This window comes from Haliotis rubra, unplaced genomic scaffold (assembly GCF_003918875.1).
Source record: "Haliotis rubra isolate DU_JTF1 unplaced genomic scaffold, ASM391887v1 Scf688, whole genome shotgun sequence".
NCBI classification, from domain to species: domain Eukaryota; kingdom Metazoa; phylum Mollusca; class Gastropoda; order Lepetellida; family Haliotidae; genus Haliotis; species Haliotis rubra.
The window spans coordinates 259,425-380,154 of record NW_025767399.1 but is presented as its reverse complement, the minus strand read 5'-3'; the positions used below and the strand labels follow the sequence as shown (position 1 = coordinate 380,154).

At 40.3% G+C, this 120,730-nt stretch overlaps 3 protein-coding genes and 2 long non-coding RNA genes across 5 annotated transcripts; 4 read left to right on the top strand and 1 right to left on the bottom strand.

The window, feature by feature from the left end:
• Positions 1-449: 449 nt before the first annotated feature.
• Positions 450-54,577, top strand: LOC124258219 (glucose-6-phosphate exchanger SLC37A2-like). The gene is given in 18 exon segments (XM_046692282.1): positions 450-536; positions 23,981-24,062; positions 24,365-24,455; positions 25,592-25,647; positions 25,649-25,671; positions 34,785-34,920; positions 35,901-35,977; positions 36,711-36,877; positions 37,655-37,698; positions 38,693-38,779; positions 39,193-39,252; positions 42,234-42,324; positions 42,714-42,776; positions 43,036-43,121; positions 43,340-43,388; positions 44,712-44,864; positions 47,028-47,125; positions 53,912-54,577. Coding segments are annotated over 18 exon segments (1,506 nt in total). The 5' UTR covers positions 450-474; the 3' UTR covers positions 53,993-54,577.
• LOC124258220 lies at positions 42,871-57,718 on the bottom strand. Its single transcript, XR_006893542.1, has 3 exons — positions 57,634-57,718; positions 50,621-50,627; positions 42,871-42,883 (listed from the first exon to the last, which is right to left on the bottom strand). It is a non-coding gene; the product is annotated as an uncharacterized LOC124258220 (long non-coding RNA).
• A 1,050-nt stretch (positions 57,719-58,768) lies between these two features.
• Positions 58,769-60,210, top strand: LOC124258221. The gene is made up of 2 exons (XR_006893543.1): positions 58,769-59,718; positions 60,050-60,210. It is a non-coding gene; the product is annotated as an uncharacterized LOC124258221 (long non-coding RNA).
• Positions 60,211-64,239: 4,029 nt separating this feature from the next.
• Positions 64,240-79,706, top strand: LOC124258224 (adhesion G-protein coupled receptor D1-like). Its single transcript, XM_046692289.1, has 10 exons — positions 64,240-64,326; positions 66,451-66,522; positions 67,439-67,542; positions 68,566-68,665; positions 69,534-69,626; positions 71,183-71,313; positions 71,448-71,514; positions 72,537-72,622; positions 73,313-73,436; positions 74,347-79,706. The coding sequence occupies exons 1-10, from the start codon at positions 64,240-64,242 to the stop codon at positions 74,530-74,532; spliced, it is 1,050 nt and encodes a 349-aa protein (XP_046548245.1). The 3' UTR covers positions 74,533-79,706.
• Positions 79,707-100,520: 20,814 nt separating this feature from the next.
• Positions 100,521-102,240, top strand: LOC124258238 (chondroitin sulfate synthase 1-like). The gene is made up of 2 exons (XM_046692305.1): positions 100,521-101,245; positions 101,515-102,240. Exons 1-2 carry the CDS (start codon positions 100,700-100,702, stop codon positions 101,698-101,700), a joined length of 732 nt encoding a protein of 243 aa, XP_046548261.1. The 5' UTR covers positions 100,521-100,699; the 3' UTR covers positions 101,701-102,240.
• Positions 102,241-120,730: the final 18,490 nt, after the last annotated feature.

Genomic DNA, 120,730 nt, shown 5'->3' with positions numbered 1-120,730 from the left:
GTCAAAATATGCACTTATCGTTCAAGGAAAATCGCCCGAAATATCCAACTTGGATGCGTATCACTGATTTCGTTTCGAAAATATGTTTTGAATACTTATTAATTATTTTCAATTTGTTTGTTGTTTGATAATTTGCTTCGCAATTGTTGGTGTTCTTATATTTCCTCATTATTTATTTTTTCTATGAATAAAATGTCGCACTATATTCATTGTGATATTCCTTCGCGAGATATTTTGAGAACTACTTTCATCAGGCTCGCACCTGCTTTGTAGTCACGCAGTATATTTGTATTTTTTATTGTGAACATCAATTAATTTCAACCGTTATCTGGTCAGATTGTTTCATTAAGAATTACATCGAGCTCCACACTATTTTAGTATACTAGTATAAATATGCTACAAAGTTTACAGTGAGAGGGGGTCATCGGGTCATTTCCGTATTAGCCACCTGTCACATGATCATTTTCTGTCAAAATGTCGAAGGTGCCGCCAGGGTTTCGAGTCTTGCCGAGAACAGGTTGCAACAGAAATGTAGCGTGAGTATAACAATCGGTGTCATTGAGAAAGCATAATTTTCTTTACAAATATTTTTTTTAAACCGAAACGTCATAACATACGTTTAGTACATTTGCATGTCATGTTTTAACCAAGAAAGCACAGGATCATTTCCACGATGTATGATATCAGCTTTCGTTTCAGTTCTCTTTGTTGATTAAATTACGAACAACTTATGTTTTTATACAAAATACGTTTGAGTATTAATTAATCATCATGGCATAGGTGTATTTTCGACTTCAACAAGCTTGACAATATGGAGAAGTCAGGACTAATTTACGTTATAATAGGTATGGCAACAGCTCAAGCATATCAAGGGATGCATGACCTTAATTTTTAGGCCTTGATAATGTTATCAGCTGGAGGTGTCCTCATGCTGATCCTGACTCCCGAGGAGAAGTGATCTTGGGATAATTTTTGTAATTGATGTCAGGAGTTATGGCTTAAAGAGATGTTAGTTTAGTCAGACTTGCAGGTCTTTTCCCCCCGATTGTCCACTTGAACAACGAGGAGAGTTCTATGGATCTACAACTTCTTTAATGTGATATTAGCGATGTTTCGGTGTAGCTACTAACACTGTTATCAAGCAAATGATGTACAATACTAGAGGCAAGGTATATATACATAGTAAAGTTGAACACTAAGTGATTGATGTTTGCACAATTATTGAGGTTGATGTACAGGGTTGGAGGATGTTTACACAAGAAGGCAATTGTTACACAAACAGAGTAAGCTGTTTGTCCACTTATTAAAACAAAAAGGTTCAAGTTCCAACAATGCACATTTCAAGCCGAAGATTTTTCAACAGAAATTTCTATTTGAATAGTTCTTTTTATGTATCAAGTATCCAGTTAATTTTTCTTGAAATGAACAGCTTTGTGTTCATTTTCTTTCTTAACATGTTAAGTTCTTCCTTGGACTACTAGATGCATTGCTCTCAATTATAGCAGTTACTGTTGCTTTCCAGCATTTCCCATGCCTTTTGAGGGCCTGTTATTTTCATGTATTTATTTGGATTCAGGCATTTCTGTTTTTAATTTTTTTAAACATAATGCAGTCACAGTTTCTATCATTCAACTCTGTCACTAGCCCAGTCTATACGGGATATATATAAAGAGGAAGGAATCTAAACTTGATGTTAAACTAAGCTAGAGATAATTTTACTCTGTCTCAACAAAACTCTTTTCTAATCGTCTCTTTTTGAGAGAGATATGACATTTGATGTAGGCATCTGTCAACTTAGTTGCCTTAACCCTGCCTGTAGGCAACATGTTACACTGACTACAGCTGACCACAACTTTATTGCAAGCACTGATCATATTGTCCATAGGGGTTCCCCCCTGGGCTGAATAGAGTGATGAACTCAAGTTAATGCCCTTTGAACACAGTTATCATGTTCCATTATCCATATAGCCGATTGTATTTTCCCTAAGGCCACAGATATAAAAGTTTTTTAATTGGTTTGTCTTGGTTTGGAACATAAGTTGGATTTGACCAAGTCAAATGTAGGCTATGCTTCGATTTATAGCTCATTATGGTAATATCAAAGTTTTAAATCAGAAAATTGCAAATACATGGATGAATGGCTTTCATCAATGTCATAATGTCAAAAGTAATCTTTTATACTGTGCCAAAACTAAGATGTTTATTACCATTGATTCACAGTCATGATTCCCTGAAAATCACACATTTTCATGTAAAGAATGAAATCTGCTGGCTACATTTGTATAGCACTATCCCAGCACAGTCTCATCGTCAGTGCATTGCTGTTGTCAGATATTCATGATGAAAGTGTATAAACAGATTTAGATATAGCAAGGAACAAAAATTTAAGATGACAAAGAAACAAGTCACCTTGTGTTTATAGTGGAAAAAACTATGAATATTTTGACAGTTAATTAGATTTTTCATCCCTAGAATTAACCAATGAAAGGGTAGTTTTCAGATAAATGTATTTTCTTTGTTGATTGCAGAATGCCACCTGACAGCTCTGGATATTATTTAATATTGAATTAAAGTTATGATATAACATGTGTCCATTTGGTCCAGTCATGCCCTGATAAGAGGCACCTCAAGGACCACTGGAAACGTAGCTGAAGTAACCCTACCCTGTGCTGTTACCTATGAACAGTTTTAGTATTGACTAACCATTGCACATTGACTGTCCCAGAATGTTTTCCTGATAGATCCCTGATGCAGATCTCCATCGCACTTCTGCCAAGTGCATGTGTCATGATCATTCAAAATGTCACAACATGGTTCAAGGTGAGGTGAGGTGAAATTGGGTTTGACGTCGTGCTTGAGAATATTTCGCTCATATGACGACGTGCATGCGTGTATGTGTATGTGCGGCTGCTTGTACTAGCCCAGACTAAAGCTGGTTTTATAGTGCTAGCCCACTGAGATACCATGCCGCAGTGAAGCATGAATACCCCACTCAGACTCTTTATACTGACTCCAAGCCGACCAGTCCTTGTTGTACCCATTAATGCTGAACGCCAGGCAGGGACCAACAAGTACCATATTTTAACGTCTTTTGGTATGACACTGCGGTCGGGGATCGAACCCGCGACCTTCCGCTCTCCATCGCACTTTGTATGCTTCTGATCACAACATGGTTCAAATAAAACTCTTAAACACTTCAGGTAAAGCTACATGTATTTCAGGTTGTGAAACAATATATTTACTCATGAATGAGGAAACCAGGCCGGTAAAGCATATATCATGATAATTGCAACCCAAAAGTAGTGCATAGATCAGTACATGATAAAAAAATTAAGTACAGTATGAAGGCAATATTTCCAGGAGGCAAATTGTGTTGCCTTCCTCTTTGATTACGATTCGTCAGTCATGTACATTATGGCAGGGTTTATAGTGTGGAATGCTCCACAAATAGAAGTATTATGGGAACAAAATATAGGACCACCCATAGCTGTGTGTTCATTGAGACCAGATCCATAACTGCAGGCCACTTAGATAAGTTGTTCAGTGTCATTGGCTTTGTGCCAATTACAGTTCAAAATTTTCACATCAATTGTTGATGATTAGTTTAAGCTGAACAAATTAATTAATAGTTTAATAGATAAAAGCAGTTGGACAAAAACAATTAAACGTATTTAACGGTACTGCTCTGTGCCTTGATTTGTCGAGCCAACAGTTAGGTGTATATATCGTTTAAACCACTATGTATGTTAATACAGTAGCTATACAGCACATGCTGTAACAGCTTGGAGGATGACAACAGTGGGTTGCTGCCACTTGATACTACAACATTACTGATGTATCTGGTGTGGAAAAACATTTATTTTTCGTTATATTGCAGTGAATAGAAAAGCATAAGGAAAGTAATTGCTGCACACTAAACCATGAGGCTCTCACATCACCATGGTAACAGTGGGACTTCGGGCTTGTTACATGAACACTTCTGAATGTTGCAAAGAAGCAACAGTCTTCCATGTCTCCTCCATAGTGTTTAATGTGAATATTAAATAGGCGGTTTCAGAGGGGGAGTGCAGGGGCGCGCACCCCCTCTTTTGTCATGAAAGTTTATTAAATGACCATTGGAACTCTCGTGAAAATGAAGTGTCCAACTTTCCAAGAGTGTGCACCCCCCTTCTCAAAAAGCTGTATCCGCCCCTGTATTATCAATTGCAGACAAACACCCTATGACTAAAACTATGTTTTTATTTTAAAGTCTCTTTTGATCTATAGATACTTTCATAAATTCACCTGTGAAAGGGTCATGTGAAAGTTATCAGACAGCTATATTGTTTGTGTTGATTCACATTTCAGTAAGCATATACGCAGCCCATTACTGAGTACAAGTTTTTCATGAACATTTGCAGGAAATAAGTATATTTGGTCAATGAAAATTCTGAAATTTTGCAATGAAACCTAGCACTTAGGTGTATAGGCAGTTATTTCTCTATGTAGGAAACAGAAAAGTCATTGAAATCAACTTATCAGCGATCACGACATGAAGGTTTCCATGGACTTTTCTATTTCAGTGTTGAATACATGCAGACAAACAAAAGTCAAATGACAACAAGTACAATAAAAGTGTGGCATGTATATTGCATGTATCTATTTTCTCATAAGTTTCATGTTAAGATGTCAATAGCATTAGCAGTAATCTGATCTTTTTCTTGGTAGATACTGTTGAATATGTATGACCTGACCGACATTTCTCAAACAAATTTTCCGAAATTAGTAGAAAGAATATTGAATGAAGTTTAAACAAATTTCATAAAATACTCAAAACCAATAAGTCAGATATGAGATGAACAATTTTTTATACCAAAACTAACTTGTGTACAACAGTATATATTTGTTGACAGGTTGTTTTAAATATGCTTTTGGGGAAAAAATTAAAGCACATTGTCTGTATCATGGACGGGGGGTGTATTTAAAATTATGTACATTAAAAAATACCCAAGTTAATATAGTGTTAATGGTTATTCATATTTGTGATTCCATTCATACTCCCCATTTTGTGACGTTACTGCCCTAACATTGTACAAGGTCATTACTACAGACAGTCACAACAGTGTCCACGGCCATGCTCTACATACAATGTCATTTCCTCCATACAGTGATTATATTGTTCAAAGTCATGTTCAACATTCCTATCATTGTCCAATGTAATGTATTTCAGACTGCCATATAGCTGGAATATTGCTGAGTGTGGCATAAAACTCACGCACTACTTCAGACACTAACAACAGCGTCCAACCTCATGTTCTACGGTTACAACATTGTAAAAGAATATGATATTTGGCAGTCAAAACATTATACAAGGTGATCTGCTATTCAAATTCCATTTTCTCTTTCTTCGGTCTGTATTGTGTTATGAAAACCGACTAATAATTACCGTTGTTTTTTGAAGGACATCTTGATTAGAACTTTCTCGAAGAATTAATTTGTTGCCTTTTTAGTAAACTTTGTCCCTGTAAATATAATGGTGAAAAACATAGTTTCCAGAGGTTGATTTTGGTATGATGTAAGAAAACATGTTCATAATTCATTTTAACAGGATTTTTGTCTGTTATCGGAAATTTCCAGGTCTTGCATTATTTCAACTAGCCTATACTAGAGAATGTTGCTACATTGGACAGTTCTGCAGACAGTTGTAGCAACATAAAGATCATAATTCATATTCAACAATTATAACATATTTCTACAGCCAGTTATGACACTATACACATTCTACAGATAGTTACAACATTGTTGTTGATCATTATGTATTGACAGTATGGAATATGCATTGTCTTTGTTGAAGAAAGTATGAAGTAATCCAGAAATGATCGTGTTATTAGTTTCTGTAATAGTGTATATTGTGTGTACTGTTATGACATCAGTTGCCTGACTGTTACAGTATACGTATCAATATAAATGCTTATGCTGATAATAACCAAGGTTTTCAGCCTGTGATATGGATGGATATTCATTAACTGTGTTATCGTGATGTTGTGAAGGACACTGTCTTGCTGTGATCATGTAGCTGGTTACGGGTGAAACTTTGCCCCCAATTGTTCATGGCCTTGATGTAACTGTGTTAACTTTCTGGTATGCGATAACATGCTTGTTATGGTATTAGTCAATTAACTTAGTGTCCTACAAGTGTTGCAGATGGCAGCATGTTTCAGACTCACTCACTGTACAAAAGATGAGTGTGAGCCCATGAGGGGCTGAAGTAAAGGGGAATGTAAGAGTTGGATAGTTGGATTCTGACAGTCTCAGGTAGTTGATTGGTGACAATGTCAGGTAGTTGTGTGAGATGACAGTGTGGGTACTTGTGTGATGACAGTGTTGAGTAGTTGAGTGATGACAGTGTTGGGTACTTGTGTGATGACAGTGTGGGTACTTGTGTGTTGACAGTGTTGGGTAGCTAAGTGATGACAGTGTTGGGTACTTGTGTGATGACAGTGTCTGGTTTGGGTAGTTCCGTGATGACAGTGTTGGGTAGTTGTGTGATCCATGTTGGGTAGTTGTGTGATGACAGTGTTGGGAAGTTGTGTGATGACAGTGTTGGGTAGTTGTGTGATGACTGGTTGGTCGTTGTGTGATGACAGTGTTGGGTAGTTGTGTGATGATAGTGTTGGGTACTTGTGTGATGACAGTGGTGGGTACTTGTGATGACAGTGTTGGGTAGTTGTGTGATGACAGTGTTGGGTAGTTCTGATGACAGTGTTGGGTAGTTGTATGATGACAGTGTTGGATAGTTGTGTGATGACAGTGTTGGGTAGTTGTGTGATGACAGTGGTGGGTAGTTGTGTGATGACAGTGTTGGGTAGTTGTGTGATGACAGTGGTGGGTAGTTGTGATGACAGTGTTGGATAGTTGCTGCATTTAAGTAACTTGGTCGCTTTTTACTGCCATGATGAGTTGAAGTTACTTGGCGTGTTGTTACTGTCGCCATGAGTTGAAGTTACTTGGTGGGTTGTTACTGCCGTGATGAGTTGAAGTTACTTGGTCGGTTGTTACTGCCATGATGAGTGGAAGTTACTTGGCGTGTTGTTAAATGCCGTGATGAGTTGAAGTTACTTGGCGGGTTGTTACTGTCATGATGAGTTGAAGTTACTTGGTTGGTTGTTTCTGCCGTGATGAGTTGAAGTTACTTGGTTGGTTGTTACTGCCTTGATGAGTTGAAGTTACTTGGCGGGTTGTTCCTGTCGCGATGAGTTGAAGTTACTTGGTTTGCTGTTACTACCATGATGAGCTGAAGTTACTTGGTTGGTTGTTACTGTCGTGATGAGTTGAAGTTACTTGGCGGGTTGTTACTGTCATGATGAGTTGAAGTTATTTGGTTGGTTGTTACTGTCGTGATGAGCTGAAGTTACTTGGTGGGTTGTTACTGCCGTGATGAGTTGAAGTTACTTGGCAGGTTGTTACTGTCATGATGTGTTGAAGTTACTTGGTTGGTTGTTACTATCATGATGAGTTGAAGTTACTTGGCGGATTGTTACTGCCGTGATGAGCTGAAGTTACTTGGTCGGTTGTAAATGTCATGATGAGTTGAAGTTACTTGGCTGGTTGTTACTGCCGTGATGAGCTGAAGTTACTTGGTCGGTTGTTACTGCTGTGATGAGTTGGAGTTACTTGGTGGGTTGTAATGTTACTGCCGTGATGTGTTGAAGTTACTTGGTCGGTTGTTACTGTCATGATGAGTTGAAGTTACTTGGTGGGTTGTTACTGTCGTGATGAGCTGAAGTTACTTGGTTGGTTGTTACTGTCGTGATGAGTTGAAGTTACTTGGTCGGTTGTTACTGTCATGATGAGTTGAAGTTACTTGGTTGGTTGTTACTGTCGTGATGAGTGGAAGTTACTTGGTCGGTTCTTACTGCCGTGATGAGTTGAAGTTACTTGGTCTTTTGTTACTGCCGTGATGAGCTGAAGTTACTTGGTCGGTTGTTACTGCTGTGATGAGTTGGAGTTACTTGGTGGGTTGTAATGTTACTGCCGTGATGAATTGAAGTTACTTGGTCGGTTGTTACTGTCATGATGAGTTGAAGTTACTTGGCGTGTTGTTACTGTCGCCATGAGTTGAAGTTACTTGGTGGGTTGTTACTGCCGTGATGAGTTGAAGTTACTTGGTCGGTTGTTACTGCCATGATGAGTGGAAGTTACTTGGCGTGTTGTTAAATGCCGTGATGAGTTGAAGTTACTTGGCGGGTTGTTACTGTCATGATGAGTTGAAGTTACTTGGTTGGTTGTTTCTGCCGTGATGAGTTGAAGTTACTTGGTTGGTTGTTACTGCCTTGATGAGTTGAAGTTACTTGGCGGGTTGTTCCTGTCGCGATGAGTTGAAGTTACTTGGTTTGCTGTTACTACCATGATGAGCTGAAGTTACTTGGTTGGTTGTTACTGTCGTGATGAGTTGAAGTTACTTGGCGGGTTGTTACTGTCATGATGAGTTGAAGTTATTTGGTTGGTTGTTACTGTCGTGATGAGCTGAAGTTACTTGGTGGGTTGTTACTGCCGTGATGAGTTGAAGTTACTTGGCAGGTTGTTACTGTCATGATGTGTTGAAGTTACTTGGTTGGTTGTTACTATCATGATGAGTTGAAGTTACTTGGCGGATTGTTACTGCCGTGATGAGCTGAAGTTACTTGGTCGGTTGTAAATGTCATGATGAGTTGAAGTTACTTGGCTGGTTGTTACTGCCGTGATGAGCTGAAGTTACTTGGTCGGTTGTTACTGCTGTGATGAGTTGGAGTTACTTGGTGGGTTGTAATGTTACTGCCGTGATGTGTTGAAGTTACTTGGTCGGTTGTTACTGTCATGATGAGTTGAAGTTACTTGGTGGGTTGTTACTGTCGTGATGAGCTGAAGTTACTTGGTTGGTTGTTACTGTCGTGATGAGTTGAAGTTACTTGGTCGGTTGTTACTGTCATGATGAGTTGAAGTTACTTGGTTGGTTGTTACTGTCGTGATGAGTGGAAGTTACTTGGTCGGTTCTTACTGCCGTGATGAGTTGAAGTTACTTGGTCTTTTGTTACTGCCGTGATGAGCTGAAGTTACTTGGTCGGTTGTTACTGCTGTGATGAGTTGGAGTTACTTGGTGGGTTGTAATGTTACTGCCGTGATGAATTGAAGTTACTTGGTCGGTTGTTACTGTCATGATGAGTTGAAGTTACTTGGTGGGTTGTTACTGTCATGATGAGTTGAAGTTACTTGGTCGGTTCTTACTGCCGTGATGAGTTGAAGTTACTTGGTCGGTTGTTACTGCTGTGATGAGTTGGAATTACTTGGTGGGTTGTAATGTTACTGCCGTGATGTGTTGAAGTTACTTGGTCGGTTGTTACTGTCATGATGAGTTGAAGTTACTTGGTTGGTTGCTACTGTCGTGATGAGCTGAAGTTACTTTGTTGTTTGTTACTGTCGTGATGAGTTGAAGTTACTTGGTTGGTTGTTACTGTCGTGATGAGCTGAAGTTACTTGGTTGGTTGTTACTGTCGTGATGAGTTGAAGTTACTTGGTTGGTTGTTACTGTCGTGATGATCTGAAGTTACTTGGTTGGTTGTTACTGTCGTGATGAGTTGAAGTTACTTGGTTGGTTGTTACTGTCATGATGAGTTGAAGTTACTTGGCGGGTTGTTACTGTCATGATGAGTTGAAGTTACTTGGTTGGTTGTTACTGTCGTGATGAGTGGAAGTTACTTGGTCGGTTCTTACTGCCGTGATGAGTTGAAGTTACTTGGTCTTTTGTTACTGCCGTAATGAGTGGAAGCTACTTGGCGGGTTGTTACTACCGCCATGCAGGGATGCTGCTGTTAACAACCATCACTAACAAGTTCATGTACCTGAGCCTCACACGCCATGTAAACTCAGCATCTGTTGCTGGAGCTGCTGATAGAGATGTGCCGCTGGGCTGCAGATGGTTTTCAGTGACAGCTGCAGCCAGCAGTATCATCTACTACATCCTCTATTTAAGCATTTAAACACTGTGCAGAGGGAATACTATTAAATAATTCAAAGTTTATGCCTGGGGGGAGCCTTTCAGCTCATTAAAGAGCCAATTACTGATTCATGTTTTCATAAGCTTTATGAATATGGTACTTGGATGACATTTGTTTCACCTTTGAGAAAGGTTTAAAAGATCATTTCCTCAAATATAGGTTTATTCCTTGCACTACCAGTTACAGGGATTATGAAAACATTATGAACAGGTTAGCACCTTCATCAATGGTGGTATGGACTTCTACTATAAGATGTATTAAGTTCATGGCATTTAGAATTGATATGAATTTGTACCTATCATCGTTAGGCATTGATGTAATTTTTCTTTAGTTTGTTGCCATTTTAAATATATAGATTTTCTTCAGTCTGGTTGCAGTGTGTGAAATGCTGCATTCACATGTACGTGTTATGTGTGGGTACTCTCGTCCAGCTGTTTACCATGATGGCCTCCATTTCAGGCTATTAAATATTCGATGTTACCAACACCAGACAACACTCAACATCACATTAACCTTAACCTTAACCACAACCCTCACCATCACATTAAGCCTGACCACAACCTTCACCATCACATTAAGCCTGACCACAACCCTCACCATCACATTAAACCTGACCACAACCCTCACCATCACATTAAGCCTGACCACAACCTTCACCATCACATTAAACCTAACCACATCCCTCACCATCACATTAAGCCTGACCACAACCTTCACCATCACATTAAGCCTAACCACAGCCCTCACCATCACATTAAGCCTGACCACATCCCTCACCATCACATTAAGCCTGACCACAACCTTCACCATCACATTAAGCCTTACCACAACCTTCACCATCACATTAAGCCTGACCACAACCTTCACCATCACATTAAACCTGACCACAACCTTCACCATCACATTAAGCCTGACCACAACCCTCACCATCACATTAAGCCTGACCACAACCCTCACCATCACATTAAGCCTGACCACAACCTTCACCATCACATTAAGCCTAACCACATCACATTAAGCCTGACCACAACCTTCACCATCATTAAGCCTGACCACAGCCTTCACCATCATCACATTAAGCCTGACCACAGCCCTCACCATCACATTAAGCCTTAACCCTCACCATCACATTAAGCCTCACATTACCCTTCACCATCACATTAAGCCTTACCACAACCTTCACCATCACATTAAGCCTGACCACAACCTTCACCATCACATTAAACCTAACCACAACCATCACCATCACATTAAGCCTGACCACAGCCCTCACCATCACATTAAGCTTAACCACAACCCTCACCATCACATTAAGCCTTACCACAGCCCTCACCATCACATTAAGCTTAACCACAACCCTCACCATCACATTAAGCCTGACCACAACCCTCACCATCACATTAAGCCTGACCACAACCCTCACCATCACATTAAGCCTAACCACAACCTTCACCATCACATTAAGCCTGACCACAGCCCTCACCATCACATTAAGCTTAAGTCACCATCAAGCTTAAGCTTAACCACAACCCTCACCATCACATTAAGCCTAACCACAACCTTCACCATCACATTAAGCCTGACCACAGCCCTCACCATCACATTAAGCCTGACCACAACCCTCACCATCACATTAAGCCTGACCACAGCCCTCACCATCATATTCATGCTCAGCTTTGTTAAACCTTAACCCCAACCCTCACCCTTTCCAAGCACTAACACATCTTCAATTTGAACAGCTATGTATGTATTTTGGGGGCACTTTTAATGTGAAAGAGGTGATTCAGAGACTTGAACACCTGTGACAAACATTAGAAACAGTGTGAAATTGCAGATGACAAATATTTTACACTTGCCTGTTGCATCCATATGTTTCAATATCGTTAATCATTATAGTCATCAACCCAATGCCACGGTCATAGCATATTCATGAAACATAATAACACCAAAACAGTACAGGTATTTGCTCACCTGGTCTGCCAGGGGCGAGTGAGGACATGTAAGGCAGGTGCTGGAAATTATGATGAAATGATTACAAGTACAGTCATGGTGCCAGGAGGGCATACTTTAATAAATGTATCTGTTTGGGGAAAGAACAGTACCTTGTGACAATTTTGTTATTTTTCCTTATCCTGACTCATGCTAAATTTCTTGTCTCCTTCTTCTTGCGAATGATAGTGGAACACTTGAATCCCATTTTGAAGCTCCCTTCAAAAAAGCGGACGTAAAATCACTCACCCAGTATTACCTCCCTTAGGTGTTTTGACGGGAAATCAGTCACATGACCTGACATGCTCTTCACTCTCTCCTTCTTCGCCCTAGAGGACTGTTGTGAGAGCGCCTGGGTCCGCTATACAGTGTTATATCCTTTTATATTAAGGCCTTTACCACTTTACCACTTGCTTTTACAAGTCATGTCTAAACCGGGTGATTGTGTTGATAACCTTTTATTGCTGTCTGCTGACATTCACCACTCCAGTGATTTACCGGTTGCTACTACGGAGCATGTTGCTGGGGCAGATGGTAGCTCCAGCTCCAGGAAGAGGTCGTCAACATCAGCAGTAGCCTCGTCGCAGTCTAAGAAGACCAGGTCATCGTCTTCTCAGAAAAAGAAGTCGTCTGCAGATAAGACTTCAGCGAAGTCTTCCCATGGAGCAGCGAACAAGGTCCTTCGCTGCAGAGATCATCCCTTCAGATGAAGTAGACGTATATGACGAGCCACCCATCCTCATTCCTGAAGTAGCAGTTAAAAAGAAGACGAGGTCTTCTTCTACAGTAACGTCAGCTATCATCTCAGCGCAGTCAGATGTTCTATCAACGCAGACATCAGATACAAGAGACGGCAGTGCTTCTCAAGCACAGCGGTCCTTAAAAGAAGCCTCAGCACTCTCAGATGGTTCGCCATCACATTAAGCAGCAGCAGCCGTCGTCGCAGAATTTCAACCCGGGTATCTTCATGCAACAGTTTACTCAGCAGATGTTGGACCTGATGGAACGAAGGTTCGCGCAAGAGAAAGCTGTGGCGAAGGCCCCATCTATGACGAGCCTGCACGAAGGACAAGCAGCCTGCAGATCGCATCCTGTTGAAGAAAGTAGCCTGTGTGAAGGAGGGAACCTACGTCAAGGATCACGCACTAGATGATGTTCCACGGCAACTTCCCGAGAACCTGTCAGCCCTGACAACGATGAATCTACAGTAGATGTTCCAGAGGAGCCTTCGCGCAGGAGCAGAATCAGAGGTTCACCGGAGCATCGCAGAAGCAGATCATCCTCCACCTCAGATACGGACAGCCATCAGGAGCCTGTGCGCAGGTACCCCGCATCCCGTAGAAGAGAATCTACACCTTCACGAAGACACAGAGATACGTCTCAAGACTCCAGGGAGGATCCTTATCCGACCGGTCACCTGCGCGCACATCTTCAGGAAGGTCTTCAGTCACATCTCCACGCAGGTCTTAACGCACATCTCCATGCAGATCTCCACGCAGATCTCCGCGCAGGAAGGAGGCACAACGGTGACGATCTTCAGAACAAGAAGCCTATGGATCTGAAGATGATGGCGGAATCATATTCTCCGATACAGAGATCAAATCTTGGATGGCTAATGGACTGGAACTTGCATCACCTTCTAAAGAGGATAATGAAGCATTCACATATATGATGTCGAACAAGGACTTTGATACGCTTTTAACCTTCCACCCATCAATCCTGTCTCAGATGTACCGGAGACTTATAAAATAGAGGATAAGAAGTTGGCAACTACCAGACGTACATTCTTTGGTCTAGCCCGGTCAAGAGCCATCAATGAAACCCTCATCGCGAAGTTCAGGAACTCGACCTCTGAAGAAGATAGGATGATTTACTCTGCATTGCTGACCCAAAAGAAAGATCATCAGTTTATGTCCGAACATCTGGCATCCACATCAGCGGGCCTGACGCTCTTGAGAAGACAAGGATTGCTGTCATCCTGCAGTTGGAGTGAGCGCTTCACCAAGACTCTGTACAGAGCTCCTTGGTCAGCATCGTCTATCTTCGCAGGGGAAATTGAAGACGTGGCCAAAGAAGTAACGAAAGAGTCAAGGGAGGTAATGATGATCAAGTCCTGGCCAGTGTTAGCCGTCAGACATCGCAACGCTACTCCGGCAAGTCGAAGTTAGAGTCTTCCACCCCCAGCCGTTCCCACCATACAACCTTCAACAGTGGGTGGACGTGTGTAACGCTACTGTGAGAATTGGGGAATTCGTCAGGACGACTACGTATCCCAGATCCTACGCAGAGGATACAAGATACAACTACAAGCAGGACCACCATTGACAAGCAACCCTCTGGCCCACAACTATGCTGCCGACCAGATGGAGAAGCTACTCGAGGCCAGATTTTGGCAGTACAAGGGTGTTGTGGTAGCCTAGTGGTTAATGCTTCCACTCGTCACGCCGAACACCTGGGTTCGATTCCCCACATGGGTACAATGTGCAAGCCCATTTCTGGTGTTCCCCACCGTGATATTGCTGGAATTTTGCTAAAATTGGCATAAAACTGAACTCATCTACTCACTTGCCCCTGTGTATTTCACATCAGTAATGCATTGATTAGGAGTGAGTGAGTGAGTTTAGTTTTACACCGTACTCGGCAATATTCCAGCTATATGGCAGCAGTCTGTAAATAATCGAGTCTGGACCAGACAACCCAGGGATCAACAGTATGAACATCGATCTACGTAATTGGGATACGATGACATGTGTCATCCCAGTCAGCGAGCCTGACGACCTGATCCCGTCAGTCGCCTCGTACGACAAGCATGGGTTACTGAAGATCAATTCTAATCTGGACCTTCACGGGTCATGGATTAGGAACAAAACAGCCTCGTGAACATAATTTAGAAGCAGCTCATACATAGACATACCTCTGTGTATTGTGTAGGTCAACATTATATCACAAATGTTTATCTACGATACTTTCGATAACACAATTTTTATGTCAATAATCATTTATAATTCTTCCCATCTACGATATTGGCCGTTATCAATCTTTTTGTCCCAGGAATATAACCAGTGAAATTGAAAATGTCATCTGTTTCCTCCATTTGTCATTTTCCTCATGTATTGAATTGGACAGATAACAAGTTGGCAGGCTTCTCCTTCCTGCTGCTCATTCCCATTCTGGATGTTGCACCACACCCAGTCTGTTGATGCTTTCAATGCATGGACTGTATCAATAGCTTATTGACCCATGTACGTAATCTTTAATACCTATCAAAACATAAAATATAATTCATTAGAAGTGTATCAAATGTATCAGTTTGAATGTGTATGCATGCATCAGCTTAGTTGCAGTGTAATGGCTCAGTGAACAGTAGTGTTATTGTTACATTCATTATTTTATTTCCCAAAGTACATTTGGTGTTTTCATAATACATTATACAAAACATCATACACAACATCCTCGTCATCAATTTGTTGTTGTCATAATACATTGTACAAAACATCGTACACAACATCCTCGTTCATCCATTCAAATTGGCATGATCGCCCTCCAGGAATTTTTGTTGAGATGTAGTTTTCACAAACTGATCTGCACATTTTTATGTATTAGTTAATAATAAATGTCCATGTTGTCTTTAACCTAGTATTTAGATATTTCATTATTTTCACCATGCTAGATTCTTTCTATGATTATGGTATATCTGGAATAGGTCCCAACATCCAATTGCAGGATGATTGGGTGTAGAATGGTAATGACAAGACCCAACAATTTATGTCATTCTCAACCTGTTACAGACTAAATTTACAGTCTTCAAAATTCTGAAGTCAAACAGCCAGACACGGTGACCCATCCAAGGAGTGATCAACATTGATTAACTTCAACATCCAAGGAGTCTCTGTGATGACCATTGATTAACTTCAACTGATTTGTGACCTTGGCTCTATGCAGAGGAACCCACGAAGGTCCGGGTTAATAAAATAATAATAATGTGTCCATTTATATAGCGCCAAACTCCAGCTAGGTATGCTCATAACGCTAACAATCAAGGCACAGCAAATTATTACCCCGGATAACCCAAGCTGCCTGTTAGGTGCTAGAAGGTTATATATAGTCATATGACTCTTTTCCACCGGGTACCCATTTTCCTGCTGGATGAACAGAGACAATTTTGAACAAACTCACTTGCCTAAGGTGAGACCACATGTGTCACACACACCACGCCACGCCCACGCCACGCCACGCCACGCCACACCACACCACACCAAACACCACATCACACACAACATGCCACACCACACCAAACACCACACCACACCAAACACCACATCACACACAACACGCCACACCACACCACACAACAAACACCACACCACACCTCACCACACCACAACAAACACCACACCACAACAAACACCACACCACACCAAACACCACACCACACCACAACAAACACCACACCACAACAAACACCACACCACACCACACCACACCACACCACACCACACCACACCAAACACCACACCACACCACACCACACCACACACCACATCACACACAATATGCAACAAAACCTCACCACACCATGCCACGCCACAGCAAACGCCACATCACACACACCACACCACACACCACATCACACACACCACACCATACCATACCACACACCATATGACTTCTAGGGGTGGGTATTGCAAAGAATTTTCATATTGCGATATATTGCGATGCAAAAGCATGTATTGCGATATGTATTGCAATATTTTGCATGAAGTATTTTTAAACAAAAAACTACTTATAATCCAGGTAATGCTTGATTTATAGAGCAAATACACAGCAAAATCACTATGCTTGATTAAGCTTTAATAACAGCTTTTATTCATGATTTAGAATACAAATGTGAATAATATTTGGCACAAATGAAAAATGGGAATATGCGAAGATTTCTGAGTGTTACAAAGTTTTCCGAACGCAAGTCAAAATACTGGTTTTCGATCAGCGTATCGCAATACGAATGTTTTATCGTTTTCAGGTCTGAACCGGTAATATTACGCAGCCCTAATGACTTCAAGATATTATTTTTTTCTGTAAATAATTAGTTCTGTGCTTCAGGCATGGCATTGGTGTTCAACCATATTTTATGCAAACAGGAATGAATTACAGTTTTTTTTAAATTTTATTTAAGGCTTAACTGCCCTTATTTAATTAAATTCAATTGTATTTTTAATAATGTGCTGAATACATCATGCTGCTGCATTGAATCTACATATGTTCAGTTTCAGTCAATTTGAGCTTCATTCAGGTGCACAATGGTGCATTCAGGACATTTTAATGGTGCATTAGATTGTAATCTGATGTTATAACGGTTGTTGAGGATCTGATGTTTCTGTGAATGTATCATAGATTGATACTCTTGTGGTTCTTACTGAGCACTCACAAACAAAATGATCACACTGTGGATTATAGAAAAAACAGGCAGTCAAGCAAGGCTTTCGAGGAAGGCTCGAGATGTGATGTAAGTGGGGCTTTTAGTTCTTTTATCAGCAACCAAATGGTTGATCTTGTGATGGCTGCTTCTTCAACATCTAGCCTTGAATTTAACTGCCAAATCATTTGCCAAATGACCTTCAAAAATGACATTTTGTAACCTAAATATTTTACTGTTAAAAGATTGGTGAGCAACTTTCAAGGTGTCAGGTTTTCAGGGTCAGATTTCAATAGCTGAAAATAATCAGCCTTGATTACCGAGACTTCATTAGGAGTTACACAGGTAAAAGAGTGGTGAATATGTGTAAATTGATCACTGCAAACACGTCAGGACACCTGGTGTTCACACAGCATGCTAGCAAGTTCTTGTTTGCTATTTAGCTTGAAATAGCGGAATTACTGCAGAAAAGCTAATATTTATTTGACAGTTAACTCGTTTCATTGGGATTCTTTGACAGACGGACTTACAGTTTTCCGAAGTATATTGTGATGGAAAATTTGGACATTGCTGCAGACGAAGTTGTTGTTTTTACATACCATTACATTAAGCTTTAGGCTGATTTAACATACATTTAATAATCAGTGTTCCGCTGATTTAATTATTTATCGGACACTGTGTCCGGCAACCTAACATTTTACCGGTCATGAATTAAATTTGCCGTTCATATCCTATTATCATACTGTAGTACTCATTTTAAATTTATTTTTAGCCTGGGTATTTCTGAAACATAACAATTTTGCGACCATGAAAGTACAGTCAAGACTGTCATTTCGCTTACCCATGATTTTTTTATTTTAATACATGATTATTTACATGGCGTATTGTCCAGCTGGCTTTCAATATACTGGTCCCCAACAAAATTTTCCGGTATATACCGGAGAAGGGAAACACTGAATAAACTAATTTGATATATGATATGAGTAAGTACTGAGAAAGTTCAGTGTATTTATGTCATTAAGACGTAATAAACTTAGAGGAAAGAATTTGAGAATGTCAGCTTGTTTATCATGTTTATTACAAGAAACACGTTTTGCAGAAGATGCTTGCTCCTTTATCAGTTGAAAGAGTCAGATCATGCTCCAATATGTTGTGTTACTATTAATAAACAAGTTTAATTCCTTAATTTCCCTTCATAGTTTTATCTGTCAGATATGAAAATTAATTTTCAATGGATCTATGTAAAGTTGTGTAGATGATTCTGTATGGAATGGTTCAAAATTCTAATGTACTTTATCTTGTACGTTTTTGTTTCTTATGTTGAGATGAGACTTGGAAAAACTATTTGTCTGACTGTGATCCAGACTATTACGTAAACTGTCTACATAATCCCCTAATCCGGTTACGGCCTAATCCGTTGAATTTTGAACAGTCAGCAGTGCCGATCCGTCAAATCATGCTTGAGTGGTTCTGTGCTGATCGGTCGAATTTCAGACGGTGTTAACACACCGGGAGACTATAAGTTCATTAATTAAGGGGTCGGCTTGTATGATGTGTAAGAAACAGATTACTGTACTCTGTGTCTGTCATATACCAATTATCTTACAACTCGTTGTTTCAAAACGTATTTAACTCGCTTTCGCTCGTAAAAAATACGTTTTGAGACAACTCGTAAGATACATGGTATCTGACACACCACATCACACACACCACACCACACCACACACCATATGACTTCTGGGGGTGGGTATTGCAGAGAATATTCATATTGCGATATATTGCGATGCAAAAGCATGTATTGCGATATGTATTGCAATATTTTGCATGAAGTATTTTTAAACAAAAAACTACTTATAATCCAGGTAATGCTTGATTTATAGAGCAAATACACAGCAAAATCACTATGCTTGATTAAGCTTTAATAACAACTTTTATTCATGATTTAAACTACAAATGTGAATAATATTTGGCACAAATGAAAAATGGAAATATCCGAAGATTTCCGAGTGTTACAAAGTTTTACGAATGCAAGTCAAAATACTGGTTTTTGATCAGCGTATTGCAAGACGTATCGTTTTCATGTCTGAACCGGTAAATACCGGTAAACGAGTTATATTGCGCAGCCTTAATGACTTCAAGATATTAATTTTTTCTGTAAATAATTAGTTCTGTGCTTCAGGCATGGCATTGGTGTTCAACCATATTTTATGCAAACAGGAATGAATTACAGTTTCTTTAAAATTTTATTTAAGGCTTAACTGCCTTCATTTAATTGTATTTTTAATAATGTGCTGAATACATCATGCTGCTGCATTGAATCTACATATGTTCAGTTTCAGTTAATTTGAGCTTCATTCAGGTGCACAATGGTGCATTCAGGACATTTTAATGGTGCATTAGATTGTAATCTGATGTTATAACGGTTGTTGAGGATCTGATGTTTCTGTGAATGTATCATAGATTGATACTCTTGTGGTTCTTACTGAGCACTCACAACAAAATGATCACACTGTGGATTATAGAAAAAACAGGCAGTCAAGCAAGGCTTTCGAGGAAGGCTCGAGATGTGATGTAAGTGGGGCTTTTAGTTCTTTTATCAGCAACCAAATGGTTGATCTTGTTATGGCTGCTTCTTCAACATCTAGCCTTGAATTTAGCTGCCAAATCATTTGCCAAATGACTTTCAAAAATGACATTTTGTAACCTAAATATTTTACTGTTAAAAGATTGGTGAGCAACTTTCAAGGTGTCAGGTTTTCAGGGTTAGATTTCAATAGCTGAAAATAATCAGCCTTGATTACCGAGGCTTCATTAGGAGTTACACAGGTAAAAGAGTGGTGAATATGTGTAAATTGATCACTGCAAACACGTCAGGACACCTGGTGTTCACACAGCATGCTAGCAAGTTCTTGTTTGCTATTTAGCTTGAAATAGCGGAATTACTGCAGAAAAGCTAATATCTATTTGACAGTTAACTCGTTTCATTGGGATTCTTTGACAGACGGACTTACAGTTTTCAGAAGTATATTGTGATGGAAAATTTGGACATTGCTGCAGACGAAGTTGTTGTTTTTACATACCATTACATTAAGCTTTAGGCTGATTTAACATACATTTAATAATCAGTGTTCCGCTGATTTAATAATTTATCGGACACTGTGTCCGGCAACCTAACATTTTACCGGTCATGAATTAAATTTGCCGTTCATATCCTATTATCATACTGTAGTACTCATTTTAAATTTATTTTTAGCCTGGGTATTTCTGAAACATAACTATTTTGCGACCATGAAAGTACAGTCAAGACTGTCATTTCGCTTACCCATGATTTTTTTATTTTAATACATGATTATTTACATGGCGCAGTGTCCAGCTGGCTTTCAATATACTGGTCCCCAACAAAATTTTCCGGCAATTTTCCGGTATATACTGGAGAACGGAAACACTGAATAAACTAATTTGATATATGATATGAGTAAGTACTGAGAAAGTTCAGTGTATTTATGTCATTAAGACGTAATCAACTTAGAGGAAAGAATTTGAGAATGTCAGCTTGTTTATCATGTTTATTACAAGAAACACGTTTTGCAGAAGATGCTTGCTCCTTTATCAGTTGAAAGAGTCAGATCATGCTCCAATATGTTGTGTTACTATTAATATACAAGTTTAATTCCTTAATTTCCCTTCATAGTTTTATCTGTCAGATATGAAAATTAATTTTCAATGGATCTATGTAAAGTTGTGTAGATGATTCTGTATGGAATGGTTCAAAATTCTAATGTACTTTATCTTGTACGTTTTTGTTTCTTATGTTGAGATGAGACTTGGAAAAACTATTTGTCTGACTGTGATCCAGTAAACTCAGACTATTACGTAAACTGTCTACATAATCCCCTAATCCGGTTACGGCCTAATCCGTTGAATTTTGAACAGTCAGCAGTGCCGATCCGTCAAATCATGCTTGAGTGGTTCTGTGCTGATCGGTCGAATTTCAGACCGTGTTAACACAATGGGAGAGTCTAAGTTCATTAATTAAGGGGTCGGCTTGTATGGTGTGTAAGAAACAGATTACCGTACTCGTGTCTGTCAGATACCAATTATCTTACAACTCGTTGTTTCAAAACGTATTTAACTCGCTTTCGCTAGTTAAAAGCGTTTTGAAACGACACACACACCACACCACACCACACCATACACCACACCACACCACACTGACAGACCACTTCGTTTAGTAATCTCTGTATCTAACACAATTATATTGTGCTTGAATGAGTTTATAAAGTTCATAAATTTTAAAAGGTTATCAAATTAAGATGACACTGCTCCCACTTTAAAAGGGATATGAAGGTGATACTTCAATTGCAAAATAGACCAGATGTTTGCTATGCAAATAGCAGACATCATGGTCAGTCTGTTGTCAAGGGACATATTGTTTTTTGTGTGGTAACATTTTATATGACAAGTCAGTTCTAGGTTTGAGTCGGCGATGTTGAAATAAAAACAGGGTTTTTTTGGTGTATTTTTGGTCGGCAATATAATTAGGGTCGGTCGGGCAATGAGAAACACAAATAAATAAAAATTTGACGGATCGGTACGCGACCCTTAATCCAAAGATTAATGAGGCAAATCCTAACAAGCCAATAAGGAGCCAGGTCCTTTGTCTTACTGCAATATGCAAGGGCCAATTAGACCACACAACTTCATTACTGTCGTCTGTTTCTTACTGAATGTGTTAATTAACACTTATTGTGAGTCAATGTTTTTATTTGCCACCATGGTAATAAGATCCAACTAAAATGTTGCAGGTATGAGATTCATTCACAAACACAAGCAATCAAAGTAGTGATGATTCGACTTGAGTTGCCCTTTTTTTTTAATGCTTTTTGAAGCATTCAGTGCTGAACTTTGTGGTTGGTAGACCTGACATGGCAGTATGGACTAAGTTTCAACATGGAACCACATATCACCGTATAGACATGACAAGGTAATTTACGTTGTGAGTCTTGAGCAACACGAAAAAACATGGCTGTTAAAAGTAATCCAAAGTGTACATTACATGTTACATGGACATGGTATTTGTATCCTGGTAAGAAAATCTTCCTTCTTGGAATCATTGATTTTCTTGTGTGTGTCAGGCTTGAACCCCCCTGAAACTCTTACTCTACAATAGAGACATTGATGAGAGGTGTATGCAAACAGAATTTGCATGAAAAGAATTCATATTCAGTTCTAAATGTTTGATGATCAAAAGCATCTTCAATTCTTCTCTTCTCCTTGGGAAGTATTGGAATGGGTATCCTAAATATAATACCTCTTTCAACAATACATCCTCAATATGTTGCAAACATTCCATGGCAAATTCTGTTCTGATGGCTTACCAAGGTTAACTTTAGTTTGCTGATTCTGTTTTCTGATGTAAGTGTGTTTGTGTGAACAGTTTGCAGACTAGTTTTGAAGTTTGATAAACTATATGATGTCTGTTTTCTAACCAAAGGTTTGACCAACATTTTGTTTTTGGTCTTATCAAACTCAATTTTGACATGTGACTTATTGTCAAAACCAATGTTGGCCACTTAGAACCAGTCAGATGCTCTGTAGATATCACAGGATTGCTTCTTAAGTCTGTTACATCATGGCAACTGCCAGACGTATTAAGTAAAATGGTTAAAGTTTTGGGCAGTGTTAGCAGTTAGCTCTTTGAAAGGCCACCTCTCTGTTCCAGTGGATAAAGCATCTGCCCTGTTCGAGGAAACGCTTGTTCATCATTGTTATATCTGAGGCGGTATATACATGAATACAGTGTGGCTTGTGTTGGAGGTGTCACCTGTTCATCATTGTTGTATCTGACGTGGTATATACATGAATACAGTGTGGCTTGTGTTGGAGGTGTCACCTGTTCATCATTGTTGTATCTGAGGAGATATATACATGAATACTGTGTGGCTTGTGTTGGAGGTGTCACCTGTTCATCATTGTTGTATCTGAGGAGATATATACATGAATACTGTGTGGCTTGTGTTGGAGGTGTCACCTGTTCATCATTGTTGTATCTGAGGAGATATATACATGAATACTGTGTGGCTTGTGTTGGAGGTGTCACCTGTCCATCATTGTTGTATCTGAGGTGGTATATACATGAATACAGTGTGGCTTGTGTTGGATGTGTCACCTGTTCATCATTGTTGTATCTGAGGTGGTATATACATGAATACTGTGTGGCTTGTGTTGGAGGTGTCACCTGTCCATCATTGTTGTATCTGAGGAGATATATACATGAATACAGTGTGGCTTGTGTTGGAGGTGTCACCTGTCCATCATTGTTGTATCTGAGGAGATATATACATGAATACAGTGTGGCTTGTGTTGGATGTGTCACCTGTCCATCATTGTTGTATCTGAGGAGATATATACATGAATACAGTGTGGCTTGTGTTGGATGTGTCACCTGTTCATCATTGTTTTATCTGAGGCGGTATAAATATTGTGTGGCTTGTGTTGGAGGTATTCAGCCTGTTCATCGTTGTTTTTGAGAGTGTGTGAATGAACACTGCTGTTTGTGTTGCAGATATCGCCTGTTCATCATTGTCTTCACCTTCTTCTGTTATACCTGCTACCATCTGTCTCGGAAACCAATCAGCGTTGTCAAGGTAACACCATACCATATTGAATACTGATTAGTGCACCTGATTGTTGAGTCAGATAATTTCAGTACATTGTAATGACTGACTGGGTTTAGCTGACTATAATTGGATAACTAGAGTATGAACAGAATGTGGCAGTGAATATTTCCATATATTTCACAGAATTTAACTTTGGTTCATGTTTATATGCAAAGTTACATCTCATACAGACTAAAATATTTCAACATCGCTATTGCCATATGCTGAGTTTTTATGCTGTTTATGAGAAATTTGATGTGAATTAAATAGATTTTTTTGGTCATTTTCAGAGTGTATTTCATCGTAACTGTAGCCACTTTCTATTTCCATCCAATGAAAACATTTCAAACTACAAGACATGGTGTGATTGGGCCCCCTTTGGTAAGTAACAAATAATGTGTTTGTCGTACTTGCAGTTTTTCCCCAGGAAGAATCAGAATAGGCCCACAACACCCTCAGACAAAATGGTCTGGTTGTTGCAATGGTTTGTTTGGTCCAGACTTCGTAATCTAGTTTTGGATTTTGGTGCCAGAACTCAGAATGAAATTCACACTCTCATTGTAGGGAGATAATAAGAGAACTGTACCATTCAAGTTGATGATAAGTGTTATCATGGGCCTATGTAACGTGATGTACTGACCGGTAATCAGTGTGAGTCACTAGCACATATATCACAGGGTGTAAGGTTGTCTTCCTGAAAGGCTGATGCTGTTGTCCAGAGAGGGCTTAATAAATCCTAGAATGGTATGAAAACTATGAGATACATAGTGAAGAGAAATATATACATTTGGATGTTCAAGAAAGTACTCAATTGTTTAGCTGGAATTTGATAAAGGGGTGCTCATTTTAGAATATGAAACCATTAAAGGCTAAGGCACTATGCAATTAAGGTAAAGCATTGTCCTTTGTGATAAGTTCTTCATTGTGAAAACACCCGGGACATAATAAGTGAAATGTAATATTTTCTAATAATCATAACTATGATGTAACCATGGTAACTGACAATAAACAGCTGCCAGGCAAACATACAACCTTATTGTACACCTACATACTGCAGATACAAACGTGGATTTAGGTGGAGCCACAGATTGAACAGAGACCGTGGAATCACAAAGGGCATTATTGCAGGGGATGACTGTATTCATATCTGTAGTTGTTGTAAATGTAATTGTCAGAACCTGTTTCTTTCACAGTAAATACTGCTTCACTGATGCTAACTCTTATTACTAATGTCTCCTGAGAAAGTGGTAAGTGTTGTGATGTACTGTATCAGAAATACTTTTTCTCTATGTCAAGAGTGAGGCGGTGGGGTAGCCTAATGGTTAAAGCGTTGGCTCGTCATGCCGAAGGCCCGGGTTCGAATCCCCACATGGGTACAATGTGTGAAGCCCATTTCTGGTGTCCCCCGCCGTGATGTTGCTGGAATATTGCTAAAAGCGGCGTAAAACCAAACTCAGTCAGTCAGTCTATGTCAAGAGTTGTGGATCAGTTCATAAGGAGGTTCTTGTTGTTACCAGATCAGAACAACTATGAGGAACTGCTGGGAAGTTTGGACTATGCATTTCTTTTCTCCTAACGCCATCTGCATGTTCATCAGGTGAGTTGACACACAGGAGAGTTAGCTCTGTTCAACCCTTGAATGTTGGTTGATAAATAAGGTTGGGCGATAATACCGGTTAACCGGTATATTACAATTCGAACTTCGCAATACGATAAACCGGTTCACCTGGTACGATCAGCAATTTCAGTGACCATGATCGATAATTTTCGTGATGTAGTTAAAAATACTAATAAGATTTGTATTTCCTTTATATCATTATGCATTAATAGTTTTGAGATAGTATATTGGTCAATCACATCTGTGTGCTGACAGTGGCCAGTGGCATTGTTTCAAATGAAAGGACGACAGTAATTTCAGTACCTTAGATAACCCATTCAACACCGTAGGTCGGAAAACCGTCCAAGACATCACAAGTCCCCAGACACCGAAAGGCCGGTAAACAGGCCTGGCAGTAGGTGCATCAAAATGGTATATAATTTTAGGAACCTACCAAACATATGATTCACTTATTAAATCTATCACTTTTCACAATGTCTGAAAATACTTATTACATTTCAAATGAAAATATATATCGACAGAATTAGAAATATAAACTATTTTTCGCAATGATATTGAAAACATAAACGATTCGGCAAAAGGTCCACATCAAAGTTGTCAAAGAGCAAAGTAACGATGTTTTGAAGAAATAATTAAACCAATTGAATAAACTAAGAATAAAATCAAAAACAGTACTCATAAAAGTTGTCAAACGCAAATCAGAAGTTACTATTTTCCATCTTTTTGAGTGGGATCATGATATGTAAGCCAAATAACATTTCGGCTTTCGTCGCCTAGAACTTCACGCTTGCACACGATGTTTAATGCTAAAGTATATGCTTGAAGCGTTTTTGTCACAGGTCATAACCAAGCACGATACGACAACTAAGTTCCATAAGGTGGTGATTTTGTGCGTAACCCATTCAGAATAGGATGATTTTACCCAAAACTTTCGTCTAAATCTAAAGTTTTCGTTTACGAGGACGGTATCCATTGCTGTAATAATATTGGTTGCCTTAGCTCACCTGCATGATTTTGACCAATCACGAGCCTTATAGCAGACATTCGTAACAACTCGTGTCATTCCGGCAAGCCGGATGGCGACTCGTACCTATCTCGTGGCCATGTTCACGACTAGTCTAGGAATAAGAAAAGCAAGATTTATGGATGTCAACTTCTTTATTGTGGACAACACGACGTTTCGGAGTGTATGCTTGCTCCTTCCTCATTCATTCATTCCAAGTGGGGAGAGGATCAGTGTACCTTTCATCAGGAGCAAGCATACACTCCGAAACTTCGTGTTATCTTGCTTTTCTTATGCGTTCCACTTCTAAATGCCCTTCAAAGATTTAGTTTAGGAATATTTCCAAAGATAAATAACTCTGAATTTCCAAACATGGCCACTCCTTGAAAGGCATGTTAAGTAAGTTTCTTATGTCGTTAACAAATATCAGTAAAAAGATAAATTTTTCCTTATCCTGACTCATGCTCTTTTGCTTGTCTTCTTCTTCTTGCGAACATAGTGGAACACTTGTATCTCCTTATTTGAAGCTCCCTTCAAAATAAAATCACTAATTGGTACTCACCACGAGTTGCTCCCCTTTGCTTCCCCTGGCGGGAAAGGTGTCGCCACCCTCTGGCCATGTGCTCCACTCTCTCCTTCTTCGCCCAGTGAGCAGGATGTGAGAGCGCCTTGTGTCTCCTTACACACCATATCCTTTGATAATCTCTTAGTTTTTACCTCTCATAGGTTACTATAGAGGTATAGCTAGTATCCTTTACTATTTGTATTGATTAATTATCGTATTTCTACTGTTTATTCACGTGTATTCGTGATTGTTCAGCTAGCTTTACGTTGATGAAAATCTGTACGATTTGTAGATTACGTTTTTCTGCCTCCGATCCACATGTAATATGCCCTAGTTGTTCTACGCCGTGTGCGTTTAATTCACGTTGCAGTTACTGCCTTAATTTATCTCATTCTGCATTTAATAAATATCATCTTTAGTCTTAAGGCGTGCTGCAGATAGATCACGCAAACAAGGGCAAAACATGGCAGAGAGTCCAGATATTCCATCCAGTCAGCTGCTAGCGATCGACCCTCTCCCCGTCTGGTGTTCTGCTAGAGACCCCGCGGCAGAGGAACGTGGGGCGCGATCCGTTACCTCGAAGAAAAGCGACCGGCCTCCCCAGACATCTCGTCATTGCAGACCAAGTCTAAGAGGGCCTCATCGTCGTCTCAGCGCCAGATTGAGGACACCCAGGGCAGCGCCAGACTTCCAAAGGAAATCTACAAAGACAGCAAGAACTTTCAGCCGAGATCGTTCCAGCAGCAGAATTGGGCCTCTACGATGATCAGCCGATAATCATCCCGACTTCACGGCAGAAGAAGCTGACCCGGTGTCAGCGACTGTGACTTCTGCAGAGATCACCATGCAGCCTGATGCCTCTACACCCGCGTCAGGCGTCATTGATGTGAACCCCATTGCAGATAAGAGGCGCCCGACTTAGGTCACAGATCATCCCAGAAGACATGATCGCGGCAGATTATGAACATCATGGAGGACCACTACAAACTGCGCCAAGCAGGGTCCGAACGCCAGCGAAGGCTCCAACGTGAGACAGCACCCCAGAGGCACCCCCGTCAGCGTAGCAGCCAAGGCGATGTCACCTTCGCGAAGGAAGTCCCGCACCACCTTGACGAAGGACCTAGATGTACAGCCTTCGCGAAGGCCTTCCAGCGGCGGGAGAGATCATCACCATCTTCGATTTCATCTCTAGATATGGACTCAGACCATCAGACATCACGGAAGCCTTCGGCGAAGGTCATATCATCGATCCCCGGACGGACGCCAAATGAAGCTTCGCGAAGGCATTCGCGAAGGACATATGATTCCAGATCTTCATCATCTAGAAGAACATCGAGGGACTGCCGAAGAGCTTCGGCTATCAACATTCACCTCACAAGTCTCCGAGAAGATCATCCCATAGGCGATCTCCACCGTTCATCACCAGGTCGATCACCCGTCAGATCTCCACATAGAAGCGCGCACAAGTCAACTAGATCGCCACAAACCTCATCAGATATACAGACAGCTACGCGGTCGAAGAGCATCTACAATTTGTTAATGATGATGGTATTGAGGATGATGGAGGAATCATATTTTCTGATGCAGAGATACGGTATTGGATGGTCAATAACCTAGATCTCACATCACCATCTAAAGTGGCAATACAGCGCCAGGCGTATTTGATGAAGGAAGATGATCCAGATGCAATCACTCTACCCCGATCGACCCGATTGCGGCAGTGCCACAGAATCTAGATGCAGCTTTCCAGAAAGCTACGAAAGTTCAGATACCACATCTGCCCAACTTTCAAGCCAAGAAGTTCTCCACGCATAACATGGACTCCTTCTACAAGGCCCAGGACATCGATGAGAACTATAAGATCATCAGCGATGTAAAGAACAAGATTTACAAGATGGATGATCGCAAGTTGGCTCATATAGAAACCATGACGAGGCGTATGTTCTTTGGGTTAAATAGATCTAGGGCGATCAATGAGACTCTTATTACTAGATTCGGGATTCCACGACGGAAGATGATAGAATGATTTATTCTGCCTTACTTATGCAAAAGAAAGATCAGCAGTTTTAACGGATCATCTTACATCTGTTTCAGCAGCACTGACCTTAGCTCGTCGTCAAGGCCTCCTCGCCTCCTGTAATTGGGGAGAACTTTACAGCCCACTTTATACAGCCCGTGGTCGACAACATCCATCTTTGACGGAGAAATCGACAAAGTCGCCAAGGAAGTCTCTAAGGATTCCAGGGAAGTCCTTATGATTAGATCGATGGACACACTAGCCAGCGTCATTAGGTCAGACTTCACAAAGATACTCAGGCAGATCTAAGTTCACGGGCCTACAAAGAGCAAGAGACAGGAAGATAGCCAGCTCTAGAGGTAAAGATTCTTTTAGGTAAGCCCATATGGCAACTATAGAGGAGGATCAGGAAGAGGCAGGACACCCAGAGGTTCCCGCAATTATAGGCAGCTGAAACACAGGTTCGAACGACTGGAGTCTTCCACCCCAGCTGTTCCAGTACAGCCAGCTCAAGTGGGTGGGCGCCTCCAACTACACTGGGAAAACTGGGGAATATTGCAAGACCCTTACGCCTCCAACATTCTTCAACACGGATTTTCAGATCCCTCTACAGGCCAAGCCTCCGCTGACAATCAAACCCCCAAATTCGATTTACAAAGCGCCAACAACTACCAAAGATAAGAGAGGCTGTTTCATCACCCCTATCCAAACAGGCCATAGAAGTAATAGATCAAGCAAACGTCGAACCAGGTTTCTACTCCCCAGTTTTCCTAGTTCCCAAGAAAACTCCGCGGAGAAATACAGACTCATCTACAACATGAGCTTTTTCAACAAGAACTATCTACGAAAACCAATCGGGTTTCGCATGATACATTTACCTCAGTTATGCCAGATGATTAGTCCTATGGACTACATGGGCAGCATAGATCTACAGGATGCCTACCTGCACATCCCCATTCATCCCGATTCCAGGAAATACCTACGATTTACTCTAGAAGGGCTACATTACCAGTGGAAAGTACTCCCATTCGGAATATCATCAGCCCCCTGGCTATTCACGAGGATAACGAAACCGATTATCAAATTTCTACATCGTCAAGGGCTCGCGAGTCGTTTTACCTCGACGACGGGATACAAGTAGATCAAGATCCACTCGCCTCAAACTACAGTTAAATTACATCATAAAGCTACTAACACAACTAGGTTGGTTAGTAAACTTACGCAAGTCGGACCTAGTACCATCGCAAGACCTGCAGTTCCTAGGTATTCGATTCATCACAAATCGCAACCGTATTTTGGTACCAGAAGACCGTTGGCTCAAGATACAGCAGACCATTCCACCAGCTCTACTCTCTCCGCTACCACTCGCGACAATGGCAGAGCCTACTAGGTCTTCTCACATCAGCCCAAGACATGACTGTCACAGGCAGATTACAGTTACGTCCCCTACAGGTCCTCATCAACGACATCTCAACGATGTACAACCATTCAGTCTACCGAAACATCTCAGACCGCATCTACTATGGTGGACCAAGAAATCGAATGTCTGCGAAGGGGATTTGTTTAGCAGAGCAGGAATACAAAACCCATCTATATGTAGAAGCGTCACTCCAAGGTTGGGAGCTCATCTCACCAACCACACGATATCAGGGTTATGGAATCAGCAAGAATGCAAACTCCATATAAACAGTCTAGAAATGAAAGCTGTAATCAACGCCATTCTACATTGGAGCACATTTCTACAAAATGCGCCGCCTAATGATCCATACAGACAATTGACAGTGGCGTTCTACATAAACAAGCAAGGCTCAACGAGATCGATGAACCTTTTGAACCTAAACTTTCAACTGTTCGATTTAATACAAGATCTTAATCTACATGTCAGAGCAGTGCACATTCCCGAGCCAGAAATATACTAGCAGACGGCTCTCTCTCGGCCTCATCTACCATCACCGACAGAGTGGATGATCAACAGGAAATTTTGCACAGATAATCAAGCAATTAGAGCCAAGCTAATAGACCTATTCGCCACGGGATTCAACAATCAGCTACCGACATTCGTGTCACCAGTCCCAGACCCCCAAGCTTGGGCAACGGACGGCTCTAAGTCTATCATGGAAGGCCTCAATGCGTGCAGCGTTTCGCTCGCCAGCAATAATACCTCAAGTATTACAGAAAATCAGACAAACACAGAGCCTACAACTCACTTTGGTCAAGCCCTACTGACCGGCCAGAACGTGGTTTCCCATACTAATTCAAGAAATCGGTCAACCAACACTGGAGCTACCCAAAGCGGCGCCAAACCTGTTAATTCATCCTCACACCAAACAAGTGCACGGAAACCCAGCAATGTTCCAACTACACGTATGGACTGTATACAAATGTGTTTAAACAAGAGGATATTCTGCCAGGCGGCAAAAGCAGTCACGCTTGCCTTTTACGTTACTCAACTCGTAGAACTTGTACGCACGACAAGTGGCACAGTTTCAAAAATTATGCAACAAAGAAAGGGTTTACAGCAAGAGAGGCTTCACAACCTCAAGTGGCAGACTATTTGTGTTACCTACGCCAAAACAAACATTTAAAAGGTTCAACGATATCAACATATCTTGCCGCCGCTTAGTTCTGTAATCACCATGAGAACGGGTGTCAAATTGACAAGATCACCAGAGTTACTGGCCTTACTACGAGCTTTCGATTGGAGGACCAAAAGCGGAAGTTCCACGCCCAGCTTGGGATCTGAATGTAGTGTTACAACACCTCACGAGTGAGGTCTATGAACCTTGGAATCGACAAACTTTGAATTTCTCTCACAGAAAACACTGTTTCTGCTATCGCTAGCCACAGCAGCAAGAATGTCTGAAATTCACGCTTCTGGATTACGAGAGGATACAGTTTGATGACAATCATAACACAGCACCTCGGATTAAGATGGGATTTCATCGCATAAAAATCAACTGCCAGGTCAACCAGACAGATTATTCCACATCCCGGTAGCTATCCTCTATTCTCGGATCAGAAGATACACAAGACCTATCACTGTGTCCGGTAAGAGCCAAAGTTTATTTACGACGATCCAAAACAAGGAGAAGATTTCTCAAACGCTTATTCATCCCCTTATCGCCACTTAATCAAACAGAAGTGTCACGGACCACAATATCTATTTGGATAAGGACTGTCATTCTCCGTGCCTACAAGGCAGCAGGCTTGGACCCACCAACAGCATCAAATCCACATGAGATCAGGGCACTGGCCTCTACCCTCGCCTTACTACACGTAACTGTTCCTTGAACACCATTATGGAAGGATGCTATTGGAAATCTAACATGGTATTTGCTAATCACTACCTGAGAGACATCACTACAGAAGATGTCTCTGGCATTCACCATTTCGGACCACTGGTCCTCGCTCAGCAACTGACAGTCCCTCGTAGGCGTTAAAATATTATCCTCACAAGATTAATATGTATTTTATACATACTCATCTAGCTTATAACTCTACGGAGTTTTAGGGCTATGTATATATGTTCAGCTTAAGTATTCAACCTTAAGCATATACTTTGGTATAGTCAATTTCAGTGCCTCTATCAGAGTCACCTATATATATTTATATAATTTATATGTATTGTTCAATATATTCATAATGTAATTCCCCTTTAATGGCTTTATATAACCTATGGTTTTCTTTATACAGGAAACATCCTAAATCTAAGCCTTCATGAAGTTCCCGTAGGGGATATTACAGTATATCTATACAAAATCACTAATTATAAATCCAAAGTATTATGTTACCCACCTCCGTTCCGTAGGATGCTACAAGCAAAAGAGCATGAGTCAGGATAAGGAAAAATATGTAATTTTTAGAGTAAAATTGATATTTTATACTTATCCTGACTCATGAGGTTAGCCCTCCCATCCTCCCCACATAACACTTTGGATTTCCCTGTAAATTCAAGTGTTGGGCTCGCTAAATCAGGAGAGAGTGGAGCACATGGCCAGAGGGTGGCGACACCTTTCCCGCCAGGGGAAGCAAAGGGGAGCAACTCGTGGTGAGTACCAATTAGTGATTTTATTTTGAAGGGAGCTTCAAATAAGGAGATACAAGTGTTCCACTATGTTCGCAAGAAGAAGAAGACAAGCAAAAGAGCATGAGTCAGGATAAGTATAAAATATCAATTTTACTCTAAAAATTACATTTTTATAATCCCGAAACAAATAATGAAAATCGATAAGCGCAAAGAAACTATTTGACTCCATTCGTAACTACACGCGTCTTTCCTTGACCTACGCTATTCGGATTGTCCGGAATAACACGAATTAGTCACAAATGTATTTGACTCATGTCACATTTTACTACACACGATTGCCACGATTTTTGGCAGTAATGGCGTACTATACAGGTATGGGTCTTCTTATCAAATTATCGGGAAATAGCCGTCCATACATATTATTTCAGACACCTTCTTATAATAATTTTCGTAAAAATGAAAACAAAGAAGAAAAAGGTAAGGGGATATTATGACATATTACAAATGGAAAAGAAAAGGCTGCATTTTTTGCTTCCTTCGTGGTTTATCTAGACCTTATAATGTGTAAACTTACATTTTCATTAAACTTATTTAAATTGTTGTTTTATTTGAATACTATGATAAAAAATAACTTTCATATTTATAAATATGTTGGGATTAAACCTTTCAAATGGTGCATGACATGTAGCAGTAATAATGTTTTACAAGCTGATATTTTCCTTGATAAACATAGGCCTCATCTATGGCCTCAGGGTCTCTGGGAACTCGGTGTCATGGCAGTAAAAGTCTCTGGTTGACTGGTGTTGAAAGAGCTAAACCATGTGTCACACTTTCACAATATATTGCAATACGTATTGCAGTGCGCCAACACAAATCGCAATATATCGCAATACGAAAATTTTGGCGATGCCCAACCCTATTGATAATGTATGAATATATCAGAAATGACTCATCGACTCATTAAATCCTGACAATTATATTCCAACATAAAGAAATAGCAGCAGGGGTGGAAATAACTTTAAAATTGCTAGTGTGATCCGGTACAGTGGCACATGTAAAATCACTTGCCCTGATAATTTTTCCACTATACCGGCGGTTTTCTTGTTGACTTTTTAAATAAACAACATAATTAACGTTGGAAAGTCAACTGGACACCGGTACAGTTCGATATACAAATTTGCTTGCCCAACAGAAAAAAACACTGGACTCGGACGTCGGGCAATGGGTTATTTCCACCCCTGAGCAGGGAAGAGGAAAAATCTCAGGCTGGGCTGGATATCAAAGTATATCCGGCAACAGCAATCATATAAATATGACTATCATTTTTATGGATTTACCTTCTCATCCACCTGTATGTTCCATTTAATTAATGGTAGATGAAACCTGAATTTCTGATCCGACTATGATAGATCCAGTTGCCATGACAGCTGACAGCATTTATCAAGGAGCTACATGTACAAAATCATGTTACGTATTTCAGTGGCCATATTGCTGAACGGATGAACCTGCGGTACTTCCTGGCTCTAGGCATGCTGGGAACTGGGGCTGCCACAGCCATGTTTGGTTTGGGGTATTTCTTGAATATACACTCGCTGGCCTTCTATGTGATTGTCCAGGTAGGTGCTTCACAGGGGATATCATGTGGATATTGCCTGAAGTATAACTTCCTTCAAATACCCAACTTTTATCACATCACAGCATTAAATTCCTGTTCATTAAATTCCTTGCAGAATTCTATAGATTTCAACAGATATCACCTTCACAGCCAACATGTCTAATAGTTGTTAGGAAAACCCCTTCATTGTTAAGAAAACATTGTTGTGAGAAGTGAAATCATTATTTGCATCTGCTTCAGTGATCCACATCCTAGGTACAAGTCAGCCTGTCTCATAGTCCCTCAACCTCATTATTTTCCCTACTGCCTAGCCCTCCCTGCAATGCTAAACCCCTAAATGAAGCGAGTCTAGATTTCCTCAGGTTCAGAATCTACCATCTCACTGGGGCTCCTTTTCAATTAAATGGGATTATTTGTTACGATCAAAATTATATATATTCAGAGAATGATAACTCTGAATAGTCTGGATCTGCTGGTTATTTTCAAGCTTGGTATTTTTAAAGTGATTTGTTCAGGAGCATATAGGTTCCCAACAGTTGCCTCCCCTGGTGTAGAAGGGTAGGGACCCCTTGAGGACAGGATCTTGGTGCATTCTTGCTGTGTTGTGTGCAGGAAGCATTCACAAGCCTGTGTGGCCAGGTTACATGAATGGATTTACCTGGGTCTTCTCACAGGCTCTCAGTATCTAATCAGAATGCTCAACACATGAACACTGGGACTTACGCTTGTTACACTTTGCACACCTCAGCTGATTTTCAAGAGATGTCACATTGCACATTCTCAGATGCCTTACGCTTATAACAGATTGGTTAGGCTCTTAAATTATGAATTGAAGGAAATCACTGTTTATTTTATGTCAGTTATAGTTTACATGCAGTGGACATTTTATGAATAATTTAATGATGCATACTTTCTTTTTTTAAGCATATTTTAAGTCAGTAAAATCCTGTATTTGTACATGTGCTTGTGTTATGTGTGCAGATAGTGGCAGGAGCGCTGCAGTCAACAGGCTGGCCCAGTGTTGTGGCCTGCATGGGGAACTGGTACGGCAAGGGGAAGTAAGTCTTCATTGTCACCTGACATGTCTGTGTTGTCAAACTTCCGACTGTAAATATGGGTTTTGAGGCTTCTGTCTAGTAATATTGTTAGGATGTCAGAATATGGAGAGGAAAACCCACTCAACTCCATTGTCTTCCTCTGATATATTCATCTGAAATGTGCAATTTCGTATGTCTTTGTCAAAAAGGATTTTTGTTATTCTCATTTGGAACTTTTGCTTTTAGTCTTTATTGACAAGTGTTGATAAATTTGACATAATGTAAGTATGAAATTTTATATGTTATCCAAAATAATTTTTCCAACTTTTTTAGCTCATGAACAGTAATATGTAGGGCTTTGAGTGTACAAAGTATAGCTAACCAGGTACAGTCACAGAGGGATTACTGATTTCAGTTGATTATTCTGCAAGGCATGGTTGAAGCCAGGTTTTGATGTGAAAGCATGTTCCATTCTGGGGATGATTAGGTTCTAAGGGACCGTTCATAATTTATGGCTGGGGGGGTCGGTGATGATGATTGTTATGGAGAAGCCTCTTAAAATCACCATCACCCAACCCCCCACCCCACCCCTAAGCCATAAATTATGAACGGTCCCTAACAGATTTGTAAAACAGCTTCCAGTAATACTCTTGACGCAAACATGCGCTTCAGAAATTGTTTAGTTTCAAAGCATTACTTTTAAAGTTGTTCTAACACTAGAACAAGATCTAACACCAGAAAGTGTTGTTTCCAGACGGGGTCTCATCATGGGGTTATGGAACTCGCACACCTCAGTCGGCAACATCCTCGGTTCTGTCATCCCTGGGATATTCGTCGACCATTCCTGGGGCTGGTCCTTCGTGGTGCCCGGTATCATCATCGCTGTCTTTGGCGTCCTCACCTTCTTCTTCCTGGTCCCAAGTGAGTGCCTGCAAATGTACCATGTATCTTAACAAAACCAGTGTTTGCACCCTACGGAGGATTACATTATGTAGTTGAATAACTGAATGAGAAATAATATCTATCACTGTTGACATGTGCTGTTAATTTCAGTGATTTTTATTTCAGAAACTAATTCTTTACCACACACCTTATTTGCATTAGTACAAGAAGGCTGCTTAGCTTGCAAATGGTACATGACAGACTGATGTTAAAGAGACGAAAATGTTTTTAAACGGAAATAGTTGCTAGGCAATTAGAGACGCTGTCTCCTGGACTACTGCATTTTCTGTAATAAGAACTGTAATATACAAAAGATAATGCATAAGTTTTGTGGCTTAGAAGAAAACATAAAGATTACTTCGAACTGGTTGAGAAGTTGCGGTGGAGGCTGTCATTAGAGAGAGGAAGAGACATGAAAAATGCAGTTAGTGCATCATGTTTTCTTCATCGAAGTTCACACACAAACAAGGGTACAAACTTTGTGACTGTTTTCGTTGTGTAATCAAGCTGAAAAATCCCATAATTGTATGGAACTGATGGGAATGAATGAAGTGAGATATTACTTTCTTCATATAATGGACATGAATATGATCAACAGTGAATGTGATCATGGGTGGATTATCCATGGAGATCAGCAGCATGAAGCAGACGGTGGTTTCATCAATGAAGGACAGGCCCAACTTATTGTAAACAATCAACAAGCATTTCTGTCGGGGTTAAGTGCAAGATTCTGATTTCCCCTTCACACTATTTCAGAACCAGAAGATGTTGGCTGCAGTTTGCCAGATCACCAGGGAACTGTAAGTTAGATACATTTACGAAACTATACAAACTTACCTCTTGGTATTACCAGCCTTTATGATCTTTCCCTCTCACACTCTTATCCTTTATTATGTCCCACCCCAACCCCCAGTATTAATATCCTTTATTATCCCCCGTAACAACGAAGTTGCGGGGATATAGAAACGAGTTACATCTGTCCGTCCGTGCGTCCATCACACTTTGTCCAAAGTATATCTCCTAAACTATTGCTGATTGCTTAACCAAACTTGGTACACATATCAAGCGTGATCCCGAGATGTGCCTTTTGGGGGTAAGGCCCAGATATGAATTTTATTTTTTCCTGTTTCCATGAAAACATGACTTAGGCTGTGACTATGAGGATGTCATCTTGTCCGGAGCAGATCTCCTAAACTAAATATGCTAGCTTCATTAAACTTGGTACACATATCAAGCATGATCCATAGATGTGCCATTTGATGGTTAGACCCAGATACAAATTTTATTTTTTGCTGTTTCCATGGAAACGTGACTTAGGGTGTGACTATGAGGATGTCATCTTATTGCATTTCCATGGCAACAAGTAAGGCTTCAACTGAATTTGGTGGTAGTGCTCCATTTTGGAGCAGATCATAAAAACCTTTCAATACTCTCCTTCCGCTTTGCTATATATACTCCAAAACATTTGACATAATCATAACTAGTAGATATATTCATAAAGAGTATTTTGCCGTTGTGGAGGATTTTGATGGCTTTGTCTTCTTGTTATCATTCCCCCTAGTATTGTTAACCCATATCTTTCCTGCTAGTATTGCTATTCTGTCTAGGTTTGCTTACCTTTTTCATTATCTAATATAGCAATCCTTTATGATTGGTCCTTCTCACACAGCTATCATTTGTTATCTCTCAATCAATAGAGACCAGTCCCGGTTTAATCATGCAGTAAGGAAATTGGTGTTATAACAACAACTCATAAAACTCTGTATATCTAACCTCCATCTTGTTGACTTGTAGAGTGTGGTCGCTAATGTGGAGGTAGATGTAGAGGTCGAGGCCACTCCCACTTCATCCAAGTACGACGACCCCGACCGTGATGACCAGGTGAGCCATGTGCTGTTTGACCAGCAACACTGCGGAAGATGAACTCTTCCAACATTGGATAGAAAATTACAGTCGAGACTCTTCCAACATTGGATAGAAATTTACAGTCGAGACCCCTGATACCACAATTGACATTCAGGGGTTGAAAAATACCATTGCCCGACTGAAAGTTTACTGGACCAGTGTCCAGTGGAGTTTATTAAAAATTTCAACCCCTCACATTCCTTAACCTAACCAAAGAGTTCAGTACTTTGTAATTGATATTATGGAGTTACAGTGACTTCAGTAAAATGTAGGCATCTATCCTTGAATCGAACCTTTGTATATCTATCTATCACTGGGTGAAGCCTTTATTTCTGATCTGTCATTACATGAAACAACTGACAGGTTTTGTATCATTGTTGTCATTGCAGCCCCTGTTGAAGAAGAAAGAGGACAAAGCTATTACAATACTTGATGCCATGAGAATACCTGTAAGTAGCACAATACTTGGTGCCATGAGAATACCTGTAAGTAGAACAATACTTGGTGCCATGAGAATACCAGTAAGTAGCACAATACTTGCACCATGAGAATACCAGTAAGTAGCACAATATTTGCTCCATGAGAATACCAGTCGGTAGCACAATACTTGGTGCCATGAGAATACCAGTAAGTAGCACAATACTTGGTGCCATGAGAATACCAGTAAGCAGCACAATACTTGCACCATGAGAATACCAGTAAGTAGCACAATATTTGCTCCATGAGAATACCAGTAAGTAGCACAATACTTGGTGCCATGAGAATACCAGTAAGTAGCACAATACTTGCACCATGAGAATACCAGTAAGTAGCACAATACTTGGTGCCATGAGAATACCTGTAAGTAGCACAATACTTGGTGCCATGAGAATACCTGTAAGCAGCACAATACTTGCACCATGAGAATACCTGTAAGTAGCAAAATACTTGCACCATGAGAATACCAGTAAGTAGCACAATACTTGGTGCCATGACAATACCAGTAAGGAGCACAAAACTTGCTCCATGAGAATACCAGTAAGTAGCACAATACTTGCACCGTGAGAATACCAGTAAGTAGCACAATACTTGGTGCCATGAGAATACCAGTAAGTAGCACAATACTTGCACCATGAGAATACCTGTAAGTAGCACAATACTTGGTGCCATGAGAATACCTGTAAGTAGCACAATACTTGCACCATGAGAATACCTGTAAGTAGCACAATACTTGCACCATGAGAATACCAGTAAGTAGCACAATACTTGATGCAATGAGAATACCAGTAAGTAGCACAATACTTGCACCATGAGAATACCTGTAAGTAGCACAATACTTGGTGCCATGAGAATACCAGTAAGTAGCACAATACTTGCACCATGAGAATACCAGTAAGTAGCACAATACTTGGTGCCATGAGAATACCTGTAAGTAGCACAATACTTGCACCATGAGAATACCTGTAAGTAGCACAATATTTGGTGCCATGAGAATACCAGTAAGTAGCACAATACTTGGTGCCATTAGAATACCTGTAAGTAGCACAATACTTGGTGCCATGAGAATACCTGTAAGTAGCACAATACTTGCTCCATGAGAAAACCTGTAAGTAGCACAATACTTGGTGCCATGAGAATACCAGTAAGTAGCACAATACTTGCACCATGAGAATACCTGTAAGTAGCACAATACTTGCTCCATGAGAATACCAGTAAGTAGCACAATACTTGGTGCCATGAGAATACCAGTAAGTAGCACAATACTTGGTGCCATGAGAATACCAGTAAGCAGCACAATACTTGCACCATGAGAATACCAGTAAGTAGCACAATATTTGCTCCATGAGAATACCAGTAAGTAGCACAATACTTGGTGCCATGAGAATACCTGTAAGTAGCACAATACTTGGTGCCATGAGAATACCTGTAAGTAGCAAAATACTTGCACCATGAGAATACCAGTAAGTAGCACAATACTTGGTGCCATGAGAATACCTGTAAGTAGCACAATACTTGGTGCCATGAGAATACCTGTAAGCAGCACAATACTTGCACCATGAGAATACCTGTAAGTAGCACAATACTTGCACCATGAGAATACCAGTAAGTAGCACAATACTTGGTGCCATGAGAATACCAGTAAGGAGCACAAAACTTGCTCCATGAGAATACCAGTAAGTAGCACAATACTTGCACCGTGAGAATACCAGTCGGTAGCACAATACTTGGTGCCATGAGAATACCAGTAAGTAGCACAATACTTGCACCATGAGAATACCTGTAAGTAGCACAATACTTGGTGCCATGAGAATACCTGTAAGTAGCACAATACTTGCACCATGAGAATACCTGTAAGTAGCACAATACTTGCACCATGAGAATACCAGTAAGTAGCACAATACTTGGTGCCATGAGAATACCAGTAAGGAGCACAAAACTTGCTCCATGAGAATACCAGTAAGTAGCACAATACTTGCACCCTGAGAATACCAGTAAGTAGCACAATACTTGGTGCCATGAGAATACCAGTAAGTAGCGCAATACTTGCACCATGAGAATACCAGTAAGTAGCACAATACTTGCACCATGAGAATACCTGTAAGTAGCACAATACTTGCACCATGAGAATACCTGTAAGTAGCACAATATTTGGTGCCATGAGAATACCAGTAAGTAGCACAATACTTGCACCATGAGAATACCAGTAAGTAGCACAATACTTGCACCATGAGAATACCTGTAAGTAGCACAATACTTGCACCATGAGAATACCTGTAAGTAGCACAATATTTGGTGCCATGAGAATACCAGTAAGTAGCACAATACTTGGTGCAATGAGAATACCTGTAAGTAGCACAATACTTGGTGCCATGAGAATACCAGTAAGTAGCACAATACTTGGTGCCATGAGAATACCAGTAAGTAGCACAATACTTGGTGCCATGAGAATACCAGTAAGTAGCACAATATTTGCACCATGAGAATACCAGTAAGTAGCACAATACTTGGTGCCATGAGAATACCTGTAAGTAGCACAATACTTGGTGCCATGAGAATACCTGTAAGTAGCACAATACTTGCTCCATGAGAATACCTTTAAGTAGCACAATACTTGGTGCCATGAGAATACCTGTAAGTAGCACAATACTTGCACCATGAGAATACCTGTAAGTAGCACAATACTTGGTGCCATGAGAATACCTGTAAGTAGCACAATACTTGGTGCCATGAGAATACCTGTAAGTAGCAAAATACTTGCTCCATGAGAATACCTGTAAGTAGCACAATACTTGCACCATGAGAATACCAGTAAGTAGCACGGTACTTCCACCATTAGAATACCAGTGAAGTGTCTCATTCACTCAAAGGGACAGTGGCATGATTTACTTTAGGACAGGCAGTGAATTAACTGTGATAATATGTTCAGTTTATAACTTTTCTTTTGTTTCAGGGTGTGGTAGAGTTTGCTCTCTGTCTGTTCTTTGCCAAATTGGTCAGCTACACATTTCTGTTCTGGCTGCCCAAATACATCTCTGCCAAAAGTAAGTTATTACCTGTGACTTCAGCTCCTCAGTCAGCTTCTGAAGCTGAGTGGGTGTGGTTAGGTCTTACCTCCCTTTACTCAACTAGGAAGACATCATATGTTTATTATCACTTAGCTGACATATTGCCAGTTAACTGCATGATTTTTTAAAATTAAGAATGGCCAGATTCCTTCTGGAAAAAGGAACAAATATGAAAGTGTCTCTGTTTACAAACTTGAACATGTTGATACTTGTATTTGTTTGGTGTCTAGTGCGAATATCATAAGGTTCAAGATATTGTCTCACACTGAAATTGTTTCACTGATGTAAATGTGATGGACTTTAAAGCTCAGTGTTTACAATTTACAATAACATCTATTATTATGTTTTTGAATGTATGTTTCCAGCTAGTTACAGTGCACAGACTTCAGCGGATCTCTCAGCATTGTTTGATGTTGGAGGAATTGTCGGTAGGTTGCTTATTCAAGTATTTTTTGTTATTCAGGCTCTTTCATAACATGAAATACGCTCCTCACTCCAGTACCCATTTTGATCAAGCTTTTCACTTTTACTCACTCTTTGAAGTATCATGTAGAATATGACTTTCATTATGATGATAAAAGTTTATATATTTTTAGGTGAATCTTAAAAAGGGAACAAGTAAATGTTGAGATGTGTTTTCAAGTTTAACTGTACAAACTTCATTCCTGATGTGGTTTTGTTTCTCAGGTGGAATCTTAGCGGGTGTGATATCGGACTTCACAGGGGCAAGGGCGTCTACATGTATGGTCATGTTGTTCCTGGCAGCCCCTATGGTCAGTATTATCCACTGTACTGCCATTTTGTCCACTGTAGTGCCATGGTGCCATTTTGTCATATGCAGACGCCAACATCAAAACTGATTTTGTCTTGATGAAATCACCTTCTAATACATTCTAGGTTCTAGATACTTGTGTGGGACAGTAAATGGCCAAATGTTACACTGTCCATGTTGACATCAACTAGTTGCTCTATGTCACTCTTCCGGTTTCAGATGTATGTGTATGACCTGTTTGGAAGTTTAGACTACACACGGAACATATGTAAGTAAGCTTCTCATTGCCTATAACCATACAATAAATTTCCATGTTGCATGCACTTATAATAAAGCCTTTGATGTTCAGGGAGTTATCTGGACCTGCACAGGCTGATATTTTGCCCTAAGCCGACCGCTTCCGTGGTGTAGTGGTTAGAGCGTCCGCCCGGAGAGCAGAAGGTTGCGGGTTCGATCCCCAACAGCGTCATACCAAAAGACGTTCAAATATGGTACTTGTTGGTCCCTGTCTGGCGCTTAGCATTAATGGGTACAGCAAGGACTGGTCGGCTCGGAGTCAGTATAATGTGTCTGTGTGCGGTATTCATGCTTCACTGCGGCATGGTATCTCAGTGGGCTAGCACAATAAAACCAGCTTCAGTCTGGGCTAGTAGAAGCAGCCGCACATACACATACACACGAAAGCACGTCATCATATGAGCGAAATATTCTCAAGCACGACGTTAAACCAAATTTCACCTCACCTTGCCCTAAGCCTGAGGCAGTTGTCAGTAAACATTTCCAAATTGTAAGAGTTAGTGAGTTTGGAGTAACGTAACTTGTGTCAGTATTCCAGTTATACCACGGTGTGTCAGCTTAATGTTGCAGGATGACCTGAATTCATGCAGATCACAGATCTGTACACTTAAGTTAGAAGCATAATCAGGGCAAACAGGGCATCTTTCAAGGCTGGACCACCATTGCCTCAAGAGCAGGTGTTTGTTTCAGTCCCCTGCCACGTCACACTGAAACACGACCATTTTCAGACAGAAAATTACACCAGTCGTAGTACCGTTGCATTAATGTGATCACCAGCACTACACCACACCATGACACACCAATCACCAGCACTACACCAGCACACCACCCATGACACACCAGCTACACCCACACCATGACACACCAGCACTGCACCACACACCATGACACACCAGCACTACACCACACCATGACACACCAGCTACACCACACCATGACACACCAGCGCTACACCACACCACACCATGACACACCAGCACTACACCACACCATGACACACCAGCGCTACACCACACCATGACACACCAGCGCTACACCACACCATGACACACCAGCGCTACACCACACCATGACACACCAGCGCTACACCACACCATGACACACCAGCACTACACCACACCATGACACACCAGCGTACACCACACCATGACACACCAGCACACCACACCAGCTACACTTTACACCACACCACCACACCATGACACACCAGCTCTACACCACACCATGACACACCAGCACTACACCGCACCGTGACACACCAGCCTACATACTGTATGCTGTTTCCTTGTTCCAGGTTTACTCATGGTGGTTGGGGCACTGGTGAATGGACCATATGCTCTCATCACAACAGCTGTCAGTGCTGATCTTGGCACCCACAGGAGTCTGCAAGGCAATGCTAAGGCAGTTGCCACAGTAACAGCATTTATTGATGGCACAGGAAGTATAGGTAGGTTTGTGATGTGTGTTCTATTCATCTTGAGTTGGTCAAGCTGGGGTATTTTTGTAAATTTGGTAAAGGTATATTACAGTGTTATCTATGAAAAGAAAGTTCCTTTCAGCTTCAGTTTTTACTTGGAAGTGTTCATGGAAGATAATATTTAAAAAAAAAAAAAAAATACATATACCATTTGTGACAACTGAGAAACCTGAGGTGGCATCATAAATGCTGACATATCTCAGTTGTGAACAGACATTTGGTGTAGTCCAAGGCTATGGTATGCAAGCATTGCAAAGAACATGGTTGAACTTTAATTTGTGTGAACACCCCGCTTCCTTTCAGAAAACTTTTCAGAATAATCTCCAGATCTGTTATAAGTGCAAGTCAGATATCAGTGTAACAATGGAGTCTCCATTAGAATCTGATCTGGTAACATCCCAATGTTGAGAACTTTATGGATTACAGCTTCATTTATTTCATGAATGCAATGTTCCGATACAGATTCTTGTACCAGTATCAAGAAGGTACAAGAATCTGTATCCAAACATTGCAGTTTGTCAATATTTTCTTTCCCAACTTCTAAAATGCCACTCAAAGATGATAAGATCCTATAGCAAGTCACACCAGAACCACTTTCTGCAGACTTTGATGAAGTAATGAAATATCCACCAAGAAGTCAGCATTAGTTTATCAGGAAGCAGCTTTCTTAGATTTATGGAGATTGAATTCTCGACAATGCTTTGAATGATACTTCGATAACATTCTCGACTATAAAATTGAAATCTTTAAGAAAGCAAAATTTCTAGGATGTGTAATAGATGGCATTGATTGAATGGCAGTACTGCCCGTGCACAATGGAATGTCTCTTCCATTTGAAATGTTCATCCCACTGAAGCAATAGAAATTGATAGAATTTATCATATAGCCCATTATTGTCTTTAAGAATGCCTCATCATTAACGTTATGAGGTTGTACGATTGGAAAGTACATTCCAACACAGTCTTGTATGTGATGCTCATTCTGCACCACCATGGGACATGTAGCTGATGACAGCAGTGCTGTACTAATATGTAACTTAGGGTTACTGCATTCCGAACATGTATAGCATTGTTGATATCAACCACTGGTTTGTCTGACCTACAGCTCAGGCAGTATGAGTAAAACACCAGGCATGAACACCATTGCCTGATTGACTAGCTCGATTTGTGTGTTACAGGTGATAGTCCCTTTATTGTATGTTTCTACATACAGCAGGTCTGTCTGTTCCAGGCATGAACACCATTGCCTGATTGACTAGCTTGAATTGTGTGTTACAGGTGATAGTCCCTTTATTGTATGTCTATACATACAGCTGGTCTGTCTGTTCCAGGCATGAACACCATTGCCTGATTGACTAGCTTGAATTGTGTGTTACAGGTGATAGTCCCTTTATTGTATGTCTTGGACATACAGCTGGTCTGTCTGTTCCAGGCATGATTACACCAGGCCATCATGGTATTGTCTTCACACACCTGTCCTTGTTATTCCAAGGCAGAATTGGTCCTCCAAGTCACATGCTGGGACTAGGAGGCAACTGGCTGGTGAAGCATAGTCAGGGGTTCAAAATTTGTTTAAAAAGCCACTTGCCACAGGGAAAGTGACTTTAAGAAAGTAACTTGTCCTGATTAATTTTCCACTTGCCCTGATTTTATGACATTATCATGATGTAATTATGAAAGAATAAATCAACAAGGTATTTGATGTTAATGTTTACTGGACTATTTATTGAAAAGTGATAAATAGCAAAGAAAGATAACTCTACTATATTATCATTGCAAAATTTAGTAGCTACATTTTGATATGAAATTAAATTTGCAGTTTGAAACCATAAGTGGAAATTATCTAGTAGCCCACGGACAAGTAAGATACCATTATTTGATTGCCTGAAATGAAAACTGACTTGTCCCGGGCGTCGGGCGATGGGATTTTTGAACCCCTGATAGTAGCTTTAGAAGTCATGTGTCTTGTGTCATGATGGCGAGAGACGTTGCTCATTATATCACTCACCTGATTATAGATAGTTTGCCATCATGTTGCTGGAATATCGCAGAGGCTGACAAGAACAACTTGATAATGTTGCTAATATTCTTGAGGTTATTTTGAGAAGGAATACTGATGACAGGTGTGTTGCAGGCGCTGCTCTTGGCCCTTTGCTGACTGGGCTGATCTCGCCCACTGGCTGGAACAATGTCTTCTACATGCTGATTGCGGCCGACCTGGCGGCACTGCTGGTGAGTACCGTTATAGCATGTCGGCGAGACTTTCGGATCAACATCAAGCCCCTCCTATACAGCCTGTCACCTCGCATGTTGTCTGCCCACCTTATTGGCTTCCTCGCATTGTTTGTTATTGTCATGTTTTATTATATCGGTACAGATAGTACCACGGCCATTTAAGTCAATGTTTTCCTTGTTGTTAGTATTTAAGTGTTTTTAAAGAAGAACCAGGGTCCATATCTCAAACCGGTGTTACTGCTCCAGCTGTCATGACCCAGATACTGCACAGACGTAGCCCAAATCTTGCCCAACAGATACTCCACCAACAAGAAATAAGGGAACTGATGGTATATTGGCAATAATCTTTTCAAAATTAATTACAGGTGTATAGATGAAATATCTCTTGTGTCTGATGATACATGCATGACACCTCGATGACATGTTTCATTAACTTGTGTAGAGTTGATGTAATTAATGTGAACCGGACACATTGTCTGAAGCTGTACCCGATGCTGGACCATGTTGGCTGGTTTGGGGTCTCTGATGTACACTCTCCACCCAAATGCTTCTCACAGATGGGGAGGACATGTCAGAGGACTAAACAGGTCAGTCCAATGACTGTATGTGTCAGTCCAATGACTGTATGTGTCAGTCCAATGACTGTATGTGTCAGTCCAATGACTGTATGTGTCAGTCCAATAACTGTATGTGTCAGTCCAATGACTCTATGCCTTATTGCTAGTCCAGTGAATGTATGTCCTTTGCTCAAGATAATCTGTGATGATCTGTGATGGGTAGTCTTGCATTATCATCATACAGTTCCAATTTTCTGCTGATACTTGACAATGAAACATCCACCTCTGTTGTACACACGGAGAGCGGAAGGTCACTGGTTCGATCCCCGACCGTGTCATACCAAAAGACGTTAAAATATGGTACTTGTTGGTCCCTGCCTGGTGCTCGGCATTAATGGGTACAACAAGGACTGGTTCACTGCGGCATGGTATCTCAGTGGGCTAGCACTATAAAACCAGCTTAAGTCTGGGCTAGTACAAGCAGCCGCACACACACATACACACGCATGCACGTCGTGATATGAGCAAAATATTCTCAAGCACGACGTTAAACCCAATCTCACCTCACCTGTTATACACACAATTCTCCATTTGGGAGACAATTCTCCATTTTGAGTGTGTGTTCAGCTCAGCTGATTGTGGTCACACAATACTGCTCATACATGATGCCTAATTTCATAATAATTAAAGGTGCAATCAAATGAACACCTCAACAACAACAACAACATTGAAGTCATTAGTTCCCTTATTTCTTGTCATTATTATCTATAAACTCCAGAATGATATCTGTTAAACCTTGATTGCTGTGTGGATCTGGGCTGTGGTATTATGATGTAGAGGGAAAACTATGTTATATTACATTTATTTGGAGCTATAGACAGTAAATGTTTGACTGTGTCCATTGTTGTCGCCTAGATGTTCCTAATCATTTCTACGGGTATAATCATTTCTGCACTGGTATAGAGTCTAAACATTCAACGGGTATAGAAGGTAAATGTTGACTGACAAATATCTATGTAATCAAAATGCTGTGATGTAGTCCACTCATGAATCGTTCACCTTCATGGTTGATGGTGGGATAGTCAAGTTGTTGAAGCATTTGATCAAAACACGGAAGACCCACCCAGGTTCAGTTCCCCACATGGATACACAGTGTGGAGCCCAGTCCTCGTGTTGCCCCGTCGTGATATTGTAGGAATAGTTTACTGTTTTCTCCCTTTTTGTACTCTTTATCATTTATTTTTTCTTGGGTGATTTGTTCATGAGGAACCCACCTTCTCATATCCACCTGTTTTACCAATGTCTCTTTTCTGAACAATCAAAATAATATTTCAGTCATTCAGTCAGTGTTACCCAGAATCCTAACTCACCACTGAAACGTCAAATCAAATTTGTTGCTATTTATTAAGGTCAGACAATCATGTGTTTCATGAATAATTTAATGGTAAATCACCTCAAAATGATGTTAAGAGATTAGTTTGAGTTGATAGGATTACTGCCCTGTGTGACTAGTGTCTGTTAACCGAGGAAACGGTCATGGCGGTTCCCTGGGTGTTTTGTTGATGATTGATGTTTATCAAGGATGTTTATCAAGGAGGGAAACATCTCAAGCAAATGTGATAAGTGTGTATTTATCTATGTTGTGAATGGATCATCTCACTTTATTTTATCAAGAGTTTAAACATTTGTTTTCTATTTGTTGATATTTATGAAGCAAAGATCAAGTCAGTTTTGTATGGACTGCCCTTAAAAGTGTTTGTACTTTCTTCTCTGAGTTGTGAACAGGTTTTCTAATTTAGGACTTGTACAGCTTCAGGTCTTTTGTGACTTTGATCAAAAACAACTATAGTATACATTTATTTGCTATTTTAGAGCCCTGTCATATACTGACACCAATGCTTGTAGCACTGTTAACATGGTATGGGTAGAGCCAGTGTAGTTTGTGTGACTTGAGCATTGCTGTCTTCCACCTGTCTTGTAATGGGAACATTAATGTTCTATAAATGTTAAACACTGCAGATTTCAAAAACAGAAGAAAATTGAACATATTTTAAATAATAGAATTTTTGTATATAGGCTATTATGTGCATTGACAAACATATGTCTGTATTTGGTAAGAAATGTCCTTGAAAAGTTTGCTGAGGACTAAAATAGTCACCATTAATCATAAGCATGGTCCTGAACAAATGTTGAATTATATGGTTGTGAATAGAATTGCTTGTGAATGTGTACCAAATATCAAAAACACAGTCATTTGTTGACAAGTAACTTGTTTTATGTTTACTATTTGTTTATGAGTTCGCAAAATATGAAAGAGAATCTTTCATGAGAACATAACATGAAGATATATGAGCTCACAAAATATGAAAGACAATCTTTCATGAGAACATAACATGAAGATATACGAGCTCGCAAAATATGAAAGAACCTTTAATGAGAACATGACATGAAGATAGAGGCAGAACTGTGATCGTTGGCCCTGAAAGACAGGACGTTTTACTCTGAGCATTGTCATTATCACAAACATGGTGTAACTGGGATATTTTAGTGATACATTGTTATATATATTTATGTATATTTATATATGAATGAAGGTTACAGATGTTCTTTTATTTGTGGATTATTTATGAATTATTTTCTATTGGCTGTTAATATTTTGTTCTGTACATACTTTATTTATTGAACATGTTGTTGGTATATATCTGAACTACACACCTTGTTTGGCTGTACATCTTCAAGCTATGCTGACATAATGATTAACCATATTGCTTACCTATATGTTGCAGCATGGCTATTTACTAACGTGTTCAAAATTGACAGTGGATGTATTTCTGTATGCATGGATGTGTAGTAGTGGTACAGCTGGTGTGCATGATAAAATATCAAGGGGGTGCCCTCATCACTCTCCTGCAATCCCAAACCCCATTATGCCCACCCCTCACCTACCCCAAACTTATGGTGTCCCTTTAACGCAAAGCAAAACCATCCGATTTTTACATATCACTCTAGCTGCACTGTCAAAATAAGCATTTATCTCATGTACTTAATTAAGCAGCAATACTTCTTGACCTACTAGTATATATTCTAACTGCTGTGTTCAAATCTGCTAACCTTCGTTGGTACAGTAAACAGAATTTGTTGCCACTCCCAAATAATCTGTCCAGCTTAGCATTACCATCATGGCTGCGTGTCCTCCTGAACTCCACCTTGCCCACTGCCACACCCTGAGAACCTTGTCCTCCTGATATAGCCCCACCCCCAACACAAGCGGCCATCCCCACACCCTTTTCTCAGACTCCTACCCTGTCCGTCACACAACCTACATTGTAAACCAAAAGTCACTGTGTTCTTTAATCTGATTGGTTGAAAAACGTGATCAAATGGTATTCGATTCCCGGAAATTCTCTGCGTATTAATACATACATACATCGCTCACACCATTGTATTGTTATGTCGTCAGCTGTGATGACGTCATTATAATCCCATTGTGACGTCACAAATGAGCAGTTCCAAATGCCACCATGGGAGACATGGCCGGCTGATGACATTTCACTGCTGTACCCATACTCGATGTCAATGAGTGTTCAGACAGAAAAACGTGTGTGGACCTTTTGGTTTACTTTTGTGTTTACAATGTCGATCATGTGTTGGCCAATTTCAGGGTGTTATTGAGTATTTGAAGCACGGGAAGCACAACCCTAGCCCCTCAAACACACCCCTAGCCCCTCAAACACGCCCCTAGCCCCTCAAACACACCCCTAGCCCCTCAAACACAACCCTTGCCCCTCAAACACAACCCTAGCCCCGCCCCACAACACCTTACCCCTCCTATCCTCAGCCCTTACCCTTATTGTTATAAGACAAATTGTTCTCTTACAGCTTACATGATTAGATGTGGTAATCAGAATGTGTATGATGCTTTATACTGACTCTTTTCATGTAACAGATTTCATTACATATTAATTGCAAATTCTGTCCACATTTTTATACAGTTGTTAATTTTTAACAAGTTTTTTTATTGTAAGTAAAAAAACAAGAGGGATGAATAAAAAAAGGTCATCATGTTGAGTTTTGTTTTGATTTTCCCTTTTAGGATGTGACTGGTTTTTTACTAATTCTCTCTGTACCCACCCTATCACCCACCTTGCACTTGCTTTTGTTCTGTTTTTCTTCTTCACAATCACTACATTCAAGTCAAGGCTTTAGTCAGTAGTACAGTGAGTCACAATCTACTGTAAGCCCAAAAGAGATCTGTAGTTAATCAATACATTGATGGATGCATAAAGGATATTGATTGCATGGGTACAAGTAGCTAGTCTTGGCATGATGTGCATGTTCTAGACAGCATCACTGATGTGATGAAGTGTGATGATTTAATGTTCTAGACAGTTACTGTATTCAAGTGTAGTGAATGCATGATCTCAGTGTCTGTGAGTGGCGGTGTACTCCTTTCTCAAAGCAGTACTGGTTAATCTCTGTAGATACTTCTCACCCTTTTCATCAACAGGTGGCTTGTACATGAGCTTCAGTCTCTAACATAAATTCGGGCGGTGTGGGGTAGCCTAATGGTTAAAGCATTGGCTCGTCACGCCGAAGACCCGGGTTCGAATCCCCACATGGGCACAATGTGTGAAGCCCATTTCTGGTGTCCCCCGCCGTGATGTTGCTGGAATATTGCTAAAAGCGGCGTAAAACCAAACTCAGTCAGTCAGTCAGTCTAACATAAATTCTGTCATCAAATGTTCATTCGTTCATTCTACCTTTCAAAACACCTCATTTTGTCACATGTTGAGGAAACCCCCAATATTTTCATTCATAACATAAACACAGGTAAATCATATTCTTCAGAAAAGAATATTTGCATTACAAACCTGGTTTCAGATGTTTTGAGCAAACAATCTAATTGTCAATGTTGCCATTCATACATCACATTCAGTGTCACGCAAGATTGTCACACAGGATTATAGTTTAGCACAGTGGGTTCAACACAATGGTCCATACTGAGACTCAGTGTTCTTAATGCTAAAATCGCTTTGTACAAGTGGGCAAAATTTGAGACCGTCATTGCCTGCACTTGGTCTTCACCACTACTGAGTCATCACACACCACACAACTTTCCACCTCATGAATCCTCTGTCAGAATTCTGAGTAAATCCTCCCAGCCAGAGAGTCGGTGGGTTAACTTAATGACTACCACGGGTCTGACCAAGCCAGAGGCTCACACACTGGAGATGACCAACATGTTTACTGGAGAGATTACAAAGTGAAAATTAACGTAAATGCAAAATACAGATACAGCCTTTTGAAAACCCTGTGGGTTCACAATTAAACTCTGATTCACTCTCATTCACTCGCATTCACACACATTCACTCTATTACTCATCCGTTAATCTTGTAGCTCATGAATCCACACTCACTCATCGTAAATCGCTATGTCATGAATCTTGTAGCTCATGAATCGATGCTTACTCGTTCATGAATCTTGTAGCTCCATGCTCTTTCATCCATTAATTTTGTAGCTCATGAATCCATACTTGATATAGGTGAATAAGCTCCTGTAGTGAAGTGTTTTTTGCTGTAAACATTAAGGGAACATGTCCAGAGTGCAGTTAATGTGCAGTTGTCGTGAAGTACAGGTTGCCATATGGATGAGGAGCTAGACTGTGTTTCATACATTGGACTTTGATGGATTATCCTTATTTCGGCTCATGCAAGGGAATATGACATAGACATTGCCCACCCAAACTACCTGCATGATCCAGTCACCTTAGAATGAGCAGCCAGTTGATCAATGATGAGTAGCATGTAACAAATAGAGATTATTGCACAAACAAATGTGTCATACGACTTATAGGAATCAAGTGTGAAATTTTGTATTGCCAGAGTGCGAGCGAGGACAATACACAATTGTGCATGAGTTTCGTATAAGCCGTGTGGCACACATGCGAATGTAATCATTTCTTTATTATCTATTATATTCATGTCCAAGATATTTTTATGGATTAAACTTCTTTTTTTATTTCATATTTTAATACATAAAAATATCTTGGACATCTATGCACTCTCACTCGATGCAGGTTCACACTCTTAAATCTTCATTTTTTAACATAAATGTACACCTTGAGATATTCTTGTCCAGTAATTGTAATATAACACCTTCATATCTTGAAACTGGTCCTTTCCTCCATGTAACCTGTTTATCAAGCAACATTCTGTGTCATTTCAGCTCCTGATCCGACTTGTGACCAAGGAAATCATGGCTCATGTTGCGTCACGACGGGCGCGTCGGCGTGACCACATACAGTGATGACGTGGTAATTAGCTTGATTCCTGTAATACTCCTCAGCAACTATTGGATACTTCTCCGCCAGCATGTGCCTTATGTACAAAGATGTTTTCAGTCTTGTGATTGTTGAAGTCTTCCAGACAAACTCACCTCCCTTTACTGTATCCATGACAACAAAACAAAAGTTATATTTAATGACCTGCTGTTAAATATTGTTTTCAGGCAGTGAAAGAATAAGAGAAATCAAAATATAGTCTGCATATATTAGATTTCAAGATGTTATATTTTCCATGAAATTGACTTTTTGTACAATTGTGTATTCATACCCTTTAATTTGCACCTTCTTCACTGTGTTATAGACAAAATGGCCAGATATGTAGAGCTCACAAGTACTATCATCTTTCATGGATTATGTTTTCTCTCAGGATTTAGAGTTTAATCTGACTGAATGAAAATATGATGATTGCCCCAAGTTTTAGCTTAGTTTTGAAGATGTTCCTCACTATTGTCTCACCAACTCCAATCTTTAATTCTGAAACAGTACTTCTCCTTGAATATCTTAGAACATCTCCAGCAAACATTCACCAATCCGCATTTATACCCAAATTAAGTACCTTTTAAGGAAAAGTTTGTTCTGTGTGTGGTTTAGTCTGTTAAAATCAAAATCTCTAAATCGTAGTGGTGAAGAAATGAAACAATTCTGCTTAATTCAGACGGCATTGTGAAGAATAACCTGATGCAACCAACCTTCTGTGGAGTTATCCTCAGACCTCGAGTAAAAGAATCACAGTAACCATGGGATTTTAATGTGATTGTTCATGGGAATGTTTTCCTTTTCTTGCCCATGTATTTGAGTATACATTTTTTAGTTACTTTCTAGTCATAGTGTTCAGATTTGTAGCTGGATGGGTTGACTCAGTTGGTCTGAGATGCTGTCAGGCCATGGGATCACATGAAAACATTAAACTGTATCCATTTAAATTCAGATTTGTGTATTGTAAGTTATTCAATTCACATCAACTATAGTTTATCTGATTGAGAACTGAAGTTGAAGAAATTGCATGTTGAACAAAACAGTGTATGTGCGTACTCAATTCTTTAAATTGTCATTACCCATTAAACAATAAGACATTCCCAAAAGTGTTTGTAAAGGGTGGGACTTGCTGAGTACCAGGAGACATACGACAGTATGCACAGTTTCCACAAGTGGTAGAGGGGATTGTTGTCATCTTGATGATCCTTGCAGCTTTTCTGCTTGTTTATCATTCCATCAACCCCTGATGTATCACTGACATGTCAGTGTTAGTTACTTTGTTGGACAGAGTGGAGATATACCAAGCACATGGCTTGTCCATTGATAAAAGATCATTTGAAATATGAAATTTTATCCCATACAATTCCATATTTTCACTTGTGCAATATGTTCCTGTGTATGTTCCAGATCAAAATTTAACTTTGTGGGGATGGGTACTACTAGTGGGGCATATATACCTTTTCATGAATCCTTGGTGTCGTTCATTAACATATAGTACTTACTTCCTGTCGGTGACAAGGATTCTAAATTGCACTTTGATGGTTATGCTGCTGGGCCCCGTTCCTCAAAGTGATCGTAGCGCTACAACAGTCGTAATTCTATGTTAAAGTATGGGAGTTACGATCATCTTACCGCTACAACAGTCGTAATTCTATGTTAAAGTATGGGAGTTACGATCATCTTACCGCTACAACAGTCGTAATTCTATGTTAAAGTATGGGAGTTACGATCATCTTACCGCTACAACAGTCGTAATTCTATGTTAAAGTATGGGAGTTACGATCATCTTACCGCTACAACAGTCGTAATTCTATGTTAAAGTATGGGAGTTACGATCATCTTACCGCTACAACAGTCGTAATTCTATGTTAAAGTATGGGAGTTACGATCATCTTACCGCTACAACAGTCGTAATTCTATGTTAAAGTATGGGAGTTACGATCATCTTACCACTATGACAGTCGTAATTCTATGTGAAAGTATGGGAGTTACAATCATCTTACCACTATGACAGTCGTAATTCTATGTTAAAGTATGTGAGTTACGATCATCTTCCCACTACGACAGTCGTAATTCTATGTTAAAGTATGGGAGTTACGATCATCTTACCGCTACGGTCGCTATGTGGAACAGCACCCTGGTATTAACCTTGGCATTTTATAGAAATGACTTCCAACTACTGTGTTGTAATGGCAAAAAAATAGTCTGTATATATCTTTATATATTGCTTTATCTCCAATATTGGTATTTTCTGTAATTGGTGCAAGGATTCCAAAACTGGTCACTTGAGCGAGTAATCCTTGAATCCATAAGCACTGCACAATTATTCATGTTCATTCCCATTGCTGCAGAACTAACATCATATCCATTAAGTCTTCAGATGTGTATTGTTTACAAGATGCAACACTAAATGAGGTCAGGTGGTAATCTGATGTAATGTAGGATACCTAGGATACCCAGGAATCCACAATATCATGTCACCCACTATTCACGTTATTCCACATATTTTTCATTTATGTGAAATGAAGACTAAGTCTTGAATGTTTGTATATGTCTATCCATCATTGCCCATTATTGCCTGATTTTTTGTCTCATTTATTAATGTTCTCCAGAATATAAGAAGAAAATATATTTTCTCTTTTTTTCAAGATTGTTGTGGGTGTGTCAATCTTGGTCTTCCCTATAAACCCTCAATGCCTTTTGTTGTCATACAATGTCTAGCAATTATGCTTTATTATGTAATGCAAAGTTTTCCACCATATTCATTGGTTTGGAAGTGGTCACATGAAATGCATAACAGTTTTGACTGTTTTCTGGTTTCACAATTTGATTGTTTTTATTAGAGTCACGAAATATAGTTATAACATCGTCAATTTTGCTTTTTGTGGAGTCCCTCAAAATAAATATTGATCTCATGTAGAGTAAATAGATAGCATATTGCAGGTATTAGGTTTTATATCACTGTTGATTATGTTTATTGACTGTTTCATAAACTGCCTGTTGGGACATTACAAATATAATCATGAATATGCTTTTGGTCCCTGTTGATATCAAACACTTATTGAAAGTCATAAATTGACACCCAAGTGCTTTTAGTGTTAACCGAAAACAGTAATTTATTGATGTTGACATCTGATAATTGTAAACTGAGACTATATTTCAGCCTTGATATTAAAAACATTCCACAATATTTAAAAGAAAGATTATCCTATCCAAAAACACCATTAACAATGTATATAGTTACATAGCAGATTGTAAGTCGGTGTGCACCATCTGTGTCATTTTCATAAAACTGTGCTTGCTGAGAAGTTTGTGACAAAAAATGGTTATATTTGACCATAATTACCTCTAATTTATTATATATATACTGTCTGACACATACATTATGCCATAACTGTGAATTAAGCATACAGGTGTAGGGGTCCTTCTCATGACACTCATGTTAAATTCTAATGGGTCTAAGGCTCCAGTACCAGAGTTCAAGAACTGTACAACCTCCGATTCTCCTTAAATTTGAACACTGCATAACTGAATTAATTAATGGACGTTTGCAATGAATTTCTGAAATATATTATCTAGCTGAGAATAGCTGCAAAAAATAGCTGATGTGGCTTAAAGCAACATTTACTCCCTCATTCACTCGCATATTAACATGGGCATAAAATCTGAAGTGTTATATCAGCATTCTAGAAGTTGCTGGGTCAATAATGAAGCATACGACTTTCTGGATAACAACTACTTGTTTGTTGTGTGTAAACACAATCGTCATTCTATGCAATAAAGAAGAAGTCTTAGCTTGATAACCGTGTAAAAACCTAAACACAATCGTCATTCTATGCAATAAAGAAGAAGTCTTAGCTTGATAACCGTGTAAGAACCTAAACACAATCGTCATTCTATGCAATAAAGAAGAAGTCTTAGCTTGATAACCGTGTAAGAACCTAAACACAATCGTCACTCTATGCAATAAAGAAGAAGTCTTAGCTTGATAACCGCGTAAGAACCTAAACACAATTGTCACTCTATGCAATAAACAAGAAGTCTTAGTAAGAACCTAAACAGAAACATTGCTCTATGCAATAAACAAGAAGTTGTTATCCATAAAGTCACATGTTTCATTTTAAAGTGTCAAAGCTCTGAAAGCCGAATGTATTACACACTGGAGTTATTTTATGCGGAGTGTGGCATCAAGTAACCAACCAACAAAAATATTACTATTTTCTTGTTTCTTAAATGGCAGTAAAACATTGTATTATGTGCAAAAAATCGTAATTATGTGCATGACAAAAGTAACAAATCATGCATTTCTCACCTTTCTGTTTTGATGAAATACATCTCTTAGATCTATTTGTATTTAAACAACTTGTTATTTTAACCTACAGCGCTTGGCACATCACATGTACTTCACTCATCACAAACATGCATAGTTTCATTGTCCCGAAAATACTAAGGTGTTTATGTATGGAGAATTTACAGGCAATGCAGCATTCCCACACTTGAGACATTTTACTTCTATCTCACCACATGGGTGGAAATAACCCATTGCCCGACGCCAGAGTCCAGTGTTTTTTTCTGTTGGGCAAGCAAATTTGTATATCACACTGTACCGGTGTCCAGTTGCCTTTCCAATATTAATTTGTTGTTTATTTAAAAAATCAACAAGAAAACGGCCAGTATAGTGGAAAAATGATCAGGGCAAGTGATTTTACATGTGCCACTGTACCGGAGTACACTAGCAATTTTAAAGTTATTTCCACCCCTGCAACATTATAAGAAACATACATGAAATAGTAATATGTACATGAAAATAGAACATAGGTGATGTTCTTCCAATTAATATATACTTTCTATGTTGTAATATTAAACAGCTGTTTTTCAAGTAAAACACATCTTATGTGTGAATAAAACTCATAGCTTCTCATGGTTTGACAGGTTTACAAGAGTTGGGGATTATAACTGCTAAACTAGTTTTTATATTCATTATACAATATATTCCTCATCTTCAGTCCTGTGAGTACAGTACTTTATGTCAACTCTGTATCACTCAGTTTCAATTTGTACAGATACTATACCACATCTAGACATTGCAATGGCACAGATATATATGGTGCACACATCGTCAGAAAACCTGCATGTAAAGTTTGCTAGTGGCTGTCAACATAACGTTTCTGTAGCCTATCAAGTACTTATTCATCAACAGATCTTGTTATTTTGCTGTGACTTGGTTTCATGTTAAAGCTGATGTTAGATATATGCTGCACCTACAGAGCAGCTAATGTTATTTGCTTGTGATTTTATCATATCACAAATGTTCCACTGTTTATTTTGACTGTACATAATGATTGCAGGCGAATATCTACTGAAATATGTTGATTTATTACTACTGAATGGACATCATGCTCATGGTATTTGTGCTGTCATGTTTACAAGATATACATACAGATTAATTCTAATCTTCTTGATTTTAATGTTCATCTCTCATTCTCAGGATTTCAGTTTTAATTAAATTTATGTTAAATTTATATAAGAAACAGTCTATATTTATATTTGTATGTATATAGAGGGAAAAGATTACCTCTCACTTTAAGATGGCAGTTGTGATCACTGATGCAATAAAATAAAGCTCATGGAATTATTCAGTTTTTGTTCATGGATGTTACATGTCTCAGCGGTACATGCCTGCCTTGGATTCTTATGGCACTGAATGTCCTAGGTGATTTTCAAGTTTCCAATATCCAATCAAGACTTCAAGCCCGATATCCACGTCTTCAGTAGGGCAGACAGCTGAATCAACCAGTCAATCTTTATTGATAGCATTGAAAGATCATTGGCCTATAGTACATTTTTACATACAGTAGCAAAGTGTGCAACAGAAATAAATATATCATAAATAATATCACAACTGTAATGCAGAGGATCTGATATTCATTGCATTATATATACATTGCAAGATGCTTTGTGACTGTTTGGATTTGAGATGACACTCTTGCAATGTTAATGCGGTACATGCCTGCCTTGGATTCTTATGGCACTGAATGTCCTAGGTGAAATGGATTCATATGACACTGAATGTCCTAGGTGAAATGGATTCTTTTGACACTGAATGTCCTTGGTGAAATGGATTCTTATGACATTCAGTGTCCTTGGTGAAATGGATTCTTATGACACTTGATGTCCTTGGTGAAATGGAGCCATCAGCTGGCCAGGAGTGAAAGTATCTTTTTCCTTTGAGATTGGTATTATTGATATGAAGACTGTTTTATCTCACTGTCGGGCAGAAAAATTGAGCACATTAGTTTGCATTCTGTTACACCAGGAGCACAAAATACATTGAATCATTTACATCTTCCAGTCATTTGCACATTATGTACATGCAACTGAACAGTTATTATGGGTATTTAATTCACATTAGCATTATGATATTACTCACATGTTAAATGATGGGGGAAATATCTCAAGAATGTGAGATGTGTAGAGTAGAGAAATATCACTTTACATGAACTAATTATGGAAATTTCACACTTAATCGTAAGAAGGGAAATACATTACACTGCATTGTATTACATTGGATGAACTGATTAGAGAAACATACAGAACACCGCCATATAGCTGGAATATTGCTGAGTGCGGCGTAAAACTAAACCCACTCAGAGAAACAGCATCCTTGAATAACAGAAGGGAAATATATATGAACTGAGGAGCGATAAAATATCACACAAGTGGACCAGAAGTGAAAATTCTGATCAATGACTCTTGTGAATAAATTCTTGGATGTGAACCAGAGAAAGGGTTTAAATTGTCGAAGTTAAAATGAAACCAAACCAAGTTTAAATAGCACAGTTTTTGCAAGAAGCATGCCATATTCTAACTGTTCACCTTAAAAGGTCCAGACAACCGGACTCTTGTCATTTCCACTCAATGTAGTCTTAAGAAGTGCAGGAGTCCGACAAAAATATATACTAGCCACATAAAGAAACTGTGCATTGTCAAAATATTATCCCAGTTGATAAGTACGATAACAATGTCAAAGGTACATATAAACTTTAAAGGAGGGATCATGAGACCATAACAAGTCGGGAGAATTTCAATTGAAAAGTCAATCACAATGATGTCACGAGTCCACAAGCGGGACAGGGGTCAAATGACCATGTCACAAGCTCAATAACGGGTATGTCCACCATCGGCATTGAGAACAGCAGTGCATCGACGACGCATAGAGCCTATCAAACGGGCAAGGAAGGCTTGTGGGATGTCATGCCAGATTCTCTCAAGTTCTATTGCAAGGTCAAGGACGTTATATGGCGGACGAGGAAGACGGCGTAGACGTCGATCCATCTCGCCCAAAACATGCTCTATCGGGGAGAGATCCGGTGAATTTGCAGGCCAAGGCAGTAAGTCAACGTTGTGGTGTTGCAAGAAATCCATAGCAACCTTTGCCGTATGAGGGCGGGCATTGTCCTGTTGGAAGGTTAACCCAGGGCCATGACGTTGCAGAAAAGGAATTTCCACAGGTCGAAGAATCTGATCCCTGTAGCCCACACCAGTTAAGTTGCCCTGAACAATCACCAAAGGAGTTCTTTGGCGTGCTGTTATTCCACCCCAAATCATCACGGAACCACCACCAAAGCGGTTCCTCTCCAAGACACAGGCCTGTGCATAACGTTCTCCCACGCGTCTATAGGCACGTTGACGTCCATCACTATGGGAAATGTTAAACCTGGACTCATCTGTAAAAACAACATTTCTCCACCAAAACAAGGGTCTGCGGACATGATTTCGGCACCACATTCGGCAAGCTTTTCGATGACGTTATGTCAGGATAGGTCGTATGGCGGGACGTCGTGGTCTGATCCCGTGATGACGTAAACGTTGTCGAACTGTGTTGGGGTGGATACGGCGAAGTCCTGGGATGGTTCGGCCAGTCATCACTGCAGTCTGAAACCTGTGGCGAAGATGGGTCACCCTTATCCATCTGTCCTGTCTTGGCGTTGTTACACGTGGACGTCCAGAACGTGGCCGATCGATGACGTCATTTGTGTTCTGGTAGCGTCTCACCAGTGCAGAAATGGTGTTCCGGTGGCAGTGGAAATGTGCAGCCACTTGTCGTTGAGACATTCCCCACGGACCATCCCAATGGCCTCAGACGTGACGCAGACGTGACGGCATGCTATGCGTTTCAGACGTGAGGGCCTTGGCATGCTATGCAACGTATTGCACGTCTCTGCAGTTTCAATAGCCATTTAATTTTTGAACGATCGCAAGGGCAGGGGTTGAGCTTTCCAAAGTGACAGTATTGTGTGGCATTCATTTGCTCTGTTTCTCTTTCCCGGAATGCACGTGCAACAACGTATTGCACGTCTCACGAACCAACTGACGTCACGGAACGTGGCACGTGCATGCATGTTGGATACATGTCACTATCTCTATTGATAGCACTGAAAGGCCATTGGCCTATAGTACATTTTTACATACAGTAGCAAAGTGTGCAACAGAAATAAATATATCATAAATAATATCACATCTGTAATGCAGAGGATCTGATATTCATTGCATTATATATACATTGCAAGATGCTTTGTGACTGTTTGGATTTGAGATGACACTCTTGCAATGTTAATGCGTTACCTTGACCCATAACATCCCCTGATTTGTCATCCACTGAACACATCTGGGATGAAATGGAGAGACGTTTACGACGTCATTCGAATTCTCCAGCAACGATTCAATATCATCGACGTTTAAGTGGCCTCAATGAGGCGAATGTGCTAGGTCTGCATCAGTGCACAAGGCGGGCACACCCCTGCTGATCGTGTGAATTTACTTGTGAATCCCCTCTTATTGCGATGTTCTTGTGGGCTGTAGATCATTACCATACCTTGAAACATTTTTCTTCCCGTATAATAACACTTCATTCGCGGCTGTAAACGTTAAACACTGAATATGTTAGTGCAAATAAGGCCCGTCTGACTGACCGAGACGGGCTAGATTTCTGACGGCCGGTCTAAATTTAAGCTGGCCAGCCCAATGGTCTGGTAAAAGAATTTTTGATGTTCCATACATCTGAGTAAATTCACCATATCTTGATGTCTGGTCTGGTTAAATCCATTTGGGGCTGGTAATATTTTGAAGTTACCAGCCCTGATGTCTGGCTGGGTTTGGGGCTTATTTCATACACAGTGAGCCACAATATATTTTGCCTATAAAAAGTGGACTTGAGAAGGGGAAAATGTTATCTATGGCTAAAATGGCACAGTTCTTCTGACACTCTTCGATCATATTCACATATTGAGATATTAAACTAGACCGCCGTATATCATCGCAATACCTGGATGTTTCCTCCAATGCTGACCCATTGATCGAAGGCGTAGTATTAGGCTGTCGACTTAAGCTGCTGGAATTAGAAACCTAATGCGATTAGGTGAGAGAATGTGTGCTTGACTTCAAGGTAACTACAATATGTGTCGCTCTCTAAACGAAAGTAATTAGCAAATAATCACTGAACACGGTCAGCAAACAATTACTCCATTCACATGTAGGCGTGGTTGTGGAATGTTTTGCCCGGCCCTAAATGAAATCCTACTGGCATGATCCCAATATTCACAACAGTATACTCTATCGTAATGCATAGAAGCAAGACCAGTCTGTCCCTGATTCGCGTTATTTTCCCTTCTGCCTTTATAGCTTCAGTCTGGGCTAGAACAAGCAGCCGCACATACACATACACATACATGCACGTCGTCATATGAGCGAAATATTCTCAAGCACGACGTTAAACCCAATTTCACCTCACCTCACCTCACCTCACCTTCTGCCTTTTCTGCAATGCTAAAGCCTTAAATGAAGCAAGTCTAGATTTCCTCAGGTTCACGTTCTGAATCTCTCTTCTCACTGGGGCTCCTTTTCAATTTAAACAATATTAAAGGAATAGTTTGTTTCTATCAAAATTATATATATACAGAGACTAAGCGTTAGTCTAAAGCACGATTTGATCTGCAAAATACTAACTCTTGGGAGTATGTCGGGGAGAGGTGGTGTGTTAACTAAATCAATATCTAAATGGGTAAGTTCTAAAATTATTTGTTATTGCAACTGAACTTTTAATGTGTGTAATGTTGTATAGACATAAAACTAAGGTAGTATGTATCTTACAATTTTCGGTGAAAAGGATGGCAAATATTCTGCGAAATATGTTGCTATTATTTGTATTTTATATTGATGAAGCTGAGAATCAGTGATGACGGCTTCACCGTCTCGCGTGCTAGAAGAGCTCGGTGCGACCGTGCATGGACATCGTGACATCCCTAGACTGGCCTGCCCAAAGGCAATCGGATTCCACGTGCATCATGTATTACAGAAATAGGTTACCATGGTTACAAGAAGATAAGTGTCATTGCAATAATTACGGTCTGCACGGATGTGTCAGAATCAACTGTATAAAACTCCGACCTGGACGGTAAACGGGACATTTGGAACTTACATGATTTTGGTGAAACTCATCGTCACGACAACCTACATTTGGGAACCAGTGTCAGATCTGTGCTGGTGACTACGGGCAATTACTGTATCATCTAAGAACTGTTGGATAACTGGAATAATATCCGTTTGTTGGAAGTCAAGGCCTATAGAACACACAGGATGGAACATCGAATGCATGTAAGTGACCTCCTTAATAATGCGGTTTACCCTTCAGGGCCCCTATTCTCGAAACGTTCGTAGCCCTAAGAATTCTTAACTTTGATCGTAGCCAATGTGTTAAGAATGGGCTTATGAAGTTCGTAGGGCTACGAACGTTTCGAGAATAGCTAGCCAGGGCCTAGATTTTCGAAGCTCCCTTAGCGCTAAGATAGTCGTAAGTGCCATACATTAACATTAACTTACGACTATCTTAGCGCTAAGAGAGCTTCGAAAATCTAGGCCCTGGTCTCTACATTCCAGAATGTATTCCCGAAAATGTATGCCGTTCTTTCAGTTTAATACGTTTACCTGTATCTTGGTCGAAAAAAAGGATCTCTGAAATAAGTTGTTATGCTGTTTTTAGTTCCCAAGGAGGCTACTAGCGTGTGTCGAACAGGCTGTTAAAGTGTAGGACATTTTTGGTTGGTTCAGTTATGGGTGATTATGTGACTGAGTATTGTTTTACGCCGCGTGAAGCAATATCCCTGAAATATCGCGGAGTGGGACACACAGAATGGACTTCACACTTTGACCTTGCATACCGATCCATCCAATCCCACTAATCCGCCACTAGTTCTGCAAGGACAATCCTGACGTCAAACACCCACTGAAAGGCAGTAAATTACATCTTGCACTGTTTAAAAGTAAACATCAACACTATCTTCCAAATACCACAGAGGTTGTTACAGCCTATAGATTATGTGTCATCCCAAGTAATATCACTCTACAAATTGCATAATTATTTAACCCAGCTGCTGTTACCCGCTGGATACATACAAATTCTTTGTTTCATTTCATGGTTAGAATGTATCATTGCGATACAGAAAACAGGGTCAGCGCATGGTAAGATTTGATTGTATTATTCAGTACTGTATCCAACAGAACAATATGTGCAGGTATCCATTGTGTTCTATAGCATGTATTCATGTCTCAGTCAGATAAGTCATAACTTTATAACAGTTCACCTGGTACTATAAGCTCGCTGTGAGCTCCTAGTGCCCAACGAGTTTGTTGTGCAGAGTTGCAAACCCCTTGACTTTACAGGATCTGCTTGTCGCAGGCTCGAAGTCTAGATTCTTACTGATAATGATCTTATCTTGTCAGCGCCATAGTGAGCTCGTGGGCTTCGTCGCATCCGTTTTCGTTACACTTACAGCTGACAGGCCATTTCTATAATATTTACAGATGAACTAACTTACGGACAATCTGCAATATCATGGACAAGTGTAACTCCTGGAAAATATGCATCTGTCTCACTCGAACTGCCTCAGATAGTGTCAGTCAGGGTTAGATTATGTTCTCACTGACTGATTCTGCATAAACGATGCTGGTTAACATGTTTGGTAATACTATAATCACCAACCTTGTCTAATGTTTTGTAAGTAAAGCACAATTATCATTAGACTTCATTAAAACACATTTGATGAATGAATATTGGTTTACGCCAGCAGTAGAACAGCGGTATTATCACGTCATACAAATAATCGAGTCTGTGCAATATAGAAAGGTGGTTGATAGCGTGAACAATGATATGACTCCACAGAATCGAACCCTGGAGACCAGAGCTATTGAAAAACATTGAGTAAACTTGTCTTGGGACCTAAGCTGCCTCTCAAGGAAAATACGGACAAACTGCCTGCTCGCCATGCAGATGCAGGATCCTGTACACGTCCACTCGTGTCTATAGGGTAGTTGACTATGTTTTGATATCCGTTTATTACGTATTTCTATTAGTTCCTGGTGTTATTGTGTCATGTGGTTTTTGTTGCAGCATTCCCTGAACTGGTTGAACCAGTCGAACAAAGCCAACTACTTCTTTCTGATGCAAGTAGGGAACTACTCGGTATGTGTGTTAATATACAGAAACCCTGTTAATCCGGACAGCGCTGTTTCAATGAAGCCGTCGTGTTAAACACATTTCCTTATTAGACCCGTGAAAATCCGGGGTAGAATAGGTCTTCAGCAACCCATGTTTGCCACCAAAGGCGACTATGCTTGTCGTAAGAGACGACTAACGGGATCGGGTGGTCAGTCTCGCTGACTTGGTTGATACATGTTATCGATTCCCAATTGCGCAGATCGATGCTCATGCTGTTGAGCACTGGATTGTCTGGTCCAGAATCGATTATTTACAGACCGCCGCCATATAGCTGGAATATGGCTGAGTGCGGCGTAAAACTAAACTCACTCACTCACTCACATTTCCTCATTAACCGACATGTGACACTGTAATTCCCGGAATGCGGGGAGTCCGGATTAGCCAGGATCAGACTAGCAATGTTTTACTTTACATCCAAATCTCCGCAGATGCACATATTCAGGTGCGATGAATCACTGGATATAACAGTGACCTGTACGGCTGTTGGTTGTGGGTTTGCGGTTTTCCCAGAGTGACATATCACCATCACGCCTGTAACAATTCTTCACTGAGTGTTAGTGTTGGTGTTCCGCCGCAATAAACACATCCGGCCATAATAAGCTGAAATGATGTTTTAAATGACCTTCTCTACAAAGTGCAATGACACCAGCGGTCGTGCGTCACACATCCTCCATGCACGAAGTATTCGTGTACCTTGGGATCAGATGCATGTACTTGTGTTAATCAGGCTGTCATCCAACAACCAGTCATAATGTACGACGCTCGCCACGATGCAGCCATCACTGGAACCAATTCACGTAAAAACTATAATATATGAATCTAAGGTATTTTAGAAAAATATAGAGAATACTTTTATTATCTTTACTGTATTTTGTTTCAGTCGACAGACAGCATCGACTACAACCTAGTGCGGATCACCTTGACGGGATGCGGACTGTCCATGGTGGGGACAATGCTGTCCCTCTTCCTCATCTGCTTCCTTCCGTGAGTAAACACACACTCTTCCTCGTCTGCTTTCTCCCGTGAGTAAACGCACACTCTTCCAAATCTGCTTTCTCCCGTGAGTCAACACACACTCTTCCTCGCCTGCTTTCTCCCGTGAGTAAACACACACTCTTCCTCGTCTGCTTTCTCCCGTGAGTAAACACACCCTCTTCCTCATCTGCTTTCTCCGGTGGGTACACACACACTCTTCCTCGTCTGCTTTCTCCCGTGAGTAAAGTAAACACACACACTTCCTCGCCTGCTTTCTCCCGTGAGTAAACACACCCTCTTCCTCGTCTGCTTTGCCAGGGGATTATAAACATAAGTAAACAAACATGCTTCCTCATTTGCTTCTTTCCAAGAGGGGGTTACAGGTGATATCAGTAATCTTGGGCGCCCCAATTAGCTTTGCAGAGTCGCTTTCCTTGGGGTTCGAATGCTGGTTTGTCCCTATTATTGTTCTAGGTTTGTCTGCCCTCGTGGGTTACACAAACGTGTCAGAGCTGCCTTACCTCTGGCTTTACTACCACAAGCTGTGATATAGTTGGAATACAGTTCAAAGAGGCGTTAAAGCAAGATCGCTAACTCACTCTAAACACACCCTCTTCCTCATCTTCATTCCCCTCCTCCCGCCGTACACACATCCGCATCAGTGTGTCTTCATGGAATGTGTACACCCTGTCGTGTATATTGATTATTGCTGAGCCTCAAGCTACTAAACAAAAAGCACCATCAAGGCAATGACTTATTTTGAATCTTTCGTTAATGGATTAATGTTAAACGGGATTGTTGCTGAATAAGTCGGTCTCACAGTCCCTGAACCACATTAATTTCCCTACTGCCAAGCCCTCTCTGCAGTGCTAAAGCCCTAAATAAAGCAAGTCTAGATTTCCTCAGGTTCTGAATCTCTGGTCACCCTAGGGCTCCTTTTCAATATAAATGAGCTTGTTTGTTACTATCAAAATTATATATATTCAGAGACTAAGCCTTAGTCTACCACTGAATGTGTATGTACTGTTTCAGGCTGAAGAGTGACGGACTGTTTGTGGTGGGGAACCAGTGCTTCGCCCTGCTCATTGCTCAACTCTCATTCATCGCCGCTGAAAACTCATTTCCAATGAAAGTAAGTTGTCTCGAATGCATACGTTCAAACAGTCACCATTTACTTAGACAGGAACTAGTTTACCAAGTTTGCATGATACGTACGTTATAGACCCGTGAAGATTTGGGTTGGGATTGGTGTTGAGCAACCCATTGTTGTAGTAAAAGGCGACCATGCTTGTTGTACAAAATGACTATGGTTTTCTTAAGAGAGTGAGTAGTGGGTAAGTTGGGTTTTACGCCGCTTTTAGCAATATTCCTGTATTCCATTTGGGGAATCGAACCCGGGTCTTCAGCGTGACGGGCGAACGCATGAACCACTAGGCCTCTCCACCGCCCCTTTTCGTAAGAGGTGCTTTACGGGATAAGGTGGTCCAGGTCATGGACGTAGTTAATGTATGTCATTGTATCCCAGTTGCGTTGATCGATTTCCATTTTGTCAGTCACTGGATTATCTAGTCCAGACCTGATTATTTAGTTGTCAGCTAAAAAAATGCTAGTGTTCTTCGGTTAGATCACTTGATTCCCCTTCTGTATAATAAAAGTCTGAAATCACACAAAAATCGTTTAATACGTCACAACCTTCTGGGGCGGATGCATGATTTTGGAGAAGAGGGGTGCACATATATCATGAAGTCCAAAGGTTTGGGGGAAATGTTCCACAGGGATTTTTTCCGGGGGAGAGGGGGTGGTGGTGCAAACCCGCACCTCCCCACCTTCTGGATCCTCCTTCTGACCTTACAATCAATTCGTTAAGCCAACCAACAGAATATTACCAAATGTATTTGTTGGGATTGCCCTTCACACGATCACGTGAATGCCCCAACTACTGTGTAGGGTACACGGTGTAACCATTGCCTGACTGACTATCTTGAGTTGTGTGTTTACAGGTGATGTGCAAGCTGTCTACATCTGTTCTCCACTACTTCTTCCTCACCATACACTTCTGGTCACTCGCGTACTCTCTCTACCTCATCATCAAGGTAATTAGGACTCGGCAGTATATCTGTATGGAGTTTGTGTACTATCTGAATCTTTTGAGCCTAACATTGGAAGGAGGTTGTGAATGCAATGTGAATTCCTGTTATGATGTTTACCATGGACAACGTCTTGAGACACAAGCACTACACAGTAGTAATCTCCAGTCCAGTCCATCTGCCCCTTGGCGGACACACCCTCTTCCTCATCTGCTTTGTTAGAGAAGCACGGGTCACCACATGTTTGAATATGGCGTGGCTGGTAGATCGAAACAGGGAGCCCAGTCGTCAAAGGCACCTCAATTTGCAAATATACGAATGTCTACGCGTTGAAACATTGACCGATTGCGAAAAATCAAATTCATTATATGGTCTTATGTAATGAAACGTACCAGATCCCACCGCTACCCCACCTCTCTACTACAACACTTGAAATATTTTCAGCTCGTTTCAGCTTCCGTAAATCCAAGTGTCAAATATGATATTGACTTCATGTCAACATTGTTTAAATCAACAATTTTCGATAATCTCTGATATAAGTAGTACCCTATACTTCATCAACACACAACGATTATTGTAGACATGACAGTGACAGCTGTGTGTGTTGTCGGAGTGAGACGGCTGAGTGCATGCCGCAGCCTTCACGCAGCGCTTCCTGCACACAACTGATCACCATTAGTAGCACCACCTGGCTGTGGTTGATATTTCACTGGTGGAATCAATCCCAAGACCTAAAAGTAAAAGATCAGCCCGGCATTCGTAGTAGTACAGTGCTTGATGGTTCAGGAATACTTCGACTATTTTACGCCCGAAAATGTGACGGGCATAGGTATTCTTAGCCCAAAGACTTCCTTTGTGTAAATAGGCCCACGGCCATCACAGCTGCATTACTTGGTCCGCTTGACAGCTCCTTAGACTTCTTGTGACAAATAAACCTGGGTCTAGATTTTCGAAACGTTCGTAGCCCTAAGAGTTCTGAACTTTGAACGTAGCCAATGTGTCAAGAATGGGCTCAAGACGTTCGTAGGGCTACGAACCTGTCGAAAATCTAGGCTATCGGCTAAGTGATAGAACATTACCAAGGTATATCGTGTCTGCACAGTCATTGTGATCGCACAATTGTTGTGCCCTTAAACGCACAATGGTCTTAAGTGCACAGAAATCATGAATATTCATGAGTGGGGGGAGCTTATGTCACTACGTCACATACACGGCACAGTATCTTCCGCGGAACTAGCACACGATGGCTACCTCCTGCCTTCATCGTGGTCGTCACTATATAGGAGATAAACATCTTGTGTTTGAAAATCAGAGGTATATAACTAAATTATAATAGCTGTAAATATTTATTAAAAAAAATTAAATTAGAGCTATTATAATTTCGTTATATACCTCTGATCTTCCAACACAGTATGTTTTTAAAAAATACATACCAGGTTGGAAAATCAGAGGTATATAACGTGACTATATACACCTGAATGACTTTGATTAACCAATCACAATCCAGTATTTAGCCTATTTACTGAAGTCATGGTAGACTAACTATTAAACCTTGTTTCCAGGCTAAACGATGGAACATCACCCAGGCGTATCGTGTCCGCACCCTGTTCATGGTCGTCGGGTGGCTCGCTCCTGCCTTCATCGTGGCCGTCACTGCTGTCATCAGGGGCGACACATACGGCAACGACGCTCTGTAAGTACTTTCGGCTGCGGGTATTTGACTGAAAGTTCTTAACCTCCTTCATCCTACTCTACTTTAGAGAGTTTACGTTGATCATGATTTTTATCAGTAAATCATTATAGAACTGTTTAATTCTGTAATTGCAGATGTTGGTTGAGTCGGCACAAGATGACAAGGTGGGCGTTCGTTGGTCCTGTCGTCGTTATTCTCTTCGTGAGTACCATACACGTTTCCATTTTATGCCAAATAATGTCATATGTAACTTGCAGGGTTTATTTCTTTGGAGAAATCACATTACCCACTTAAACAAGGAGATACTAGCGCGAAGAGTTGTGCTACTTCAATATGACCCGGGTAAGAATGGGTCTTCAGTAACCCATGCTTCTCGTAAGAGGCGACTAACGGGATCTGACCTGGTTGTCAGATGTCATAGAATCCCAAATGCGTAGATCGATGCTCATGCTGATGACCAGAGGATTGTCTGGTCCAGACTGGATTATTTAAAGACTGACCCATATAGCTGGATTCTTGCTGAGTGTGGCGTTACCCAACAACCAAACAATAAAGTGTGTATGTAAGTAGACTCAGCCCACTAGTGGTGGTCCGATTAATTGAAATAATCGAAGATTGGTCGTAGTGACTAAACGACCAAGCAATCGATCATAATTTCTCATAATCGAACACAAACAATTCTGGAACACTTGTTTTCATTAACAATATTTTTTCACATGGTTGGTTTTGTCTGTTACATTTCGTAAGCACTACAAGCTCGTTTCAAGTCATGATTGAATTTATCTTAAAGATTCCAAGAAATTTATGTTCCTAACATACTAGTCATCTTTTAAAGATGTGAAATTTTGCCCCAAAAAACCCAGAAGATCTACATTTTTCCCCTTATTTTAATGAGCATTAACAAATTTCATAAATGACGCTAACCAATTATTTTCGATGATTGATTGGTAGTAATGAACCAACCATCAGTTATGAGATTTTAACCAATTCCCAACACTACAGCCCACCCTTGTTTTATGGAACAAACCAGTCGATGTTGATATTCAGGTATCATTGTTGTGATTGGGGTACTGCTGTTAGCCCAGTAACGTTCTGATAACCTTTGTTTTTCTGGTCACAACCATTACACGGGCGTATGCTTTCCTTCGCCCCATCCTGCTTCTTTCCCAGTTTTTCAGTGCAAATATTTGCTAATGGTTGATGAGCATCTTCTCATGTTTCAGATCAACTTCGCCGTCATGATCGCTATGATGCTCACTCGCCTTGTTCTTGATGTCAACAAGAGCGTCTCTCTACTCAAAAAGATCAAGTGAGTTGACTTTATATGATACATGGATGTTACATTTACTATAGATGTAACGTGTTCCACATACACGGCCTCATGTCTTAATAAAAAACAATAACCACAATCAGTAAAACATACTTGGATTAGAAATCTGCTTAACCAAATTTTGAAAATGTTAAGAGACAATTTTAAAACTTGTCAATTTTCGGCCGAGCTAATGGTAGCTAAGTTCATTTATGAAACAAACCACCAAAGTATGTCACAAGAGGAAGGTAAGCAACATTTTGACTAGTCTGTCTTTGCGAGTAGATAGAGGTTTATACTCACTGCATGGCTTGTAAATGAGGAGCAGGTGCATGTTTGCCAGGCTTGAAACAGTATATATTTGGTCTGGTGAGAACCTAGAGTAGGAACAATGGGAGTCGACAATGTCTGCGTTCTGCACACGTTAGTCAGTAAGACAGGGCGGATGTTAATACTGTACAGTGAATGTTTTATACATGTACGGATGTTAATACTGTACAGTGAATGTTTTATACATGTACGGATGTTAATACTGTACAGTGAATGTTTTATACATGTACGGATGTTAATACTGTACAGTGAATGTTTTATACGTGTACGGATGTTAATGCTGTACAGTGAATGTTTTATACATGTACACACTTGTCCACACTTCTATCCTCCACTGTATGGCTGACTGTGATGTTGCAGACACCAGTTCCTGACGGCGGCGTCCCTCATCCCCGTGTTAAGCCTGACCTGGGTTTTCGGCGTCCCCTCAGCAGCCCTCAACACCGGCTTCATCTATATGTTCGTCATCTTCAACTCCTCACAGGTACGACTTGACATTTGGCATGCATTAAGTCAGCCAATATAGGCCTTAAGAATTCAAATGTAAAGCACATCGTCAGAAATCAAATTAACTTCTTTGAGTGACATATATTAGCTCATATTAATAAGAAAGAAGTTTTATATATATAGAACTCTCGTCGTTAGAAATCCAACTTTTGTTGAACGTTTTAGCACATTTTCCTATACAAATAGCATGGGTTCAGCTGTCGTCAGTCTCTCATTGTTTGTCAGACATGTTCTATGCATGATATAATCCCACTGGAAATATGTATTGGGTAGTCTTACATATAAGTGCATACAGTCAGCTTATGCACAAAAGTCCAATTTTCGGGCTTATATTTACGAATGTGTCGTATCACTATCGATCCGGGTTAGAATTGGTCATAGGACAGGGTTTCACAAAGTTGAAATAACTTGTACCCAATCCATTCTCTTGAATAAATATGTTTAAATCAAATCAAATAGAATTGGTCTTCAGTAACCCATGCTTGTTGTAAGAGGCGACTAACGGGTTCGGATGGTCAGTTCTCTGGCTTGGGCGACACATGTCGTATCACACATGCATAGATTGATGCTCATGCTGTTGATCACTGGATTGTCTGATCCAGACTCGATTATTTACAAACCGCCGCCATTAAGCTTTAATACTGCTAAACGCAGCGTTAAACTACAAACAAACCAATTATCCAGCTTGGACCAGACAAGTGTGTCAACCATGACTGTGTAGGAAATGGACAGTTTTCAATTACGTATACATGTATTTAAGTTTCTAAGATACCCCTCGGCCAACATAGTTCCACGTTAGTGCCACGGGGAGACACTCAACAGTGATACAAGGCTTACTCCAATACACAGGTGACCTTGTGTTGATTTCCCGCGTGTTTGTTTTGCAGGGCTTGTGGCTGTTTCTGGGACACATGATCGGCAGTCAGCAGATACGCTCCCTCCTGTTCTCCAAGCCACTCCAAGAAAACGGCGAAATGAAGAGCGAGGCGAGTGACCTTGACGCCAGTGATGACACTGATTCATCACAGGTTGTCATAGTAGACGATTTGGGGCCTAATTATAGGAAAGGCTGATCAATGTACTCACGATAGAATTACTTGCACTCAGAGAGGACTGCATGTTCACTAGGACCTGTCATCAACATAATACATCGGTTGTTTCGGCTAACCAAGTGTCCTCATACAGTATTCTTTAAGCCTTGATGGATAGAACTATACCAGCTTGACATACCCATTATTTGATACAAAATAACTGGACATTTTGAAGTAATAACATGTATTTCCCCTGTCGATTTGATTGTAGAAATTAAGATAACAATTCTTTGGTTTAGTGCATCTGAGAATTCTGATAAACCTTGAGCCTGTAGTCACGGTGTTCACCGACAGGGGTCGCTGGAAGGTGTTTTTTGTAGGGAGATCGCAATGATTCATCTGTTTATGATGTCAGTGAACGAACATGCACGTTCTCAATCATACACTGAAGTGAATATAAAGTCCCTCAATAATCAAATCAAGATACACCTATCAAAGTGTTTTTAATGTTTAACTATATCAAAAGTATGTCATTTATGGGTTTGTTCATTTCCCTATGGATGTATTTCATTAATGGGAGACAAGGCTTTGGTTAGAGGAAATCCAGTAACTAACAAGGTAGGACAAGGCACAAGACTGGTAATGTCAAATGTGAAAGTTGCCGAAATGAAATATTTTTACCAAAAATATCGCATATGTTCAGAGTTTTTATCATTTTTAACACTTGAACGTTTTGGTTGTCTGACATGATTATTGCAAACGTATGTCTAAATGAGCGACAGCTGCAAGTGCGAGTCTGTGATCTAAGATTATTTATATTTTTTATTTGTTTGTTTCGAGAATATCAGTATGTTTCAATTAAGTGATCAAATGTTTCCTAAAAAAGTACAAATTCAGCCGTTTGACACTATTTTACAAGAACCGATGTATTTGATGTTGTTATTAAATGAAACGAAGTCTAGGTCTTATTCATATGAACATATACGATAACTTTCATGATCATTTTTAAAGGCTCTGCTCAATTCTTTAATTATGCATATTTAGGTCGCTTATCCGTATTTGTCAGTAGAGTAAATTCCATTCACATACCAACATAGCTGTTGATAACGATAAAAATACCTACATTGTCTGGCGCAAACATTCTTATGTCAACGTCTGGGTAGGCCGAAAATGGACACTAATTTCGTGGAGCATTGTCCCGCATTAATTCGTGTTTTTAATGATACTTTTGAATGGGCGCACACACTGGTACATATAGTGAGTGCTTTAGAATACTTACCATAGCTGTATATTCGTTGTTGTCTACCCATGGCACAAGGTTTAGTGCCACATGTGAGTGAGTGGATGAGTTTAGTTTTACGTTGCTTATAGCAATATTCCAGCAATATCACAGCAGGGAACAAACAGAACTGGACTTCACACATTGTACCCATGTGGGGAATCCTTCCTGGGTCTTCAAAGTGACGACCTATCCTTTAACCACTAGGTTACCCCGCCGCCCCTAATACCACATGTATATCTGTCACATGGTTATGTTTCCTCATTTAGGTCACACGAATATCTTGTGTTGCGTTGTGTCTATGGCATTCAGGTCGGCCAGGTTAAAAGCACAAACCTTTAATCTCCACATCAGTTGGATAACTTCATCAAATAACATTTCATTTGTTATATTTTCCAAAACATATTTATTACAAGAATAATGGAACTGATTGATAAATAGATCATTATAGAACTGTGCATTCTTTTTCAAGACAGTAAACAATGGTTCCGTTCCATAATATTGCATGGAATACTTATACTGGTTCTTTAATGGACAAGGCAGATAATATGATAATGATAATCTAAGGTAGGATATTTTAACGTACAACGAGAGACGATTTACGTTATTCTGCCCATTACATATGGCTATCCCTCAAACTGGCCTCTGTCCTGATCAGATGAACCGCCTTTGAATTAAGTGTCATGGAGAAAATACTTTTCGTTTGTCACTTACCACTTTTTTAGGCTGTGGTAAAATTACACATTGCCAATAAATATCAGATTTGTTTATCAGAATGTTCAGAATATTTGACAAAGTAAACATGTCGCTGCATACTGGATCAGATGAACCGCCTTTGAATTAAGTGTCATGGAGAAAATACTTTTCGTTTGTCACTTACCACTTTTTTAGGCTGTGGTAATATTACATACATGTATTACCAATAAATATCAGATTTGTTTATCAGAATGTTCAGAATATTTGACAAAGTTAACATGTCGCTGCATACTGGCATTTCTTTCTCAAACACATGAACACACGCCTTTACGATATAATGAGATCAAGATTCTATTGCACCTGTATACTTGAAGTAAAGCGTTTACACCCTCAATCAACGTTAAAACCATCTACGTATTATTCGCATTTGCACGTTCGATTGACATTCTATTTAATAATTTGTTTTAAATAAAACATCTCTGTTAACGTCTGTCAATGGTATGTAGAAGAAACAATGCAGCAACTTCTATCTCCAATGTGTTGTGACCTTACGCTGCTCTTATAAACTGTTCTAGATCATGTGTGTATCATGGAAGCCACATTATGTACGCGTGTTCTGTAGGAGACAGGTTGATGTAGCTATGACTGATAGTATTGAGGAGATAGTGTAAATGCACGTTTGTAGTACCTGTATTCGTGAGCCACTTTACCATACAGAGTCTGTTACCTGTATGACAGTAGCTGGTATTATATGTGAACATTATTCACACTAAAGTAGCTCGGAAACAGAAAGGAAATACGGTTACCTCACAAATCCAGGTGGTAAGATTCATACTTTCATGTACGTAGATGATACATATATTTACGTATATTTATGAGGAGTAGGTATACTCTTCTATCTCATTATCGACTTTCCATATTTCCTCAGTAATCGACAACAGTCTCGCGTCTATTTTATGTAACCGGATCTTCATTGTGATGAGTAAATACTTTACCTACTAGGTTTACCCCACCCACACTCCACCCACACCCCCGTCCTCCCACACCTTGACATGTCGTTATTGAGATATTATCAATACTTTAAAATAAAGAAACCCTTTAGATATGTCGTATAAGTTTAATTAAATGAATATATTTGAGTTTTGGCTTTGGTTTTAACGCCTATAGATAAAAACGATCATTTGAAATGATTTCATTTACTTGTGTAAATACAGAAAAGGCCAAATTTAAATAGACGACAACATCCTACTTAACATTTACATATATCATACATCACGAAGATGGGTACGTACCATCTACGTACGTAGAAGTAAAGTATCATCTAAGTATGTGAAAGTATTTTCTACCTAGATGTTAGTATCGTCTACGTGACTGTGGTACCAAAACGCTTCCAATGATTCTAACATAGTTTTATTGGAAATGCCAAAAGGTATTGACTAATCAGTAGTCATGTCATTGAGAAGGAAAGATATATGGCATTTTGTATGTGCAATATTGTACGTACCCCAGCTCAAATATGTTGAAACATAAGTAGTTGATCAATTTATTGAAAAAGTATAGATTTCACTGGGCTCGTATAATATTGTAAAACTAAACATAGACGGTTTTGGCCATAGTGTGATAATGTTGATAGATTGTAGAATATAGAGAGTGTGAGTGAGTTCAGTTTTACGCCGCTTGTAGCAATATTTCAGCAATATCACGACGGGGAACACCAGAAATGGGCTTCACATATTGTACCCGTGTGGGGAATCGAACCCGGGTCTTTGGCGTGACGAGCGAACGCTTTAACCACTAGGCTACCCCACCGCCCCTAGAGAGGATAGAGGGGAGATTTGTATCTTTTCATAGACCAACAGAATGACCTGATATAACAGTTGCAAGTACATGTCCTTAATAATTCATTTATACAAATTAACGTACATGTATGTTGTAATTACAAGTACAACTATTTCCGGTAGGACAATAAGAGATCGTGTTTGTTTACAGGTTAAACAACAGGTTAACCAGAACCACGGTTTTCAAATGCCAAGTTAGTTGGAGTTTAAAAATTTACACATTTTACTTTTGTTAGTGATTATTCCTATGTTTTGCTCAAAAGTTCTGCTCCAGCTTCGCTCGCTTTGTGCACCCGGGCAACAAGTCCATTAGGAACAAATATGTCTAAAATTGTGACGTATACATTTTCGAACATTTGCCAATGCAAATCGCACTGATTAAACTCACCCTGGAATGCCCATTATAACTGAGCAATGCATCTGTTACTGCGCATGTAGTCAGCCATTTGAAACACCTGGACCACGTTTTTTGTTTGAACTTGCTGCTTGCTATACTTATGTCAATATTTGAGAATATTATGTTGGATTAAATTGAAAGCACAATATCCACATTAAGCACAACCATAATACTGAACTGGGTATTATGGTTGTGCTAAATTCCCTACTGCCATCTCTCTCTCTCTCTCTCTCTCTCTCTCTCTCTCTCTCTCTCTCTCTCTCTGAGTCATTATATTGTTATGTAATGCAAAATTGAAGGAAACGATGTTAGGCATTTTCATGCAGTTCTGTTCATGCAGGCCTTACGTGTATCGAAAAGTATTACCTTACCTATGCCTATAACATATCACTTCAAAGCAGTGCTTGTTCCTAGTTGTGGTATTAGGCAGGACTCACAATAAAATCCCAAATGTGTCAAAAACAACTGATGATTTCTTACTCCTCGGTCTGAATTAACGGAAGATTTAAATCAATTTCAGATGGTGGTTATCTCCGAGGCCTCAGATTTTCAAGTAAAAATGTCAAAATGGCGGGAATTAGCACATGAAATGAGCATTGCTTTGAGTACATCGGTAGGGGAAGTATCAAAACCTGCTCCCCTTGGGTTCAAATACTGACTGCTGCTTATTGCTTTATGTTTAATTTTTGCTTATTCTTGTGGCCTGTATTGCATGGAAATCTGGCAACACCAGGAGCACTTTAAAGACTGATTGTGTAAACTGAACGGCATGTGCAATGTTTTCAATGTACTATGTGGCATAATACCTTAAATGATGGTTTGTTGTACATTTGCCCCACATCTGCAGCTTTTGTAACCCAGACAGGATATATATCTTAGACAGATATTATGTATAAGGGAAGCTTTCTCTTGTGTTATGCTCTGTTATTTATACTTATAATGAAAATTTGAACAGAAAGAGGTATTTGTAAATTGCTGTAACAGGCTTTTGTGCTTTCTTTGGTGAGTGACGGTTTTGGTATTGAGTTGACATTCCTCACTTAGCTCAATTGGTCTCTAGTTATATGATATTTGTTTTAGTATGTTATTAAGATTTCTTATCAATAAACTGCAAGAACATGTATGTAGTTTTGAAACCAACTTTAGTTTTACACAACTGATTTTGTCCATAAATTATCGATTCGTTTCGTTAATTTCAAGCATGCTAACCCCCTAAAGGTTTTCCTACGTTCCTACACCCATATTGCCTTTCATTTCCTTTCTCTGTCATCTTTGACATAAATGTGTTAATGTCGTCAAGAGAAAAGTCAATATCCAACTTGGCTAGTGGACACATTCGTTCAAAACTTAAATATTTCGTGAACCGATGTCATGTGCCTTAAGTTAGTTGGATGTTGCTTTCCTTGCTGACCTTTAAAATGAAACTATTATTTAACAACGAAGATAAAAATTCCTTCCTCCAAATATTCGTTGTTATTTACATATACTATGTTTTCACTGTAACTAAATGACGATTATGTCAACGAAATTAGTATCATTGTTACTTCTTACCTTGAGGTCACAGTAAAAATGTAGGACTATTATTCAAATACATAATCCTCAGCAAAAGATGCACGGGGTCTAAGTGTATGTGTTGGAGTACGAAGTACTTAATGTAAGCCATCTGGCAGTTGATAGATATGTATCGTGAGAACCTGCATTGTTACAATTTGATGAGCTCATCATATTTCTCCGATCGTGTCTGTTGTAGGAATGTTTATGCTGTGACTTCTGTGTGTAACATTCGACTATTTTATGTGGTCTCAAGGCAGCTGATGTGAGCCTATCTTCTTGTATTTAAGCTGAAAATTGAAATAAACATTTGAAACAGCACTGCAAGATTTTTGTACTGCTTCTGCATGTTGCTTCCCCTGAAGAGTTGCTGACCTGCTGATTTAAGCCTTTGTTCTTAGGATAGAGAAGTCAGGGTAGTTTCTTGTTTCCACTACTGTCTGATGAGATTAGCTAAAATGTTAATCTGCCATGTGAAAAATACTGGTTAATAGTGTTTCCAGGAAAACATATTTTGGCCATAACACAGCCATTTCAATAGGTAATAAAATGTGGTGTAACACATATTTGTTCCGTTTATACAGAATTTCAATTTCTAAGCTCGTTTTGACTATTCTTGTACAATTCATTATTAGCTGTATTTGTGACCTTTTCTGTGGTGTTTTTACATAAATCTCGAAACGTCGATCCTCAGATGATAACTATTCCCATCTGATTGCTATTTAGTAAATATATTGTACATCATCTCTTAGTGTTTAGTAAATTGAAAAGAATCGTCTTTCTCAAGAATCTTAACCTCACATACAATTGCTACCAATTTATATGAATTCAAGTCACTTTAAAATTCGCCCGAAACAGTATCTGCACACCATCAGATCACGTGGAATGTCAACAGTGAACGGATGAAGTGTTAAACAGAGGTTTATTTCTGAACTATCTGCTAGTGCTTTGAAGAGTGCTGAGTTCTCATTGAACATCCTATGTCCTGATACCAAGAGGTCTGGTCACCAGAAGACATACTGTTCTGTAGCCCTTCTCTGTTTGAGAATGTACTTTTATTGCATCAGTGTGGATAGTTACCTTTTCTATTCTTCAATCCTGCTAGTTACGTTTTCCTTGCATCGGTCAGGCTAGTTACCGTTTGCTTGCATCAGTCTGGCTAGTTACCTTTTCTTTTCTTCAATCTTGCTAGTTACATTTTCCTTGCATCGGCCAGGCTAGTTACCTTTTGCTTCCATCGGTCAGGCTAGTTACCTTTTCCTTGCATCTGTCTCTCTTGTTACGTTTTCTTAGCATCAGTCTGACTAGTTACCTTTTCTTTGCTTCAATCTTGCTCGTTACCTTTTCCTTGCATCAGTGTGGATAGTTACTCTTTCCTTGTATCGGACTCGCCACTTACCTTTACCTTGCATCGGTCTGGCTAGTTTCCTTTTCTTTGCTTCAATCTGGCTAGTTACCTTTTCCTTGCATCAATCTAACTAGTTACCTTTTCCTTGCATCAGTCTAGCTAGTTACCTTTTCTTTGCATCAGTCTGGCTAGTTACCTTTTCCTTGTATCAGTCTGGCTAGTTACCTTTTCCTTGCATCAGTCCGGCTAGTTACATTTTCTGTGCTTCAATCTTGATACTTACCTATACCTTGCATCAGTCTGACTAGTTACCTTTTCTTTGCTTCAATCTTGCTAGTTACCGTTTGCTTGCATCAGCCTGGCTAGTTACCTTTTCTTTTCTTCAATCTTACTAGTTACCTTTTCCTTGCATCTGTCTCTCTTGTTACGTTTTCTTAGCATCAGTCTGACAAGTTACCTTTTCTTTGCTTCAATCTTGCTCGTTACCTTTTCCTTGCATCAGTGTGGATAGTTACCTTTTCCTTGCCTCATTCTGGCTAGTTACCTTTTCCTTGCATCTATCTGTATAGTAACCTTTTCCTTGCACCAGTCTAACTAGTTACCTTTCCCTTTCATCAATCTGGCTAGTTACCTTATTCCTAGCATCAGTCTGGCTAGTTACTCTTTCCTTGCATCGGTCTCGCCACTTACCTTTAACTTGCATCGGTCTGTTTAGTTACCATTTCCCTGCATCAGTCTGGCTAGTTTCCTTTTCTTTGCTTCAATCTGGCTAGTTACCTTTTCTTCGCATCAGTCTGGCTAGTTACTTTTTCCTTGCATCACTCTAACTAGTTACCTTTTCCATGTATCAGCCTGGCTAGTTACCTTTTCCATGTATCAGCCTGGCTAGTTACCTTTTCCTTGTATCAGCTGGCTAGTTACCTTTTCCTTGTATCAGCTGGCTAGTTACCATTTCCTTGCATCCGTCTGGCTTGTTACCTATTCTTTGCTTCAATCTGTCTATTTACCCTATTTTCCTTGCATCTATCTGTATAGTCACCTTTTCCTTGCATTTGGCTGGCTAGTTTCCTTTTCCTTGTATCAGTCTGGCTAGTTACCTTTTCCTTGCATTAGGCTGGCTAGTTTCCTTTTCCTTGTATCAGTCTGGCTAGTTACCTTTACCTTGTATCACTCTAGCTAGTTACCTTTTCCTTGTATCAGTCTGGCTAGTTACCTTTCCTTTGCATCAGTCCGGCTAGTTACCTTTTCCTTGTATCAGTCTGACTAGTTACCTTTTCCTTGTATCAGTCTGGCTAGTTTCCTTTTCAGTCTTGTATCAGTCTGACTAGTTTCCTTTTCCTTGTATCAGTCTGGCTAGTTACCTTTTCCTTGTATCAGTCTGACTAGTTACCTTTTCCTTGCATCAGTCCGGCTAGTTACCTTTTCCTTGTATCAGTCTGACTAGTTACCTTTTCCTTGTATCAGTCTGGCTAGTTTCCTTTTCCTTGTATCAGTCTGGCTAGTTACCTTTTCTTTGCATCAGTCTGGCTAGTTACCATTTCCTTGCATCCGTCTGGCTAGTTACTTTTTCCTTGCATCAGTCTGGCCAGTGACCATTTCCTTGCATCCTTTTGGCTTGTTACCTATTCTTTGCTTCAATCTGTCTATTTACCCTTTCCTTGCATAAGTGTGGCTAGTCTACTTTATCGGTGACGATCTGTAAATGTTGACCGTGTTATTTGCTGCTGTGAGATGTTCCTGTTCATGAATGCGTTACGTGTGTTAAAATGCATGTGAACCTCCTAACGTACCTGGTCCTTGATATATTTAGCTATTCTGTTTGCTTATGTGTCTTAAAGGTGACCTCTTGTGTTTTATCAGTGAAATTCCCTGTGTATTTTAGCCTTGGACAATCTAGATCAGATATTTACAGTAGGATCCTTATGTTAAGTGTATCATTTTATTGACAGTTGAACATCGTACCGCCCGAGCAGTCCCATGACAGGCCGGATCAGTTGTCTGCGACCACTAACAACTCCAAGCTGGACACTGCACTGTAGATAACACGCTTACATCATGTATTCCAAGGCCAGCATCTAAAATGTCACCCTCCAGGATCACCACACTAAAGGTCCCCCTCCAGGATCACCACACTAAAGGTCGCCCTCTTTGATCACCACACTAAAGGTCCCTCTCCAGGATCACCACACTGAAGGTCCCCCTCCAGGATCACCACACTAAAGGTCGCCCTCCAGGATCACCACACTAAAGGTCCCCCTCCAGGATCACCACACTAAAGGTCACCCTCCAGGATCACCACACTAAAGGTCGTCCTCCCCTCTCCAGGATCACTGCACTAAAGGATCACCACACTAAAGGTCCCCTCTTTGATCACCACACTAAAGGTCGCCCTCCAGGATCACCACACTAAAGGTCGCCCTCCAGGATCACCACACTAAAGGTCGCCCTCCAGGATCACCACACTAAAGGTCGCCCTCCAGGATCACCACACTAAAGGTCGCCCTCCGGGATCACCACACTAAAGGTCCCCCTCCGGGATCACCACACTAAAGGACATCCTCCAGAAATACCGCACTAAAGTTCACCCTCCAGGATCACCACACTAAAGTTCACCCTCCAGGATCACCACACAAAATGACATCCTCTTGGATCAACGCACTAAAGGTTGTCTTCCTGATTGAACTCGCCAGTCTATAAAGACCACAGTATATAAAGGAAAAAGAACCCGAGAAATGACGAAGGAGTCAAAGTAACTGACGTCCTCAGCCATATAGGGGTTGGCAATAACTCATTCATACATACCCGTGTTTGTGATGTTTGTTTAATCTTTCGAGCCCGACTAACTCTCCTTTCAGTTGAAACCGACGACCTTTTCGTGCAAACACACTTCGTGGATCTAAATCATGACATTGTTGACATGTTATTGTGAGTATGCTTGCACGAAATGATGCCTTGTCTCTGATAAAGTCAGTTCTTGTTTAAAAATGTCCTACATATGTTGTTCCTCGATTATCATTATTATTGTTATTATTATATATACATATACAGTGTAAACTGAGACTATATGAATATGGTGTATTGTAGTTTGTACAAGATAAACCATAAAACACACTTGATCACAACAGATGCTTCTGAAATACTTGTGAACGAGTGAATATTACTTTAACCGCAACAACGGACGGTTTGCGGGGGATATAGGAAGGAGGAGTGCGTCATGGCGAGGAATAGTGATAACAATATCAAATATTAAACGCCTGAATCTACCGAGCCAGAGGTCGATACCACGAGCAGGACCCCTGGCCTCAGTGTAGGGGTGACAAGTCAGTCTCAGTGTACAGCTGGACCACCCAGTCTCAGTGTAGGGCTGACAAGTCAGTCTCAGTGTACAGCTGGACCACCCAGTCTCAGTGTAGGGCTGACAAGTCAGTCTCAGTGTACAGTTGGACCACCCAGTCTCAGTGTAGGGCTGACAAGTCAGTCTTAGTGTACAGCTGGACCACCCAGCCTCAGTGTAGGGCTGACAAGTCAGTCTCAGTGTACAGCTGGACCACCCAGTCACAGTACAGGGCTGACAAGTCAGTCTCAGTGTACAGCTGGACCACCCAGTCTCAGTGTAGGGCTGACAAGTCAGTCTTAGTGTACAGCTGGACCACCCAGCCTCAGTGTAGGGCTGACAAGTCAGTCTCAGTTTACAGCTGGACCACCCAGTCTCAGTACAGGGCTGACAAGTCAGTCTCAGTGTACAGCTGGACCACCCAGTCTCAGTGTAGGGCTGGCAAGTCAGTCTTAGTGTACAGCTGGACCACCCAGCCTCAGTGTAGGGCTGGCAAGTCAGTCTCAGTGTACAGCTGGACCACCCAGTCTCAGTGTAGGGCTGACAAGTCAGTCTCGGCATGGTCCTGGACACTGAATCTCAGTAAAAAGCTGGACCACTCAGTCTCAATATGGGGCTGGACCACCCAGTCTCAGTTCAGAGCTGGACCACTCAGTTCAAGCAAACAGCTGGAATACCCAGTCTCTGTATAGATCTGGACCACTCAATCTCAGTATAGCGCTGGACCACTCAGTCTCAGTATAGATCTGGACCACTCAATCTCAGTACAGATCTGGACCACTCAATCTCAGTATAGCGCTGGGCCACTCAGTCTCAGTATGGCGCTGGACCACCCAGTCTCTGTATAGATCTGGACCACTCAATCTCAGTATAGAGCTGGACCACCCAGTCTCTGTATAGATCTGGACCACTTAATCTCAGTATAGATCTGGACCACTCAATCTCAGTATTGCACTGGACCACCCAGGCTCAGTATAGCGCTGGACCACTCAGCCTCAGTATGGGGCTGGACCACTTAGTTTCAGTATGGGGCTGGACCACTCAGTCTCAGTATACAGCTGGACCACCTAGCCTCAGTATAGCGCTGGACCGCTCAGCCTCAGTATAGAGCTGGACCACTCAGTTTCAGTATAACGCTGGACCACTCATCCTCAGTATAGCTCAAAACCACTCAGTCTCAGTATGGCGCTGGACCACTCAGTTTCAGTATGGGGCTGGACCACTCAGTCTCAGTATAGCGCTAGACCACTCAGTCTCAGAAAAGCACTGGACCACCTAGTCTCAGTATAGCACTGGACCACTCAGCGTCAGTATAGAGCTGGAGCACTCAGTTTCAGTGTGGAGCTGGACCACTCAGTCTCGGTATAGCGCTGGTCCACTCAGTCGCAGTATAGATCTGGGCCACTCAGTCTCAGTATAGCGCTGGACCACACAGCCTCAGTGTAGAGCTGGACCACTCAGTTTCAGTATAGCGCTGGACCACTCAGTATCAGTATAGAGCTGGACCACTCAGTTTCAGTGTAGTGCTGGACCACCCAGTCTCAGTATAGTGCTGGACCACCCAGTCTCAGTATAGATCTGGACCTCTCAGTTTTAGTTCAAAGCTGGACCACTCAGTCTCTGTATAGAGCTTTACCTCTCAGTTTGAGTTATAGTTTGTTTGCAGTGAAAACGTACCGATGAGTTAAACAAAACATTAAATCACATAAAGTTCAATCAAGATTGAGAATCCTCATATTTTTACCTTGCCAATTGAACATGTAAATTTCAGAATTTTATTCAACTTATGATAAAAGTTGTTTAACAAACGATCATAGTTTCAAATCGCTACTATTGGTATTACAAGGGGGTATGCACATTAAATGAAACACCGAGAACAAGTTGTGTTGGTTTCTACGGTAGTCAAAGTTAAAGCTCATCGTGCATTTGTTCACTGTTCACTACTGCGCTTACCCCCTTGTAATTCAAACCAATAATAGCGATTTGAAACTATGATCGTTTGTTAAACAACTTTTGTATAAAGTTGAATAAAATTCTGAAATCTTAATTTCACTTTATGTGATTTACTTTTTTGTTTAAAAACTTTCGGTACGTTTTCACTGCAACCACTCAGTCTCAGTATAAAGCTGGACCACCCAGTCTCAGTATAAAGCTGGACCACCCAGTCTCAGTATCATTGATCTTCATATATGATTGCGCTTTTCTGAGACCGTTATATTGTATTGTGAAGTTTTCTATCCTATTTGGATAAAAGTTATGGTTCAAACAAGCGTTGGTGATGGGCACATAAGTATTAACTCTGTAGGGACATGTGATATATAAAACCCTGGTATTCTGTTTGTTGTGAGAACAGATAGTTCGCTATGTACATCTGGAGACATCGTGACATTAGTTTGATGACATATTTTACAAATTATACAACGTAGTTGATTCAACTGTACAGCCAAAGCATGGGGAATCTAAAGAAAGTTCGATCACCAAACAAAGTTTTATGGATCGCAGAGAAATTTCATGATTCTGTACAGAGGGATGAGCAGAGACACCAAACAAAATGTCGGTGAACTGACTCCACATAATGGCTCACTGCTCTGTGGAGAACGAAAAGTGCTCAGACCTAATATTCTGGAGAAACTACATGGATGTAATCAGAGGATTACTAGGCCTCGAGAGCTTACCAAACAGTGTTTGTTGGCCTAACCTCAGCAATACTTTGTGTTCATATGTCACATGTGTATTTTGAAAATGAACAACATCCCAGTACCTCTTATTGCATCAGAGCTCCCGACAAAACCGTGACAGATTTGCATCCGATTTGTTTGAGTTAAACAAAGCACACTACAATCATTTTACTGATTATCATTCAGGAATGCAAAAGATCTCCAAACTCTCACCTACTACATCAAAAGCTGTGGTCAACAGTTTGATGAGTGTTTGCCATGCATGGTATTCCAGAAGTGATGGTCTCAGATAGTGGACCGCAAGGTGGATGACTTCTCTCGCCCCGGGTGAAGCTGAACAAGCAGTTGGAACCATTAAGACTCTCCTGAAGTCATCTGAAGACCCATACCAGCACTACATAGCTATCGTGCCACTCCACCCAACTATGGCGGCTACAGTCCAGCTGAAATCTTGATGTCAAGGGATGTCGACTTAATGTTTATCAAAACTCCCTAGTCATGAATTTCACAAACCCCAGACTTGACACTTCAACAGACTACTTTTTCTACACAAAAGAAATTGAAGGATAAGTCCTACATTGTGATATAAACATATCTATTTCCAATGAAAGGGGCCGGATTGGTAAACAAGCAAAAGCTTATATGAATACCGCTCCGTCTGACATTGTGCACGGTGATTCTTGACTGTACGACAGACGACACATAAAGTTGCTGCCAATGGATGTGTCACAAGAACATCCAGGATCGTCAAAACTGTCCACACCTGATATCCCTGTTACCACAAAAGGGAATGACAGTTTGCTTTCCGAAAACCAATACATAACACGTTCGGGTTGACTGTCTAGAGCTCATGAGAGGTTCAACAATAAGTTCATCTCTCCTAGTGGCTAATATGCTTATGCAAATTAGTCAGTTTTGGAGTAGAGTAGATACTGTCATAAATATTGGTTTTTGTTCTCGACTATTTCACAGAAGCGTTTCGGTTAGTTTTTGTTCTGCTGCCCTTTCAGTATTGTATGACATTATGTCCATTCTACAAAAGGGTTACATGTAGTAGTAGCTATGTATTCCATGTATTCATAATGGTGCATGAGTATAAAGGAATGAATGCATTTAATGTGATTTGTTTATAAATGTCTGGAATTAATGGAATATAAACGTGTATGGCTAATTCAATACCGTTGCAATAGGGTTTAAACCGATGCAATTAACAAGAGATCAGTGTCTGAATTCGGTGAACATTCTGGGTACGGAAGGCATGGCAGAATATATATGATATGCCAACGTTTGCCCGGTCGATATTGAACTGTAAAACAAAGGCAATCTTCATGTTTTGAATGGGGAGGAATTGTGACGGGTTTTTTTTCCGCGAGCGAGCAGGAATTTGATCTGACTCCGTGGGGATTGATTGTTAACCAGCAACAGGCGGCAACAGAGTACCCTTTGCCCTCATTGGAAAAACTGTTGTACCATTTGGGTAGCCAAAGTATAAGACTGAAAATTCACGTGGACGTCCAGAACGATCGATGTTCTGGTAGCGTCTCACCAGAGCAGAAATGGTGTTCCGGTGGCAGTGAAAACGTGCAGCCACTTGTCGTTGAGACATTCCCCAACGGACCATCCCAATGGCCTCATGACGTTGTGCAGACTCGAGCCTTGGCATGCTATGCGTTTCAATAGCCGTTTAATTTTTTGAACGATCGCAAGGGCTGGGGTTGAGCTTTCCAAAGTGACAGTATTGTGGTGCATTCATTTGCTGTTTCTCTTTCCCGGAATGCACGTGCAACAACGTATTGCACGTCTCAAGGACGAACCCACTGACGTCACGGAACGTGGCACGTACATGCATGTTGGATACATGTCACTAATCTCTGAGTTTAAATCCTTATGTGTCTACACAGGTTTGATAAATTTAGATTTTAATTTTTTGTATGCACAGTTTCTTTATGTGCCTAGTATAAATCACTTGGATATGTGTATTCTATCATATTGGGAATATTCTTGACAAAAGAATGAGACTTCAGAACAGAAAGAAAAGGTACTCACAGATAATGTCGCATGGGGTTTCAATTTTTAAACATCTGTACACGTGTGAAAATGGATGCGTTTCCAACACAGCAGATAGTTGTACAGCTTGACAATCAATGTCTTGAACGGTCACACTGTCATGTATAAAAAGTTCGTGGTAACACGTGTAGTGAGTATGTAGGTAGTTGATACTTGATACTTCCAATAAATCAGCCACTGTGCCACGAGCACACATCAATACTTTAGATCTAACCCTGAACTATAACAGTATATATACCATTGGAAGGTCTGTTGAGGCTCAGTATTGTTTTGTATTCTGTCTATACCATACACAAGGTAAGTACATGGCCTACGCCTATCATGCGCAGTGCTTGTTGTCATATCACTGAAGGCGTCCTTCCAACAGAGTATGTATAAGAACGTAGTGACCAAAGCGACATATAGGTAAGAACACACGAGTATTCTGTGTCAGCAAATGTGTCTTATGGCAACATGTGATGTTGCTTGTTGTGACCAGCGGGGCTCCGTTCCTCAAAGCGATCGTAGCGCTACGACTGTCGTAAGTCTATGTTAAAGTATTGGGAGTTACGATCATCTTAGCGCTACGATTGCTTTGAGGAACGGGGCCCTGGACTGTAAGGCTGGTCTCCTTTAACTGATGACACGCTTCCAACATACCATGATTCCCAGATTTATGGAAGCTTTCCCATTGTTACAGCTAGATGAATATCATAATTGCTTTCTTTATTGCTGTAATCACGTGTTTATATTATGTTACCATTGAATTTGTACGGCTATTCTATTCGGCACTGTCATTACATAAATTTATGTTGATTCGCAATCTTAGTTAATTTCATGATACAATAATGGATATGGACGTGTATTATTCAGTACTGTTTGTACCAACAGCAGTACAGTTTAGGTGCAAACACCATAAAATACAACATATATGTTTTTGTTCTTGAACAATGACAGTTTTAACAGAATTGCATGTGAACAAAGTTGTGTATTCTAACAGCGTTGATATGAGGCAAGTACATTGCTGTATTTATATCGACAGAAGGCCCCTAAGAAAGGGATTTGGAGACTTTCGGATCAATTGCAGTGCCAAATCTGTGAAAGTTGTCTTTTGAGCGCGACTTAACATGTTCAAAAGTAACTTTGGTTAGCAGACGTTGGAAAGGGCCAGACATTAAATAAAACAAATAACATGTATTAAGTATCTTTACACAATTTACGTGACCACGTTCGTCGAACAAACGTAACATGTTATAACATTTAGGGGTAAACGTGATTCTGAATAGAATGTCTACCATACTCGTTTAACACCCTATTATTTTAAATTGTTGACTTTATGTTACAACAACCCACTTGATCTAATGGATCTGTTACCGAACCTCCACATTTCTACCCCGTATAAAAGTATTGTTATTTTTGCATCTGATAATTTGAAGAAAAACGTTGGCGGGCATAGTTTAAAGAAATGTATACTGCTCAGCAAAATCACGAACCTTTCTTTCATGAACTGCAAAATTAATTAATGAAAGCTTTCGACCACAGTATTCTCCTGATAAAGTACAAGCCAATGTAACTGTATCCACCGCTACCACATATGACCACGTTTCATATAATGCAATGATATCCACAACGTGGATGTCGGTTAGTTTGTTGGTTAGACCTGTACAGCAGCCCTGGTCACTCCGTTAGGTCCCTGATGTTAATTTAGCCTTCCACAGTGGCCGCAAATAATACACCCTCTTGTTCTCAGGTCTAACCAAAGACAGTTTCTTACGTTGTCTTTTCGTCAAGGCATTAGCAAATCCAATGTTGAGTTTACTAAGCTACTTCCTATCTGCAAGTGTCGAAATCTTCTTCACGCTTTGGAGAACTGATTTCCATCTTCCAGCAATGTATGTGTCCGAACCATATCGTCAAGCACCAGTGGAACAAACGATAGAACGGAATTCAAAGTGTTTACTGCAATTTGTATACAAACAGCGTTATTCTCACCGCAGGTTTCCAGTATCATATACATGACCTTCTTGCTTCTGGTGGAAAGTTCATTCTCCCAACACGCGTGTAACACTCATTTCACACGGATGGGCAACCGTGTGCATCGCGTTGAGCACCTGTGCCACACACGTGTGCAACAAGTGACTCACGCGTGTACCATGCATGTAACGCGGGACCGGGTTTCAGTTCAATTTCACAAATAGCTCAAATGACTGATGAACTAGAAAGCTAGAAAACAAAACGAAGACATGTAAATCACGCGTTAGTGCCCCATGTTCACAAGATTGACACTCCTTACTTTGTGTTGTCCAGCACAGCCAATGTGACGCGTCGAAAGTAGAACAATCAATGAATATATATAGATACGTGTTCATTGCTGGGGATAACGCTTGGCAAGGCTTGGTGAATGTACACTTCGGATATAATTATGGGTGTGGAATCAAGACTTTTTAGGTTTATGGTATGCCCACATAACCATTTGACTACAAATGTTTCATAGGAGCATGACGATTACATAGCAGAATGTACTTAGGACTGTCCGGGCAAGCCAGTTAACAACACATTGCTTAATATATACAAGCGTTAACACGTGAAGGTTGCAGTATAAACAAAGGTATTATGACTGATGGGGATCGTTGATGAGTTGTTAGTATGCAAGATGTATGTATTAGCCTAGGTCACGGTTGATTGGTGGTTGGAGTCTTTTGAAGTAGATAGCTTCTGGAGACTCTATCTCTATCTATCCACTTGATGCTGTGGTTGGGATTGTGTCAGAAAACCCCAAGAAGCCATATATTGTAGATCTATGCCAGTGAGTAAGTGAGTTAAAATTTAAACTCGTGGTATCACACTTTTCAAAAGGAGAAACACATAAGCCATTTTTAGAAGAATTTATTGCGTTAGTTAAAGGGCAATTATTTCATGGAATGTCAATGGTAAAATTCATACGTCTATAGACAAAGAGTTCGCACCAGCCTTTATTGTTGTTTTTTTATATTTACATGAGTCCACAAGATGGCGTCAAAGTCAATACTTTGTATGGCCACCGTTGGCAGCAATTACTGCTCGGGACCGTCCCGACACAGACTGGATCGACGAAGTCGCTCTTGTGGAATTCTTCCCAACTCTTCCTGCAATGCGATGGCCAGTTGTGGAAGTGTTTGAGGCGTGTTTTGACATTGACGTGCACGTCGATGGAGTTCATCCTATAGTTGTTCTATCGGGTTTAGATCTGGTGATCGGGAAGCCCATTGCAAAACATTGACGTTGAATTGGCAAAGTAGCAGACCGTGACGCGTGTTGTATCTGAAGTAGCGTTGTCATGCTGGAACAACTCCCTCTGTCGGTCCATAATCGGAAGCATGTGAAGTGCAAGGACTTCGTTGATGTACCGATTTGCTGTCAACTTCCCTGAACACCACTAAATCAGATCTTTGTGTGCAGGATATTGAATCCCACACCATGACACTGTCTCCACCTGAATCTGCAATTAGGGGCAAAACGTTCATTTCTCCGACGGTGGACACGCTGTCTTCCGTCTCGCCGGTGGAGAAGAAATCGTGATTTATCACTGAACCAGACTCGCCTCCAGTTTCAAAGGTCTCAGTCCAGGGCCTAGATTTTCAAAGCACTCTTAGCACTAAGATAGTCGTAAGTGCCATACATTTACATTAACTTACGACCACCATAGCGCTAGAGAGCTTCGAAAATCTAGGCCCAGGACTCTACGACACCACCACAAACGATTGCGACAACTGGCCTTCTTGGTCGAATCCCCACTTCACGCAATCGATTCCTGACAGTTTGGTCGGAAATTCTTATCAAACCAGGGATGCGTTGTGCAGTCTCAACGGCTGTGGCAAGACTATGACACAAGTGAACAACCCGGATGTAGCGGTCCTGGGCTTGGGTGGTAACTCTTCGACGACCGCTTCTCGGGCGATCTTAGGCGAAATTGGGAACGATCGCAAGGCGAGATATAGTGCTCTGATGAACGTTGAAATGTTGGCCATCTGGCCAACTGCAGACTGCTACTCCTCAGTCGTGGCATGACGATTTTCTCTTTTCCAGGCAAAAACGAATGACAAAATAACACAATGTTTGCCTTTTTATAGTGATCGATACCGCATGCGTTTCCGCTTACGTACACGTGCATTTTGCTTTGCATGTTTTCTTGGTGACGTCTTGGCAAATATTTCTTCAAACGCCTCTAAAACAAAGGAAAACGTTAGTATTGCCGCGTTTTGCCTCTTCGGCTGTTAACAATCACACAAAGGTGACGTTTTGGAAAGAAATAGTATATTTGTATTGTTTAGCCGAAACTACATGAGTCAAATATTCTCAAAATCACTATGCGTTTCTTTTCTTTTTTGAAGCGTGTATTTTAGCCATATAGCGACGAGTGTTCAAACCTGAGACTTTGGAATGTTAGTGTAATATTCACAGAAGTATTGTGTCTGGAACGCACCAATGCTTCGTAGGGACACCATTCTTTTTTGCCACAGGAAAATGTATTTCCCGATTATACGTTTCACTTTTCGTTTTCCTCCGAAACGCCGCATGTCTTACATAGCCACAATATTATTAATGTGTTTCTTAGTATTCTTGTCACTTTTCCATTTCCGTTTGTTTTTCTACTTCACCGACTCTTTGCTGAACTTACCGCGGATGTGAAAGGTTGCTCCACTGTTTTCATTAGTTGTGTGTGCTGTCGTGCATGCACGAATAAGTGGAATAAAACTGTGACGAAGCGTGTTGTTATTTTGTAGAGTCAATCATATTTCATGAAGAATATTAATTTGTCTTTTCTTAAATATACCAGTCACATTTACATGGATGATTCAGAACAAGGATGGGAAAAGTCACATGCAAACCTCTGTCCCCCCTCTGTCTCCCCCCTCTGCCATACATTCATGTTGGATATGTGAACATTACGGGAAAGGAGCAAAGTTGAGGGGTTTACAGGATTCAATACAATTGACTTGTGATTAAGGAAGTCGGGGTAGGCAAGATCACAACATGGTAAAAAAAACAAACTTAATTTTCCTTTGGAGAAATATCATAGAATGTCAAGATAAATGCTTTTTTACAGGGGCGTGTCTTAAATCTGATAATTCTTAGAATGTTTGCACTGTAAGCTGATCAACGTGTATTTAAGATATTGAATAACTGCTTGAATTTATGGAATGTGAAAAGGCTGCGATAATGCTTTACCATAACACGTGTGTGAAACATGGAAGGGAGCTGGGGTACTAGACTAACAACTAGTCTCTGAAATGAACATATTTTACTGAAAAAGTTCATAGTAAAAAAATATATATATATAATGAAAAGGAGCCCTGAGACTTTCTTCATTTTCAGAAGCTGAGGAAATCTAGACTTGCAACATTTTCTAGACTTGAGTGGGCTTTCTTGGATATATTTGCTTCAGGGTCTATACGACAGACTACTGAGGTACCTGTACAAGGTGTTAATTCATTAATACCCCCTGTTAAAGCTGCGTGTTTGCTTAAAATACGTCAGCTGTACATTTGAAGACAGGCAAACTAAATTAATTATGAGTTACTTGTGCAGAGATACGAATGAAGACTGTGAATAACCCAAAACTAAAACAACACTATTTTTAATTTCAAATGAATGACAAAATCTAAGCAAAAGCTAAACGGCTCAAATTCTGCCTGAGACCTTTCTTCCTACTCACATTTGTCGAAGTAACAATGTTTTACTAAGACAGGCCAACGTCTATAGAAGTTTAATGAGGTCATATGAACCATGAATTAGTATTATATCTACCTAAATGTCATTTCGTAATGTTACAAAATGCCACATGTAAAGACAACTGGTCCGTTAAAGGTTATCCTTACCTTAATACTCACACACCTTAATACTCACACTGCTCAGGATATCTAGTTTAAAGAACCACTAAACTTTGTTTTTTTGTTACTCTTTTAACCATTACATATGAAAGATTTGTGGTTAGTCTTATGCGGAACACCAAATTTATTCTTTAAAAACTTGTGGTTAATTAATACCGAGCGATTAAAAGTGGCCAAAAAAGTCGCCTGCTTCCCTCTCGCCCGCCAACGAAACCACAGACAGGTTACGTAACTCTGTCGCCAGAGCGCTGCAGTGACGTCATATGAGGAACGATTTTCAGTTAGTTGTATAGAAAATGTGTAGCACGCTCATCATTTTGATGATTTCTCGACATCAACGACGACATGCCGAATCGTTGCTTTGTCGTCAATTGCTCCTAGGGGTCGGGCGATGGTGTCCCCATGCACAGATTTCCACAGGACCCCGCAGTTCGTGCTAAATGGGTTATGTTTGTGAGTGCGAAGCGAGCGTTGTGGAAGCCTGAAACGATATCTTACTTGTGTTCAGATCGCTTCACGGAAGTTAAAGAATCAAAACTACTTACTAGTTGTAGTAAAATATGCATATGATTGATGACCATAAAGATTTTCTATGACACAACTTGTAACATAACGATTTCTTCCTCGGAAGTGAGGTTGTGGTCGAAGTAACAATAATATTGTAAGTAGTATTATATTGACACCCACCTCGCTGCCACGAGAGAATTGTTATGTTATACGTTAAGTCATGCAAAATCCTATTGGCCATCAATAAAATATATATTATTACCAGTAGAAAGTAGTTTTGATTTTGTAACTCGGTGAAAACAAACCTAAATACCATTTATCCTCAGACTGGCGGATGTTCCCGACAGGGCGCCGCCATTTTCAAAAATAAAAAAATCTGTTAGAATTAATGAGATTATAGTTTGTTTTCAAGTTAGAAAATCAAGACTACTTTCTACTCGTAGTTAAATATGTATTGGAATCATAACCAAACGGATTTTGCATGACACAGCTTATAACATAACGATTTCTTCCACGGAAGCGAGGTAGGGGTCGAAGTGACAATACTGCGCGATAAATTTCTTGCTACATTCACATGGTTAATGTCCACTCACCAGTATGTAGATACTAGTCAATGTGCGTCTTTATATTTGGTCTTATAATCCTAATTAGTTTATTATCATACTTGTATGCATTTTGAAACTAAAAAAAAGCAGACGATCTGCTGATACTTGTAGTGAATTTATACCAGAACTGTAATATCTAGACATTTTATAGTTTGCAAATGTGAATCATAATTCGCACACACACCCTAGTGCATGTTGTCTGTCTAATGACACTTCACGGCGAAAACTATGATTCTGTTGAATGCTACGACAAATGAATAAAAACAAAATGCAAATATTAAAATTAAAACAGATTAAAATTATAGGAACAATATCAGGCCATTACCTTGTTCGAGGAATGTATCCATCAATATCCACAAAACTGTTCCAAATGATGTGTCTTTTAACAGTTTAATATACGAAAAAGTGATAAATCTTTTCAGGTATTGGTGTATAGTCTCATTGGTCACCCAAGATAGCACACCTGGCAACTAATTGCATAATGTCCGCCTTTCTTTAAAAACAGTAATTTAGTTAGCCAATAATGGGCAATCAATCAATGTATTGCCGGTTAATCCTTTGAAAGAAGGACGTTGTTTTTACGCAGACACCGACACGACAGAGTGTATTCAGTATAGATTAGTAAATCTACATACATAAACACTACCTTTTGACAATTCCGCTGTGTAAGACAACAGTAATTAATCGATCAGCGTGTTATCGGTTAATCCTTTGATCGATGTTTATAATGTTGAATATTTACTCCAGACACAAGAAATGCCAAATGGGAACTTTTGTCGGGTAATCTAAGTGTGTTACCACTAATTATACCTGTTATAAATTCATTAACTGACCATCAAGTGAATGATGACAAATAACATGTGTAGGTTTATACCACTTAACACGGGTTACAACAAGGGAGTATTAATTGCTGTATTGCATGTGAAAACTTATGGGCCGACACTGTTTTGAGAATACAAACAGATTTTTTACATGACATGAATAAATATCGAGGTAAAAAAAAACACAGAAATGGGATCAATTTGGATCAGTCATTATACAAATAGGGCCTAACGACACCAATCGATTTTGACAGAATCGTCTATGAAAACAAGTTGTAACTGGGAAACTAGGCAAAGCAGGAGACAAAATTAAATGACAGTAGATTGTGAGAACATATAGCTTTCATTTTCCACAACAATTGTCACGATTTCAGGTTTATACAAGCCTGTAAACAAGATAATTTAACCCTTAAAATGTAGATGAATTCTGCATCGGCCCTCAAAGCTATTCCTCATATGACGTCACAGAGGCGCGCCGCTCTGATTGGTTGAAATTTCGTTCGCGGGTGAGAATTGTGCACTGTTGTCAAAAAGGTCGATTTAAGTCAATTAAAGGTCGAAATGAGTAGTTTTAATGACGGGGTTTCATTTATAACGATGCCAGTTAGTGATTTATGTATTCGTACCCCCTAGGGTTTATGTGACCTTTAAGGCAATGTGGACACATGGCAATTGCGATATCTGCACTTTTCGATCTTCTGTATAATTGGATGTTAAAACCAGCAATAACACATCGAAATTTTGTCAGTGCTCTACGCAAATGAGCAGAGGGCAAGACTCGTAGGTAAGTTTCCGGCATTATGTCAAGTTTATAGGTTGAATATGTGCGTAAATATTTGGAAGCAGTCACGGTAGCTGACCACTCTTGATAATAAATATCTTTACATCTTTGTTTGAATATACACATGAACAATTCTTTATTACCTACGTCTTGGTTCAACCAGGCATAAGACAAGCTATGCTGGAACAATAACTCTCGCACTGCTGAGGTCCAATTAATATCTCCAGAATCATCTAAACGTTTTAACATGAGATACGCTCGTTTCGAAATACGAGAATCAGGCTGTCTGAGCAACCGTATCCAGTATGATATTACTCTAGCTTTGTAATTTACGTAGAGTGGATATCGTCCACACTCAGCTCAAATAGCTTTTGTGGGTGAGCGGTAACCAATTCGTAAGACAAATTTACAAAAATTTGAATGTACCTTTTCAATGTTGTGTCGATACACTATCCCCCAGATTTCTGCCCCGTATAATAGGATAGGTTGGATTTTTCCATCGAAAATTTTAAAAGCGATGTCTGGAAGCACTGATTTTTAGGTACAGATAAATTTCTTGATTGGATACAGAGCCTTCTCGGCTTGCTTGGATAAAACATCACAAGCTTTAGAGAACATATTTCTACACGACAAAGTTAATCCCAAATATTTGTAATAATTGACAGTTTCAATTTTCTCATTACCAATGTACCACTTTTCATGTTTTGATACTTTGCCACCTTTTTTAAACACTACGACATTGGTCTTGTCGGTATTCATAGAGAGTCCCCACTTCTTGCAATACCTTTCTAGAATGTAAATTTTCTTTTGTAAATTTATAACACTGTCCCCAAATATTCCAACATCATCGGCAAACAGGAGAATGGAGAGTATGTTGACAGCCTCGTCAATAAATGCACCACTGTAATCGCTGTTCACAATATCTTTAACGAGCTCATCAATATATAGAATGAATAGAATAGGGGATAAAATGCAACCTTGACGGACTCCTGTCGTAGAGTTAAATACCTCGGTCATTGTTTGCTTACCACACCGAACAGCAGACTTAACGTTTTTGTACATATTACGAAGCAAGGTGTTTATTTTACCGTGTAGCCCATTATTTAGGAGAACCGAAAGCAGTTTACTTCTTTCCACTGTATCTAAAGCTTTCTTGAAATCGACGAAAATACAATAACATTTGCCGCGTTTCTTTCTGATATATTTATGTATTATGGAATTGAGAATGAATATTTGGTCGGTTGTGCTATAATCTTCCCTAAATCCCGCCTGTGATTCAGATATCAGTTCCTGCGTGGTGACCCACATTTTAATGCGGGACTCTAGAATGGACATGAAGACTTTACTAAGAACATCAAGAAGGGCAATCCCCCTGTAGTTATTCGGATCATTCCTGTTTCCAGTCTTAAATAAGGGCACAATCAAACCCATATGCCATGATCCTGGATGGTTCCCAGAGTTCAATATGTCGTTGAAGAATCGTTTATAAAATGGCAATAATAATGAACATGACTGTTTAAGAGCCTCCGCGGGAATACCGTCTGCACCAGGGGATTGCCGTTCTTAAGATACTTAATTGTATTCATAATTTCTTCGTCAGAGATCTCTGTAGCTAAGAAATCATCACAGTTTCTGCACTCGTCGCAGTTACCAACATCATGACCATCTAAAAACTCTCTAACATGTTTGTCAAATTGTGAATTTTCAGTTAGTTGGGGGTTTTGGAGATCCCTAAAATAATCAAACCATGTATCGGATGATATGTTTGCAGGTGCATAATTAGTATCACAATGTTTCTTAAAACTTTTGTTAGTTTCAAGGTAACGTTTGCAGTGTCGTGTATCATTCGTTGTTCTAAATACATCAAGAAGTTGGTACCTTTACGTTTCAACTCGCATTGTTTGTCAAACCATCTAGGTTGGCGTTTACATTGTTTACATTGTGTACATTGTGTACATCTGCTACTTTTCTAAAGACCATAAAGGCACCCACCAAGTCCCAGGCAACTAGAATGCAGGTTTTCAGTATTTAGAAGAAGAAACATTACTGTTGGAAATCACCAAAGTTGTGTATGTTTATATAACCAAATCAAGCAATCATTATCCCTACGATTATACCCCTGTTACCTTTCTTTTTCACAGCCTGTGTGTTTTTGTTTCGGAATATTCAATTACAAGCCTTAAACGGTGAATTCATATTGTATATGTGTTACGTACAAACTACATAACGAGACAGATATCGTTTAGTATCTTTAGTATCCTCTTTTGCAGAGGAAAGCATGGGCAGGTGTGCCTGCTGTGTTCTCCAGCTCATCATTGGTATCCTAATTGGTTTCGTTACTAGTCAGGCACTCTTCACGATATGGTGGCATAGAGGATGCAGGTTCCGCAAGCATGAGAAAGAACATGATAAGAATTGTTGTAAAACTGACCCCGAAAAGCTTGTTTTCGCTGGTATCATGACCACTCGGAAGTATCTGTCAACACGTGCTGATGCTATCTATAAAACATGGAGTAAAGATTTCCCAGGTCAGTTGGTGTTTTTCATTGGGACTGGTGAAGATTTCAACACATCCCTACCGGTAGTAGTGTTGACTAATGTCAGTGATGAGTCCTACCCGCCACAACGAAAGAGCTTTGAGATGCTCCGCTACATGTCTCAACACCACGGAAACGACTTCCACTGGTTTATGCGTCTGGATGACGACGTCTATGTAAATACGGACCTTCTAAAAACATTCCTGACGTCTATAAACAGCTCTCTGCATGAGTACATGGGACATCCAGGCACTGGAGCTAGAAAAGAAAAAGGACATTTAGGTCTGCATGAAAAGACACCTTATTGTTTGGGAGGTCCTGGTGTGGTACTGAGTGGCCCCATCCTCCGGCAAGTGGCACCCCATCTCTCTGGCTGTCTGAAGAACCCAGCGACACCTCATGAGGACACAGAACTAGGGAGATGCATACACAACGTGACTGGTCTTTCCTGCTCATGGCAGAACAGGGTATGGTAAATATTGGGAGGTCTTCAGTAACATCTAAATAATCACATATGATTGTTCTTTCTGATATCAGTCTCTTTTTCATGACACTAGATAAAAGTCTCAATCATCGAAACTATGTTTGCCACGGTCCCAGCCATCCCAATTTGACACATTCTGAAACAATTTGAAGGACCTGCATAAAATCCCTTCTCTTTACGTGCAGGCTGCTTAAAAGTAAACCATAATACAGTTCTACTAATATTACAATATGTATTCAATTTTCTTTTCAGTTTCGGAGACTGTTTCTGGCAAACTATACACATGCAGCCGGGGCATGGGCCGTTAGTATGAATCCACATGAAGCAGTGAAGACGATATCATTCCATCCTGTAAAACATCCGGGCAACCAGTTTATATTGCACAAAATGATTCTGTCAAAAACCGTAGAAAAGAAAAATTCATATAAGGGACTTTAAGAACGAGAGACATTACCAATTAATGCATCCGGTTCTGTCAAGGCAGGTAACTCCACCCCATGGACATGCATCAAGGCGTCTAACGTTTATTCATTGGAACCCGGCCATCTCAAAGACTCAACCTTACATCGTGGAAGGCACTTAGGTTTAGTGTCTGTTCAAAATGAATTGAAGCTATTTTTGAAGGAAAGGAAACTCCGACTTTCACAAATAGCCTATCAGAGAATGTCTGCACTGAATGGTCTTGAGCATGTGGTGGTCACGAGGGATCGGAAGAATAACTATGAGGTCTTCAGAACCCGGCAAAACTTTCATCAGATCTATTTTCGTGAACTAAAACCTAGAAAAAGATAGGGTCAGACAGTAATGGGAGATGATCTTCTTAGAGCGGGAATAAATTGGTGCAAAGCTGAGATTCGAACTACAGTCACCAATGGTAAACAAAATGCTTGTCAGTGCAATTGCAGTAATCATTGACTGTGTATGTATAGTTAACATTGTACTTGAACATAGTTTACAGAAATAAAACATTTAAGGTTATTCAGTGATGAGAGAGAAAAATTTAACACACACGCACGTAAGCACACCGAGAATGCTTCGTTTGTATCATGAATGTAAGTGACAAAAACATTTCCACATTCTCAATAAATTGTACAATGATCAGACTATATTATAAACGTGTATAATATTCGAGGATATACAATTAAATATTCATCTCAAAACAAGAAAGAAAGAATTAAAGCAGAACAGGAAACCAATGAAGCACTTGAAAACCTTGACGTCAAATTAGATGCAGCCATGAACGAAGAATATAAAGATAAATTATTAAAAGAAATAAATGAACTCAAAGAACAACAATTAGAACTTAACCGATACAAAACAGAAGGCATTATACAAAGATCGAAAGCGAAATGGTATGAACAGGGAGAGAAACCGTCGAAATAGTTCCTGTCACTTGAAAAACAAAACTTTCAAAATAAATCCGTTGCTAGATTAGAAACTGCACACGGTACTATATTTGAAGCTAAAGATATACTGAGTCAAAAAAGAAACTTCACATTCCTTCTTCAGGGCACTATAAAAGAACAAGAGATGGTAAGATGGTGAAATTGTTATTATTTCATTGCTGAGATCTGTGTGATGTACTCGACACACTGACAGTGCCATAATCAGTTCCATTAGGTTACACCGCCGTTCCAAAACATGGGTATACAGAATGTCAAGTCAAAAGAATAAAAAAGCGAAATTTCTCAGTTCAATATCGTGTATGGCCGCCCCGCGCATTCACCACTGCCAAATACCGTCTCCTCATCGACTGCCTGATGCTTGTGAACACGTGGTTGGGGATTCTGCGCCATTGCTCTTGCAAGGCAGCGCCAAGTTCCTGCAAATTCTGAGGTTGGTTCATAAGACCACGAAGCCTTCTCCCAAGTGCATCCCAAACGTGCTCTATTGGAGTAAGGTCAGGGGACCTCGATTGCCAGTCCATGACGTTGATTCAAGCATTTTGAAGGAAATTTCGTGTCAACATCGCGGTATGCGGCCGAGCATTGTCATGCTGGAACTGTAGACCTGGGCCATGACCCGCCATGAAAGGAACGAGTTCAGGGTTGAGCACCTGGTCGCGGTAAGCAGCAGCTGTGAGGTTTCCACGGATGACCAGAAGTCGGGAACGGTTGTTCCCACAGAAAGCACCCCACACCATGCAACTTCCGCCCCCGAATCTGTCGGCTTCCTGTACACAACATTGGGCATACCATTCACGACGTCGTCTCCAGACTCTATGCCTGCCGTCCGCGAATCTGAGGGTAAACCTGGATTCATCGCTAAAGACGACTCGATTCCAGGCTCTCTGGGTCCATCGGAGATGACGTTGGGCCCACAGCAGACGTTGACGTTGATGAAACGGCATCAATATTGGCCCACGATATGGACGTCGAGAATGGAGATTGGCAGCCCGCAACCGATTTCGAATGGTCTGTGAGGACAGTCGACCTCTAAACATCTCAGCCCTGGTTCGTGTAGCCGGCAGAAATCTGTCCCGTAGGTGACGTAGGACGATTTGACGGTCTTCTGTTCGTGACGTCACACGTGGACGACCCGACCTTGGACGATCAGAAGTGGTGCCAGTTTGTTGTAGACGACCTCGCAAGTCATACACAGTACGACGGCTGCATCCCATTGCTTTTGCGACGTCAATAACTGATCTTCCCGCTTGCAACATGCCAACGGCACGTTCACGTTGCACATTTAACAATCGTGGCATTTCAAGTACCGTTAGAACTCTGGTTTAAAAGTGTTTTTTTCAATTCTTGAGGCCAATGCAAACACTAGCATATGAAGAAAACTTCGATGCGAAGATGACGTGATCGACTGCACGTGCAAAACCTGATTTGCCACTAACGTCATTTGCACGACGAATGGATGGGTTTGAGTGGGTTTTGATAACGTTTTTCTAGAGTCGAAAGATAGGGATCCCATTTCGGATACATAGATGTATCATCAGAGAAAAATTATTCATTATTTTTCAAATTACATTTTGTGAAGTTTCTTTTTTGACTCAGTATATTATTAAACATACCAAAGATTACTTTCAGAATCTATATACTAGTAAAAAAATAAAAGATGTAGAACTTGAAGAACTTTTTAAAAATTGCACTATACCTAAAATAACTGAAGCAGAATCTCAATGCCTGGAAGGCGCACTACAATATGATGAAGTACTTCAATCTCTTAAAAATATGAAAAAAAATAAAAGTCCTGGACCATCTGGATTTACTGCAGAATTTTACAAATTCTTTTGGCAAGATGTTAACAAATATTTGATTAACTCGTTGAATCACGCATTCAAAACAGGTGAACTTTCGGTAAGCCAAAAACAGGGCCTTATAACATGTATTCCCAAACAAGATAAACCTAAAGACCAAATTAAAAACTACAGACCTATATCACTCCTTAACATATCGTATAAACTAGCCTCGTCCGTAATTTCAGCGCGAATAAAACGTGTACTCCCGAAAATAATAAGCGACGATCAAAAAGGCTTCATGAAAGGTAGATACATTGGCGAATGCACGAGATTGGTCAGTGACATTGTGGAATATACAGACTACGAGTATATGAATATACCAGGATTACTGATAATGATAGACTTTGAAAAAGCTTTCGATTCCGTGGAATGGTCTTTTATTGAGAAATGTCTTAACTTCTTTAATTTTGGACCATCAATCAAACACTGGATTAAAACATTTTACAACAACATAAATTCTAGCGTTTCAATAAATGGTTTTGCATCAGACTTCTTCCACATTACTAGAGGCTGTAGACAAGGTGATCCTCTATCGCCCTATCTATTTTTCATAGTCGCAGAAATCCTTGCTCACATGTTACGTCAAAATGACAAAATAAAAGGGATAAAAATGTTTGACTTAGAATATTTGCTAACACAGTTCGCAGACGATACAACTATAATCTTAGACGGGTCTGAACGTTCTTTTCAAACAACATTAGAAGTTCTTAAACAATACGCATCCTTCTCTGGTCTTAAAATAAACATTGATAAAACTAAAGTAGTGTGGATAGGTTCTAAACAATTCTCAAGTACACAGTATTGCAGAGACTATAATCTGGACTGGACGCAAAGACCTTTCAAACTGCTAGGTATCATATTTCAACATAATAAGGCAGAAATGGTGGAAAGAAACTATAAAGATAAACTAAAGAAAATGGATAGATTAATGAAACTTTGGTCACTTAGAGATCTCACACCATTCGGCAGAATAACTATCCTGAAAAGCCTGATATTGCCCACACTCAATCATCTATTTTCCTCACTACCAAACCCCAAAATAAATACAATTCAAATGATCCAGAGAAAGATCTTCGCATTTATTTGGAGAGGCAAACCAGATAAAATAAAAAGGTCTCTGATAAACAGAAACTATAAAGAAGGCGGCTTGAAAGTTCCAGATATACTCGAAACTATAAAATCTAAAAAAATATCATGGATAAGAAGGCTGTTTACAACAAACTCTAAATTCAACAATATCTTAAATAACATGGTAAAAAATACAAACCCAATAGAAATGGGCTCAAATTACTTGAAAACACACATCATTCCAAAACTTTAAAACCTTTTCTGGAAAGATGTTCTGGATGCTTGGGCTGATTTACAAGAACGGTATCCTTACACGAAATCCGACTTTTGCAAACAGTATATTTGGGCAAATAACAATATAAAAATTGGAAACAAATCTATACTATATGAACACTACTTAAAAGCAAATGTAAAATTTATAAATGACGTACTAAAAGATGATGAATCCTTTCTGTCTTTCACTGAGTTTAAAGAGATGTATAGAGTAGAGACAAATTTCGTAGAATATGCGGGATTAGTATCTTCAATAAAACAATATTCAAAGCAAGAAGCTACGCTATTGACAAAGCAAAGACATTTACCCTTTATTCCCCCGAATGTAAAAATACTCTATAAAAATAAGAGAGGCTGCAATATTTTCTACACAACGCTACTAAACAAGGCTAAATCTATTCCAAGTTTAGGATATCAATGTAAATGGGAAAACGACCTTCATCACAATTTTCCACCTGACTTATGGAATACCTATCATTTTGTACCATTCAGAGCTGTTCATAACACTAATGAAAGATGGTTTCAACATCGTATTGTCCTCAGAATTCTCACAACCAATAAAGACCTATACAACTATAATATATTAGAATCACCACTATGTACATTTTGCAAGGCTGAAAAAGAAACCATTGTTCATTTGATGTTTGAATGCAGATACGTAAATAGGCTGTGGCAAGACCTTTTTAAATTGGATTGAAGATAAAACAGACATTACTATAAACCTGGATCCGAAAACAATCCTTTTGGGCTTTCATGAAAAACGTAACGATGTTCTGAACTTGATATTTATCATAACAAAGGAATATATATATTCCAGAAAACTAGCAAATATCCGTCCAACCCTTGAAAGTCTCAAAGCCAAATTAAACCACAGTTACAATCTCCATAAATATAATGCACGCTCTGTATGCAAATATAGCAAGTTCACGACTTTCTGGTCATCATGCCACAACTTATTTACATAACCTACTCGATCTCACTGATGCTTGTTACTTAATTGTGCTGTGTATTTGAAATAATGTTGTGTATGAATGATAAAACTGTACCAATGCGAAAAAAAGAAATAAAGTGAAAAAAAATAAAAAAATATTTTAAACGTGTGAAAATGTAATTATATGTGACGTAAAGAGGGGCAGGGGCTGTGACAAATAAATCGTTGCGATTTTCATGGTGATTTCCATCATGAGTGGCTGGCACTAAAACAATCTAACACCGTACAATCAACCACCCCATACCATCATCTTGTTATACAGTCACTGCGACACCGTACAATCAACCACCCCCATACCACCATCTTGTTACACAGTCACTGCGACGCCGTACAATCAACCGCCCCCATACCATCATCTTGTTATACAGTCACTGCGACGCCGTACAATCAACCGCCCCCATACCATCATCTTGTTATACAGTCACTAACACCGTACAATCAACCACCCCCATACCATCATCTTGTTATACAGTCACTAACACCGTACAATCTACCACCCCATACCATCATCTTGTTATACAGTCACTGCGACACCGTACAATCAACCACCCCCATACCATCATCTTGTTATACAGTCACTAACACCGTACAATCAACCACCCCATACCATCATCTTGTTATACAGTCACTAACACCGTACAATCAACCACCCCATACCATCATCTTGTTATACAGTCACTAACACCGTACAATCAACCACCCCCATACCATCATCTTGTTATACAGTCACTAACACCGTACAATCAACCACCCCATACCATCATCTTGTTATACAGTCACTAACACCGTACAATCAACCACCCCATACCATCATCTTGTTATACAGTCACTAACACCGTACAATCAACCACCCCCATACCATCATCTTGTTATACAGTCACTAACACCGTACAATCAACCACCCCCATACCACCATATTGTTATACAGTCACTAACACCGTACAATCAACCACCCCATACCATCATCTTGTTATACAGTCACTGCGACACCGTACAATCAACCACCCCCATAGCATCATCTTGTTATACAGTCACTAATACCGTACAATCAACCACCCCCATACCACCATATTGTTATACAGTCACTAACACCGTATAATCAACCACCCCCATACCATCATCTTGTTATACAGTCACTAACACCGTACAATCAACCACCCCATACCATCATCTTGTTATACAGTCACTGCGACACCGTACAATCAACCACCCCATACCATCATCTTGTTATACAGTCACTAACACCGTACAATCAACCACCCCCATACCATCATCTTGTTATACAGTCACTAACACCGTACAATCAACCACCCCCATACCATCATCTTGTTATACAGTCACTAACACCGTACAATCAACCACCCCATACCATCATCTTGTTATACAGTCACTGCGACACCTTACAATCAACCACCCCATACCATCATCTTGTTATACAGTCACTGCGACACCGTACAATCAACCACCCCATACCGTCATCTTGTTATACAGTCACTGCGACACCGTACAATCTACCACCCCATACCATCATCTTGTTATACAGTCACTAACACCGTACAATCAACCACCCCCATACCATCATCTTGTTATACAGTCACTGCGACGCCGTACAATCAACCGCCCCCATACCATCATCTTGTTATACAGTCACTAACACCGTACAATCAACCACCCCCATACCATCATCTTGTTATACAGTCACTAACACCGTACAATCAACCACCCCATACCATCATCTTGTTATACAGTCACTAACACCGTACAATCAACCACCCCATACCATCATCTTGTTATACAGTCACTAACACCGTACAATCAACCACCCCATACCATCATCTTGTTATACAGTCACTAACACCGTACAATCAACCACCCCCATACCACCATATTGTTATACAGTCACTAACACCGTACAATCAACCACCCCATACCATCATCTTGTTATACAGTCACTAACACCGTACAATCAACCACCCCCATACCATCATCTTGTTATACAGTCACTGCGACACCGTACAATCAACCACCCCCATAGCATCATCTTGTTATACAGTCACTAATACCGTACAATCAACCACCCCCATACCACCATATTGTTATACAGTCACTAACACCGTATAATCAACCACCCCCATACCATCATCTTGTTATACAGTCACTAACACCTTACAATCAACCACCCCATACCATCATCTTGTTATACAGTCACTGCGACACCGTACAATCAACCACCCCATACCATCATCTTGTTATACAGTCACTAACACCGTACAATCAACCACCCCCATACCATCATCTTGTTATACAGTCACTAACACCGTACAATCAACCACCCCCATACCATCATCTTGTTATACAGTCACTAACACCTTACAATCAACCACCCCATACCATCATCTTGTTATACAGTCACTGCGACACCTTACAATCAACCACCCCATACCATCATCTTGTTATACAGTCACTGCGACACCGTACAATCAACCACCCCATACCATCATCTTGTTATACAGTCACTGCGACACCGTACAATCTACCACCCCATACCATCATCTTGTTATACAGTCACTAACACCGTACAATCAACCACCCCCATACCATCATCTTGTTATACAGTCACTAACACTGTACAATCAACCACCCCATACCATCATCTTGTTATACAGTCACTAACACCGTACAATCAACCATCCCCATACCATCATCTTGTTATACAGTCACTGTGACACCGTACAATCAACCACCCCATACCATCATCTTGTTATACAGTCACTAACACCGTACAATCAACCACCCCCATACCATCATCTTGTTATACAGTCACTGCGACACCGTACAATCAACCACCCCCATACCATCATCTTGTTATACAGTCACTAACACCGTACAATCAACCATCCCCATACCATCATCTTGTTATACAGTCACTAACATCGTACAATCAACCACCCCCATACCATCATCTTGTTATACAGTCACTGCGACACCGTACAATCAACCACCCCATACCATCATCTTGTTATACAGTCACTGCGACACCGTACAATCAACCACCCCCATAGCATCATCTTGTTATACAGTCACTAACACTGTACAATCAACCACCCCATACCATCATCTTGTTATACAGTCACTAACACCGTACAATCAACCACCCCCATACCATCATCTTGTTATACAGTCACTGCGACACCGTACAATCAACCACCCCCATAGCATCATCTTGTTATACAGTCACTAATACCGTACAATCAACCACCCCCATACCACCATATTGTTATACAGTCACTAACACCGTATAATCAACCACCCCCATACCATCATCTTGTTATACAGTCACTAACACCGTACAATCAACCACCTTATACCATCATCTTGTTATACAGTCACTAACACCGTACAATCAACCACCCCATACCATCATCTTGTTATACAGTCACTAACACCGTACAATCAACCACCCCATACCATCATCTTGTTATACAGTCACTAACACCGTACAATCAACCACCCCCATACCATCATCTTGTTATACAGTCACTAACACCGTACAATCAACCACCCCCATACCATCATCTTGTTATACAGTCACTAACACCGTACAATCAACCACCCCATACCACCATCTTGTTATACAGTCACTAACACCGTACAATCAACCACCCCATACCATCATCTTGTTATACAGTCACTAACACCGTACAGTCAACCACCCCATACCATCATCTTGTTATACAGTCACTAACACCGTACAATCAACCACCCCATACCATCATCTTGTTATACAGTCACTAACACCGTACAATCAACCACCCCCATACCATCATCTTGTTATACAGTCACTAACACCGTACAATGAACCACCCCTTTACCATCATCTTGTTATACAGTCACTAACACTGTACACTCAACCACCCCCCTACCATCATCTTGTTGTACAGTCACTAATACCGTACAATTAACCACCCCCATACCACCATCTTGTTATACAGTCACTAACACCGTACAATCAACCACCCCATACCATCATCTTGTTTTACAGTCACTGCGACACCGTACAATCAACCACCCAATACCATCATCTTGTTATACAGTCACTAACACCGTACAATCAACCACCCAATACCATCATCTTGTTTTACAGTCACTAACACCGTACAATCAACCACCCAATACCATCATCTTGTTATACAGTCACTAACACCGTACAATCAACCACCCCCATACCATCATCTTGTTATACAGTCACTAACACCGTACAATCAACCACCCCATACCATCATCTTGTTAAACAGTCACTGCGACACCGTACAATCAACCACCCCATACCATCATCTTGTTATACAGTCACTAACACCGTACAATCAACCACCCCCATACCATCATCTTGTTATACAGTCACTGCGACACCGTACAAACAACTACCCCATACCATCATCTTGTTATACAGTCACTAACACCGTACAATCAACCACCCCCATACCATCATCTTGTTATACAGTCACTAACACCGTACAGTCAACCACCCCATACCGTCATCTTGTTATACAGTCACTAACACCGTACAATCAACCACCCCATACCATCATCTTGTTATACAGTCACTAACACCGTACAATCAACCACCCCCATACCATCATCTTGTTATACAGTCACTAACACCGTACAATCAACCACCCCCATACCATCATCTTGTTATACAGTCACTAACACCGTACAGTCAACCACCCCATACCGTCATCTTGTTATACAGTCACTAACACCGTACAATCAACCACCCCATACCATCATCTTTGTTATACAGTCACTAACACCGTACAATCAACCACCCCATACCATCATCTTGTTATACAGTCACTAACACCGTACAGTCAACCACCCCATACCATCATCTTGTTATACAGTCACTAACACCGTACAATCAACCACCCCATACCATCATCTTGTTATACAGTCACTAACACCGTACAATCAACCACCCCCATACCATCATCTTGTTATACAGTCACTAACACCGTACAGTCAACCACCCCATACCATCATCTTGTTATACAGTCACTAACACCGTACAATCAACCACCCCATACCATCATCTTGTTATACAGTCACTAACACCGTACAATCAACCACCCCCATACCATCATCTTGTTATACAGTCACTAACACCGTACAATCAACCACCCCATACCATCATCTTGTTATACAGTCACTGCGACACCGTACAATCAACCACCCCCATAGCATCATCTTGTTATACAGTCACTAATACCGTACAATCAACCACCCCATACCACCATATTGTTATACAGTCACTAACACCGTATAATCAACCACCCCCATACCATCATCTTGTTATACAGTCACTAACACCGTACAATCAACCACTCCATACCATCATCTTGTTATACAGTCACTAACACCGTACAATCAACCACCCCCATACCATCATCTTGTTATACAGTCACTAACACCGTACAATCAACCACCCCATACCATCATCTTGTTATACAGTCACTAACACCGTACAATCAACCACCCCATACCATCATCTTGTTATACAGTCACTAACACCGTACAATCAACCACCCCCATACCATCATCTTGTTATACAGTCACTAACACCGTACAATCAACCACCCCATACCACCATCTTGTTATACAGTCACTAACACCGTACAATCAACCACCCCTATATACTATCATCTTGTTATACAGTCACTAACACCGTACAGTCAACCACCCCATACCATCATCTTGTTATACAGTCACTAACACCGTACAATCAACCACCCCCATACCATCATCTTGTTATACAGTCACTAACACCGTACAATCAACCACCCCCATACCATCATCTTGTTATACAGTCACTAACACCGTACAATGAACCACCCCTTTACCATCATCTTGTTATACAGTCACTAACACTGTACACTCAACCACCCCCCTACCATCATCTTGTTGTACAGTCACTAATACCGTACAATCAACCACCCCCATACCACCATCTTGTTATACAGTCACTAACACCGTACAATCAACCACCCCATACCATCATCTTGTTTTACAGTCACTGCGACACCGTACAATCAACCACCCAATACCATCATCTTGTTATACAGTCACTAACACCGTACAATCAACCACCCAATACCATCATCTTGTTTTACAGTCACTAACACCGTACAATCAACCACCCAATACCATCATCTTGTTATACAGTCACTAACACCGTACAATCAACCACCCCCATACCATCATCTTGTTATACAGTCACTAACACCGTACAATCAACCACCCATACCATCATCTTGTTAAACAGTCACTGCGACACCGTACAATCAACCAATTCCCATACCATCATCTTGTTATACAGTCACTAACACCGTACAATCAACCACCCCATACCATCATCTTGTTATACAGTCACTGCGACACCGTACAAACAACTACCCCATACCATCATCTTGTTATACAGTCACTAACACCGTACAATCAACCACCCCATACCATCATCTTGTTATACAGTCACTAACACCGTACAGTCAACCACCCTATACCGTCATCTTGTTATACAGTCACTAACACCGTACACCTACCACCCCATACCATCATCTTGTTATACAGTCACTAACACCGTACAATCAACCACCCCATACCATCATCTTGTTATACAGTCACTAACACCGTACAATCAACCACCCCCATACCATCATCTTGTTATACAGTCACTAACACCGTACAGTCAACCACCCCATACCGTCATCTTGTTATACAGTCACTAACACCGTACAATCAACCACCCCATACCATCATCTTGTTATACAGTCACTAACACCGTACAATCAACCACCCCCATACCATCATCTTGTTATACAGTCACTAACACCGTACAGTCAACCACCCCATACCATCATCTTGTTATACAGTCACTAACACCGTACAATCAACCACCCCCATACCATCATCTTGTTATACAGTCACTAACACCGTACAATCAACCACCCCATACCATCATCTTGTTATACAGTCACTAACACCGTACAGTCAACCACCCCATACCATCATCTTGTTATACAGTCACTAACACCGTACAATCAACCACCCCATACCATCATCTTGTTATACAGTCACTAACACCGTACAATCAACCACCCCCATACCATCATCTTGTTATACAGTCACTAACACCGTACAGTCAACCACCCCATACCGTCATCTTGTTATACAGTCACTAACACCGTACAATCAACCACCCCATACCATCATCTTGTTATACAGTCACTAACACCGTACAATCAACCACCCCATACCATCATCTTGTTATACAGTCACTGCGACACCTTACAATCAACCACCCCATACCATCATCTTGTTATACAGTCACTGCGACACCTTACAATCAACCACCCCATAGCATCATCTTGTTATACAGTCACTGCGACACCGTACAATCAACCACCCCCATACCATCATCTTGTTATACAGTCACTAACACCGTACAATCAACCACCCCATACCATCATCTTGTTATACAGTCACTAACACCGTACAATCAACCACCCCATACCATCATCTTGTTATACAGTCACTAACACCGTACAATCAACCACCCCATACCATCATCTTGTTATACAGTCACTAACACCGTACAATCAACCACCCCCATACCATCATCTTGTTATACAGTCACTGCGACACCGTACAATCAACCACCCCCATACCATCATCTTGTTATACAGTCACTGCGACACCGTACAATCAACCACCCCATACCATCATCTTGTTATACAGTCACTAACACCGTACAATCAACCACCCCATACCATCATCCTGTCATACAGTCACTGCGACACCCTACGACAGTCAGTAACATCCTCTCATTTCATAACCTTGCTTCGTTCACGGCAAAACATGTGCATCATCCTATCCCTTACCGTTGAAAAATGTACAGAAAAAGTATTGTATTCATGGAGCGGAATCACAGACGTTTCCCATGAGAGGTATACTTCAAAGTGAAACATTATAGTGTATATGATCAACGGGTATATGGCCACTGTGAAATCGAATTGGCTATTTGAATAGAATTTAATAGAATGGTATGAAAACATAATCTTTACATTTTGTAATGTATGCTTTCGCTGCCACCCGACGTCCGAGTAAGTCCCAAACATGTTCCTTGGGAACCGTAAATGTTCAAACTGTTGATGTTGAGCAAGGTGGGCTATGAACAACCCACCTGTATCTCACTGTGCGGTGTCCTGGTGCAACAACTGAAGTTGAGTGAGTGGGTTAAAATTGATCGTCACATCGGAGAACAATTAATTTTATACATAGTAATTTATGGTAAATTGTTAAAACCTGTCAACGAAGGACAGTAAAATAACTAGACTACCACAGATTCGAATTTGAAACTAGTAATTAAATCTAAAACAGTTTAACTATAGATGGCAACACAAGGTAAAAACAGGCTATATTTTGCCAACAACTGTAGGTAGATCACCATACTAGGGACCATGGGGACTTACAGTACATTCGCTTCAGGCATGGACCCTAGCTGGATTTACACCATCCCTTCAGCTATTAGCAATTTTAGATAATCTAGCCATAAATTAAACGAACATATATTCTACGATTAAAATGGAAGTAGGTTTAAAAACTGAAGTTGAAGCTGTACAACAAACATGTGGACACAATGACAAAGATGGAAGCGGGACTCGTTGAAAGACATGACTGACGCCATTGAGACGTCGTCTGATAGTGACTGCTGATCCTTCTTCCCTACAGTTGACGTGCTTGCTGCTCCTTGACTTACCATGGATACAGGTGTTGTAACTTAGGTAGATCACAACGTGGATGATTCAACAACGGTCCCTGTTTGGTGACTTCATTGTTCAAGTCTGTTGTAGTGGGGACATATCCTACCCGTCTAGTTACAGTGCAACTGCGGAGTCACAGACCTGTATTCATCACACGAGCATTGTGTGAATATTGAACTGGCTAAAGAGTTCAACTGCATTTGCACTATTCATGTTTTGGGTTCATTGTGGATGAGATTCATTCATTCATTCATTCCAACTTAATCGAATGGTTAGTTACGCTTACAACCTTTCAAACAAATTGGAACTTACACCTTGGTACCTCACTGTGGCTACAAAACCATTCTACAGTTAAGCTCTCGTCTGGTTGAAGCTTATAAGAGGATGCAGTCAAACTGATCTGATCAAATCTGAAAACATACTACAGTCCAACACTCATCTTTATACAGCTAATGATAAGATTCGGTTAACTTCTCGTCTTTTCTGTTAACGTCTCGTATTTAACCATAGTTAATGAAAGATGTACACGAAGACAGGGTCTTGTGGCATGATGGAAAAGAATATTTGAAACATTAAGTATTTACTCTTTGTGGAATAGTATGTGTGCAACAACTCTACTCCCCAGTTGCTACTCAGTTCTAAATAGTCTTGTTTTAATTGCTGCGACCATTTTCATTTTAGACAGCTCTTAGTCAACAACCATTGGGAGAGACTGACTGTTTGCACAGGTATTAGCAAAAAGAATGTTTTGCTTGTCTTTAGGAGTGTCTTTTGTCACTCAAGTGAAAGAGCAGGCGTGGAGAGAGGTGGAATCCGAGGGTCAGTCACAAACACCAACAGGTCCTTGAGCAGCGGAACTCCGGTTCCTTCAGGACACACTCCATACACTACTCTTATCACGAACATGTTTAGCAGGAACTGATATACAATGAGATGGTCTCAGCCACGTGTTTTATATCACATTCGAAAAACGTATAACAAACTACGGTTATAACAAAGTAAACTTAGTTGTCCGTTTGAGTTCGTCAACGAAAGACAGTCGGTAGGACCAGGGAGACTATATAGAGAGTTGTAGAGTATCCCTGGTAGGACCAGCCTTGCGTGAAAGGAGTATTGAACAAAATGCATGTAAAATCAATCATTTTGAGCATTTGATGAGGCTAACGTAAGCTACACACAGCAAACTACTGTTGTAATGAACTCAAAGAGACAAGTAACTTTGGTTTGTTATAACCACAGTTCGTTATTTGATTATGAGATATTATGGATGAAGTCGCGTCATATCACTAAATATGTAAATAACAACCGTTTGCTCCGTGTCAGGTATATGTTATTGAAACATAGACATATGCTGTATATATGATGTGTACACGTTGCATATATATTCAGAATATATATACCTAAACGGCAACAGGTACACATGGCTGCGTAGGTTTTGATAGGCTGATTGGTGACGCGCGTAACTTTTCGTATCCAGAGCAGGACTTGATTATATTCGTCATGCTCATAATTTAGTCAACTCACGTGATGGCGATTCAAATTTAATGAAAGCAATGAATAAGTGGCACTCTCTGGGATGCAGACAAACAAACCCTCCTACATCTACAAAGCATTAATTTTGTCCATGATATGAGGGGGGTAGGGTACTTACCTTCTTTGTACATACATTCACATTGTACATGATTTTCCATAAAAGTCATCCCATTAATTTCAATTTCATTCTATAGAGTGTCCCATCTCAATACCTGCTTTCATTCTCTTAAGTTTAGATATTCTTTTTGATCCTTAACTTTTTCTGCTCTATTTCTTTATATATTTTTCTTTTATACACAACCATCAATAGGTCAGTTTTCCCTTTTACGGGTGCTTTAGGGCATGGTGCTCCCCTACTGATAATAACCGTTTGTTAAACACACCTACCCACAGGCCCTCGTGTCTTTGCAATGATTAAAGATTTTTTTAAATATCTAAAAAATTGAGGTGACCCCCGATTCGAAATGCTTCACAGTACAAGACATCATGACATCCATGATTATGTTTACATTAAGTTTTAATCGATTGCATGTGATGGTAGCGTAGCGATCGGTAAAGCAGGCGGGTAGGGTACATCGAAGTGTCGAGCCTTGCTATGATGTATAGTATTGTGAAGCATTTTGAGTCGGGGCTCATCTCAAAAATAATATTTTTTAAATCTGTAATCCTCGTAAAGACACGAGGGCCTGTGCACCTACCCCGTTGATGAAATAAGCACTGTCTGAAGTCGATAATTGGGATCTGGGGAGTAGGGGGAGGTGCTGACTGTTTGGGTTGGTGGGATATTATCATTTCCTGATGGGCGGTAGTGTAGCTCGTCACGCCGAAGACCTGGGTTCGATTCTCCACCTCATGGGTACTATGTGTGAAGCCCACTTTGTGGTGAAATTGCTTGAATCTAGCTCCTGATACTTGTGCTTATGACAAATGTGTAAATTTAGCCCAGTGCAAAAGGGACTCGCAAAATACCTTCCGACATTTGTTGATGTAATAATAATGATTTTTATCATTTAAACAGACTTTTTAAAATCACTCATTTATTTAAACGAAAACACACTCGATCTCTGGAGTTATTGGGTAATGTTTGGACAAGTTAAAGAATTAATTACAAAAATGTCATAGAATTTTGAAAGCATGAGCAATGTGTTCCTATACGACTAAAACAAATGGCGACAAAGCCTCTTTATGGATTTAGTCATGTTCAGACAAGACGTCATTCGCAGATGTGGCGGAATTATGGGAAATTTACAGCCGTTGCTTGTTGACTGTGTGAACAATATTGAGCTGAACTCAATTTCATTTCACTGTCAATAAGCATAATACACATAAGATACAAACGGATAGCTTACATTGTCAGCAGTTTCAAGTGACCACACGAAAGCTTTCACTGCCTTTGAAATCCACTTAAATCTGTATGCTCCATAAGAGGGTGTCAGGCCGGGAAAGCCACATTTCAAAACTGACTATTGCCAGGAAGGCCACATTTCAATTACATGGCTATAGCCGGTAAAGCCACATTTTCAATAGATTAATTAATTAATGGATTACCGTAACCGGTAAAAGACCGTTCCTACGCTAAACGCCAAAAGAAACGTTACCCTCCTACCATCTATGAATAACTTAAATACAAAAATATGTTAGAAGGTATTAGTTTACAAGAATCACTAAGCATGTTTTTACAGCATAGCCGGGAGAGCCACATTCCATGTTCACGCAACCATAACTATTGCCAGGAGAGCCACGTCATTTTTGGATATCTGTTTCGGAAATGTGGCTCTCCCGGCCTGTAACCCATTAGAGGTGAGGTGAGGTGAAATTGGGTTTTACGTCGTGCTTGAGAATATTTCGCTCATATGACGACGTGCATGCGTGTCTATGTGTATGTGCGGCTGCTTGTACTAGCCCAGACTTAAGCTGGTTTCATAGTGCTAGCCCACTGAGATACGTAACCCATTAGAGCATGTTAGTAATCACATGGCGATACACGGGTCAAACCGACAGATCAACACAAACCAATTTCGACACTTTCGAGTGATTGTAATATACATCTCACCGCCTGCGCAGTCACCATTGTCTGCTAATTTGTCACGTGCATTAGACCATAAATGTCTACTTTTATGCTTTGCATCGCACGAGGAAAGGTACAAGACACTTTTTCACTTTACCAGTCAGTAACATTGCAAGGGGAGCAACACTATGTGATTGAAGAAAGCTTGGGGAATGTTGTTCCATGTCTGAACCGACGCTTGTCCCAATTCTGCCAAAGTCAGTGGCTGATTCTGGGCTTGACGTAAACGTCGCTCCATTTCATCCTAAGCGAGCTCGATAGGGGACAGGTCCGGAGAAACAGCTGGCCAGGGGAGTACCGGAATGTTCTGCTGTCTCTGGAAGTCTCTCACAACACGAGCGACATGTGTACGGGCATTATCTGGCTGTTCAAAGTGTGAAGTTATGTCTCTGTCCTTGAATGAACAGTTGCACATGATGCCCAATGATCTCATCCCTACATCGCACACGTGTCAGATTGCCATTGACAATGACAAGTTGTGTCCGGCCATGAGATACCTCCCTACACCACCACGATATCGCCATCGAACTGTCGACGTTGAACAACGCACGAGTCAGCATACCGGGCACCTCGCTGTCTGTACACCCTTGCCCTGCCATCTGAGCTGTCCAGACGAAATCTCGACTAGTCAGGAAATAAAACACCATCCCAATCTTGTCTCCTGTATTGCCTGTCGGTGACGTTGGAGCAAAATCGAACCCTTAGATGTGTCATCCGAATATGGTTTTCTTGCTGACATTACGTCACGGCCGATCTGAGGCAAATCTCTCGTGTTTCCATTATAGTGAGTGAGTGAGTTTAGTTTTACGCCGCTTTTAGCAATATTCAAGAAATATCACGGCCGGGAACACCAAAAATTGGCTTCAAACATTGTACCCATGTGGGGAATCGAACCTGGGTCTTCGGCGTGACGCGCGAACGCTTTAACCACTAGGCTACCCCACGGCCCTGTTTCCTTTATATCTCCATAGAGATGAGATCTTGTGACGACGGACATCAAAATGCCAGGCCTCTATGTTTGGGCCATTCCAGTCTCCAGCATACCCACGGAACGGATACACTATATTTCTGTAAGCAGTGGCATGACGTACGAGCAGTTTAGGTTGAAATAAACATGTTTTCTAAATAATCAACCTTTCTTCATTTTTTAATATCAGCTGTGTGAACCTCAGGTGTCAAAAAGCATGCTAAAAAGTGAGTAAGTTCATTGCGCACAAAGTTCACGTGCCACGCGCGATACGTGGCATCAAATTCATGCAACGTGCTTTGCTACATGTTTCTTTAGGGTCATTTTATAAATTTTCCAATATCTTTTATTTTACGCAATTTTATGTTATGTTTTTCCGTTAGTATACAATAAGTTTTATTATCATTAACGTTACGATGTTACACGCGGCTATAGCAAGAGGAAAAAAAAACTTCATTTAGCCCATACAGTAAAAAAACCATATAAAATTACATACCAATTA

Coding starts and splice junctions, on each gene's coding strand:
- LOC124258238 (XM_046692305.1), top strand. CDS start 100,700: ATGACCACTCGGAAGTATCTGTCAACACGTGCTGATGCTATCTATAAA. Junction 101,246..101,514: donor CCTGCTCATGGCAGAACAGG/GTATGGTAAATA, acceptor TTTTCTTTTCAG/TTTCGGAGACTGTTTCTGGC.
- LOC124258224 (XM_046692289.1), top strand. CDS start 64,240: ATGACGGCTTCACCGTCTCGCGTGCTAGAAGAGCTCGGTGCGACCGTG. Junction 66,523..67,438: donor TGCAAGTAGGGAACTACTCG/GTATGTGTGTTA, acceptor ATTTTGTTTCAG/TCGACAGACAGCATCGACTA. Junction 67,543..68,565: donor TTCCTCATCTGCTTCCTTCC/GTGAGTAAACAC, acceptor GTACTGTTTCAG/GCTGAAGAGTGACGGACTGT.